The 121,896-nt window shown below is 53.8% G+C and overlaps 5 protein-coding genes across 8 annotated transcripts in view; 1 reads left to right on the forward strand and 4 right to left on the reverse strand.

The window, feature by feature from the left end:
- Positions 1–1,602, reverse strand: part of MIEF2 (mitochondrial elongation factor 2) — a gene marked incomplete at its 3' end in the record, with an annotated part of 2,105 nt that extends 503 nt beyond the window's left edge. The window contains exons 1-3 of the mRNA XM_084239081.1: positions 1,453–1,602; positions 1,074–1,254; positions 1–552 (exon numbers count right to left, since the gene is read on the reverse strand). The exon at positions 1–552 is cut by the window's left edge and continues 503 nt beyond it. Coding sequence (XP_084095207.1) covers positions 1–552; positions 1,074–1,254; positions 1,453–1,599 — 880 coding nt within the window. The 5' untranslated portion in view covers positions 1,600–1,602. The remainder of the gene's footprint in view (positions 553–1,073; positions 1,255–1,452) is intronic.
- A 3,604-nt stretch (positions 1,603–5,206) lies between these two features.
- FLII (FLII actin remodeling protein) lies at positions 5,207–17,764 on the forward strand. Of its 3 annotated transcripts, none has more exons than XM_084236664.1 (30): positions 5,207–5,469; positions 7,101–7,211; positions 7,489–7,560; positions 8,953–9,033; positions 9,351–9,436; positions 9,568–9,733; positions 9,977–10,076; positions 10,441–10,616; positions 10,708–10,865; positions 11,076–11,160; positions 11,522–11,669; positions 11,845–11,981; positions 12,159–12,371; positions 12,599–12,778; positions 13,603–13,685; positions 13,797–13,871; positions 14,118–14,201; positions 14,308–14,479; positions 14,967–15,071; positions 15,156–15,347; positions 15,594–15,782; positions 15,886–16,025; positions 16,109–16,352; positions 16,436–16,590; positions 16,675–16,735; positions 16,815–16,943; positions 17,020–17,126; positions 17,220–17,325; positions 17,445–17,510; positions 17,584–17,764. In XM_084236664.1, exons 1-30 carry the CDS (start codon positions 5,407–5,409, stop codon positions 17,716–17,718), a joined length of 3,819 nt encoding a protein of 1,272 aa, XP_084092790.1. In that variant the 5' UTR covers positions 5,207–5,406; the 3' UTR covers positions 17,719–17,764. The 3 variants fall into 3 exon arrangements, with proteins under 3 accessions (XP_084092790.1, XP_084092791.1, XP_084092792.1); XM_084236665.1 differs by having other exon boundaries at positions 11,848–11,981; XM_084236666.1 differs by lacking the exon at positions 9,568–9,733 and having other exon boundaries at positions 9,973–10,076; positions 11,848–11,981.
- Positions 17,765–19,349: 1,585 nt separating this feature from the next.
- LLGL1 (LLGL scribble cell polarity complex component 1) lies at positions 19,350–35,454 on the reverse strand (the record flags this gene model as incomplete). 2 transcript variants are annotated; one of them, XM_084236858.1, is made up of 22 exons in its annotated part: positions 19,350–19,428; positions 19,512–19,623; positions 19,882–19,988; positions 20,182–20,296; positions 20,471–20,735; positions 21,207–21,502; positions 23,054–23,207; positions 23,434–23,581; positions 23,838–24,130; positions 24,712–24,816; positions 24,896–25,049; positions 26,071–26,138; positions 26,343–26,566; positions 26,639–26,793; positions 26,959–27,013; positions 27,304–27,439; positions 27,523–27,685; positions 27,763–27,921; positions 29,075–29,205; positions 29,296–29,377; positions 31,765–31,862; positions 35,374–35,454. In XM_084236858.1, the coding sequence occupies 22 exons, from the start codon at positions 35,452–35,454 to the stop codon at positions 19,350–19,352; spliced, it is 3,180 nt and encodes a 1,059-aa protein (XP_084092984.1). The 2 variants fall into 2 exon arrangements, with proteins under 2 accessions (XP_084092984.1, XP_084092983.1); XM_084236857.1 differs by having other exon boundaries at positions 19,512–19,632.
- A 10,890-nt stretch (positions 35,455–46,344) lies between these two features.
- ALKBH5 (alkB homolog 5, RNA demethylase) lies at positions 46,345–67,454 on the reverse strand (the record flags this gene model as incomplete). The annotated part of the gene is made up of 4 exons (XM_084236167.1): positions 46,345–46,522; positions 47,253–47,408; positions 58,385–58,465; positions 66,685–67,454. The coding sequence occupies 4 exons, from the start codon at positions 67,452–67,454 to the stop codon at positions 46,345–46,347; spliced, it is 1,185 nt and encodes a 394-aa protein (XP_084092293.1).
- Positions 67,455–73,036: 5,582 nt separating this feature from the next.
- MYO15A (myosin XVA) lies at positions 73,037–121,270 on the reverse strand (the record flags this gene model as incomplete). Its single annotated transcript, XM_084237928.1, has 64 exons — positions 73,037–73,138; positions 73,314–73,454; positions 74,731–74,864; positions 75,224–75,357; positions 77,227–77,360; positions 78,365–78,525; positions 79,905–80,001; positions 82,038–82,115; positions 82,325–82,419; positions 83,654–83,784; positions 85,184–85,266; positions 85,471–85,544; positions 85,760–85,832; positions 86,106–86,178; positions 86,452–86,567; positions 87,157–87,335; positions 87,746–87,820; positions 87,911–88,022; positions 88,717–88,858; positions 89,762–89,880; positions 89,969–90,084; positions 90,443–90,518; positions 90,980–91,039; positions 91,248–91,366; positions 92,470–92,542; positions 92,676–92,781; positions 93,075–93,204; positions 93,305–93,485; positions 93,638–93,715; positions 93,791–93,858; positions 94,015–94,129; positions 94,769–94,863; positions 94,978–95,138; positions 95,389–95,580; positions 95,775–95,847; positions 96,156–96,337; positions 98,002–98,237; positions 99,151–99,246; positions 99,734–99,864; positions 99,947–100,028; positions 100,128–100,181; positions 100,899–100,983; positions 101,472–101,647; positions 101,760–101,877; positions 102,798–102,922; positions 103,098–103,143; positions 103,245–103,393; positions 104,218–104,295; positions 105,004–105,129; positions 105,679–105,810; positions 106,237–106,332; positions 107,304–107,427; positions 107,511–107,569; positions 108,197–108,310; positions 109,160–109,321; positions 110,140–110,253; positions 111,165–111,228; positions 111,377–111,480; positions 113,300–113,390; positions 113,631–113,705; positions 114,052–114,161; positions 114,888–114,951; positions 115,554–115,636; positions 117,683–121,270. 64 exons carry the CDS (start codon positions 121,268–121,270, stop codon positions 73,037–73,039), a joined length of 10,560 nt encoding a protein of 3,519 aa, XP_084094054.1.
- Positions 121,271–121,896: the final 626 nt, after the last annotated feature.

The following is a 121,896-nucleotide window of genomic DNA, read 5'->3' on the forward strand; positions in this document are numbered from 1 at the left end:
GCTCCTCTGAGGCCACACTGGGCAGGATCAGGCACCCAAGGAGGCCACCAATGGCCGGCCAGTTGACAGAGGCAACCAGCACCTTGCGGAGCAGCTCCAGCAGGACACGGGAAGAGAGGTAGCCACCTACCAGGAAGCGGTCCCAGGGACTACTCCCACGGGGGCGGAACTCAAGCTGAGTCCTGCGCACAGCCCAGCAGCGAGGGTCCCTGGCCACAGTGTCCAGGCCAGGCACCAGGCTCCACAGGCCTGGCTCCAGCACCAGGGGCACCAAGATACGCACATCGTCAGCAGCTCCTGCCTGCAGCCCATCGTACAGTGGACCACTGGGCACCAGTGCCCCGAAGGGCAATTCTGAGAACTTGCTCCGAAAGTAGGCCTGCAGCTCAAGGGCAATGTCACCAGCCAGCTGTTTGGCCAGAGCAACGTGGAACGCTGGGATGGTCACATGGTCCCGCTCGAATGCCAGTAGCTTCTCCTGGAACGTCAGGCACGGTGGTGCTGGGAAGCTAAGGTGAGGCAATGTCTGAGGACCAGAATTTCTGGGCCTCCCTGCAGAGTGAAGGGGTCAGGGGCCAGGTCAGAAGGTCCATAGTGAGCCAAGGGAACTCTCCCCAATTACTAGCTATGTGATGTCTCTGGGCCTCATTTTCTTCACCTGTGAAATGGCCCCCTAAGGTAGCACTGGTTCTTCAGCTCCCCACAAAGCATGCATGTGATGACAAATTCTTCCACATCCCAACTCCCTGGGAGTAAAACAGTTTCATGAAGAGTGAGGAGATGGCTCCTGGGCTTCCATCTCCCCATCTGGAGCCCCTAACACTATGTTCTGCCGCCTTGCTCTGGTACCTCCCCCCGCAGTCCATATGCCCAGGTGGTTGGAGCCGCAGCACCACCAGGCAGAAAGGAGGGCAGGCACATGCCGCCACTGAACATGCAGGGAGCGTGGGTCTTTGGTGGAGCAGGGACTTGATACGTCCACTATCATCGGTGGCAGAGCCTGGGCTGCATCTCCTGAATGTGAGCACTAAAGGGGGACCCACCCAGGTAAAAGGGGGAAGGGGGCTGATCACCTGCCGCAGAGGACGCGGGGGTTGGGAGTGGCATGGGCTGGCTGAGGGCAGCAGGGGGAGGCCGGCGCCGTAGGCGTGGCTTGGGCTTGAGCAGGCTCAGTTCCTTCCAGCTGTCCTCCAGACGTGTGGTGTCCCCCTTGGCATCATCCTCATCCCTCGGGCTGGTAGCCCTGTCGATGAGCTGAGGCAGAGTGACACAGATCAGAGCATCATAACCTGAGCGGCCAAGGCAAAGGCAGGGGTGAAACCAACTAAATCCTGGGTAGAGGGTAGAGAAGTAGGTGCCAGCCTTGGGTAGTCCCCACCATATTCCCGGAAGCCTGCGGGAGGTCCCAGACCTCCTGTCCCCCGGAAGCCCCAAGGCAGAGTCTGGCCTTACCCGCTTCACAGCCAGGGTGGCAATGCCCAGCACGGCAGCCCCGCCCACACCCAGCACTAGGCGGGCATTGGCCAAGAGGAAGTCCACAGCGTTGCCCAGCACCTCATCATCATGCCTCTTCCCCCGTTTCTGGGTGAACTCTGCCATGGTCTGCCTGTAAGAGAGTCAAGTTGCAGGGATGGCTCAAGGTGGGGGTGGCCAGAATAGCAGCAGGACAGGAGCAGGCAGGCATTCTGGCTGCCATCTTGGGGTCTCTGAGAGGTGAGCCCAACAGGGAGAGTTCCTGAGAATTTCTCAGGAGAAAGGGGTCACACACACATGCTTTCTTGGGAGGAGAGGAGGTACTGCCATTGCCCCCTCCCCCAAAGCTACAAACAACCCACCCACCCCTTGGGACAGGGTTGCTCACACAGAAAAGTCCTGAACCCTGTGGCAGGTGAGAGAAGGGGGCCCATCTCTCCAGATCTCTCCCTCCAGAACACCTGACATCCTATCACCAAGGACCCAAGAAGTGGGTCCCCCAAATTATAGAGAAAAGCTGTAGAAAGAACCACACTGGGTTGCAGGCTATAAAACCTCTAGACTTCTGCCTACCCCCAGGGTCTGGCCAGTCCTCCTAGGTCTATAGCCAGGTCCCCAAGGCTGCCTTATTTCTGTTCCTAACCAGGGCCAGGCACAGGAGGAGAAAACCAAGGCCCAGAGAAAACCACAATGTGGGGTCCCAGGAAGCCTGCCTCCAGAAGGCCTCTCAAAACTTTGGGAAGACCTCAGTGAAGAGCAGAAGCCCCAAATCCTAACAAGGCAAAGTCACTAAGTCAGAGAGCAGGACGAGTGAGACAACCCAAGGATGATGCTGCCTGTAGACAGGTACGTGCCAGTCAAGAAGAAGACCCGCTGCCGGGGGCAGGGCGGGGGGGGGGGTGGGCAGCCAGTCAATATAACCCTAAACCCCGAACAGAGGATGATCCATGCCTCTCAGGGTCTCTTCAGCTTGGGACAATGGGGGCTGGGGGAAGTCACCGGGAGGCTAAACAACAGAGAAGGTAAGCTAAGGAAGACACACACACACAAGCACACACTCGCACCCTCTGCTCAACTGTAAAACTGCACAGGTGGTGGTGAGGAAGGGTTAGAAGTGAGGAGCCCAGGGCCTCCCTGGTGGCGCAGGTGGTTGAGTACAGCGCTGTGAAGCTGTCCGCAGCCTCTGCAGCGCAGGTTCGATCCCAGCCGGACAGGGAGATACCCACATGGCACGGCAGACCTCTCCTGCCTCGCCCACTGCTCCCCTCAGCAGTGTATTTTAGTCAGTCTGCCTTTTCTGTTCCCCACTCTGTCTCTGGTGAATCTTCCCACCCTCCTGCACATCTGGCCTGCATCCCGGTTCTTGTATTAAAAAAATAAATCTTGGGCCTCCCTGGTGGCACAAGGGGTTAAGCGCCGCACTATGAAGCAATCCGCAGCCTCTGCACCACGAGTTCGATCCCCGGCCAGCCGGGGAGCAACCCACATGGCCCAGCCTCTCCTGTCTTGTCCACTGCTCCCCTCAGCAGTGTATTTCAGTCAGTCTGCTTGTTCTGTTCCCCGCTCTGTCTCTGGTGAATCCTCTCACCACCACCACACACCTCCCCCCAACATCTCTGGCCTGTACCCCAGTTCTTGTACGCATAAATAAATAAATCTTAAAAAAAAAAAAAAAAAGAAGTGAGGAGCCCAGAGTGTGACAGAGATCTCTCCCTGGGCACAGCCCACCAAGCCCTAGCCTCGGGTTCTTTGGGGGAATAGGGGGAGGCAATTCTGAGAGTTGAGGGTGTACGTGACCAAGGGGCAAGCTTAGAGGGCCAGTCCTACACCAGGTAGAGGAGGCTTGAGCAGATGACCATGCGCCCAGAGCCAACTCAGGCACCAAGGACGTCTGCCCTCTGGGCTCCCCTGTGAGTGCCTGGGGCTCAGTTGCCAGGTGACAGGATGCCTGGAGCAGCTGAAACCCGAGGCACTGGAACTCCATCTCAACACTCCACCCCCACCCCAACTCTCCCAGGCTAAAAATAAGACAAGAGGGCTCCTGGGTTGGCAGAGGCTAGCTCAGTGACCCGCCACGGCCCCACAGCTTAGTGTCCTCATGGGCAATCAATACTCCCACCTTCTCCAGCAGGGCCAGAACCCCCCTCCGCACACTGTAAAGAGCTTTAAACACCGCCCGCCCGGAGTCTAAACTGGGACTCAACCCAGTCCCTTGACGGGGTCGCACAAGTCTCAACCTCCAGCCTTCCAAGTGGGGAAGGGGGAGAGGGTGCGGGTGGCTAAAAATAACCCGACACCACGCCGGACGCCACCCGGCCCTGGGACGCCGCCCGTGCTCCCCCCCTCTGCCCAGCCGCGGACAAGGGCGAGGGCTGCGCGGGGCGCTCCAGGAGGGCCCGTGAGGGCGCGGTTCACGGGGGGCGCGTGCGGTCCCGGGAAACCAGGCGACGTACTGACGGGAGGGGCAGGCTCGGGGACTCGAACTCTCGCCTCCCGACCCAACTTCCCTCTCTCTCCAGTCGTGACCGCGGCCCCCGGCGGAGGCCACGCCCCCGACCTGCGCCGCGGCGCGCCCCGGGCCCGGCTGCGTGACAGGGGGCGCCCCGCCTCGCTGCAGCCATACCTGGTCGCGCCTGCAGCGCCCCGACAGGTCCCTCGGGCCCCAGAGTCCGCGCCCGCCGGGGGATGGAACGCGGAGGCCCCGGGAACCGAACGCCGAGGCCCGGGAGCGGCCGGTGACCCCGCAGGCGCGCAGACGGCGAGCGGCTCAGCCAATGGGGGGCAGGCCGCGCCCCCTCTTGGGCCCCGGCGCTCCCGCGGGGGCGGGGCTCCCCGACGAACTCCGGGTTTAAAGGCGCAGGGGCGCGTTCCCAGCCTGGCATCCGCGGTCCGCGCTGGTACCCCGCGGTGTGGGGTGACCCCAGCCCCCGGGCCGCGTGGTCATGTGAGCCTCCGAGCCGCAGACCGCGGCCCGGCCCGGCCCTTCCCGGAGGGGACAGGCTGGCGGCGTCCGGCCCCGAGGTCCGAGTCTGACCCTTTGGGTGCGCTTCTGGGAGAAGGACGCGGTGACCGCCCCCTCCCCTGCGGACTCGGCCGACCCGGCGCCCGCCCCCCGCTCCGCGCGACCTTGCGCGGGTCCCTTCACCCCCGCCTCAGTTTCTCGCCTGGGCAAAGGGACACCACAGGCCCCTGCAAAAAATGACTGTGCTCATTTGGCTTTTATAAAAATAAATTATTTATTAGGGGCGCTTATGTATTAGGCACTTATTTATGTTGAGGGCGTGTGTGGGGAGACGTGTTCGAACGAGCAAATACACGGGCAGAGGGTGTTGGTTCTAAGCAAGAATGAGAAGGGTCGCTGGCAGGGCCCTGCCGCGTGCCCTGCGCTGCACTTGGGTCTGCGCCTTCGTGTCTGGAGGGAACCGCACACATTTCTGAGACGAGGAAACTGCGGCGGGAGCAGGCCCAGGGCTTGCCAGGACGCCCGGCGCCGGGGACCGGCTGTTCCTGCTCCTAGAGCGACCAGAGCGCGGACAGAAATGGCCCGGCCTCCCGCGCCCCGACCTAGGTCCAGAATCTCTCCCAACTTCAGCAGCTGCTGCACCTGCAGCGCCTAGCGCACCCCGAATCTGGGGCGCAGGGACGTGGCGGGGGCTCCTGCGTGAGCACAGGGGCCGCCCGACTCCTCGAGGCTTCTCCGGTGGCCGAAGAGACATGGAAACCGAAACCCCGGGACGTGTCCAGCCCCCGCCGAGGCCCGGCACCCCCAGCCAAGCGCCCGGGGCCCCCCGGATCTCGAGGGGCGCGGCCGGGGCTCGCGCTCCCGCCGCCCGGGCGGGGGCGGGTTAAAGGGGCGGGGCCGGCGTTGGCCCAGCCCGCGGCTCGCCCCACCGCCCCCCGCGTCCAGTCCGGCCCGGCAGCGAGCGCGGCGCCATGGAGGCCACCGGGGTGCTGCCGTTCGTGCGCGGCGTGGACCTCAGCGGCAACGACTTCAAGGTGAGACGGCGGAGAGGCGGGCCGGGCCCCCCAGGCCGTCCCTTCCGCGCCGGCCCGCGCCGGCTCCTCTTCCTGCCCCGCCCGCCTCCGGGCCGGACGCCGCCGGGACTGCGGGCGGGGCGGGGCGGGGTCTCCCGGGGCTCCAGCCCCGGCCCCGGCCCGACCGCCGAGGTCTCCGCTGCGCGCCGGCGCCGGCAGACGAGGGCAGGCAGGGCCGGCGTGGGCGCCTGGGCCTGGGTGCAGCCAGCCGGCGGGCGGGAGCCCCCACCCCGCGTCCGCGCCCCGGGGTCTGGCTTCACCCACGTTGGAGAGTCTCCCGGGGGTCAGGGAGCTCCAGCTTCTGACGCCCCGGCCCACCTTCCCCGCCTCTGAAGTCACACGCCCAGGCGAGGCCCTGACTCACGGTCTCCTTGCCGGCTGCCGGGGGCGGGTCCGAAGCGGATTCGCCACTGCCGGTCCCCACCGCTGCCACCCCCGCCCTGTGTGGTCTGGGGCAAGCCACTTCCCCCTTCCCTGCCTTGGTTTTCTTATCCGGTGAAAGGGCATAAAAGTAGCCCCTTGGAGGCATGGGCTAGTTGGTGTGGAGTGTCCAGCAGGTGTTCCAGGCCCTGGGGCCAGTTTTCTAAACAGCTGCTGGGCTGCTAGACCAGCCCATCCTTTCAGTCGCTGGGGGGTGAGGCAGCTCTAGAGTCAAGAATGAGGTGGGCAGTGCCCATAGCCAGAGAGGAGGCGGGGCAGGAGCAGAGGGGAGAGATGGCCAGGCCCTGACCTGATACAGGAGGCTCAACCTGGACCCAGGTTTTGGCTGAGGTCAGGGTTGAGACCGGAGCTAAGGAGCAGGCAAGCTCTTCTGCATTTATGCACATGCGGCACACACCTTTCCTTTCACTCCACGGCCAGGCAGCGCAGCACCCTTCTCTGCCCCCATCCTCACTGTCCTCACCTGGGGACTCACAAGCGTCCCTGGACTGGAAGACTCTGAGTCACCAGTCAGGAATGCGACTGCAGGGGTGAGGGGACATCGGCCAAGGGCACTGAAGGCACATGCTGCTGGCCCCAGGCTCCCTGCCCCCAGGCTGGGCTACTGAGGTGAGCATTCAAATATAGGGAATAAATGAATGAACAAGACTGTGTCTGTGCCTGAATGAGGAATTAGGGCCTCATGCATGGGTTTTGGACCTTGCCACACAAATGACTGTGTGCCTTTGGCAGGCTGGGGGCACAGGCAGGCCTTGGCAGAGACTTAGTTGGTACCTCCACTCCAGACAGGGCCTGGAATGCTAGGCAAAGGCATTTTGAGCTGAGCTAACCAGCTGAGCACTGGGGGTGTCACTTATATCAAGTCCTTTCTGTCCTGACCCTCCTGGAGCTTAGAATTCAGGAGGGAGACAGATCTTAGGCTAACAGTCATCCTGATAATTAGTTGGTCCTCACACCCGTTTTGTTGTGACTGGTCTAATATTGTACCTATTTTAGGGGTAAGGAAATTGAGGCATTGAGTGGCAAAATGACCAGTCTAGAGTCACAAAGATGGTGAGAGTTGGCTCTACTGCCCCCCAAAGGTTCCCAGGTGGGGGCCACAGAGCAGGGATCCCCGATCCCAGGCCAGCCTCACCACTTCTTACTTCCAGGGTGGCTACTTCCCTGAGAATGTCAAGGCCATGACCAGTCTGCGATGGTTGAAGTTGAACCGCACTGGCCTCTGCTACCTGCCAGAGGAGTTGGCTGCCCTGCAGAAGCTGGTAAGGAACTCTGGTGGGCAGGGAGTGTCCCGTGGGTTGGGCTGGGCCAGGTGGCAGGGCCTGCACAGAAGGCAGATACAGCTGCTGGAGGGGGTAAGCGCTCTGTCCAGGAAGTGTGCAAGAAAGGCAGGGTCTGTGAAGGAGGGTGGCTGAAGAGGTTAACTTGGCCGGTGTGACCAAGGGCCCTTCCAGGTGGTGTCAAGTTGTGGTGGCAGGTGGGGACTTTGTAGACACCCCACCCACACTGTTGAACCTCTTCTCCTGTGTCCTGGCCCAGGAGCACTTGTCTGTGAGCCACAATAATCTGACCACACTTCATGGGGAGCTGTCCAGCTTGCCATCGCTGCGGGTGAGTGCTGCTGGGACTTCACTGAGCTTGGGGGTGGGGGGCCAGAATCCAGCCAAGGTCATGCCCTCAGGCTGGACCAGCGCTTGTGCCCATCACTGAGTCAGAATTGGGGGCCATTCAGAAAGGGGAGGGGATACAGTAACGCCCTGTGTTAAGGAACTGAGCAACCTTGCAGGTTGGCATCCGTGGGGAGAGAAGAAAAGAACTGCAACCCACTTTGGAAACTAACTCCAATAATAAAATGATATCAACTGTTCTATAGCATATAATCCTGATCTCCACCAAATTCACAGGTGGGACACTTGACCACAGAGGCAGCTCATTTGCCTAAGGTCCCATTGCCAGGCAGTGGCAGAGCTGGGTATGGTGAGGTCTGGCCAGAAAGCGGAGATGATCAGGGTGGTCCTCTTGCCCTTCTGCTCTCCATGGGCCCCTGACATCCTAGAACACTTGGGAGCCATCCCAGAGCCTTCAGGTTTTAGGGTGATTACTGTCCAAGGCTGCAGCCCTGAGATGTTAAAGTCCCACCTCTGGATGTGGGCTGCCTGAGTTCAAATCTGGACTCTGCCACTTTCTAGTGGCGTGACCTTCCACTTTCTAGGCAGCCACTGTGAAGCAGCGTTGTGGCTCCTCACAGACATTAGGGTTGGAGGCAGGTTGGTGGCTGCATTATTGTCATTTGCAATCAAGGCACCATTCTTTGGCCTGTCCTTTCTCTCCCTCGAACTTTCTGCATGTCTGTAGCATGAGGTTTCATCTTGAAAGGGGAGAGAGAACAGGTTTGCTCTCAGTCCACACTGGCTTCTCTACCTCTGTCCCTAGCTCAGAGCTACACCCCTATTTTTTTTAAAGATTTATTTATGCATATGGGAACTGGGGTATAGGCCACAGATGTGGAGGGGATGGTGAGGATTCACCAGAGGCAGAGTGGGGAGCAGAACAGGCGGATCTACTAAAATACACTGCTGAGGGGAGCAGTGGGCGAGAGGTCTGTTGTGCTATGTGGGTCACCTCCCTGGCCGGGGATCAAACTTGTGCTGCACTAGCTGCAGATAGCTTCATGGTGCTGATGCTTAACCCCTTTTGCCACCAGGGAGGCCCCTACACCTCTATTTTGCCATTTGGAATTAGGAAGAAGAGGGATTGTTTGATCAGAAAACATTCCCTGAGGACCCTGTGCTGATCTCTGGGGCACATTTGAACTGGGCCTTGAGGTCTGAATAGAAGCTCATCAGAAGGATATAAATGACTTTCCAAGTGGAGGGACTATAAGCAAAGGCCGTGGTGGGAGACTGCTCAGACTGGTGGGCTTCCTGAGGCTGTTTTCCTCCCTGACCTCTGCTTCTAGGGATGGAAGCCAGGACTCACAGGCTTTCATGGTTTATTCCCCAGGCCATTGTGGCTCGAGCCAACAGCCTGAAGAATTCTGGAGTCCCTGATGACATCTTCAAGCTGGACGACCTCTCAGTCTTGGTTAGTGTGTCCCATTCACTCGGCCCCTGTGCTGCTACCACCATTCAGATCCCATCCGCTAAGTGGTCCCTGGAGTCATCATGAGCCCATTTTACAGATGGAAAAACTGAGGTTTAGACTGGACAATGCCTTCCTCAGGATCACTCATGGAGTCAGGTCCCTTTCCCCCCAGGGTTCCAGCTGTCTCCCTTTGGCCCTGAACCCCTCTCATCTCTTCCTCAACCGGTGCCCTAATTGATCCCCTAGCTTGATAGAGGCTATGGAGGGGGCCATCCAACCCTGACACCTTTGACCTGGGCCTTCATCCTCTTACCTAGGACTTGAGTTATAACCAGCTGACAGAGTGCCCACGGGAACTGGAGAATGCCAAGAACATGCTGGTGCTGAACCTCAGCCACAACAGGTGTCTGTCCAATTGGGGCAGGGGGTTGGGGCTGGTGCAAGGCTGAAAAGGGGCCACGTGGGGCCTGGAGGTGGCTTGTTGCACTGACTAGGCAACCTTGACTGCCTGGCTCCCTCCCTCCCTCTTTGCAGCATCGACAACATCCCCAACCAGCTCTTCATCAACCTCACCGATCTACTGTACCTGGACCTCAGTGAGAACCGCCTGGAGAGCTTGCCCCCGCAGATGCGCCGCCTGGTGCACCTGCAGACCCTAGTGCTCAATGGGAACCCACTGTTGCACGCACAGCTCCGGTCAGTGCCTGTGGGGACACCCCTCCTGAACTCACCCCTGGGAATCTGACCTGGTCTCCTAATTCCCCAGTAACCCAGCCCTTCCCACCCTGGGCCTTTGTACTCACTTCCCCTGTGCGCCTTATGCCCCATCCTTCCTGAGTATCATGTCCCATCTATTCTGCTCACAGCTGCCCTGGGCCTGTCCCTTCAGGTCCTCCTGGCCCCTTGCTCTTGGGCCTGACTGCCCGTGTCTTTCTGCAGGCAGCTCCCAGCTCTGATGGCACTACAGACCCTGCACCTGAGGAACACCCAGCGCACCCAGAGCAACCTCCCCACCAGCCTGGAGGGCCTGAGCAACCTTGCAGGTTGGCATTCCTGAGGAACCCCCACTACAGGCTCTGGTCTCCTCAGGTCTTCCTTACAGAGAAAAGGGTTGAACCCTGCCTCTCTGATCTTCCGAGGAAAAAGATAGGGATAGGTCTGTGTTATGATTATCTTTGTCATTATTATGATATTATGATAACAGTACCGAGTTATACGCTTTCATTTTATGTCTAGACCTACCCAGTGTGAGATGTTCTCCAGATGGAAAATCTGAGGCTTAGAAAGGTTTAGTCACTTGCTTAAGACACAGAGCCTGAAATTGTTGGAGGAGGGGTTCACACTAGGCTGGCTGCCCCTAGAGCCAGCTGTGTGGCCCTGGCTGATGCACCCTACCTCATATCCCAGATGTGGATCTATCCTGCAATGACCTGACACGGGTGCCCGAATGCCTGTACACCCTCCCCAGCCTGCGCCGCCTCAACCTCAGCAGCAACCAGATCACAGAGCTATCCCTGTGCATTGACCAGTGGGTGCACGTGGAGACCTTGAACCTGTCCCGCAACCAGCTCACCTCACTTCCTGTGCGTCCAGGTCTGGAGAGGAGGAGGGACAGATCACTGGACTACTCTGGCTTCCACCCCTGACTCCTGCCTCTGCCTGTCTCCCCTCTAGTCAGCCATTTGTAAGCTGACCAAGCTGAAGAAGCTGTACCTGAACTCCAACAAACTGGACTTCGATGGGCTGCCCTCGGGCGTCGGCAAGCTGGCCAACCTGGAGGAGTTCATGGCTGCCAACAACAACCTGGAGCTGATCCCCGAAAGCCTCTGCAGGTGCTGGGGCTAGACGTGGTGAAGGGGATATTCAACATAGAAACCCCAAATTACAGCCATGTGGTCCTTTGTGGGGAGACTCCGCCTGTCCCAGGCTTTCCCACCTTCATTAACACCCCACTGGCCTGGCCGCTCAGTTCCCCTGGCCACCTGCCTCCCCTGTGGGGCTCCCTGTTCTCCCAGCCTGAGGCCCCAGCTCTATTCTCACAGGTGCACAAAGCTGAGAAAACTTGTCCTGAACAAGAACCGCCTGGTGACCCTCCCGGAGGCCATCCACTTCCTGACAGAGATCCAGGTCAGGGCAGGCCCTGTCGTGCCCAGAGTGAGGGGAGGAAGGTCTGGTGGGGAGGGCACAGTTGCAGGCAGATGCTCGGGAAAGACTGAGCAAAGCAGTGTCATGGGAGGGGGCACCCAGCAGACTCTTCTGGAGGGTAGAGTCTCAGGGCACCTTTGGGGAGGTGAGCCTTATCGCTGTGTCCACATAACGCTCTCGGCACCATTTAAGCCCCATCACCAGCCTGTGAGGAGGGACAGCTCCAGCACAGGCAGAACTTGCTTCTCAGCCGTGGTGGCCGCAAAGAACAAGAAACTGGGTCTGGAGTGGCTGGGAGGTGGGACTCAGGCTCAGCAACTGTTCTGCTCACCCCACGTGGCAGATCCTGGACGTGCGGGAGAACCCCAACCTGGTTATGCCTCCTAAGCCTGCTGATCGCACTGCTGAGTGGTACAACATCGACTTCTCGCTGCAGAACCAACTGCGGCTGGCGGGCGCCTCCCCTGCCACGGTGGCTGCAGCAGCGGCTGGTGAGCTGGGGCAGGTCTGGCCTGGGAGTCGGGGGCTCCCCACTGAACTTCACCTTACTCATCTTTAAATTAGGCAGGACACAGCTCTCTGGACCTCAGAGGGTGGGGTTGGCCTCTGGTTGATGAGATGCCCCCAGGGGCTCAACCAGGGCTCACTTTTTGCCCCTCCCATAAGCAGGAAGTGGGCCCAAGGACCCCCTGGCTCGAAAAATGCGACTCCGGCGGCGGAAGGACTCAGCCCAGGATGACCAGGCCAAGCAGGTGCTGAAAGGCATGTCAGACGTGGCCCAGGAGAAGAACAAAAAGCAGGAGGTAAGTTGGGCTGGGAGAGACTAGGTGGCCCTGCGCTGTACCCAAGACTGTATAACCCAAGTCAAGAGGAAAAGGGGCATCTGGGCAGAGAGAAAAGTCTGTGCAAAGGCCCTGAGGTGGGTAGGAGACCAGCCTGGGTGGCTGCAGAGTCAAGCCATCCATTGTAACTGACCCCAGGAGAGTGCTGATGCCCACGCGCCTGGGGGCAAGGTGCGGCGCTGGGACCAGGGCCTGGAGAAGCCACGCCTCGACTACTCTGAGTTCTTCACGGAGGACGTGGGCCAGCTGCCTGGCCTGACCATCTGGCAAATCGAGAACTTTGTGCCTGTGCTGATAGAAGAAGCCTTCCATGGCAAGTTCTATGAGGCTGACTGCTACATTGTGCTCAAGGTGAGGATCAGGCTACGTGACCCCCTATGACCTCGACTACAGGGTTCAGAATCCCCTGTTCCAGTTGTGTCCATTGAGGTAAGATGGGAGGGCTTTGCAAAGGACGCCAGGGTGGGATGACCCAAGCAGAGCTTGGCAGTGCCACCCCTCCTGGGACCTCTCTGGGGTGAGCAGGGAAGCTGGGACGTCCGGGCATGGGCTGACAGGGCCGGTACCCCGGCCCCCAGACCTTTCTGGACGACAGCGGCTCTCTGAACTGGGAGATCTACTACTGGATCGGCGGGGAGGCCACACTCGACAAGAAGGCTTGCTCTGCCATCCACGCCGTCAACCTGCGCAACTACCTGGGTGCCGAGTGCCGCACTGTGCGGGAGGAGATGGGTGATGAGAGCGAGGAGTTCCTGCAGGTGCCATTCCAACAGAGGGACATGGGTGGCATGGGGCCAGGGCAGTGGGCGAGATGGGGATGGGCAGTAGGGTGGGGGAGACAGGAATAAGAAGTAGGATCTAAGGAGGCAGTAGGGACAAATAGAGCAAGGTTAGGGGAGGCTGGGGCGAGGTGAGGAGCTGCAGCCTGTGGCGACTGGAGGGTGGGGCCGGGAGCTGAGCACCAAAGAGGTGGGCCCAGGGCAGGGCCCAGAGTCCAGTTGTGAACAGATTAACCCATGGGGCTAGAGAGCTGAGCCGGCCCACCTGCCCACTGGTTAGGCGTACACACCCACACACTCTATTTCACCCATGTTTGCCCTCTTCACAACACTGCTGCCTCCTGCACCTGTCTGTGCACATCCACACCTTCGTGCATGTACATCCTAAGGCTCCAGCACGTGTTTGTGTTTATAGACACAGATTTTTTTTTAAATTTATTTATTTATGCATACAGGAGCTGGGGTGTAGGCCAGAGGTGCAGGGAGTGAGAGGAGTCACCAGAGACAGAGAGGGGAGCAGAATAGGTGGATTGACTGAAATACACTGCTGAGGGGAACAGCGGGCGAGGCAGGAGAGGTCTGCTGCGCCATGTGGGTAGCTCCCTGGCCGGGAATGAAACGCTACAGTGGCTGTGGACAGCCTCATAGTGCTGCAACTTAACCCCTTGCACCACCAGGGAGGCCCCATAGACACAGATCTTATGTATTTTTTTTTAACATCATGGATTTGTGGCACTGATACACTTGTACACAGGTGGTTTTTGGTGGGGACAGCTCACTGATGAGGGACCATACCTTCACAGGTGTTTGACAACGACATCTCCTACATTGAGGGTGGAACAGCCAGTGGCTTCTACACCGTGGAGGACACGCACTATACCACCAGGTGAGGGGTGTGCAAGTGGGCGGCACAGATCTGCACTCGAGTGGGAAGGATGGGGAGGGTGTTCGCGGTGGACTTGGTGCTCATGCCAGCCACACTTGCTCTGGCCCACAGGATGTACCGCGTGTATGGGAAAAAGAACATCAAGTTGGAGCCTGTGCCTCTCAAGGGAGCCTCCCTGGACCCAAGGTGAGCACCTGTGACACGAGATAGGGGCGCTTGACCCCCCAACCTCCTCCTCCGCCATAGGGGCAGGTTTGGACTCCAGAAGAAGAGGCCTTCAAGCAGCCCTTGTACCCTCTGTCACACGTAGCTTGGGGCGGGGGGAGTCTCTGAGGCTCAGGAAGGGGCCTAAACCTATAAGGATTTTTTGGCATGGTCAGGGGTATGGGGCAATGACTGCCTATCACAGCACCTCCTGCCCCTTCTGCCCAGGTTCGTTTTCCTGCTGGACCGAGGGCTGGACATCTATGTGTGGCGGGGGGCCCAGGCCACGCTGAGTAGCACCACCAAGGCCAGGTATGAGGACCGTGCCCCGCTCAGATGGGCAGGAGGTTCTGTGCAATGGAAAGCATCACCCAAGGAGGGGAATGGGTCTCACTGAGGGTCTGTCCTCTACGCTCAGGCTCTTTGCAGAGAAAATTAATAAGAATGAGCGGAAAGGGAAGGCGGAGATTGTGCTGCTGGTGCAAGGCCAGGAACCCCCAGAGTTCTGGGAGCCACTGGGTGGGGAGCCTTCTGAGATCAAGAAGCATGTCCCTGATGATTTCTGGCCCCCACAGCCCAAGCTGTATAAGGTGAGCAGAGGTGTCGGGGTGGCTGTGAGCACCACCTGACTTCAGTGGGGAGAGGGTGCCACCTTCTGGACGGGAAGAGCCTGGGCTGAGGTCTGAAGCCTGGCTCTGGGAGGGGCCAGGCTGTGTTTCCAGGAAGGTGGTCTGAAGAGGGGGCTGAGGAGCACCTGGGTGCCAGGCCTGAGAAGCTGGCCTTGGTTCTGTAGGTGACAAAAAGCCACGGGGGTGCTGTGAGCAGGAAAAGGGCAGCTCAGAGAATCAGAAACAATGAAGAACCCGGTGAGGGCAGGCAGGGTATACATGTTTAAAAGCCTTGCTGCTGATTGAATTACCCCTAGCACAACTGTGGGTGGAGAGAGACGACGGAGATTCAGAGAGACACTAGACCTGAGCCCACAACTGCAGGCTAGAGGCCAGACTCCACGGCCGTTGTGGGTGGGGCTGACATCCCTAGATACCTTCCCTGTTACACCCACCTCTTCGCCTGCAGGTGGGCCTGGGCCTGGGCTACCTGGAGCTACCACAGATCAACTACAAGCTCTCTGTGGAACATAAGATACGGCCCAAGGTGGAACTGATGCCTGGGATGCGGCTGGTGAGACCACAGGGAGGAGGGCTTGGGCCAGACTCCCTCCCCAGGGCGAGGCACCCGCATTGACCTCTAGCCTCTGACCCACAGCTGCAGAGCCTTCTGGATACGCGCTGTGTGTACATTCTGGACTGTTGGTCCGATGTGTTCATTTGGCTGGGCCGCAAATCCCCGCGCCTGGTGCGGGCAGCCGCGCTCAAGCTGGGCCAGGAGCTGTGTGGGATGCTGCACCGCCCGCGCCATGCCACCGTCAGCCGCAGCCTCGAGGGCACCGAGGCACAGGTGTGCAGTGTGGCCCTGCTCGCTGAGGCCCCCTCACCCAGCCCCTGCGAACCATTCCTGCCCTGAGCCCTCAGGATGAGTTACTTCTACTTCCCAGGCCCCACCCCTGTGCAACTGGCTCCTCCCACCCCGTTGCCAAGTCACACCCCTTCCCCAGTCCCCATCCCCAGCTTCCTGGGCCTCCTCAGTCCCCAGCCTCACCTGTGCCCTACCCCCACTCCAGCTGTGTTTCACACCCTTGGGCAGGTGTTCAAGGCCAAGTTCAAGAATTGGGACGACGTCCTGACGGTCGACTACACGCGCAATGCAGAGGCCGTGTTGCAGGGCCCGGGGCTCACTGGGAAAGTGAAGCGCGACGCTGAGAAGAAAGATCAGATGAAGGCGGACCTCACCGCACTCTTCCTGCCACGGCAACCGCCCATGGCGCTGGCTGAGGTGAGGAGGGGTCTCGGGAGCTGCGGGAGGCGCATTGTGCATCCAGGGTCATGGGGGACCCCTGCCGGGTGAGGAGGACCAGTCCGCTGGTGGTTGCCTGCAGGCCGAGCAGCTGATGGAGGAGTGGAACGAGGACCTGGACGGCATGGAGGGCTTCGTGCTGGAGGGCAAGAAGTTCGCGCGGCTGCCAGAGGAGGAGTTCGGCCACTTCTACACGCAGGACTGCTACGTCTTCCTGTGCAGGTGCTGGCAGAGGGCACCGCGCTCCTTGCCCTGCCCTGGTGCCGGTGGGCCCAGGCCCTGCTCACCTCCCCCTGACCCTGCAGGTACTGGGTCCCCGTGGAGTATGAAGATGAGCAGGACAAGAAGGAAGATAAGGAGGAGAAGGGGGGTGCTGAAGGCAAGGAAGGCGAGGAGGCAGCGGCTGAGGTGGAGGAGAAGCAGCCCGAGGAGGACTTCCAGTGCATCGTGTACTTCTGGCAGGGCCGCGAAGCCTCCAACATGGGCTGGCTCACCTTCACCTTCAGCCTGCAGAAGAAGTTCGAGAGCCTCTTCCCCGGCAAGTTAGAGGTGCGCCTTCATGTTGTGGGGAGGCGTGGCCCACTAGCAGAGTGGGTTCCAGAGAGCTGCTCTTCATACTTTCATGCTCCCAGGTGGTGCGTATGACACAGCAGCAAGAGAACCCCAAGTTCCTGTCCCATTTCAAGAGAAAGTTCATCATCCACCGGGGCAAGAGGAAGACGGCCCAGGGTGCCCTACAGCCCAGCCTGTACCAGATTCGCACCAACGGCAGTGCCCTCTGCACCAGGTACCTGGCTGGGGGAGGTGGCTCGTGCTGGGCAAGCGGGGTCAGTGAGCCACCCTGACTCCTTGCCGACACGCCCTCCCCCAGGTGCATCCAGATCAACACCGACTCCAGCCTCCTCAACTCTGAGTTCTGCTTCATCCTCAAGGTAGGATCATGGGTGTGGCCAGGACCTTGGGTCAGGATCATAGGCTGGACCTGACCTGAGCCCGTCACACATTCCCCAGGTTCCCTTTGAGAGTGAGGACAACCAGGGCATCGTCTACGCATGGGTGGGCCGGGCGTCAGACCCTGATGAGGCCAAGCTGGCGGAAGATATCCTGAACACTATGTTTGACGCCTCCTACAGCAAGCAGGTGCCCGGGTGGGCAGTGGGTAGGCGGGGAGCGAGGCAGACGGGGGGCCTGGGTTGGACGACTCTTCCTCCCGCAGGTCATCAATGAGGGCGAGGAGCCGGAGAACTTCTTCTGGGTGGGCATCGGGGCCCAGAAGCCTTACGACGACGACGCGGAATACATGAAGCACACTAGGCTCTTCCGGTGAGGCGGGGCCCTGGGCCCTCCCCAGCCTCCCCTTCTGTCGGGCCACTGCCACTTACGGCCATCAACTGCTCCCTGATTCTTGACTCCCAGGTGCTCCAACGAGAAGGGCTACTTTGCGGTGACTGAGAAATGCTCTGATTTTTGCCAAGATGACCTGGCAGACGATGACATCATGTTGCTAGACAATGGTCAAGAGGTGAGCCATTGCTGACCCTGCCCATCCAGGGAGCCTGCGCACTTGTGGAAAGGAATTCTGAGGCCAGAAGAGGGGTATTCCTGAGTCACCTGTGAGACCATGTCCCATTGTCTCTCCAGGTGTACATGTGGGTGGGGACCCAGACAAGCCAGGTGGAGATCAAACTGAGTCTCAAGGCCTGCCAGGTGAGTGGTGGAAGGGAGCTGACGGGCCCAGTGGACTGGGAGGGGGCTGGAGGCTCACCCCATGTCCTCACAGGTCTATATCCAGCACATGCGATCCAAAGAACATGAGCAGGCCCGTCGCCTGCGCCTGGTCCGCAAGGGCAACGAGCAGCACGCCTTCACCCGCTGCTTCCACGCCTGGAGCACCTTCCGTAAGGCCCTGGCTTAGGGCATCTGTCACCTGCCTGCAGTGCCCCCATCACAACCCCAGCTGGGATCCAGGACCCTTCGCCCCTCATATAGACCCACACCTGCTACTCTGGGTTCCAGTGGGACCCATCCACCCCTGGTCCCAGGGCAGCCCCAGGGTGTGGGCCTGGATATCACCCACACACTGGGGATGGGAGAGGAAGGGCCTCTGTCCCTCCACGCCAGCCAGTAGAGACCATGCACAGATGGCAGCTCCTGCTCCAGCCACCTGCAGTGCCACACTCGCCAGCAGCACAGCTCAAGCAGCACCACGTGGGGGTGACCCTGACCCCTGACTGGTGCCCTCAAAGGTCTGAGAAGTTGGACCCTCTTTCCTGCTTGGGATAAAACAGATGTGATTGACCTGTATGAGATATTAAATGCTTTTATTTTCAATATTAAAAATCAGTATTTTTAATATTAAAACCGCTAATTTTAACAAAATGACAAAAAAACCCAAGGTACAATCTACAGGGAAACCCATCCTGACCACACTCCTCCCCCATACACACACACACACACACACACGCATACTTGACTGAACCTGGCAGGGTTCTCCCTGCCCTCTGTCACACACACAAACGCACGCACGCGCCACACGGGAAGAGGGGATGCTGGCCTAGGAGCAAGTACCAAAATAGTTTTAGAAATGACTGTCCAGCCCAGCACTGGCGTTAGAAAAATACTCTTTGCAAAGGAAGGGGGAGGACTATGTGGAGTGGAGGTGCATGGGCTGCCAGCCCCAGCTGTGGCACCCAGCCTCCAGGGTAGCCAACTGCCTATGGGAGGGGCCCATCAGGCCCTGAGGCTCTGGGTGGCGTCCAGGCCCACACCCTGGGGCTGCCCTGGGCCCAGGGGTGCACAGGTCCTACTGGAACCCAGGATAGCAGGTGTGGGTCTGTATGAGGGGCCAGGGGTCCTGGATCCCAGCTTCAGGCAGAGCAACTGGTGGTCAGGCAGTTCTGGCCTTCCTGGTAGAGAAAGAAGAGAAAAAGTTGGCAGAAAGGCAGCCCAAGGGTTCAGTCACCGATCTAGGGCTCTGCACTGTCAGCCCGAGGCGGGGCTTGCTGAGTCTTTGAGCACTAACCACATCCAACCCACTGAGGTCAGAAAGGGGGCAGTGATGACCCCAGCAACAGTTGGAGAGAACTGCCAGCTACAGGGAGGGTGAGGCTGTGTGGACAGGGGCACTCAATGGCAAGTACACTTGGCAGAATTGTGAGCCCCAGATCTGAGACTGGAGCAGTGGTCATCAGTCTTGATCTAGGCCCCCTCTTGGGGCTCACCCAGCAGGGCACAACCACTCCAAGCCACCACCACTCCTAAGTTTGGTCTGGTCTTGGTTCAACCACCACCCATGGTATCCAGGGTAGAATGGCTGACCCTGTTTTCCTAACAACCAACCCTGAGAATCCTATCTGTGTGGGCCCTTGGAGTCCCACTAAGACACCCCTAGAAGGCCTCCAGGCTTCAAAGAGCACCTCTATCACAGGGGCCTGCCAAGATTTGAGGTGTGAGACCAGAGCAGGGATGGGAGTCCCCCCTGAGCAGTAGAATCTGTTGAGGGATAAGGACCAGGAGGACCCAGGGACGCCCCGTACCTACAGCACCTCATTTAATCAGAATGGTGCAGGCTCGGGTCTCATCTTCTACCAGGTTTCTCAGATTCCTCTCCGATTCCTCTGAGGAGCTGGGGGGAATGGTAGTGATCAGAACATTCTCGGGCTTCATGCCACAGGGCTGAGGGATGGGCAGCCCCCCTCCCCGCCTCACCCCAGGAAGTCATTCACATCCTCTGCTGTGACATCCCCTGTGGTGTCCAGCGTGGTATCAGCACTGGTGGCAGAGTCAATGGACATTGGCGAGAGGGTGGCCTCAGGGGGCTCTGGGTTACCTGCAGGAATACAGGGAGGGTTTGGTCAGGCCCTGCTAGACTCTCTGGACAACCTCTGCATCGAGAGACCTGGGGGCCCAGTCCCAAACCCAGCCCACAGAGGGACATGGCACCTACATAAAGATCCTCCACCCTGCCTCCCAGATCTCTTTTCCCCAGGCTTCCAGCTGCTGCCTCCTGTAGGGGTGTGCCCCATGTCTGAGCTGTGTGGTATCCTGCCACCCCTTTTTCACAACCAGTCCCCCTCACCAGCTCCCTTGCTCTGGACAGGATCGGGGCTTTCATCACGATTCGATGGGGCCAGGACAACACCTGGGGTCCCATTCGCCTGGCTCAGCTTGGGTGACCGGTGGAGCCTGCAGTGCAGAGATGGGACCATGATGGGGGTCACTGGCAGGTACCTAGGGCTTGAGAGCCGGATTGTTCCCCTCCTACTCCTGTGCACTGCACCTGAGTGGCTGACACCAGGGGGGCCAGGCCTGCTCCATGCAGTATCAGGGTGGGGACAAGACTGGGCCTCTGGGTCAGGGGCTGACCCCATTTATGCACCTGGAATGAGCAGCATTGTGGGGCCAGCTAATGTCCAGAGAGCAGAGTGGTTCTGTGATGTTCCGGGCACTTAGGGAAAAGCGTTCAAATTCAGACGGGGAAATCAGGTAAAAACCTGGGTGGGAAAGGAGAGTAGTGAGGCCGTGACTCCACAGCCCTGCAGCTGACTCCCCCAACCCTACCCCAACATGCCTCATGCCCCCCGACCTGGAACACCCTTTCTGCTGACCCTCCCTGGCGATTCTCCTGGCCTACTTGGGTCCCTTGGCCCTGGGAAGCTTTGCCTCACCCTGGCCGTGGCGCGTGAAGACACAGGAGGCAATGCCACTGATGTCCTCCTTGCGGATACAGGGGTAGTGCACCTGGGGCCGCAGGCCGGGCACCGAGAAGACATGCACATCACCTAGGTTGGTGAGGCAGGCCAGGCAGGTCTCAGTATAGTCCTCACAGGTCACGCTGGCAAACGTGGCCAGGGCCACCTTACGCACACGACAGCCCTCGTGGGCTGTCAGCTTGAACTTGGTCTTGGCGCTCACTTTGGGCAGTGTGAACACCTGGCAGCGAGAAGGCAGCAGTGAGCAGGGCCGGGCCCTCTGCATAGCGCCAGGGTCCTACCCTCTGGGATGCCAACACCAGTCCCCACCCCTCCCGCAAGCCCAGCCTGCCAATCAGGACCTCCCGCCCTTAACTACCATTCTCGCCTTCACATTGCTCCCAGGAACCTCCCAGAATCCCTCCTCTGTGGCAAAACCAGGTACTCTGAGTTGTAAGATTCAGATAACTGATGTCCCCCTCAAACCATGAGCTCCTGCCAAACGTAGCACCAGGGACTGGTCTAGGGCACAGGTGGGGACTTTGAGGGAGGAGGTCATACAGGAATGCAGGAGGCAAAAAGGGAATCTGTGCTGGCCAGGGGTATCACAGGGGTCTCAGAGGATAGGGGGTATAGGCAGAGAAGGGGTTCAAGAGGGCCCACTGGTGTCCATGAGAGGGGAGCTGTGAGGGAGGTCTCCATGGCAGCGTACCTTGAACTGCTCCTCAGAGGCGATGAGCACAGCATGGCCGCCCTGCATGTCGGGTGCCTGTGCCAGGTCCCGTGAGGCCTCATAGGGCTCAGGCAGTGGGCGGCCGCGCCCATCCAACACAGCAATGGCCACCACAGGTGCACGATGCATCAGCTGCACCTCCTTGCCCAGCACGGCCTCCACTGCCCGATCAGGTCGCTTCTCACTGCCCGCTGCTGTCGCAGGCACCTCCAGCGCATAGGCGAACACAGAGCCAGAGTTGGTGCCTGCCCACATGGTGGGCCCATGGTGGGCCGCTGAGGAGCAATGGGTTGGTGAGGGAAGGCATCTTCCTGATGCCCTGGGACCAGGACTGGTGTTCTCCTGTCTTATGCCTCCCTTGACCTCAGTCAGCCTTGGGCACCACCTCTATGTTGCTGACAGCAATCTGGCCTCAGATGCAGCCCTCCCTGGGAAGCAGGAACTATCTCTGGGGAACCTCCATAAGAACATCAACAGCACCCAAATTGGACCCCGATCCCTCTGGCTCTTTCCTTAGCCCCAATCTCAGTAATGCAGCCTCATCACTAAGCCCCAACTCCCCTCCGCCTCCTCATCACTAGTCCTGGCAACAGACTGAGAATCAGGTGTGGTGGAAGGTCAGCAGTCAGCTGTGACAGGTGTGTCACACCCCAGGTGTGACCTTCCACCAACCCCGTTTCACCCCACTTGCCTCAGTGTGGTCCCAGGCCTGTGCTGGAATGAACTGAGCCAGTCCTGAATGCTGTGCAACCCACCTTCCCTGTGTGAGCTGAAGCTCTGGGGAAGGTTCTTTAGTGAAGAACCAGAGCTAAGAATGAGGGAGTGTGGGCGGCCCCAGTGGGCAGCCCTGTGCACCTTGAGGAATGATACCTCAAGCAACGAGGGCCAAATGCCGGTGAAAAGTTAGTGAGCAACTCAAAACATGGCCCGGGACACAGACGCCTGGCTACGAGAGCCTACACCCTGCTGGACTTCCCATGGGGAAAGTGGGACAAGGTGAAGACCCCTAGGGCTGGCACATCCAAACAGCAGAAAAATCCACCAAGCAGAGAACTCTCAGTAGAACAACGACACCAGAAGGGGGCTCCCCTCAGACTGAGACTGAAGGATACGCCCGTGAAGCACCACGTGCAGACGAGCTGGCTGCTGGCCCAACAAACACTAGCCATAGAAAAAGGCAAATGTGAGCCAAAAGCACTGGATCGGTGGCCACTCACGGGCTGCGGCCTGGGCCTGTGGCTGATTATCTCTGTTAGACACACGCTGAAGTACTGAGTGTGGGTGTTCATTTAAAACACTCCAGCAAGACACACAACAGTGTGTGGGACGGGGACAGTGCAGCAGCAAATGGCTGACAGCCCAGGTGAGCTGTGACGGCGGGTGACTGTAACCGTTTTTGTAGGTGGCCAAAATTTTCCATTGTACAAATTAAAATCAACAAATGAATCAGTCAGTAAACCCAGTCACACCACTTTTCCAAGCAGGACCCTCCTGGAGCCCCATCCACGGGGCCGAGAGTAGCTGTGCCAGGGCCTCCTCGAGCCCTCTGCCCGTACTCAGACACCAGCTTCTCAGCCGTGGCCAGCCCTGCACTCCTGCTCTTCAGCTCTTGGGCTCCCTCCTGCCAGTCCGAGCCTCAGAAGCCAGCCCAGCTCACTCACCAACACACCACGGGAAATTCCCAGGGCACTGTTTGGCAGGCAGGACACAGTGTACACTGTGTAACATTTCCAAACCTCACTGAAGGCACAGCCCCATCCCTCCCCCAACTCTGCCTATCTCCCAGAGGGCCAACTAAGGCCCACATCCCAGCCCTTGCCCCTCACCATCTCGAAGGAATGTGTCAGCAAAGTATAGGCAACGCACGACACCCGAGAGGGAGTCATCGGCCGAGCGGGGTTCGATGCGGCGCTGCACGGGTGTCATCTCCACATCGTGGGGGCAGACCTGCTCTGCCAGATGTGCGTTGGCCTCCTGCAACTGGAGGGGCACTGGGCTCAGGAACCCCACCTCCCCTGTACCCCATCTGCTCCCACAGCCTGGTACCTAACATCCCACACCCTCCCCATCGTGGGAGCCCAGGCTGCTGAGGGATGGATGATATGAGGTGAGCAGACGTCAGGCTCCAGGTCAGGATGAGAGTCCCACTCCGTTTCCCCAGCACAGCCTGAAGAGGTGGTCCCCAGGCAGCCTGGCCCCATCTCACCTTGCTGTTGGCATGAGGGGTCCGCTTCTTGCCCGAGACCCGGCTCTTGCGAATGCGCCGGAAAGACTGGCGCAGTGACTTCTTGAGCGATTTCACCCGAGAGAGCGGCCCCTCCATGGCCAGGGAGTCATTGGGGTGAAGGGTGCACCTGGAAGCAGTCAGGTGCCAGTCATACTATGGGGCGGCCTTCTGGGGCAGCCACTGTGCTCCAGCAGGCCTCAGGGCAGGGAGCCAGAGTCTTCTGACACTGCCCCACTGTCAGGTGAAGACAAAGCTGCCAGATGCAACAGTATTGCCCTCACCAGTAAATCTCAGAAAGGGCAACAGTGAGGTCCCACAGGAGCAGGGGGCTAGGCAGACGTGTAGACCCCATCTCTCCAGGCTCCAGGACACCCCTTAAATACCTGGCCAGAACAGGGCTCTTGCGCTGGTAGTCGAAGAGGCCAAAGCCATGACTGGTGCCAAAGGCGACGAGGCTCCACTCAGCATGGAGCGTGATGGCTGTGACAGCGGCTGGCGGCAGGCACTGCACTAACACACGGGGCTGGAAGCCAGCAGGCCAGGGCAGTGGCCCTGTGCGTGGGCTCAGTCGCTCATGGCCCTTCCAGGTGAAACCCTCGCGGTCCTGGAGGAGATCCACACTGGCCATGCTGACTGCTTGCTCTGATGGCACATCGCTTAGCTCCAGCACCAGCACCTGAGCCCACAGAGGGATGGAGGAGGGTCAGCAAGGGAATGGGGCTACCTGTGTCCTACCTAAGTCTGCAAAGTCACTATCACGATGGTCCCTGCATTGTCTAGAGTTCACCCGGTGAATAAGCACTTACTTAATGCCTACTGTGTACCAGAGCCCTCACTGGGGGCTGAGGAACACAATGGTGCCAGTCCTAACCCTCCAAGAGTGAAGTACCCACCTTCACATGCCTGTTTACCATTTAGCAATTTAAGTACAAATTGAGCACTTTCTGTATACTGTGAGTGCTAGATCATGACAGTGACCAAAACCCCACTGGTTGCTGCCCTCCCAGGATGCATCTCACTAGTATTCCCACTATGTCCCCAATTCCCCAGGGTCCCCCAGAGGCAGATTTTGGACTCAAAACCCCCAGACAGACCCTAACTCCCTGCCCAGCCTTATCCCAGCCAACCCCTCATGGGGTCTCTCATTCCCACCTCTGAGCTTTTGCCTTCTACTACTTCACCAGACCCTGCAGTTCAGGCTCAGCTCCTTCAGAAAACCCTTTGAGACCCCCAAGCCTGAGGACACTTCAGCCCTACCTGGCCTGCAGTGCCGGCCACCACCATGTGGGCTGTGTACTTGCAGAGAGCGACCTTCTGCACACCAAGCCGGGGATCATCACTGTAGGGGTCAAAGCAGCCAACCTGGAGGTGGGATGAAGTGATGACACGAGGCAGGCTCTGTGGGGCTGGGGGAGGGGGCCAGCTTGGGGGAGCAGCCCACCTTGCGGAAGGGTGGCCAGTCATCCTCAGCGGCCTGGGCCTGGCTGTCAGCATGCTCACAGTCTGTCTGGAAGAGGCCAGCTGTGCTCAACTTGTAGAGAGGCCGCAGTGCCACACCGGAGGCATCCCAGAACCTCACAGTGCCATCCTCATGGCTGCAGGCAGGGAGGGTGATGTCAGACCATCCCATGACCTAGCGTACACCCTCCATCCAGTCATCCAGAGACCACTCACAGAGCACCGACTGCACACGACTCTTAATGCACACAGCAAACAGGAAATCTCTGCTGTGTAGGCCAAACTCGTACTAAACACCTACTGCACCACATGCACCCGGGCCTTTCAAATAGGGTAGGGAAATAATGATAAGCAAGAGATGGTAGTGGGGGTAACACAGGGAACAGAGGATCACAGGGGTTCTGCTACTACTGGGGTACCCAGAAAAGATCAAGAGTTAGCCAATCACAGAGCAGAGGGATCAGCTGGGGCAGAGGCGGCTATGCAGGCAGAGCAGCATGGAGGAGGCCAGGAAACAGCAGGGAGAGGACATGAAAGGGAAAAAACAGTTAAATCTGGGGTGCAGCCATGAGACACAGACCCCAAAATGAGGAGACTTAGATAGTGGTAGGAACCCAGAGTCAAGGTATGAGAAGGTTCAGGAGTCTGTGAGGCTGGTTGGAACATTTCTAGTGGCACTTAAAGCCACCATTAATTCTCCAACAGAGGATGAAACACTGGAACCAAGGCCCAAGGGTCCCAGTACATGCAGACAGTCGGGCAGGGCAGGAAGTTGGGGCCTGAGTCACCGGGCACGTCAGCACCCGCCAGGCCCAGGCCAGGCTCTCTAGCACCTGCCCTGGGCAGCTCCGCGTGGGCCAGCCCAGATTTTCCGGTCCCAGGGCAGGCTGGGTAGGTGGAGCTCAGTTCCAGGCCAAAAGGCAGGGCAGGGCAGGGACCTGCACCAGGGTCTAGGAAGGCTTCATCCCAATCCACCCTGCAGGAGGGGGCAACCTGGTCCCACCGGGGGCCACGCCTGAGTTACTGGGCAGGTCAGTACCTGCCAGGCCCCGGACAGGCTCTTCCAAACCTGTGTGGGTCACATCAGGCTCTGCTACCCCACATACACACACACACACTCATCACAACTATGCCTGCCTGTGGGACATGTCTGCCTACCCAGTCAGCAGCAGCCCTCGCTGTGACGGCTCCTGGGCCAGGTTTCGACCCCCGGTGATGGGCCAGCTCTGGCAGAGAGAGGCAGAGATATTAGCGAAAGATCAGGACAAGTGTCTTCTCCCTCTCACCCTGGGCACAGCATACCGAGACCATCTGCCTCTCAGTTCCTCTTGCCACAGTCCTACCCCCAGGCCTGGGCCTGGGCAGTGCCTTCCACTAGGAACACCCTCCCTCCTCAAGACCCAGCCTGCAAGGATGCTCTGGGCACACACCAAGGCACTGGAGGCAGGCTGGGGACTCTGCTGCTCGCCAGCACTCAGAATGCGGGCCCACAGCTTGGCAGGGACATTGGCGACATGGGCTGAACAGGTGATAGCGGACGAGTGTAGAGGAGCCAGGTAGGGAGCGGGTATGGCCGGCCAGCCAGGTGTCTGCAGATCTAACACCACCAGCTCCTCTTCAAGCAGCACAGCCAGGGCCTGGGGCTCGTCGAATTCTGTGGGTCAAGGAAGGGATGAGCGCAGCCACAGGTGGGCAGGGCACAGAGTAGGGAGGGGAGGGCACACACCGTCCTCAGGCCGTGTGCTGTGCACTGTGAAGAAGTCGATGATGCGGGAGGTGAAGTCCAGCGTCACCAGAGTCTCAGCCCGGAGCACACTCACACAGTGGCGGTCGCCATAGCTGGCACGCGGCATGCCACCACTGAAGATGATAAAGTGGCCCCTGCATTGGGGTGAAGAAGCCACATGAGCCACAAGGGCTGGGAACACACAATGCCCAGTCCAGGAAGAGTATCACAAGACATCCTTAGAGTCCCAGAGCACCCCCTTCATCTCTTCAGCCAGAAGCAGGCCCTGACCCACATCTGGGAGCCAGCTCCCCACTTACCCAGATTCACAGTTTCGCCACAGAATCTTGTTGATGGCTTTACAGGGGAAAGGGCCTAGAGAGATGAGAGAGTGTTAGACTCACTTCCCAGGACCAGCATTTCTCATGCTTCACCCTGCCCTGCATTCATCACCACCCCCTTGCAGCTACGAAGGGAAGCACCACAGCCCCAACCACAACCCTGGGAGCCTCACCTTCTTGCATTTGACTTGGCACTGTCACCTTCCACAAGTCCTCCTGGATACCCCCACCAAGGCCAGGCAGCCCCAGCACCCAGGCTTGGCGTCATCCACCTACCCCTCACTCAAGAGAGCGGGGGCTGCCCTTGGCCTCCCCTGCACTCACCATAGGGAGTGGTGGCTACCGTGGGCTGCGATATTGGGGAGCTGCCAGTGTCCACAGACCAGACGGCATAGCTACCATCACTGTGTGAGCTGACCAGCGTGCTACCGCTGCGCTCCCAGCACAGGCTCTCCAGCTGCTGCAGGGGGAGGGGAGGACAGGCATAAGCTAGGCAGCTGTGAGAAGAGGGCCCTGCTCCAGGCACTGACCTCACCTACACACCTGGTTCCCCAGGAAGACTCGGTCCGCACACTGCGTGACCTGGTTCCAGATAACTAGCAGGCCCCGGCTGTAGCCGATGAGGATCTTGGTGGGGTCCTGTAGGTGTCCCTGCAGTGACTCCACCGGACCCAGCGCCTTCCCGCACCGGTAGTCATCTGGCACGCTGCAGAGAGTCCAGGTGAGCTGGCAGGAGGACTGCCCAGGCACAGAACTGGTGCTGGGAAGTTTGCCTGCTCTCACCTTCGCAGAATCTCGTCTGGACCAAGCGTCTGCCCCTCCAACAGCATCAGGTTGGGAACATCCAGGAAGAAGATACTGCCACCCTCGGTGCCCAGGGCTGCAACATCACTGGCAGCCAACAGCAGGACCACGGTGACTCGGGCAAGGCTAGGTGGGCCACTGCAAGGGAATGGGGGAGGCAGGTAAGGGTGTGAGCCCATCTACCTGCTGGGGAGGGTATGGAGGAGTCTGGGCTGTCTATCAGCTCAAATCAGCCCCTCTATACTTGCTGGGGCCTAATTATCAAGTGGGCTGGTGTGAGGGGAAGGTGACAGTGGCGCTGTGGGCATCATAATTAGCTAATTCAATTATTCATCAGGATGTCAGCAGGGAGAGGGATAAAAATAGTTTTCCAAGGTCTTGGTGATGGGCTCCTGAATTCCTCCCACCTATGATGAGGGGAGGCAGAACCAGGCCACCTGAGTGAACCAGGACCCTGAGTTCCAGGACACACTCAGGAAACACACCACCAGCTCAGAGATGTTTCCCTGACTTGACAGGAGAGTCCCAGGTCACCCCTGCCCTGTGCAAAGGCTTGGAGACACCAGAATTTCACCCCTGCATCAGGGCTGGAAGAATGGGGCATCATCCAGACCCTGAAGAAGCAAGACAGGCCTCTCACTGAACCTGGAAGGCATCCTATGGTATGAAGGACTCTCCCACTTGGTCATTTCAGCATTGGCTGGCCCCTACTTGGTCATTTCAGCATTGGCTGGCAGGGCCAGGAGAGTTCCCTTATGCTCTCACCTAGGGGTTCAGGCCCACTCTGTTGCCCCCTGGGATATTCTCCGGCACCTCCTTGCCCCCAAACCTCTCCTTCCACCCATGCATACTGTGGCCTGTCATCCTACCACCAATTCAAAGGGGCCAGGGGACCCTTGCTTATGTCAGCTCAGCTGAGACCTGTTCTACAATCCAGATAAACCCACTGTTGCAAGAAGTACCGTGTCATGTAGCAGGTGAGGATGCACAACACATGCTCTCCTATCCTGTGTCTCCTGGTACCCCACCTGTTAAAGGCCTAGCAGTCTAGAACATGGACCCTACCAGTTTATCTCAGACTCAGTTGGAAACTTCCATCTAATACCACAAAGTCCATGTAGAACACCTCAAATGACCCAAGCCCTGCCTTTTGGGACTCATGACCAGCTCAATACCCGCCGCCCTGAATGCAGCCCCAGGGGCAGCTTCTGCCCCCACTGTGACTTCACAAGGATTTCCTGTTGCCACAGCCATGCAAGGCTCCCCTGTGGTGGGGGCGGTCCTCCAGTACCTGGCTCCATCAAAACCTGGCCGGCTAGGCAGCTGAAAACTATGCGCTTCCTCCAGGTGGGCACAGCCGTTGTGGTGGACAATCTCCCAGAGATGCAGGCTGCTATCATCCAGCAGGGTCATGAGGCGGCCCTAGTAGGTGAGCAGAGACCAAGACTGGGCTGGCCTGAGGGGGTGGGCCACAGGAACCATGGGAGCCAGGCGGAGGGGGTAGAGGCTCACCTGCCCAGGCAGGAAGTGCATCTGGGTGACAGTGGCTGTGTCTCGATGCAAGCCTGTGAACTCCACGCCAGGGGCACCGTAGCTGAGGGCAATAAATCAAGGGCAGAAACAAGCAGGCATGGGCTGGGAAAACGACAGCACAGGAGATGTCCAATTCTCATCCTTCCCCAGGCCCATTCAGATGGGCCTCAGTTGGTCCTGCCTATCTTGGAGTCCTCCAAGGTCCAGGTGGTGGGCTATGTAGCTGAAAAAGCACCATCCGTGGGACCTCCCTGGTGGCGTAGGTGTTAAGACTCAGCACTATCACTGTGATGGTCGGAGTTCAATCCCGGGCACCTGTCTAGCCCGCTGCTCCCTTCAGCAGTGTATTTCAGTCAATCCTCCTGTTCTGCTCCCCACTCTGTCTCTGGTGAATCCTCTCACCTCCTGCACCTCTAGCCTATACCTTAGATCTTGTATGTATAAATAAATCTTTAATAAAAAGCACCATCCTATTCTCCCAAAGTATACTCAATGCAGGCTCCTCGCAGCTCCTACATGTCATGTGCTGCTGCATGACTTTCACCTCAGCTGCAAAATGGGCTAGCGACTTTCCATTCCCACCCTCACCCTGTAGGGTTGATGCAGAGCAAATGAGAATAAAAGGACACCCAAAACACTTGGTCCACACCTGGGGATCTTGTATGTGTCTGTGGGCCCAAGAGTTTGGCCCACAGGGTGGGATCACACAAGTCAGAGATGCCAGCCCAGTTCAGGCAGGGAAGTTGGGAGCACAGAAGAGTCCAGGCTACCTCTTCCCACTGCTCCAGGACAAACTCTAATTGTGAACAAGGAAACCAACCTCCTTCAGGGTCAGGCAGGCAGCCAGCAACATCCGTTTGAAGGAAAGGTCCTAGCAGGTCCATTTTACAGATAAGCACACAGAGATTTGGAGAGATTGTATGACCAGCTGCAAGCATCCAGCATCAGTGCCAAAGTCCCAACAACTCCCACAGTAGACCAGTAAGGCCTGAGGGGCCCCAAGAGGAAGGGCTAGGGAGGGGTCATCAGCGTTGCCCAGCGACAATGCCTGTTGCCTGGAGCTGGAGTTGGGATTCCCTGCAGGAGCCATGGAGAACACAGAAGATGGGACAAAAGAAGGGGCAGGAGTGGCTCAGCAGGAACCAGGGTCACCAAGGAAACAGTCAGCCCTGAGGGGGAGGGGCGGCCTCTGCAGGCAGGGCTGTCCTCTCCAGCCTCAGTTTCCCAGCCCAGGTGGTTTGGAGGAAGCAGGAGAGAAAGAGGGCTCTGGCCTCCTCTTCAAGGCTGTCTCTTGCCAGTACATCAGGTTCTTTGTGAGCCTGAGGAGCCAGTGCACAAGAAGACAATACCAGGGGGGGTACTTCAGTTGTTAACACATGCAAAGCATGAGGCACTTCCGTGCAACGACTGCTGTGGCAGAAAGGTACTGCAGAGACATGACGTGTGTGGAGCAGGAGAGCCCCTACATGGAGCAGGAGCGCAAAGGCCAGGAGGGTGGTGCCTACCAGAGCAAGTGGGGGCCAGGGGTAGAAGGGCCCAGGCCCCTCTCCACCCAGCTCCCTGCCCCATGGGTACCTCAGGAGCCACAGCCACACTGCAGAGCTCAAACCATAGGGCCACATGTCCACTCTTGCCTGGTCAGCGGCATCAGCCCCGGTGTAGGGAGACCCCTTATCACCATCCTCTTTCCAAGCACTGACTCATTTTCCATTAACTGATGTGCTTGAGGATACTGAGACCCAAGGCGGTGGGCAACCTTTACCAAGCAGCTGCCATCCAGACCCTGAACCTCAGTTTCCCCGCCTGTGGGGTTTCACCACAAGCAGTGGGGGTAGAATTCTCCACAGCAGGCAAGGAGGCATTCAGCTGCCTGCCTGCCCCCACCCCACCCCCACCCTGCGCCTGCAGGGAAAATGCCCGCTTTGTGCAGCTCATACGGCCTATTGTACAGCCACCAGCAACCAGGTGGGGGCCGTACTGTGCTCACCACGCCGAGCCTGGCACAGCCCCCCGCCCTTCCACTAAACACACGTGTCTGCACATATGCACATGTGTGTGTGTCCAGTCACAGGGCAAGGCCCTCTGTGTGACCCGAGCCCACTCACTAGCCTCGATGGGTACTGAGCACAGCCCAGCCCCCTGGCCTGGCCTCCTCAGTCACAGTTGCTGGGAAGATCTCGCAGGGTCGCCTAGGTAACTGGCTTGTTGAAATGCATCAAGAGACAGCTGTGGTCAGTGCAAGCTGAAGCCCTCCCCCCCAAACACACCCCCGCCCCCGCCATTATCTCTGTGAGGAGGCATCTGGGGCAGAAGCTGAGCCAACCCCCACCAGGATCCTGGCACCTACAAAGGCTTCCAAGGTTGGGCCCTGCCCAAGGAGTCCAGCACACAGGGAGCTGCACGCAAGTTGTTCTGATAGACCCTGGAGGCCACAGCCACAAAGGATACATCTTGACGGCCCCAGACCTGGTGCCAATGGCCATGATTCGAAGCTCAGGGTCGAAGGCCAGGGCGCTGGGCTGGTTGGGGAAGCCATGCTCCACAGTCTGCAAGGAAAGGAAAGGCACTGCAACAGGCAGGCTGCCCCTAGCTTGCCCTGAGAACTGCTTCACTGCAGCCTCCAGCTTTTGCTGCTATTGCACAGCAGGGCTGGAGCAGGAGGAAGGGAGCTGAGGGGTGATCCCACACTCTGTACCTCAGTGTCCTCAACTGTGAAATGGACAATCACACCTCTGTTGTTGTGCAGGGACCTGAGCCCCTAGGGCCTGCCATCCATAGCCTCCCCTGGCCAAGCCCCTCCCTTTCTCAACACCCAAGTCCACCCTACTATACTCGGGGCCCTGGCATCAAACAGGGAGAATAAGGCTTGATGAGATGCTGGCACTGAAATGACCCTGCCTGCTACATGGGGGCATCTACACCCTACTCTTAGAAGCACAGGTGCCTGGTGAGGCACCAAGCTACCCAGGGTCCCTTGTGAAATCCACGGCACTTCCCAAACATAGTCCCTGTATGGAAGTCAGAGGCCAACACCCAGTCAGGCAGGGGCTCTTGACCCTCCCCCCCACCCCCTCCCAACCACAGGGCTGCCTCTGCCCAGAGATAGGGAGCTTCCGGCCCAGTCCCTGAAAGGATGACCCACCTCTCAGACTCGGGTTCGCCACTTGGAAATTGGACAACATGATTTCTACCCCATCTGTGCTAGGCTGGTGTGAAGGGGGCTTGTGCACAGGGGATATCAGTAGAGCAGTTCCCACTGGGTCCTTTGCTCCTGGCAGGGCCAGTCCTAGTGCAGAGAGCATTGCCCACCCTCCGGATTGCATTACTCCACCTGGCTTGTACTTTCCCCCCTTGGCCCACCCACCTAAGGATCATCCCCCAAGGCCTGAATAGGAGATCCTCCCTGGGGTACCTGCACCCCTGTCCTCAACACTAATGTAGGTCACTGTGTCATAGTACTTGCTGACCACTGTCTCAGGAAGAGACACATTCTGTAAAAAACCCTGGTCCCCAGGCCTGACACCCAACCTCCCTCCTACCCCGGCTCATCCAGGCAGGGACTAAGTCACCTGGACAGCTGGCTTGGCACCCAGTTGTGTGGCTAGTAACAGCACCCTGCAAGCCTCAGTTTCCCATTTGGGTATTGGAGGCAGTGAGTCCACCTGAGGATAAAGCTGCCTATTTGGTCAGGGTTGGGGGCAGCTTCGCTTTCCCACGAGCATGGCAATCCCCATGCTGGACCTGACCACGTCTGGCCAGCTCCTCCTCTTCTCAGGACCCATCCAGCTATCTCAGAGTCAAAGCCAAGTCTTACCATTTGAGCTTCTTCCTCCCACTCTCCCCCTGGCCCACCTGACTCCCGGTCCAGGGGCCTTCTGTTCTCCAATTTACTAAAGGCCTCAGGGTCTGTGCATCTCCTGTCCCTCAACTCCCCACAGCAGGCTCCTTCCCTGCACTAGGATCTCAGCTAGTCAACTCCTCCAAAAACTTCATAAACCACCCCCATTCCCCAGATATAGCAACCGTGCATCCCCACACTTGATGCCCTCATCCTGCTTTATCTACAGCACTGGCTACCATCCAAACTACTGCATATTTTACTCTTATGCTTTCATTTTTCACTGTCTCCCCCACTAGTACAAGCTCCTGAGTAAAGAAATAATTGTCCTTTGGTCAGTGCAGAGTCCCCAGCACCTAAAAGGAGCCTTCATACCCAGTAAGCGCTCAATATTTGTAAACCTGGCATAAACTAGATATCCCACAGACGACCTGTGGTCAGGGCTGGGACATGGACAGAAGATTGAGTCCAAAGTCTTTGTTCACTCCTGATGGGCCACTCCACCCCACCCCCAAACTCAGAAATCTGGGGCCTTCTCTAGTGAGCACCTGCTATTCCCTCTGGTGACCAAAACCCTTGCCCAAGAATGGGGTCTCATCTTCCTTAGCTGAGAGTTGTTCTGCCAACCCAAGGCCAGTCAGGGGGGCTCTCCCCATCATCTGTCTCAGGTCCCCATTTCACACCCCAACTCACTGGCTGAGCAGTCTTAGCACACCCGCACCTTTATTCCCCTCTCACCTCCCAGGAATTCACCCTCATAACCATCCCAGCACAGGAAGGGGGCCATCTGGAAGCCCCTGGGTAGCAGTCTCCCCTTTGGATCCCTGGCAGGTTCTTGGCCACTAACTATGAGGGTTCGGGCAGCCATCCCCAATCAAAAACCCTACCTGCCCCAAGAAACATCCTGGTGCCTCAGCCACTCCAGGTTCAGTGAACCCAGAGCAACCGCCTGGACAAATCTCTTTGATTATGGCAGATCCTCCAAAAATTCCTGCCCTTCAAAGCTAAAGTCAAATCTTAATAATAAAGGGACACTGGGGCAGAGTCCCAGCTCACTCAGTGACTTGGGAAGGTTGTCACTCCTCTCTGAACTTCAATTTTCTCACCTGTGTGATGGGGCTAACTAATCTTAAAGAGCAGTGAGGGACTGTGCTGTCAGAGGGCCTTAAGGTTCGGGAACCAGAACCCATAGCCAGGGTTAGAGTTAGCCAGTGAAGCCTGTGACTTCTTGCTGCCAAACACAAGTGCATGTGGAGTTGGGGCTGAAGGCAGCCCCTTTCCCTATGTGCCCTACCCAGAGAAGGAAAGGAAGGAGCAGCCCTTCACCCCCATTCTAGCCTTGGCCCATATGACACAGGGAGTCAAAGCCCACAGCAGGGAGGAAAGCGGTCCCATGTCACAGCAAGGGACGCTGTGGCCCCATGATTTGAAGCGCACTTGGGTATAGAGCTAGGCATCTCCCCTAAAGCCCCCAGTAAGGAAGGGCGGAGCAGGGGAAGACAGAGCCTAGGGAAGTGGGGGAAGGGAGGAGAGGAAAATGGAAGGGATTTCCTAGCCCTACCCCCCAACACATGTCTCCACTCCTCACCCCTCCTGTGGCCCTGGGTGCAGAAGCAAAACAAACAGGGCCCTGAGCTGTCCGAAGGGGCTCGCATGGGACCCCAAAGAAAGATGCAGCAACAGAGTGTGATACAGAGTGAGAGTTCCAGAAACACCCCCGCCCCCGAGACACACTGAGGCAGAGACACGCAGGAAGAGACAGGCAGAGACAAAAAGTGAGACAGAAATGGAGAGGCAGAGCTGCAGGGAGGCAGCGAAGGGCCACCCCGCTGACACAGGGCCAGGGCAGACACCCCTCCCGGGGCGCCGGCGAGGGCTGCGCTCCGGCGGCCGTCGAGGCCAGAGAGGCGGCGCCCCGCGCACTGCGGGGCGCGAGAGGCCGGCGCCCGGAGCCCGGCAGGAGAGACCCGCGGACCCGGCCGGCGCGGCCCACACGCGCAGGAGAGGCGGGCGCGGAAAGTCGGCGAGAGCCCCGAGCCCGAGCCCGGGCGCAGCGCCCCGAGGCGCGCGAGGCGGGGCCGCCGAGAGGGCGCCCGGCCCGGCCCTCCCCGCCGGCGCCCGCGCCCCCTCCCCCCGGCCCGACGTGGCTCCGGCCCCGGACCCCCAGCCCGGGCTCGGGCCCGCCCCCTCCCGCCCAGCCCGGGCCGCCGCCGCCGCACCTTGTTGAAGGCGAAGAGTTCCTGCTTCAGCTTCTCGCGCTGCGGGTCGGCGCCTTGCCGCCGGAACCGAAACTTCATCATCTTGCGCTCGGCCGCCGGCGCCGCGCCCGCCGCCACCGCTGCTGCCGCCGCCCGCAGGATGCGCCGCGCGGCCCCGCCGGTCCTGAGGCGCGGGCGGGGCGCCAGGCGGCCCGGGCGCGGGCGCGCGGGGCGGGGCCCGCACGTGGGTGGGCACGGGTTGCGACTGACGCGCCTCCCAGCCAATGAGCGCTCCCGTGCCCCTCTCGCACCGCCCCTTCTGGCTAGACAATGGGGGAAGTCTGGGCCCCCCGGGCTCGGCCGGGCTCGCGAAAGGATGCCCACGGAGCATGCGCCTCGACGCAGGGCCTGCCGGAACTTGTAGTCCATGAGGCCGGGCCCCAATGTGGGTGCCTAGGGACGGGCTGGGGGGTGGGGGCGGTGCGCCCGAAGCGTGTTCCTGAACTTGGAGAAAACTTTTTACTTCCTCCAACCTGCAGGCGAGGTGCATACTCAGGTTATGGGGAGTCCCTGTCCCGAAAGCCAGGGTAACTCTGGGCAACTGACTCCCTGGCCCCCTCAACTTCATTTTCCTGATCAATACTACTGACCTGGTGATTGCTAAGTTATTTTACTATTGATAGTTTCGCGGGACACCACTTTGACCGTTCTCCAGCATGTCAGAGGCATCTCCAACCACCATGCATTTGTCTTGGCTGTGTGATCAGTAAGGAATACTTTCCCCAGTCACGAGCCCATGGGGAACTCCTACACATCCTTCAGGAACCAATGTAGAATGTGTAGAAGCCCGAGTCTTAGAAGTGCCATTAGGCAATAGAAGTGACAGAAACCCAGCAGAGAGAAAAAGGCCTACCTCAGGAGGTGGGACAACAGATCATGGGATTGGATTTGGGCTTTCCAAAAAGGGGGAAGAGCCTCCCCTGCAGGGAACAATGTATAAAAAAGCTGCACCCAACCTCCACTCTGAAGGATAATCACTCTGTCCCCATCCACCTCCCAGGTCTCCTATTCTCATCTGGACAAAAATTTTTGAAGCTGAACTACTTTCCAGGCTGAGGATAGGCTGCCCTAGGCTCAGGGCTGGACACCACCAGTTCCCAGTTTAGGTGGGCCAAGCTTCACTCCTACTGGCTGCCAAGGGAGGTGATTTGTGACCCCCAGACAGTTGCCAAGCAATAGGGGCCTAACTGGCCCCCACTTTGCCATACCCAATTCTATTAATGTTGAATCTGGAAAAGGAGCAAATAGATTGAGGGAGCAAGAAGGTGAGAGGAGTGAGGATGTTAACAAATTTAAAGTGTGTGGCAGCACTACTCAAACCTTTTCCAAGTTTCAAATGATTTAACAATAGTTTTTTTTTTAAATTTTTTTTTATAGAGGCATGTTTTCTTTATTTGTTTGTTTGTTTATACATGCACTGGGTACAGTCAGAAGTGCGGGAGGGTGAGAGAATTCACCAGAGCCAGAGCGGGGAGCAGAGCAGGCAGAAGGACCGAAGTACACAGCTGAGGGGAGCAGCGGGCGGCAGGAGAGGTCTGCGCGCCATGCGGGACCCTCCTCCGGTGGCCGGGAAGCAGCTGGGGATCGAACCGGCGCCGCAGAGGCCGCGGGCAGCTTCGCAACCCAGCACTCAACCGCTGCGCCACCGGGGAGGCCCAATTTAACAATAGTTTTATGGGGGGAGGTTGTTCTATAAGAAAAATAGCAATGTTATCCCAGTTTTACAGATGAGGAAGCTAAGACAGATGAGCAAAGGCAAGGGAGACTTAGACCTGAGTTGTATGCAGGCTGGCTGAATTAAGAAGGTTCAGACCCCTCCAGCCACCCCACACCCAGCACAGGCACCTCAAACAGCTTTGGGTTCTAGTCCCTACCCTGCCACCCACTGACTGAGTGATTAAGGGCTTGAACCCTAGTTGCTTCTACCATAAAATGAGTGCCTCACACAGGGAAGTTTTTCATTCACATCCAACTTCATCATTTAGAAGCTGAGCAGCCTAGCGCAAGTTTCTTAAGTTCTTTGTGCCTTGGTTTCCCTTGTCTGTAAAAATGTGGATAATACCAGTACCTATCTCAAAGGTTTGTGAAGATGAGTTGAGAGTTGAATTAGTACTTGTAATGTCCTTCGAAGGTATATTGCAGACAGGAAGAGCCACGTGTTAGCTATTATTATAGTTCTTGCTAATTGCTATCTGAGCCGTCCCCTCTCTCACCCTGGGCAAGTTCCTGCTCTTCTTCATTCTCTCTTTCTCTGTCTCTGAAATGGGACTTAGTCATCAAACAGTAAGTAGCCATGCCTCCTGCCCCACACTCCCTAGTTCACCCCCAGCTTGTGGGACACAGCCACCCAGAGTTTACTGTGCTGTGATGGGGATGACTGGGGGCTGTGGGAATACAGAAGCGGCATCTGACCCGGGGCAGGTGTTCTGGAGTGAAGGGGTGGGGGGGAGGCGCAATTCAAGCCAGGTTGTACTAGGTAAGGAGTTTAACAGATCGAGAGGGCCTGAGAGCAGAATCCCATGACAAACATGGCTCCTCGAAGTGTCAGAACTTCCCCCCGCCCCTATATACTGTTAACAATGCAGAGTCTAGGTCCCCCAAATGTGAATGCCTGTGGAGTGGGGCACCAGGACCTAGATTTTAATCCAGGCCTTTCCCAGGTGACTCTGAGGCCCAGCTTGGTCTCATTCCACTAGGTTGAAAGGCATTAAATTGGTATACCAGATATAAATAGGTAAACTGAGGTACAGGCAGACACATGCATAGAGCCAGCACATGCATAGAGCCAGATAAGGTTTAGGAATGTCACTGGGGAGGGTACCAGCTTCCAGACAGGAAGGTTCTGGAGCACTAATGACTATTTGTCTCTCCCCTCCTCAGTGATCCAGGGGCAGACCAGGCCTATGATTACCCATGTTAGCCCAAGGCAACAGGGCCAGACTGCCAAACCAAGTTTGCTCATTGCTGGAAGCAGGAAACTGAGGCCCAGAGGAACCCAGACAAGGGCGTGAACACCAGGTTTGCAGTGATCTCAGGCGCCCCCACACCTATCCTGGGAGCCGGGGGACACAGGAGGGCACCTGAGTCAGTCAGCAGCACTGGAAAGTAAAGCTGGTTCTTCCTTCAGCCTCCCAGGCTCAGGTCAACCTCAGGCCAGGGAGGGGTTGCTGCCTCCTTGGCATTTCCTGGGTGGGGTGGGTCCTTCCTCCTCCTCCCAGGCCTCCCGGAGCTCAGTTTTGGGGTGGGTCCCAGCTCTGGCTTCAGATTCCAAAACATCCCTTGGCTAGCTAGGTGACCTCAGATAAGCCACTTGTCCACCTTGGGCCTCAGTTCTTTCATCTGAACATTCAGTAAGGACTAATTGAGATGATTCAAAATACATGTTGAACACAGGGCCTGTACCTAATGAGCCAGTTGTTTTTAAGACTCTCACCCCAGGACATACTGGGCGCCTCTCCAGTCTTCAAGAAATGTACCAGGTAAGCTTCTGCCTCAGGACCTTTGCACTTGCTGTTTGTGGTTTGACCACTTTATCCCAGATTTTGTCTTAGCCAAATCCTTTCTCTCTTTTTGGTCTTGGCACTTGCTCAAGGAAAACTCCCTGACCTATTATCCCCTCTCCTGGTGTCCTCTTCTGCCTGGTTCTTCTCCCTCTCTCATCAACCATTTATCCACTTCTTCATGTATATATTGCTTGTTCTCATTTTGAAAATGAGCTCCCTATGGGCTGGGTTTTTAATGTTCATTGCTGTATCCCCAGTGCTTCGAACAGTGCCTGGCACACTGTAGGTGTTAACACCACACACACAGTCTTGATCTCTCTCTCTCACATTAAAAATCAAGCAAATATGCAAAATATGCAAAATGTTAATGTGTGTGGGTGATGGGTGCTTGTATGGTTTCTGTTAAGCATTTTTCCATCTGTTTGAAATATTTTATTAAAAATAATAAAACAAAAATATTAATCTGTGCTGTTTAGGAGTCAAGTCTATAAGAAATGGTGGTTGATAGAATACAGGGGGGCAGGTGGCTATAGAGGTATTTCTGAGCCAGAGTGGCATGCATTGAGGCTATCCTCATAGGCTGCATCCCAATAAATGCTGTATTTGTGCTTTATCTCCTTCTATCCTTAAAATGGTGCTGAAGGCAGGTGCAAGGACACTCTCTATCAACTGTAAATGGAATCTAAGAGTAGAGAAGTGGCTTGCTCAAGGTCACCTAAGGCAAGAAGGGGTAGCAGGGGAAAGCCCCAGAGGGAGGCTGAACAGCAGTGAGTCAGTGGGAGGAAAATCAGGAGAGCCTGGCTGAAAGAGGCAGGTCCTGTCTTCCGGAATTGGCACAATTCCTGGCTGAGGTCACAACCCTCCACTGCAGCCCAAACCACACATGTAGCTTCTTCCTGGAGGCCCAAAGATTAGAGGAGTGGAGTCTGGCTGGGGTGGAAGAAGATGGAGAAAGTGAGATGCAGGCTGACTAGGAGACCACTGAGGAGCCAGAGGCTGGGAGGAGTGGGCCTCATCGAGTGATGTACAAAATGAAGCTGGATCTAAAGGTGTTATCTGGGCCCCTTAGTCAACAGGGAACAATATGCTGGGCCTCCAGTAAAGGCCAGACAGGTAGGGGGAGTGTTGGGGCAGCCCCAAGGCTGTCATTTTACAAGAGCAAAATGACGCCCAGGGTTACATGAAGGGTAATCCTTGGGTCTCTGTACCTCCTGCCAGCGTTCCTTCTCCAGGTGCAGAACTGATACTTGCCTTGAGGTGTGCTTTCCAAGGCTCATGCTGGACCATAAGACCTAGGGATTTGGGTGCACCTGCCCCCTGCAATGTGTCAGGTTTGATGCTCCCAGGCTGGGGAAGTAGATACTGTCACAGGTCTGCTAGAAAGTGGGGTTCTGTTACCTTCCTGTGTCCCCAAATTCTAATCCTGCCTCTGCCATTTCATCTCCTCTGGGTTTGTTTCATTATCTATAAAATGGGGCAAATCTTGGGCCTCCTTGGTGGTGCAGGCAATTGAGCGCAGTGCTGTGAAGCTGTCCGCAGCCTCTGCAGCACCAGTTCGATTCCCGCCGGCTGCGGAGGTACCCATATGGCAGGGCAGACCTCTCCTGTCTCGCCCGCTGCTCCCCTCAGCAGTGTATTTCAGTCTGTCTGCCTGTTCTGTTCCCCGCTCTGTCTCAGGTGAATCCTCTCGCCCTCCTGCACATCTGGCCTGTACCCCGGTTCTTGTATTAAAAAAAAAAAATCTAAAAAAAAAAAAAAAATGGGGCAAACTTTAATTGCTAGCATTTGTTAATACTGACCATTTGGTGCCAGACACCATAGTCATTCCTTTAATCCTATGCTCATTATACAAAGGAAGAAACCAAGGTGAGAGAGGTGTGATAATTAGCCCAAAATCACAAATCTACTATGTAGCAAAAGTCAAAACTGGAGTTCAGACCCAAGTATGGTATTACAGGTCATAGTGAGAATTGAAAGGCCCCACTCACCATGGAAGATGAAGAAAGGATGGGAGTTAGGTCCTAAGTCTCCGAACCTGGCATGGGAGCACTGGACCCACAAAGCACATTGGAATCCAAGGGTCTGGGAGAGTCCAGAAACAGCCCTGAGGACATTGGATGGAGGCCAGAGAAGTTGGTTTCCAGGAGGTGCTACTCATCTTGAAATCTCCAGGTGCCTGCACTGGACACATCCCTCTCTGTGATCTCTTACTCTTACTTGTTATAATTTCAATATCTTCAGATTAAATATAAGTATTATATGATGAATTAAATCACTTCCAGCCTGATCACTGAGGTAGAGGGCATTGCCCTTGGAAAGGTTTATAGGGGAGAATGCCCAGTGAGTTGGGGCAGAGAGGTAGTATGGGGTTCAGGCTGGAAGCTGGTGGTCTCAGAGAGCAACTGATAGCCTCAGCTTGTCCCTCAAGTCCTAGTGCCACTTCACATATCTATTATCTGGCTGAGGAATGCAGAGGCAGCTGGGAATCTAGGTTCCTACCTCTGGGACCCAGTTCCATATCCAATCTAAGGGGCTGCTATGCTGTCCCTGAAGCACTGCTACTTGGATTCTGCTGCCACACCGTGGGCACAAGGGGGAAGTGCACCAAAGCCCAGCCCTTAAATGGACCAAAGACTCCAACTGGCTGCCTGGAGTCCTTTAATCTCTTGTCAAAACAAGGGGTTTTGTTATTGATTTTGACTGTCCTCAGCACACCAGCCCCTGGGATTGTAGGTCTGCTCCTTTGTCAAAACTTCCTATTGGGGGCCTCCCTGGTTGCGCAAGGGGTTAAGAAACAACCTATGAAGCTGTCTGCAGCACGAGTTCGATCGCTGGCCAGGGAGCTACCCACATGGCACAGCAGACCTCTCTTATCTCGCCCGCTGTTCCCCTCAGCAGTGTACTTTGGTCAATCTGCCTGTCCTGTTCCCCACTCTGTCTCTGGTGAATCCTCTCACTCCCCACACCTCTAGCCTATACTCCAGCTCTTGTATACATAATCTTAAAAACAAAACAAAACAAAAAAACAACTTCCTATGGGAAGCCACCTGCAAGTCAGTTAATAGCCATTATTAAAAATTTGATTATATCCAATTAAAATACACTAAAAACAAAGGTAATATTTAAAATTAAGCACTTCCTATTTCACTGCTGCCAAGGCTCTTTAATTTCATCTATTGTACACATCTGTACAGTGGAAGCACAATACAATGACTTGTACTTCTGCATCTCTTCACAACTCTGGTGACCTTATGTTGGTCTCTTGAATGATGGGCATATTTTCACCATGGAAATTGGCAAACACCACCAATTAGGTTTGACTTACTGTTATTTTTCTAGACCAGTGCTATCCAATAGAAATATAATGCAAGTCACACGTTAATTTTAAATTCTTGCATAGCTAGATTTAAAACATTAACACAAAACAGGTGAAATTAATTTAAACAGCAATTTTATTTAAATTGGTATGTCCAAAATATTATTTTAACATGTAATCATTATAAAGGAATATATTTTACATTTTTTCAAACTAACTCTTTGAATTGCGGTGTGTATTTTACACTTAAATTAGCACTTGCCATTCAAACTAGCCACATTTCAATCAACAGCTGGATTTTCATGTGACTGCCATATTGGACAGCACAGGTCTAGATTTAAGAAATCGATAGAGAAAATATTAACAATGTAGATTAAAGTTGAAAGCAGTACTGAGGAATTTCAATCCAATTCAGAATTTATCCCAACATGAGAAATCAGGTCATTTTATCAGATTTAATAACAATAAACTTACTGGGGAAAAAAGCAATGTAGCCAACTTAACAGTGACCCTCAAGGATATCAGGTTCTAATTCCGGGAACTCGTAAATTTTTTTATGGTACAGTTTTTTATCTGCAGACCTGATTAAAGATCTTTACATGGGAAGATTATTTTGATTATCTAGGCAGGCCTTAATCCAATCACAATTGTCCTAATGAGCGGCAGAGAGGGAAATGATGTGGCCATAAGCCAAAGAATGTCAAAAGCCTCCAAAAGAGGCAAGGACCAGAGCCCACACAGGTCCCAATATTCCATTTTCAGCCCAGACATAGTGATTTTGGATTTTTGACCTCCAGAAATGTGAGGAAATAAAATGCTATAATTTTAAGCCGCTAAGTTTGTGTTGCTTTTATAGCAGCTCTCAGAAACTAATACAAACGGATAGGATACAACTTCATTTATGCATTGTATTATGGTTGGAATGTCACCATGGGTAGGCTACAACTATGAAAAATAAGCAAAAGAAAAAAAATCAACAAAAGCATTCTTTAAGAAATGACTATACAGAATTTATAAGACTACTGTATATTTTATTATTTGTAAATTATGTGCTACATATCTTTTATCTCAGTACAATCTATAACCTTCTATGTGTGTATGTGGCATATACCAGGTCTGGTTTGCATCCTCAGCACCTAGCAGAGCTTAGTACACAGTAGGACACTCAAATATTTTTTTAATGAATGAATGTGACTTTGGGCCTCAGTTTCCCCAGCCACACAACAGGGTTGGAGGAATGGGATGGGGTCCCCAGATGGTAGGGCTGATGCCAGATGTTAAAAGCACCTACTATATAAAAAACTGGCCTGGGACAGGGATTGATAGGACTCACCACCTGGCCCAAAGAGTTGGTGCCCAGGTAGAATCAGATTCAGTGAGTCAGTATGGGACCCCCAAATTTCCTCCCCTGGTAGGCTTGGGGACTGCTCAGAGAACTACCACAGTCCCAGAGGAGGTGCCATGCAGTCACTATACAGGTACAGACACTGAAGCCAGTGGCAGTAGAAAGGTTGGATTCCCTCCCTCTAGTCTCTCCAGTCCCTCAATCCTGCAGGCAAAGGGCCTCTTCCACCCAGGGCCTGGGAAGAGCCTATCTGGTTTTGACAGCCTATCTGGTTTTGACAGCTATAGGAGTTCCTCCCAGCTTCTCAAGGAGCCACATGAGGCCCCACCCCATGTCCCAAGAATCAAGGGCTCAGGAACAGAATCCGGCTGCCCACCACTGCTACGTATAGTTTGGATGACCTCAGGCAAGTCATTCTCCCTCTCAGTTCACTCTCGGGCATCCAAGGCCAAGTCTGCCAAGTCCAGAAGATATCCCTGTAGGCCCAACTGGCTACACGCATGGTCATTCTATAACTGATTGGTAGGAATGAGTCCTGACCCATTACTTGCTCCCTCTCTACTTTTCTCTTTTAAATGAACAGAAGTAGTTTGCCAGGTTTCCACAAGAATTTGACTAAGCAGGCTTGCTTTGGGCACTGGAAGACCACAGATAAAAGTCCAGTCTAGGATCTGGAAGGACTAAAACCCCACCCCACCTCAAAACATCTGCCTCATACCTTGGTCCTTATCCTATACCCTGTACAGTCCTGAACGCAGGGACCAGAAGGGTTTTGCTACAATTGGCACCACAGTGAGGACTTAGTGCATCAAACAAGAATTAAATGAGCAAAATCACTTGCCTATCTCCTACAAAGTCTAGGCTCTTCCCTGCCTTTGCTCATGGCTACCCCTCCTTAACTGGCACATAGCCTCTGTGATCACCCCCAGGAAGAGGGGCTTCCAGAACTCAGGAGGATGTGGTCCTGGCTCCTTTCAGTCCACAGCACCCTGGAAACCTAGATACACAATTGATGAAGTCATCCTCCCTGGAGTGGGGGAGGGGGCAGTGGGCAAGTCCACCTCCAGTCCTCAGTTGAAGGCTGGGCACATGGGAGGCCTGTGTCAGCAACTGGTGGTCTCCTCTGGGGCCCTGGTATGCATGGAGACCTGTCACACCACCCCTCCCTCCATCCCAAACCCTGTTCAGAGTTTAAGTTCCTCTCTTATGACAGCATCAGACACCTGTTTCAAAATATATTAGATTTGGTTTTTATTGTAGAGCACACATATCAGGGCAAAGTGCTGCACACACAACTACAAATCATTTTTTGGGAAAAAAGCTGTAAAAAAAATAAAACTGCAACTTGCTTTAGTTACGCAGTCCCGACTTGAGGAATCCACGTTGGCAAAGGAGTTCTGACCCCTGAGAGGGGCTTGTTGATGGTGGCTGCCCCAGATTTCTGCAGCCTCAGGCCTGGGCCTCTGTAAGACAAGGTCCCCTGGTATGGGCCTCTGTTCTCAGTGGCCTGGGTCTTGGCCCTGGCTAGCAAGGAGATATTCCTAGTGAATCTAGATCAGCAAAAACTTGCAGCCTTCGAGGATCTGAGTAGGTGGAAACTGCCAAAAACTTTTTTTTTCTTTTATTGTTTTTAAAAGCCCCTTCCCCAGCTCCCACACCCCTGAGGCAGAGGAGGCACCAACCCAGTCTGCAGGCCTGAGCTTGGCCCTGGATGCATGCTACAGGCGGACAGAGGGGGTGGGTGCCTTAATAGAGGGATGAAATGGGAAGAAGGCCCACGCTGGTCAATGTAGGAGAAAGGAAAGGGACAAGAAAAAGCCAGGAGACCCAAGAAAAATTAAAAACTCAAAACAAAAGCAAACAAAATCCCTACCACACACCACAACAATTTTCCATACCCCAAACGCTAGACTTGGAAGGACACCAGTCCCTCTAGCTAGAAACAATTCCTAAAACGGCCCCAACATGGCAAGTCTAACTGTCCCATACAATAACACGCATATGCTTAAAAGGAGCAACCCAGCAAAAAGGCGTGCTCTTGGCAAGAGAGGTCAGGACCACTGAAGCCAGCCCCTCGGCACTCCATGGGCAGAGCAGGCCAGTGGGTGTGGAGGAAGCCTGTGGGACTGACAATAGCTCCGGGGTGCAGTGGCTGGCATAGTTTAAACCCTTGCCCAGTCATCCTGAATGACTCTGCTGCAGGAGGAAGAGGGTATCTGCATGAACTTTGGGGGACTGGAGAGCAGATAAGAGGTGGAAGGACAGTTGGCCTCTGTGGAGCCTGCAAGGCCCAGGAGACCTCAACCCAGAGCATTCATCAGTGGAGATGGGGAGGCAGGAGACAGAACTTCCTTTACAACACTGAAGGATTTACATTTAAAGCAAAACAAGAAATTTCTTAGCTAAAACATTTTGTTGCTTTTAAACAAACCCAGTCTGACATAACTCCAACTGAGGACAGCTGTCCCCCATACTTCTACTGGTCACTCCAGCATGGGCTTCCATTCCCTAATGATGCCAACAGCCTTTCCATCCAGGAGGAAAACCAAGAACATGAGAACCAGGTCCTGGTCAATCTGTTCTTCAGCCGTAACAGGCAATAAACCGAGGTGCAGTGAGGAAAGAGGGGAAGGATAAAAAAACAAAAACAAAAACAAAAAACAACTAAACAAAACCCCCCACAAACAAAACAGAAACAAAAACCCTCGAAACAAGAGGGGACAGCTAAGTGAGGATTAACCAGAGTTCCCAGGAGGGCGAGGCAGGCCTTAGTGCCTCCGCATCTTCACCTTTCTGGTGGGGCTGCCTGCCGCCTCTGAGCAGTCCTCCCCAGACTCGTAGGACTTGCGCCAGTAGTTCTCAGAGCTGAAGCTACCCCTCCGTCGGTGTGTGGGCAGCAGCACTGAGCGCCGGTTCTCTTCCTTGTCCATCTCCAGGATCCGAGGCCTGCAAGGAACGGGGGTAAGATGGGGGTGTTACCCAAAGATTGGCTGAGGGGCTTGGCCTCTCACCTCTGTGTGTGGCTCTGAAACTCATCTGAGGGATGACACTCTTCTTGGTGGTTCTCCATGGGGAGTGGTATTGGTAGAAACACCAGCATCACAGTCTTTGCCCACTAAATGTTAGTGGCTGTTCTTTGAGACATTTCCCAATTATCCCATGGGGTCTGCTTGGCTCTAAGTTTGGTATCCCAGCACATTGCCAAAGCTGCAGAACAGAAGCAGCCCCCACCCCACCCCACCCCCGCCCCATCACAGGCTCAAGACCCTACAAGGTCTTGCATCTACCTCTACTTCTTACTCCTCCCCTACGTCCACCTTCTATCTCTCCACCTACCACCTCTTTGCTCACCAACCATACAAGGCTCCTGAAATCACTAAGTTCTTCTTGCCTCAGAGTTTTAGTATGTACAGTACCTCTTGTCAAGAATAAGTTCCCTGCATGTCTTTCTCATCTTTCCAGTGTGAGCTGAAACAGTATGTCTTCAAAAAGGTGGAAATGCCATGAACCCCAGGGTTGATTGATTTGATTACCCAGGGTAATCAAAAAGACTCTGGAAAGGTGAGAAATGCCAGGCTCCTAATCACTTATTCCAAGTCTCCCCCACCCATCTCACCCTACAGCCAGGCCATAGGGTGGCTTTGCTGGCTTTTATTAAAGGTCTTAAACTGAGTACCTGTGGGCAGCATCAGGGTCTGCCTTGCGGTGGGACCGTTTGGGTTTCAGAGCAGGATCTCTGTTGTTTCCTGATAAGCGATCTGAAGCATAGCTGGGTGGTAACAGAGAGCTGCTCAGGGACTTTGTTTCCAATCGGGGTGCATCTAATCTTGTCCTGCAAAGGGAAAATGCATGGGTTGCCAGTGGGCCTATGGTGAGAGTAGGCTCCATCAGACCAATTCTTGTTCCAGTCAGGCAGACAGAGGCCAGCAGTCTCTGCTCTGTGCCTTACTCTCTCCAAGTTTCAACTAGGAACTTCCTAAAACTCTCCGTTTTAAGTTCAAATTTAGTAGTAGGTAACAGGAATACTTCTGCTTGTAGACTTCTAATGATATGGGTCTGTTGCCCTAGGAAAGGTATCAGGGCGCTCTCTCAGCGGCACAAGGCAGCTCCACCCTATCCCACTCAGGTCGAAAGGTTTTTCAGGGGCATCGACTATACTTGCCAGAGTACTGAGGGCCCCACTGGTGGGCACCAACAGATACCTTCATCTTTGCCTGAAATACCAAGACAGGACAGTTCTCCTGGTCCAGGCCTGTGGAAAGGCTGGAAGTGAACAGAGTAAGAGCCATCCTGTTTTCTCACACAGGTACATTGAGACTGTGGCAGAACCAGGAGGAGACACCAGGCATAACTGCATCTTTACAGGCTTTGCTCTCATCCTGCTACAGTCACCTGGCAACATTTGCTGGTTCCCAGGATGCTGATTGAGCCAAGGTTAAGAGAGCTTTTGAAGGCAAAATCCAACTTACACTGGGTGTGAGTTTCAAGGAACATAGTGAAACACCTAATAAAGGAAAAACATTCAAGTATGGATGGGGAAAAGAGGAATGGGGAAGCTGAGTAGGGATAGTATCTAGGACAGTGGTCCAAGTCCTTTATGAAGCAAGGCCAGAAGGAGCTGACCTGGGAAACCTCAAAAAAGTCCAAGGCTTTCTGCTGTGGTAGAGAGAAGGCTGGCGAGTCAGGTTGGTGGTAGCAAGGAGCAAGAGGCCTGAGGTAGGGAGGATGGGGTGTAGTTAGCTTCTTTACCTTTCCTATAGGCTGCTAGGCACAAAGTAATACTTCGGTTCACAAGGTGGGACTCAGGATATCCTAAAAGGACACCAAGGGGACGAGAGCAGGTTGAAAATCTAAGAGCTGCCTTGACCTATGTGGGTTGGCATTGTTGGTAACAACTATATTCAGTCCTCATAGCACCCCCCCATTCCCTACTGGCTAGCCTGCTGTAAATAGATGAAGAAATTGGGTCAGAAAGGCAATAAGTCACATGTCCTGGAAGTTGTGAAAGAAAGGCTTAGCCTAGGTGAGACCACAGACCTCTCAGGTCTTCTGAAATAGGAACCTGATAATTCCAATCTTCCAAGGCCTAACATCCTTCCTAATGTTTATGTATAATCTATGAATGCATTTGTTTGGGTAGGATTGAACAAAAGAAAGTCATGAATCTTCCCTGCTTCCCTGCTACAGGGCTCTGAATCTGGAAAGGAATCTTTCTCCTGGGCCCAGCAGGGGGCGCCTTCTAACTGGGAACCAATGTTTGCCCTCCTCAGGCCTAAACTGGTGAGCAGCAGATAGGCTAGGCCATAGTCCATGCCCTTTAGCTTTGGCCTCACAGACTGAGAGGCCTGAGGAACCAAGCTACACTGATTGGTCACGAGTCTCAGACTCCACCCTAGGAAGAAAGACCTAGTGGCAAAAGGAAGGCAATCCAGCCCTAATGCTGCAACTCAGGATCCCAGGCTAGTCATCAGGCCCTTCGAGTCTGTTTTCACACTGAAGCAAAGAAGGGAGAAATGTGATTGGCTCTAGGGCCTCTTTCCATTCTAATGGTCTAGAAACTGAAGAAAAGTCACCTCCTCCAAAGCTAGAATTCTTTAGAGGGGCTCTGGGAAGACATGGTGTTAGGTAATATGCAGATATTTAAGGGTACGTAGACTCACCCAAGATCCAAGGACCTTTTCCTTATTTTTAAAAACCAGGTCAGGTCTCATATATCTGCACTCAAGAGATCCAGGTGGCACAGACCAGACCAAATGAGCCAGCCATAAGCCTGACTCAGGAGGACTCCTCCAGGGGTCTGCAGTCTCATGGAAGAAAGACCCTCCTTAGCACCATGGAGCAATATCCAACACTAAGACTCCAAAGGCGCCAGGGAACAAGTGCTCAGGGCAGGAAAGCCCCAGCAAACCAAAAAACCCCAATGAAATCCTAGGGGGTAGGACCCCACACCCTGGAGTTGTTTCCTCAGGTGAATGACAGATGGCAAGAAAAAAGCAGAACAACCAGGGGGAGAACCTGTGCCTCCAGCTGGACCATACACCCTGGGGCTGACCCCTACTGGCAGAGGCCGAACCCTAGCCCTACATTTCTTGAGAAGGTTATTACACAGGTGGCCTACCTGGACAGTAAGGGGCAGTGGTGGTGACTTATCACCATTTTCGAGGACTACTGGAGTACCTGAGGAGACTAGTGGGGCCGGCTAAGACTATACAGACAGGCCAGGGAGCCGGACTAGCTTTGTTTCTCTCTAGCTGCTAAAGGAGGGAACAGGTATTCTCCACATGACAGCTCTGCTGCTGTCAGGGAGACGGGAAATATACCAGGAATCCAGCCTCCTGTATCCACTTTGGGGACAATATGAACTCTGAGGTACAAAAGGGCTCCTGACATGGATCTCTCAGGCTGCTACAAATACATCTCAGAATAGCTGGAAAAGCTCCTGACCTGCCTCCAATTCCAAAACTGACTGCAAGAAGCCAATCTATAGCCAGATCCAAGCCCAGAGCCCACCTGCAGCTTAACCTCAGAGCATGAAGACAATGAATTTCCAGGGAGCAGGCCAGGCTCCTCAGGTTGTGGACAGAGCCACAGGTTTGGAGTCAGAAGTCCAGTTCCAGCAGAAAGGTCTAGGTAGGGGATGCCTCAGGTTGTAACAGGAGCAAAGACCTGTGTTACAGATCTGAGTCAACATCCAGCGGTCACAGCAAGGCACCCCAGGTATGCAAGGTAAGTGTTAGCCAGGCAGACCACCACACCCATATAGGTCACTCAGGGTGTTAGGGCAGCCCTCAGGACAAAGCAGGAATTGGGCACAAGTACAGGGAAAAGTCAACAAAAAAGATGACCAAGCACCTAAAGTAACATATTAACATGTGACCTGAGGAGAAGGAGGAAGCTGACTTGGTCCCAGAGGTCCCCTCATGTTCTTTTTCACTCATGGACTCCTTCAGAGAAGCTCCTGGGAAAGATTATTTCCCCTGTGGGAGTGGGAAGCAATGATAAATCAGAGGCCAAGTCATTGGCCTAAGTCACATAAGTACTACTCCACAATGGTTTCTTCTGATGGGCAGGTGGGTCCCTTCACTGCAGCAGAGCAGAGCTTTCCAGGTATACCGCCAGGTAGACTCCCTTTCTGGGAGACAGGAAATCAGGTTGTACCTTCAAGCCCCACTGCCAACCACCCTCCAACCTTTGCTCCAACCTCACCATGTACCCTTCTCATACAAAGCCTGACTTTCCAAATGGAGCAACCAGCAGGCAGGGAGCAGTGTGGCAAACCTGTCTGAACACCCACTATCTGAGTGACCTGGGCCACTAAGACTAAGCTCCAGCACCTCCACTATCAAATTCCCACAAAGTACAGACCTGCACTTCTGTCTCTCCTGCAACAGTACCCCCGTACCCCTCTTATACCAACCTCCCTCCAATTTCTGCCCTGCTCTCCTCTGCAAGACAGTTCTGAGACAGATAGAGAAGCATGCTATGGTCAGGAGATCCTAAGAGACACATGAGAATTACCAAAGAGAGAGCCCCTGAAGCACACAAATCTGGACTTTTGGCAGACCTCCCTGCTACTTCCCCACAGCTGCCCCAGGCCTGCAAGATACCCAGACCCCAAAATGTTCAGTCTGGCTACCATTGTGTCATACCATATGTATAACCCAGAGTTCCAGGAGCCAACACTCCACAGATGGGCATCAGACAACAAGGCCAGCAAAAGGGATACCTAGAGACCCACAGTTCAGATGTGGTAAGATCTCAGTGTCATCCTCCAGGATACTAGAAGATCAGACACCAAGCTTGCTTTCCTCTACCTTGCCACCACACAACACACCGCTGGGGTTTCCCTTTCCTCCTGCACCATGTGCCTCTGTTCCCACTGTACCTCAACTGGACACAGCTTTTCTTAGCCCCTATACCTGACCTGTCAGAATCAGATCGGGGTATGGCGAGAAAAAGGCGATGAGAAACACTCTACATTCTCAAGTTTAGCCAGCACCACTATGCCCCCAATTTTTAGGGACAAATACAGGGCTCAGGTAACCTACTTATACTGGGGGAGGGAGGGACAGAGCCAGACAAGGAATCAAAACCAGTCACATTCCCTGGTGGTCCGACTTCGCCCTATTCCTCAAGAAAGGTTGCGGATTCATCAGGACAGTCAGGCTCTCAAATGAGTAAGGTTTATCCACATGGACACATACACTGAACCACAGAACAAAGAAAGACCAATCTTTGGCACAGGAGACAAGAATCAAGGGGAGAGGAGCAAAGGCAGACATCTCAGCAGAAAATAAAGCCTCAGGTCTAGCCAGGGTCAGGGAAACCAAGTGCTGGTCACGTCTCCCCTAGGGGACAAAGCCCAGAGTCTGCCCTCCATCTCACCTGGATCTCATCCACTTACAGGGTCTCAATTAAAGCTGCTCTGCTGTCAGACAGGGTCTCACCCTGACCCCTGGGGCCCCTTGGCTTAAATGGCCAAACAAGCCTTTTAGTTTAGTCACCTGTAATCAGTCTCTCACTTGCAAATTCGCATCCCACATTCCATTGCTCACACACCTCAATGGCTTTCCAGTGCCCTGCAGATGTCTCTGACACTACACGAAGTCTTCTCTGATCAGCTTAGGTCTTATCAAGCCCTCTACCCTGAAGTCTTCTCTGATCAGCTTAGGTCTTATCAAGCCCTCTACCCCGTCTCTTCTCTGTGTTCTAGAATGGACTACCTCAGTGTCCCTACAAAAGCCTCTGTAAAAAACATCTCTTCTGCCTCTAGTTTGTAAGAAACATCTTTGTCCCTGAGTATCTTCTATCCCGAGGTCCACATCCTTGATCACCTTCAGATGGTACTTCTCCAGAAAGTCTTCCTGGTTGACTAGCACCTAGTAAGGTGGTCAATGTCCCCCTCAAAGGTCAAAGGGAATAAGAGACCATACAATCACACTGATGGAACTAGCAGAGCCTGGCACACACCAGCCATGGTTAACATTTGGCAAATTAATCTCTAGCTGCTCTTCCCAATTTCAATCCACTCTTATCTAAGTTCCACCTGACCGAAGCAAAGAAGTGGTCTATTTACTCTGCCTTGAGCCACTTTACTTAGTAGTTACTGGTCAATGACTAAGAAGGCCCATGAAGACCCATGAGTCCTCCTTATGATCAAATGTTGATACAAGGCTTCCTTCATCCATCAACCCGCAACTACTGAGGTTCCCTACACGCCCCTGCCTTCCAGTCTGTGAGAACACCATTTCTGCTTGGTCAACAGTTTCTAGTTCAGAACTGTTTCATAGCCAGAGTTACCAAGCCTCTCCGAACCACCCTCTCTAAGGTGGATATACTTATCTGTGGTTTTTGTTTTTGTTTTTTTTTTTTTATTTACCTGTTTTGTGCTTTCAAGACATTGCCCACTCCGCTTGTGCTGTGCTGGCATGCAAAATATGTATCAAGCACCAAGGGAGCACTATTTCCTTTATGTCTGCCTCAGGTGCCTTGTGCATGGTGGAAAAGCTTGTTTCCAAGTCAGTTATCCCTACTCAAAGATCATTCCAAACTAGCTTTTGATAGGATGACCTGAGGTAGTTCACTTTCTACCCAAGACCCTTTTCAAACAGAGTTCATACTCTCTACTCTCAGGGTTCATTTGTGGGCGGCACTCTATTCAACACCTGTTACTTAGTAAGTGGGGCTTAACATGGGACAGCATGCGGATTCCCTCAAAAGACTGAACGTCAGGGGATTATGGGGAAAAAAGGAATACTCCATCCCCTCCTCCCCAGCCTCATCCCACTGAACTGCTATACCCCAAGTTGGTCAGTCTCTTGCTTTTCTAGCCAGCAACCTAAAACTTCAACCATATTTTCAAAAACGTTAGGTTCCGATTCCCTGACTGAAACGATGTGTGTTGTGGGCAGCTTGCCCTGGGTGGGCTGGAAAATGGGGACATTCAGGAAAGTTGGGAGGATCCTGAGGTGCCTCAAGGAACTGACTGGTTTGCTGCAGTTGCGGCCCACACTCCTCCCCCACTGTCTGTATTGTAGTCCCCTTGCCACTTAAAACAATCTCACCAATCAGTTCTATACTGGCACAGCAGAGACAAGAAAGCCTTTCAATATCTAAGCTCATTTCTTAAACTAATACACCCACCTCAGAGCACGCTGGGAAAGGGACAGTGTTTGGGGTACTCCACTATGGACAAGAGACCACAAGACCCAGCATCAGGAGACCCAAATTCAAAGCCTTACTCAGCCATTTACTGGTTGTGACTACAAATACACCATAATCTTAAGCCCGAGGATTCCACTCCTGGGGAAGCTTTCAGGTCACTTCCCAGTCTCCCAGTGAGAAACAATGGCGCCGTGTGCATAAAGCCTCAGCACCATGCACATTCCACGGAACCACATTTTTCCCCCCTAAAATTTATTTGTTTGTTTATTTTTAAAAGATTTGTTTATTTATGCATACAAGAGCTGGGGCACAGGCTATAGAAGCAGGGGGTTTAGAGGATTCACCAGAGACAGAGTGGGGAACAGGACAGACTGACCGAAATACACTGCTGAGGGGAGCAGCGGGTGAGACAGGAGAGGTTTGTTGTGCCATGTGGGTTGCTCCCTGGCCGGCTGGGGATCGAACTCATGCTGCAGAGGCTGTGGACTGCCCCATAGTGCGGTGCTTAACCCCTTGTGCCACCAGGGAGGCCCAAGATTTATTTATGCATCTAAGAGCTGGGGTACAGGCCAGAGGTGGGGGGGGTGGTGAGAGGATTCACCAGAGACCGAGTGGGGAACAGAACAGGCAGTGACTGAAATACACTGCTGATGGGAGCAGCAGGCAAGTCAGGAGAGGTCTGCTGCGCCATGTGGTTAGCTTCCTGGTCAGCCGGGGATCGAACTTATACTGTAGCGGCTACAAATAGCTTCATAGGTTGCATCGAAACCCCCACGCCACCAGGGAGGCCCAGAACCACATTTTATTAAAGGAGAAAGCGCTCGGCAACCAGTCAACTGTTGCCCTCCATGAAGTCCTTAGAAAGACCATCCCATCTCTGACTGACCTGAGCAGTGACAAGCGCCCCAGCCCTCCCTCCCTCAGCAATCTATGTAATCTTCACCTGAACTTAAAAGAGCTAGCAGGGCTGGTGCCATCCTTTCTGCTAATGAGGAACAGGGCAAGGCTCAATGCCCAGACTCTACCCATATGCACATGATCTTACCAGAAGACATCCTATCTTCCAAGCACCCACCAAGGCCACATCCTTGATGTCTGGTCAGTACCTGGGCCAAGATAGTCCCCTTTTAATCTTGTCACCAGGTTGTCGTTTTCCAAGACAAGCCACGACAGCTACTATGAAGCTGTTCCTCATCATCTCAACTGTCCTCCTCTGATGTCTCCTCTAGACTGGGTCTCAAGTAGATGAACAATGATTTCCATACCCCTAGAGAACTGGGTGGCATTCTGAAATGCTCAATGGCAAGTATATGGGCTGTGATAGTATAAAGGAGGGTGGGGGTGCACACTGAGATGACTACAGATTAATACTTAAGCCTTGAAAAATGGCTAGGTTAGTCAATCACTTTTCAACGTGTATATATGTGGGTCCTTTAGGGGTGAGGTGTAGATCAAAAGATGAACATGTTAGATAGGAAAGTATTCCCATTAGAGACCACATTACTGTAAGAGTCAAGGATAAAGACCTACCAGAAGCTGCAGTTCTTATATAAATAAGGAATGGAAAAGGGAAAACACCAAGAGAACAGGCTAGATAGATAAGCAAAGCCCCAACAAGTTCCAATGAGAATCTTGAATTTTATCCCACGGTAACAAATGCCTTTCCTCAGGTCCTCTGGGTTGGCTCCCTATAGCTGGGTACTTTCCCCAATTGAGCTGACCAGGGAAGTTTGGAGACATTTTCCCATTTTTCACACCAAAGACACACACTTATCTCTAGCCAATCCCTGGCTGGCTCCTGGGCCCACTCAAGCCAAGAAAGTCAAAGTCTCAGCTACCTACATAGCCACTCTCTAAACTCAGACTATTGCCAAGGGACCAGTTAGCCAAAAAGCTTGCAGGGCAGCTGATTAACAGTGTAGGGTAGATGCCTACCTCCACTGAGAAACATCTGACTCATCCAGCCTGGACAGCCAGATATTGAAAGATGAATAGGAAAAGAAATAGCTTGAAGGGTGACCTGAAATTCTGGCTATAGACATCTCCAATAAAGATTTCCCTGGGATAAGCTTACTGTTGTGAGAAGCTGGGAGAGACTACCTGCAAGTTACTGTTCTGGTCTTCTGTCACCCTGGGAGTTTTTCTCCAGGTTCTTGGCTTGGTAGGCCCCTGTCCCTGTGTAGTTTGAGGTGCCAGGTAAAGTCCAAGAAGATATGACTAGAGAGGAAAGGTCAGAACGAGCTACATCCAGGGCTCCATCACTTATTGATTCTGAGTCTTGGCCTATGCTGCGAACCACAGGAAAACAAAGTGGAAAGGTAGTAACAAAAAAATCTTTCTGATAAATTCTGGGAAAATTCTTAGACTAAGAAAGGCTGCCTGCTGCCAAGCTGACTCACGTCTGGAGCTCCCGGATGTGCTCAGAGCTACTCTCCAGCACAGGTCTGGATCATCTCTACTTTACAGATGACAAAACAGAGACTGAAAGTTTTGACTTCACAAAGTAGCAGAGCAAAGCCAAAGAGACTTTACAACTACATTATTCTGGAGTTCTGGGCCCAAAGTGCCAAGATGCCAAATTATCAGCTGAAGTTAAAATAGATGGTAAGGCAGAAAAGAAAATTCAACGTTAGAAGTTGTTAAGCATAGGGCCTCCCTGGTGGCACAAGGGGTTAAGCACCATACTATGAAGCAATCTGCAGCCTCTGCAGCACGAGTTTGATCCCCGGCCGGCCAGGGAGCAACCCACATGGCACAGCAGACCTCTCCCGACTCGGCGCTGCTCCCCTCAGCAATGTACTTTGGTCAGTCTATCTGTTCTATTCCCCACTCTGTCTCTGGTGAATCCTCTCACGCCCCCCCCCCCCCCCGCATCTCTGGCCTGTACCCCAGCTCTTGTATGCATAAATAAATAAATCTTAAAAAAAAAAAAAAGTAGTTGTTAAGCAGAAAATAAATTCCCACAAGTCTATACTGATATAAGCAAATGACTGCATACAGAAATAAATGGGAGAGAAGAGAAAATAACCTGTGCAGAATCCCAAATAATGTGTTACTATATAACCCTTTAAAGGGGTTGGTGCTAACTCCCACTTCTTATGTGTGGGCTGCAATTAGGGACCTCCCTCCCAAGAGAACAGTATATGGAGAAGGGAAAGTAGCAACTTCACAATGCAGAAACCTGATGGATGTACCCTTAGAAAGGTGATCATGGTCAACATCAACACTGGTTAGTTAATTCCTGTGCCCTGGATATGACTTGAGATGAACACTTTATCTTGGTGATCTTCTTCCCAAAAACCCATAATCCCTGCTAATGGGGAGATGATCACATAAATCCCAACTAAGAGATTATCTATGAAATACCTCACTAATCAATGTTATTATGAACAATGCAAGACTGAAGAACTCATAGTAAAGAAGTGCTTAAGATGACATGACAACTAAAATTAATGTGGGGTCCAAGAACAGAAAAAAGTACAGGAGAGAAGACAATATGAATAAAGCATGGGGACAGTTGATAATAATGTATTAACATTGGTTTCTTGCTGTAATAAACACTCACATAAGATGTTAACAACAGGGGAAGTGAGGTGCAGGGTACTGTTCTAAAAATAAAAAACAAACTAAAAAAGGTGGCAGTTATAGGACATTCTGCTCTAGGCTAGGTCTAGGCACCAGTCCTGATCTGCCTGTCTATGCAACCCTGGGCAATAAGCCTCTTGGAATTCCATTCAAAAAGCAGTCGTGGGCCTCCCTGGTGGCACAAGGGGTTAAGCACAGCACTGTGAAGCTATCCACAGCCTCTGCAGCACAAGAGTTCAATCCCCAGCCAGCCAGGGAGCTACTCACATGGTGCAGCAGACCTCTCCTGTCTCGCCCACTGCTCCCCTCAGCAGTGTGTTTCAGTCAGTCTGCCTGTTCTGTTCCCCACTCTGTCTCTAATGAATCCTCTCACCCACCCTGCACCTCTGGCCTGTACCCCAATTCTTGTATGCATAAATAAATAAATCTTTAAAATAAACAAACAAACAAAAAAAATCAAAAAGCCGTCTTGTCATGAGATAGTGTCTTCTCACTTTAGTCCAGTCACACCATGAGCAAAAAGAAGTAATGGTGAGACCATGTTGGCAATGTTGGGTCAGTACTCCCCTGACTCCCTCCCCAGAAGGAGGGAAAGCCATAAGATATACGTCCCTGCTGAACACTGCAGCCTACTCACCCACCTTCATTTCTACTTCTCACAGAAATGAAAATCCAGGCATTTTTAAAATCATACTGCTATGGCACAGTCTGAAAATAATCATTAAGAACACATGCAATAAATCAGAATCAAGAAAGTGCAGAAAAAGGGGGGGGGAAGGAACTGGAAGAAAGCCCCCCCAAATCATAAGATTGTACTCATAAATACTGGGACCTTGTGTTTTGGCTCAGCCCTAAATTAAATTATAGCACTTAATAGTCTGATGAAGTGAAAGACAACACAGCATTATCCTCATAGAAGTCAACGAAAAAGACTTCATAGTCTTTTCCTCGCCTAGACTTTGCCATGGCAACCTATTGACACAGAGGAGTCAAGTTCTAACAGGACCCAGACCTGTATCTCCAGACAGGCCTGCAGGTACCAAATTCCAGGACACTTACTTCCTGAGGATGATGACTGCTCTGCGTTCCTTGATATCCTGAGGCCGTATGCAGTGAGTGATTTCATCAGCAGCATATCCACTGAAAATAAACACAGAGCAAGTGAGCATGGAGAGCAGATAGACAACCAAAGTCAGGGGTTGGGGGGTGGGGTGGGATGGTAATAAGACAGAGCTATAGTCCAGGTTTTATGGCTGACCCTCTGTCCCACTGCTGAAAGGTTCAAGAATCTACATGGATGAGAAATGTTAAGCTCCAGGACACTTTTATTCAGAAAGCACTCAAAGAAAAACCTGGGACAAAGCAAAGGCAGGCCTTATAGCAGAAGCCAAAGCAGGAATTTTCATGCACAGGCCATGAGTCTGTGAAAAGGACTCTTTAAAAGAAGGACTTGACCGTATACCTCTTGCTATTTTGGAAGGAGCTGGAGTAACTCAGTTCAGACCTTAGTGAGAAGACAAGAACCCATGTCCTCTTCTTCCTATCCCCCTTACTCTTCAGCATGCAGAGAAAGCCAAGTGAGATGCTGACAGCACGGAGACACCGGAGAGACCTAAGACTGCTATGGTTCAAAAAAGAGAATCTGGCAACTTGAAAAAAAAGGTTTCCCAAAACTTCCACTTGGGGGATCCAAATTCTTGAAGACAGCTGTGTTTGGGATATTTTAAGAAATTCCGTCACACTCAAATATTTATTTATTTTCATCAAATTACACAAATCTTAAAATTTAAAGTGCTCACAATGATTGTGAGTAGATGACTGTCCTCTTTACAGTTAACATGTTTCTAACTTGAAACTCTGGAAGCAAAAACTCACCTTCCAGAGTCCCCTCACTGGGACCATGGCACCTGAGAGGCACCCCCATCCCAAGTTCCTCCACGAGGAACTAAGGCAGTTCTCCACTGCCAAAAACACCCAACCATAGGGCCAGTGAAAGGCGAGCACCTTTTCATTCTTCACTCTTCTGCTCCTGCTCAGGATTCCCCCTGACAGCACACCACCACCAATATTCCTCTCCATGGCTGCTAATTAGTTCCTTTGTAAAGACACAATTAACCATTAGAAACACTACAGGCCTGGGAAGGACTCCTTGAAATGGCCACTCTATTCCAACTGCAGGCAAGAACTGGATGCAAGAGCAAATAAAAAGCTAAAAAGTTTGAGGGCAGTACCTTTGATTCGGAAATCTGATTTGAAATCACACCAAGGGTAAAGAAAGGAAGCTTTATTTTAGAGGCTTTCCCTCTGAGCTGCCCCTAGACCAGAGCATTTTCAGTTTTCTCTGTGAACACCAATCCCACCAGAGACTATGAACAAATGTCCACAGTCAAGTTAATGTAATGATTCAGAATATTAGTTACTGCTATGCAATGCTGTATAAAATAATGAGTTTAAAAAGTATTAGTATGTTAAGGATCTGAGTTACTACAGCAAAAGAATCTAATGACTTTAACTGAGCACTGACCAAAGAATATTTTCTCAAAGAACCTATTAATATCTGCAAACCCACAATGAGATTGAGAAGGTGAAGAGACCTGGATTTGAATCTGAGCTTTGCTACCTACAAACTTTGTGTCATGTACAAGTCAGGTCACTTGCTGGGCCCGAACCTAGATTTCTTCAAGTGTAAGTATATAGGGTGTTCACTGTGCTGTGCTTTCTAACTTAGGTATTCTTTTGTGGCCAGTGATGACTTAGATTTTAAAAGGGGGACATCATCTCTTTCCTTCCAGGCAGAATTAAAGTTATAGGATTATGTGACTGGCACCTCTGGAAAGGGTAGTAGGAAACCTATACAGAGGTCATTGTGAAAATTTAGATAAACACAGGGTGCCTCTCATTTACTAAGCACTTGACAAGTCAGAGAACCCGGAGCACCTCGGAGCAAGTCAGAGCCTGGGGTTTAGCATGTGCCAAAAAGACATGATCTGGAGACCCCCAGGAGGGATCTGCCAGCAGCAGAGGCCTCTTGAGACCCATTCTCAGGGCTAGGACCTCTAGGTCTCAATTTATACTTATGTCACTCCACAGTAGGGGAGTGTAAGTCTGGGCTGCAAAACAGCCCTACATATAAACACAGTACTTCCCCCCAAAGAATGAAGTCCAATTTCCCAAAGGCACACCAAGGCATATTTCAAGGGCAGAGTACTGGCTACAGACAACCTTCCCTACTCTTAACAAGTGTTATCAATCTAATTGATATGTTATAGACAGTATGAAGGGCCTCTCTTCCCATCTCCAACAAGGAACCACTTCCCTTAATGAAGTTACGGGTAAATCCAGACCTGTATCTAATCTTGATTGCACTCACCCGCCTCCCCCCAAAGTGTTCTAGAATGAAGAACAAGCCATGCCAGGTTCCTGCCACTAAGACCAGATCTAAGATTAACTAGTGCAGAGGTAGGGCTGCAAAGACCCACAAAAATGATCTTGGGAGGACCTTCCTGGTGACCTAGGGGTTAAGTCTCAGCACTACCACTTCTACGGCTTGAGTTTGATCCCTGGCTGCTGCTCCTCTTAGCAATATAGTTCACTAAATCTGCCTGTTCTGCTCCCTACTGTCTCTGGTGAATCCTCTCACACCCCATCCCCCTGCACCTCTGGCCTACACCCCAGTTCTTCTACACAAAAATTAAAAAAAAAAAAAAAAAAAAAGATCTTGGCACTGTTCCCACCTGAAGAGTTCATTAACACTGGTCTTCTAGAACTTCCTGACAGCTGTGATACAGCTACTGAACTCTACTCAGTATCAGGTCCCTCTGGGATCAGAAGGCTCAAAGTCCCGACCAAGTTTGACACTTTTCAGGTCAAACTTCAACAGAAAATGTCCAGCAGAGACCACAGAAAGTTATTTAAAGCTAAGAAACCTACTTGCTACAAGAGAAACTGTTTGAAAGCCCTAGCCTGCCAGCTTGAAACTTAATATGTCCTGGGTCCAGCCCTACCCTTGGCATGAAGAAAAGTTCCAGTGCTTTCAGCTCCTTTGTTTTCATAGGGGAAGGAGAAAAGGAAATACCTAAATGCTTTTTGCTGGTCAGTCTGTCTGCTCCCTAGGTTGAACCACTCCGCGGCAAACACCCCCCGCCCCCTCCATACAATCTCACGCAGCAATGTCTAGTATGTTATGCAATAATCAAGAGTGACAGAATCTGACTATCACCTATTACCTCTATGCCTCAGAGCAACTCTCATCAGTCTTATCCCCTATTTCTTCAACTCCCCCTCCTCCCACCCATCCCTCTCCACAGGGTTTCCCCGCTACTACTTACATGTATCTCTACCACTACATTTGGCCTTATGGAAGTTGTGTCTTCCCTACAAGACAAAGTTCTGCAAAGACCTTACTCATCTCTGCATACAATGGACACTAAATAAAATGTGTGTTGTGTTCAACAGTTCTACTGCTTTGAAGTTCTAGTTTCCACATCTGCAAAACAGATAACTGCAAGCTCTTCTTCAGAGGATTAGGTGCAGGTTAAAAGTGAAGTCTGAAAAACTCTTTATAAGAAGATACTATGCAGGACTATACAGTTCTGTAAGGACAGTCTAATTCAGGAGACTGAATTTTTAATGCACATTTCCAAGATGACTACCATTCCCCATCTACCCTGTCTGGGATGGAGGGAATGACCAAGATCTTGACCCGGTGACAGCCTGCTTCCAAATGGGTCTATCTTCTCTGGGTAGTCACCATGAACTGTCTCACCACTGATAACCTGTGGAACTAAACTTAAGTTTTTGAGAACAGCAGGCCAGCCATCTAACAGAGGCAGGATTGTGAGTGCAGGCTCAAATTATAACCAGATTGAAACCTCCAAGAAGACATGTGGCCTAACTTTATGAGAAGTTCTGGGGCTTTCTGAATTCAGAAAAAGGTCAGTTTGCTCTGCGTTCCAATTCTGTATGTCACAATATAAATATGGAGGAGCTGAGCATATTTTACCTAAACATCAAGCATTCCCTAGTGCAAAACATAGTCAACCTTCAATTACAACTCAATGGCATGAACTGCCTTGCTTTGCAGCTTAGGAAAACTAAGATCCAGAACAGTTAGGTAACAAACAACTAAAGTGGTGGCACTGGAACTCCAAACTCTTAGTTTCAGTGTGTCTATTCTATACTGTGTTTTCTTTTGATTTGTGCATTTGGGGGTGGGGGGAAGGATGGGGGTAGGTTCAGTAATGAGGGAGTAGGAAGAAGCCCACATATGTTGCCTGGAGACAAGGTCCAATCTGTCCTGAGGGCCTCATCACTGGCCTCAGCAAAGGACACATGCATACTCACCACCCCATGGACAGAGATCAGCCTATGCCCCCAGAAAGTTCCCACCTTATCTCAGTCACATCTGCATACTAACTGCCCAGGTGCATGCAGTCCTGAAATTTCTGTGGCCTATTTATTTTCCCTGATGTCCACAATTAAGAACATGGATTGCCTGCTAGCTTCCTCTGTTTTCCTCTGCTTTCTTGTCAGGCCTGGGAGAACCCCAAGCCCACAGCTGCTGAGAATGTGCAACCTTGACTTCATCCTGAGTTTCCTCCCCTTGCCATGGAATCAGAAGACTCCACATAAGAGATGTGGCCCAGGACCTATCTGCCCTACTTTCCAAACTATTTTAAGCCAAAAAGCTAAATTTTGCTTCCAGTCAGCTCAACAAGATCAGCCCTTAGTCCAAAATTGAAAGGGGTATCCATTTCATCCAATATCAACTGTTAACTGGAAGTCACAGGCTGAGCGATAGTCATTTTCAGACAGTGGCCAAGGCCTGGGTCTCTGGGCACGTGGCCAGAGCAACGACAGACCGTGCAGCAGTGATTAAAAGTAGCAGCAAGTAAGCAATTAGCCTTGATAATTAGTCTAATTAATGCAACTAAAATCAGTTTTAATCTGTCTATTTAACCTACAGGGAATAGAAGGAAGAAATGTGGGATGAACTGCTATGAAGATAAGGTAAATGGTATTTATTACCCTAGAAAACATTGAGAACCCACCCAGCAGGTTACAAAACAAAACAAAAAAGCTGTCAACAGGGTTTGCAAAGAAGGATAATGCGCACTTAAAAACAGTCTGAGACCCTGCTCTAAATGCCCACGTTTGTGGACACTACTGCATCAATGTTTGCCACACACTAACAACTGTTAATATAAAACTGTATTCCTGACATGTTGCCTTTGATGGGTATAGACACCATACTGACACCAATAACTGAAGTCTGAATCAGATGAGATTTGCCAGAACCCCTACCAATCCACAGAGAATCAGATTTCATCAGCTTCCCCCTTCCATCACCGCAGGGCTGGGGTACACATCAAGAAATAAAAGAAGGCATCGCCTCTTAAGTGCTTGGGAAAGAGCCCAAGCAGGATTTGAAGAGAGGCACACTAACAGGCAGGTGTTCCCCTCCTGCACATCAAGTAAGGTGAGAGTGCTTAGGAAGCAGGTTTTTCAGAAAACTTCAATTAATGGGAGTATCCAGAACCCTAGAGCAATGGCTCTCAACTAGGGATGAGTCTGTCCCCCAGGGAACCTTAGCAATGTTTGAAAACATGTTTGGTTGTCACAGAAGGTGCTACTTGCATTTAGATTCTAAACATTCTTCAATGGGTAACACAGTTCCACAACACAAAGCATTAGCCAGTGCCAAATGTCAACAGTATTGGTGCTGAGAAGCTCTCATTTAGAGCTTTAATTATCAAGGCATGCCTCACCAAAACTTTTATTACTTCAGGGCTAAGTTGGATCTAAGGACTAATAACAAACTCCATCTACCTCCACCCATTCCCCTTAGCTATGGCTACTCCAAGCTACTGTTGCCAAAGCTGTGTAAGTCTGTGCCCACTCCCAATTCTTTGCTTGTCTAACTCCTTGTCACCCTTCAAGTTCCAGCTTACTTCCTCCACAAAACTTCCAGCTTCCTCACTGTACGTCAGCAGTTACTTTCCTGGACTGTATTTACTTTGTGAACTCCCATCAAGGGAAGAGTTATATTTTAGGCCCCACCAAATCCTTAGGCACTGTGCCCCAAGAAAAGAGAGAATCATTAAAAGTTTGTATATAAAAGCAAGCACTCATTTAAGTAACTACCTTGCACCAGGGCTTATGTTAGATCTTAGGTCACATTTAATTCTAGTAGGCTTTGAAAGTTGGCATCAACCCCACTTTACAGATGGGAAAGCTAGCTCAGAGAATGCCCACAAAATCCCAAAGAAAATGAGAACAGAGCTAGATTCAAAGCCTGGGTCAGCACTTTTTAAGTTATGGCTGAGCCTCCCACACTAACTCCACAACCAAGTCAGAATCTAGGAGGGGCTGGAAAAGATTGGGACTGTTTCAGGACTTTACCATTCTAAAGAAAAGATGAAGAACATTTGCTTGATGATGCAATCTTGTGCCTGATCACTAACAGACCTGCATCTTAAGAATATGAAACTGGGCGTCCCTGTGGCATAAAGGGTTAAACACCACACTATGAAGCAATCCTCAGCCTCTACAGCACGAGTTCGATCCCCGGATGGCCAGAGAGAAACCCACATGACCAAGCAGACCTTTCCTGTCTCGCCCGCTGCTCCCCTCAGCAGTGTATTTCAGTCTGCCTGTTCTGTTCCCCACTCTGTCTCTGGTGAATCCTCTCATCTCTGGCCTGTACCCTAGCTCTTGTACACATAAATACATAAATCTTTGAAAAAAAAAAGGAAAAAAGAAAAAAAAAAGGATATTAAACTACTGCTCTTCAATACAGACATGTGCATATGCTGGGGGGCAGAAGTCCTCATTACACATGAGGACTTGTGATCTTCTCATTGTGATCTCCTCATTACACATCCAATCACTGTCAAACTCCTGACAACAAGCCTAGGCGCCTGTGACTATGAGGAAAATTAATATCCCATTAAGAGACCAAATGGCACTAGTGTGAGGTCCTTTTAGCACTGAGTGTTCTTTAATGAAGTCAGATGCTAACCTGCCTTATTCAGCAAGCCCTGGAAATTTCATCTTATATGGCTCTGCTAAGACATCAATCTGGGAGCACAAGGATCTGAGAAGCTCAGAAGCCCAAACAACAAAGGGATATTTGACAGATAAGTGGCCCTTTAAATTTCAGATGCATATGGAAGACAAAGTACTGTTTCTACTGCCACTGAAGCCCCAAACTTTCCCATTAGGAGACCTTGTGTATCACAAGGCTCTGCTGCTATCCTGATAAGAAAGCAGGCTCAGCTGTTCAATTCAAATGAGATAAATGAGTTGCCTCATGCGAGTCAGAGGGCTCAGGGGACAGCACTTCTCTTCAAGGCCATGGTCTATCGCACTGACCACAGTTCAGAGATTAAGGTGCTCACAACAAAACCTCTTGTATCCTGATCCAAGGCTAGAATCTGGTGGTCAACCAAGCCACTCTGAACACTTGCAGTCGAGATATCCTAAGAGATTTTGGGGATTACTGGTATACATTGCTAGACTTGTTTCATGGCCAAAGGAGACAACTTCCAAATGCTCTGTAAAGGTGTTCCAGCAAGCAATGACTTCTGGGGGCCAGAGCACTGAGCTAATTCTCAGCAGGATCTGGGATCCAAAATAGGCCAAGAGCCTAAGTTCTGCTGCTGACATAACTACCAGCCAAATACCAGGTAAAATGACCAGCTGTATTTCATTTAATTTGTCATAATAAGCGACACATTCTTACAAAAGACGAACACTTCTGCAGCCAAAGAGGGCTTAATTTTAAGTGTGCAGTACTGTATTCCTAGCCCAGCCACTAATCTATGAACCACTATTCAACTCCAGGGAAGTCCCTCTTCCTCTTGGGAATAGAGAGCTGTGTATCAATTAAATACTCTCAAGGGCCTTCCTCTCTAAGTATTTTCTGTTAAGGAATCCGGGAATATTTCCTCTGTTAAAAAAACCAAAATGACAGAGTTGGGAAGACTTTTAGAAAACTTATTTAAATAAAAAATTCGGAAATGGAGACCCAGAGTGGAAAAGTAACTCACTGAAGTCACAAAGAGAAAGAGGCTCTTAAAATCTTGGTTTTCTGCAAAGATGCCTTTAGATTCTCAGCTGGTGATCACATCAAACCTGCCTTCAGGACATAGACTTCTCTATAGCTTCCTGATCCCTCACTGCTTTCTTATTACACGGTTTAAAAGGCAGACCCCTCCTCTGCTCTGACCCCTCCTTGCTACAAGCGAAATAGGTCGGAGATGTAAAAAGCGCAGGTTCCTATTGGCTGTTGACTCGGGTCATCAGGAGCAGCTAAGATAGCAGGATGCAGGGCTGCCCCCTCCTCCCAGGTGGGTTACCTGAGCACAGTCACGCTCCCTCTGCGCACCGGCAGGGAAAGCACAGGTTCCGACACCCGAATAGGCTTGAACTGGAACTTGCAGCCAAAGCAGAGAGCGGAGTCGCTAAAGAAGGACACGGACACGATGGGGCGCTCGAAGATGTGGATGGGGTCCACATGAGACACGATGCAGCCGCCGGGCTGGTAGTCATTGATGACGGCGCTGTTGACGAAGCCCTCTGGGATGACGCGGTGTTCCACCAGCTTCTGGATCACCAACTGGTGCACCCATTCGGGAATCTCGTCCACGTCGCCCGGTGGGTAGAGGCGCTCCTGACCCGGCCCGCGCTTCTGCAGCTGAGCCCCGTACGTGTAGCCCTCGCCGAAGAAGTACTTGTTGCGCAGAGGGGCCCGGTCCACGGTATGCTCGTTGTACAGGCCTTTCTCGGCGCGGGACACCACCTCGTCGATGCGAGCCTCGATCTTGGCGCACTCGTCCTGGCTAAAGAGGCGCATCTGGCGGATACCGCTCTTCACCTTGCGCGCCTCCTCCTCCTTTTGCAACTGCTGTTCCTCGTAGTCGCTGCGCTCGGGGTCCGAGTCCTCCTGGTACTTGCGCTTAGCGCCGGACACCGGGTAAGGTTCGGCGGCGGCGGCGGCTGCAGCGGCCGCGGCCACCGCGGCGGCGGCGGCGGCTGCTGCCTCCCGGCTGCCAGCCTTGTAGTTGTCCCGGGACGTCATGGACTTGAGCTTCTCACGCAGGTCCGTGTAACCGCTGGCGGCCGCCATGGCCCCACGACGCTGCTTTAGGGTCCTTCGGGGCGGGCGGGGCGGCCGGGCATGGCTCTCGGGGGACGCGCCCCGGGACCCCCGGAGGGAAGGGGGTCCTCAGCGCCAGACCCCCATGCGAGGCCGGGAGACCCGGATGGGGACGTCGAGGGGCTGGGCGCGGGGTAGGGCCTCAGGGGCGGCGGGTCATGCAGCGGTGGCGGCAACAGGATTTTCTCCTCCTCCACCCTCTCCACGACCCGGGGAGCTGGGAAGCCAGCAATACCTCATGCCGCGGAGGGCCGCTGCGGAGGCTCAGCCCGACTGCCGGCCAGACCCTCCGACGCCCGGCCCGGCCCGCACTTTAAAGCGCACCTCACGACGTCACGGGCCGCCCTCCAGAGGTCCGCCAGCGACGCTCCTCAGCGGGATCCTCTGCGCGCACGCGTAGTGCAGTCGGCCACCGCGGCTCCGCGCGCAACGGGCATGCGCGTGCGTGCAGCCCCGGACGGCAGAGGTACCGGCGCAAGCGCAGAGAAACCGTTCGTCGTCCGCTGCCCCTCCCCCACTCACTGAAGGGCTTGGAGGGAGCACCCTCAAACAGCAACCTGCCTCCACGCCGCGCCACCTCGGTGACCGAAGGGCTCCCTCTATAGGAGTGCGCTCACGCTGCCAACGCTGTCGCTATGCTGCGTCACGGCATCGTGCGAAGGCCCGCAAACGCCTCAGCCCCCAGCGCGCAATCACCAGGGAACCGCCACAACCTAGGCAGCCCCGTTACCGCCCCCTTTGGCGTTTCTACTTTTTTCATTGGACCACATGCCACGCGCCGGGAGAGCCCAAACTGGAGCTCCCGGAAGTTGATTGGTAACCATGTCTGTCAATCGGGTGGTCGCCTTGGCTACAGAGTCCGTCACTTAATTAGCGGCGGGGAGGGCGGCGAGGACCCCTGAAGGGTGAATGGCTGGCTAAATAAGTGCCTGAATGGCGAGACCACCGGAGTGAGCTCTCAGACGCTCAAGGAACTTCTGAAACCAGCAGAAACTTCTCAAACTGTCGATGCAGAAGCACCGGTCCCAGCTCTGAACCCGAACGGAGACGGCCGCAGAAGCCAGACGCATTATCTGCTCACCTCCCTGCCCCCATACCCCCCGCCCCAGTCCCCGTCTCCTCTGCCGCCACCGCCGTACGGAGTGGACGTTCCACGAGTCACGTCCCGGTGGGGGCGGGCGCGTGCGCAGGCGGGGCGACTCTCTCTTGGGGCCAGACGCGGGTATGGGGCACCTCTTTCGGGAACGACATAAGCAATCCCACGGTGGAGAGTAGGCGCGCGCCTAATTAGAGGCAATTCAAAAGTTTGAAGCGATGCGGTGGGGCACAGTGTACGTCGTGAGCAAAGGCGGGGCCGCTTGTGCGCCGGGGGGCGTGCCCACATAGAGGCGGTTTTGCTCGCAAATAGCCCGTGGCTCCCTAGGTTAAAATCGATGGCTTTGCTTGACTTTCGGGACCTTTGTTCAAGACCCTCTGACTTTGTCTCCTTTACGCTCTCTGCGAACATTGAGCCCCGGCCGCACCCTGACACTGTCAGCTCTGCAAACACAAGGTCACACCTGGGCTTTACGCGAGCTGTTTCTTCCCCTTGCAATGCTGCATCACGGCATCGTGCGAAGGCCCGCAAACACCTCATCTCCCAGCGCGCAATCACCAGGGAACTGCCACAAACTTCCACCCACCGCCTTCATTTTTATTTTTTTTGAGGCCCAGCTCTCCTCTTTGTAGCAGCCTTCCCAAATTCTCACTGAAGTGAAATGCGATTTAGTCTTCATGATTTGGCCTTTCTCTGCCCACTTTCTGCTTCTGCTTCACCTTGGCTCCTAGCCAGTGTCTCTCTGTGCCTTCCCCCAACTACCCCCTTCCTTACCTTGTCAGGGCATAAGCACAGAACTTTGAAATCTGACAGACTAGGGCTTGAATCTTGACATCATGCATGACAGGCTGTAGGACTCTAGGCAAATGATTTCCCTTCTCTGGACTTCAGTTGTGAGAGGAACAATGAGAAACAATCCTCAAGCTAGTAGGTGTCCAACATAGCCAACTAGATGATGAAAGGTGGCGCTTTCCTGACTCGGAACTCCACCCTCTGATTTCCTGAAAGGGGGAGGAGGGAAGAATGGGGGCTGCAGTTGGGAACTAGGGGCAGGGCAAAGCTGCCATGTGGACTTTAAAAGAGGTAACACAGGCTGCTGATGCTCTCTCATTTAGTTGACTTCCTATCAGGCCTAGTCATTGGAAACTCTACAGGTTAGGAAAGATGGCATCTAGCCACATGCTGGGCAACAAATCACCTCTCTCTTAACTCTCTTCACACCATATGTAAACAAATCCTTTTAAATCTTTTTTCTGGTTTCTCATAGTGTATCTGCTTTTGGATCTTGTCTGGTATTTTTTTAAAGAATTATTACTTTATTGTAAGATTTTCATTTATTTTGTGTAGAAGAACTGGGGTGTAGGCCAGAAGTGGGGGGGTGAGAGGAATCACCAGAGACAGAGTGGGGAGCAGAACAGGCAGATCTACTGAAATACACTGCTATGGGAGCAGCAGGTGAAACAGGAGAATCTGCTGTGCCATGTAGGTTAGCTCTCTGGCCAGGGATGAACTCAGGCTGCCGTGGTGGTAGTGCTGAGATTTAACTCCTAGGCTACCAGGGAGGCCCCTTGTCTGGTATTAAGTGCACAGGTGAAGGCCCACAAACTGGGTTATCTCCTTGCCCCAGTGTTTGACCCATAACAAGTCTTCTGGTCTGTAAAATGGGAATAGTACCCACCTCATATTATGGTTGTGAGGATAAAATAAAGTCATGTATGTTAAGCAGAGGATATTGCTGAAGTCTGGACCTCAGTTTCCACATCTGTAAACTGAAGGGTAATCTACCAGCCTCCATTGGAAGTGGGTGTTAGGTAATGGCTTGGCAAATCAGGCAAGCAGGGCCTATGAGATGGAGAATCCTGAACACCTGAGACCCTGGCCATTGTCCTGGGCCCTGGGCCAGTCACCCAAAAAGTAATAGCAGCCAATGCCAGGGAGAAATAGGGCAGGTAAGAAGTCTATGGTAAATTTGACTCCCGCCCTTTTTTTTTTTTAAGATTTAGTTATACAAAAACTGGGGTACAGTCAGAGGTACGGGAGGATGAGAGGATTCACCAGAGACAGAGTGGGGAGCAGAACAGGCAGACGGACCGAAGACAGTGCACTGCTGAGGGGAGTAGTGGGGGAGGCAGGAGAGGTCTGCGGTGCCATGTGGGTTTCTCCCAGATCGGCCAGGAATCGAACCCGCGCTGCAGAGGTTGCAGGAACGGTGCTCAACCCGCTGTGCCACCAGGGAGGCCCCTCCTGCCCTTTTCTGACGCAGCCTAGCAGGGTGTGGTGCTGGAGGTGGTGGTGGTGGTAGGAAAGCAGATGCAGGCAGTGGCAAGGCTACCTGAGCAGTGCCCCCTTACCTGCATAATGAGCAGCTTGGCTCTGAGGGCTCAATCCCTTCAGAAGCCCAGCAGGGGAGCATCAGGCTATTCACACCCCTGCTAGACAGGGAACTCACTCCCTCAGTAATCACAAAGTTCTCCCAGCAACTACCCTATGGAGCAGAGCTCTGCTCAACTAGGCAAAAATGGAATCACCTCTGCCTCTAGGTCTCAATAGCTTCTCCTATACCAGACACCCCATTAGAAGCTTCCTTCCTGAAGTTTCTGGACCAGGCCCCAGGACAGTCTGATCCCCAGTCCTCTTGGCTGGACTTCCTAAATGTCTCCAAAGTTACCAATTCCCCACTTTTGACACCACCATTGGTGTCCATGTCAGAGTTTCCCAGCCAATGCTTCTCCTCTGGGTTACCTGCGTCTATTCAAAGCACAATATGAGCAGATTGCCCCACCCCCAAGCTCCACCAAAAAAATCCTGGAAGTCTCCTTCAATAGCTCTTGAGATGAAATACTAAATTCTTAGTGTAGCCTGCAAAGCCTTACCCAATCTATCCCTGTTGGTTTCTTCAGTCTCAAGTCCTGCCCACCTTCTATAATGTCCATCTCAGGACATCAGCCCCCGCACATGCTGCTCCCTTCCCTCATTACCTGGCTAACTTATACTTTTAGATCTTGTCCTGGTATGTAGTTGTCTGTGAGCAATTTCCAATGCCTAGCTTTTGCCTAGTTCATGGTAGGCACTTAACAGGTATTAAATGAGTAAATAAATCCTTCTGACACCATGGAGCCCGCCAATTATGTCCCTACCTACCTATCCAGCCTCCCACTCCCAAGCCTAGCGCCCCCTTCTCCAAGTTCCTCAGAGCAGCTGTACTTTCCATCAACATTCTTTCATTCATGCAACCAGTATTTTAAAGTACCTGTTCAGTGTTAGGCATTTTCCTAGGCTATAGCAGGGAAAAAATACTTTCTTTATTTGGGATGTTCACTCCCTTTCCCTCTACCTATTCTTAGCAAACTCCTGCTTTTTCTTTAAAACTCAACTCCAGGGCCTCTCCGGTGGCACAGCGGGTGAGTGCTGCACTGTGAAACTGTTTGCAGCCTCTGCAGCATGCCTTCAAGTCCCGGCTACCCACATAGTGCGGCAGACCTCTCCTGTCTCGCCCGCTGCTCCCCTCAGCAGTGTATTTCGGTCAGTCTGCCTGTTCTGCTCTGTGCTTTATCTTTGGTAGATCCTCTTACCCTCCCGTGCCTCTCACCTGTACCCCAGTTCTTGTATGCATAAATAAATCTTTAAAGAAAAAAACAAAACCAACTCCAAAGTCTCATTCTTCGGGAAAGCCTTTCCCAGACTTTTCCCTCCCTTACATGAAACTTCTCTTTCCTTTTACTATAACACTCTCAAATGTAGGGTGACTCATCCAGTGATAGGACCTGGGGTTAGGACTACCCAAGAAGTGCAGAAGTGGGGACAGGGTCTTGCAGGGTTAGGTAAGGGCAGATACCTCTGTTGGAAGCTCCGTACATGGGCAGTGAGTCAGGGGAACCACTGGGCTTCGGGTTCCTGCCTCTTCCCTCAGGTTTGTTTTCTAGTTACTCAGCAACTCCATGGAAGAATGGCTGCCAGGCACGCCTTTTATTTGCACAGAATTGACCGAGAGAGTCATGAATTCAAGCTGAGAGCAGTGTGGAGGAATGGGGTAGGGGTGGGGGTGCACCTGAGGTGGATATGCGGAAGACTGCCATGTGGGTAGGAACAGATTTGAACATCAGACCTGGGTAAACCAAAAGTGAAATTCAGTTATGTAGGCCACTGGTATAAGGCTTCCTTGCTGCAGGTAGGAGTCAGGAGCAGGGCCTACAGTGGATCCATGGCAGGAGGCCCCAAGGGCCAGCCTGTGGAGGTTCTTCCTGCCACCTGACCCAAGTTTGCACACTGATTCCATCCAACTTTGGGTTGATTGTCGCATGTACTCTGGGACTTGGGTTTTTCCTCCAATCTTCTTTTGGTCTCCCCCAAGGTCTGACCCCTTAAAGAGGTCACTGGCTCAAAGAAGCCCATTAACTCCCCTGGGATTGCACAGTGCAAGTTCTGACAGAGGGCAACTGGATTGCTGGGAACTGGATCAGAGCAGGGTGATCTCACTGGGGGGCAGCGTGAGCCGCTTCTCACGAGCACTGAGTAGGTTCTCCACGTGCACAGCCACCACACGACACAACTCCAGGCCCTGCAGGAGAGACAGTGCAAGTCCACTCTCATTCCATTACTTCCCCAGCTCTCATCTTGGGGTGAGACATATTGGGAGGGAGTCTGGCCAGCTTCCACAAAGTCACTAGCAGGCCCCACCCTTGTTCCCACTTCTAGGGCTGGGTGGCAAGGCCTAGGTGTCAGGCGGGGCCCACCTGCTCCAGCTGCAGCTGCATGGTGCGCTGGGTGGCCACATCCCCCAGTGCAATCTCCACGTAGGGATAGCTGGAACTAGCAGTGGGCCGCTGGGTTTGCGTTGACTGAATCTCCTTCAGGGGGAACTTCACCATTAGCTCCTGTGGGTGGAAAGAGGGGCAGAGAGGCTTGTGGGTGGGATAATCTCATGCACCCTTACCCCTCCCCTGCAAATCAGATCAGTTGGAGACAGGACAACCTGGTTTGAGTACCAGTTTCCCAGCAACTTGTTGTGTGACCTGGAGTGGTTGCTTTACATCTCTGGACCTCAGTATCTTTATTTGTGAAATTGATTCAACAAACACTGACACATATATCCACAGGGTGCCAGGCACTGTTCTAAGTGCTTGGGATGTAGGGGTGCAATAGATGCTAGTGGTGCCCTGACCTTCACATCAAAGCTGCTTCTTGTGAGCACTGTACCTTTGTACAGGGGCTTTCTTTCTAGTCTAGGAGCAAACTTGGACCACATGCAGGAACAGCCAGAGCAATGAGTGATGCCTCGGGTTGATGGAATGGAACATGCTCCCTTATCCCAGGACAGGTGTCCCTGAGGGGTGTGCTCCCTGCTGCTTCCCAGTCTTCCCAGTTCCCCCAGCAGGAACTTGCTTGATAAAACACCCTTCCCAAGGTGTGTCCCCAAGATGTGAGAGACATCTCTTCTGGGTCTCACGTCTTAATCCAGTATTTCCTAGAACTGCCTCCAAATAAACTATTTGCTCTGGGGTCCTCATCTTAAGGTCCATTTCTAGGGGCAAAAACTAAGTAAGGGGGTAACAGGTCCTGTGTGTTATGAACTGAATTGTGTTCCCCTAACTTCATATGTTGAATCACTAACCTTTAGAATGGAAGACACGCCTTCAAATAATTGATAAAGTTAAAATGACACCATTAGGTCTCATTGCATCTCACTGGTGTCTTATAAGTGGAAATTTGGACAGAATGTGCACAAAAATAAAAGGTAATATGAGGACACAAAAGGTGTCCATCTATGAGCCAAGGTGCCAGGCCTCAGAGGAAACCACCCCTGCAGCTACCTTGATCTCAGACTGTGGCCTCCAGAATGTGAGAAATACATTTCCTTGCTGAAGCCCTCCAGTCTGTGGCATTTTGTTAAAGCAGCCCAAGCTGACTGACTAATACATTGTTTGAGTGCTTAGTATGGGATACACTTTTCACCCTCACAAGAGTTCTCTGGTAGGATTCTCTAATTTCCCCCAGTTTCCAGGTGAGGCAGGGAGGCTCAGAGTAGGGAGACTTACTCAAGGTCACACAGGTGATAAGTAGTGGTGCGGGGTCTCCACACCTGGAGACCTTGGCCCTCAGAGTGGGGGTGGCAACTGAAGAGAGTGGATGGGGCAGGCTGAACCCACTTACATGGGTCTCGGTGCTGAGGAAGTTGAGGCCATTAAGGTTAACAGCAAGGATACAAGGGGCTGGCACCGTCACGTTGCTGCAGCTCTGGACGAAGAAGAAGGAGGAGCCAAACATGGGGAAGGCACTGAGGAGGCCTGGGATAGGGAGAGGGGCACAGTCAGGAGAGGAGCATGCCGATGCGTGAGAGCCACTGCTAGCGGCAGCCCATGGTGTCTTCCCTAGACTGCATCCGAGTCCTCCCTCTGAGTCTCCTCATCCATCCCTGCTCACAGCTCTTCCCCGCACTTCCAGTTCTCTCTGCTCAGGGCTACCCAAAGTCTAGGTGGTGCCTTAGTGAAAATTTTAAAAAGGTGTTTTCTCTAGGTAGGCGCTCAGCTTGGCTAGCACCAAAAATACCTTTATGCAAACAAAAACACCTCCATTCCCAACCTCCAGAACTTACTCAGCATAGTCCCGGAGATTATCTCCAAGGGCTCCAGTCCCCATCTCTTACCTAGAAATTGTGCACGGGCCTGGTGGGGGCTGAGTGCCTGCGTCTGCTGCCGGTGCTGGCTGACCAGGTTGAGCCAGGCCGAGCCAGCTGTGGTATAGTAGACCTGGGCTGGAATGTATTCCTGGACCTCCCGCCTATGTGTGGAGGGGAGAGCGATGCTGAGCAAAAGTGCTCTGGGTCTGCATGGTGGGTGCTAAACAAAACAGACATGACCTCCACGGCTCCCTGGAAGACTTAGTGCTGGGGAGGGCAGGCAAGTTGAGGTTGGGTGTAAAGTGCTCACATGGTACCTTGGGACACAGCAGGTGCTTAGTAAATGCTGGCCTGTACCGTCAGGCTCCCTGTTTGAAGGTGTGCGAACCAAAGCTCTGAGAAGTTCACCAAGGTCACACAGAGAAAGCAAGACTTGAGCCTTAGGTGTTTGTCCTTTGTCCTGCCCCCAGCAGAAGCCAGGCCAGAGGGGGGAGAAACACTCAGGTGGAGGAAGCAACCACCAGCAGTTGGTGAAAACATGGCAGGCAGAGGAGTGTTGGGCTCTAGGGTGAACACACCCTCCAGGGCCATCAACACTCCCCTTCCAGTCCCTTCTTTCTGCCAGATGCTGGCTTCCTCTGGTCAGGCCCTTTGCATTTTAGAACATCTGAATCATATTAACAGCAGTCCAAACCCCTGGCAGCCCTGGACTACAAGACTGGGGAAGGGTTGAGAGAAAGTCAGGGGAAAACCACTGCTGCCATGACACTTCCAGGCAATATCTTTCCTTCTTTACACTGCTGGTGTAGGAGTCTGGCCTCTGGACCCACTTCCCCAGGTTTGGGCCCTACATCTTCCAGCTGTTAGCTGGGTAAGCCAAATAATTGCATTTCCTCTTCTGTAAAAGAGGGAAATGAATGTGGCTGGGAAGATTAGCTGAGATAATGTGTGCAGAGAGCCTTGCAAAACTCAATGATTACTTTTGTGCAAATGTGAGGTTTACCTTTATGTGCTTTCTATACTTCTCACTTAAAATTATGAAATAGAAAGAACTTTACATATTGAGCCCCTACTGCATTATGGGAACCAGCATATACACTGTACATACATCATCTTACTATTATTATTTACACCAGGGGTTCTCAAAATGTGACCGAGAGTGAGGGAGGTCAAAGCCACTTCCAGGCTGAAATCCAAACATTTTCCTTTTTGCCTCCCCTTCTCCCACAAGTGTATAGTGAGCTTTCCCAGGGGCTATGTGACAAGTGAGATCATAACAGACTGGCTGCGGAAGAAGCTCTGAGAATGTTCCTGCCTTCTATTAAACCAGATGGTAAAGAGAGATTTACAAAATGTGGAACATTGTGATTCTTCTCACTAAAGTTTGGGAGGAAATAGTGTTTTATAAGTTATTTATGTTAACATGTAATGAATTTATTTTTTTTATTTTTCAATGAATTAAGATCAGTGTTTCAATTGTTTCTTGCTTCTAATTTTGAGTAGGGTAAATCGACTGGTAGACACAACCCACATAAACAAAAGCTTTTTGGGGTCCTAGATTTAAGAAGTAAAAAGGCCCTAAGATCAAAAGACTGAGAATGAATATCACTTCTTTGAGAACATCAGTTTAAAAGCTGCCTAACATCTCAGAATTTATTTGAAGAATCCCCTGTTGATGGATACTGAGGCTGCTGTTGTAGGTGACACTACAGTGAATGTTTCTGTGGCCAAATCTTTCCACATAGCCACGTGTATTTCCCAGACTACAGGGTATGTGTGCCCTAAAGGTCTTTTTTTTTTCCCTACATTAAATTTACTCTGAGTTATTAATACCAGCCAGAAGGAACCTGTCATGGAAGAAGGTGGGGTCCCAGCTCACATGGCGAGTTAGAGGACTTCAGCCTCAAGGCCAGAGTAGCCCCTTCCCAGAAAGTCCTGCTGGTGCAAGAAGGGAATATGGGGGCCTGGGATGGCCAGCTCTGAGGAGCTCCAGGGTGGAGGGCTGGGCTGATAGATGGGCAGGTACTCACACACTAGGCAGGTAGAAGTGGTCCTTGGCCCGGTGCTGCAGCGAAGCTAGCTTGGACACCTGCTGTAGCTGCTGTTCACTGGGCCGGTGGGCCGGAAGGCTGCTGAAGAGCCCTTTCAAGTAGTCAGGGAGGACCTGTGGGGAAGCACTCCCATAGGGGGTTGCAGTGAGGCATGAACTTGGGCATTCAACCACAGGGGTTATGCACACATCATTTTAAAGACTTAAATCCCATTCACTTCTGCAGGGGTGGCCCATCACTTTCCTGGGCTTTGGGGAATGATGACAGAGATATGTGGGAGTGAGCTGTGAGGACAGTGACTTTGAAGCCCACATGGGAGTCCTCACAGTAACCTGAGAAGACCAGGGCATCCAAACTGCAGTGTGCAGAAGTATCCACTGGGCCAAGGTTTCTGAAAACTGAGCATACACCCGAGTCGCTAATAGACTGCTGGGCTGCACCCCAGACTGATTTCACCAGATCTGGGACAGGACATGCTGCTGGTCCACAGGTCACACCTGGATTAGCACTGTGCCAGCCTGCAGGGGGCTAGAGGTCAATAGCGACACCATGTGGCCAAAAAAGTAAAGTGCCCCTTTTGTACTGGGTCTTGCTGAAGCCTTGGCACCAGCTCCACAAAGACAGGCACTCTGTCCAAGCACTTCCACAAATATTAGCACAGGCAGGCAGGACGAGATTTTGCAAACTCCAGGGTCCTGATTTAGAAAATGTCAAAGTCTCAAAGGGGAATAACACAAAGACAAAAATAACAATGACAGCCAAAGCCTGCTCCAACCTTTGAGTGAGGAGCAAGCCAAGTGCTCTGAGGAAGAGGGAATCAGGAGAAAAGAGGAAGTCAAAGGTAGACTCATGGAAGAAGCACTTTGTTAGGGTGGCCTTGCAAAAAGAACTTAGATAAGCAGAGAAGCAGGAAGGGCCAACCCGATAGGGTCACAGCGTGACATTATTTGACTGCTCTGAGGAGACCATGAAAAGGAAGTAGAGGCATCAGGGCTAAAAATGTCAGTGGGGTGTGAATCATGAAGGTCTCAAACACCAAGGCCATGGAGTCTGATCTCACAGTCCCCAGGGGCGCCTGGAAGGTTCCAGAGCAACAGAGTTGTCTGCTTGTGCTGACCTGGTTGTAGTGCATGGTCACATACAGCTCATTCTCGAACTTGAGAGGCTGATCCCACAGCACACGCCGAAACCAGAGCATGTAACCACCATCCACCTGCTCCATCTCTGAGGCCACGTCCAGGATGTAGGCACGGCGGCTGAGTGGGCACACATGCTGGCCTGCAGAGAGCCAGGGTACAGCTGGGTAGGGGTACATGAGGGCAACATGTACACCTATGCAGACACCTGGGTGAAGCACCGCCTCGGGCAAGCCCTCCTCCTGCCTCTGAGACTCAGTATCCTTGGGATAGGAGAACGTGTCTATGTAACAGTTGTGCCCTGTATTTTTACCACAATGTTGATCACCATGAAGGCGATCTGAGGAGGAGGAAATCAGGAGAAAAAGGGAAGTCAAGGGAAGTCTCATGGAAGAAGCAGGTAACATGGTAATTCTCCAAAGGGAGAGGCCTGAGAATGCCCTAGAGGGCAGCATACCTAGGTCTTGGAAAGTGTCCTGGGTTGTGCTCAGAGAAAGACCAGCTCCCTTACAGAGAAGGTTGGGACAAGGAGAAAAACAATGGACCTCAGGTCATGAGACTAGTAGGTACCTTCTGTAGAACTCCTTCAGGAGAGGCTTTGCCGGGCTCCTGGACAGGTAGGGCATGGCAGGACTCAGGAGTGGCAGTGAGTGGGTCTGAACCCATGAGAGAGGTTTAAGGTTTCCCTTCTTTCACTAACACTTCTGCTCCTCATCCCTTACCTTCAGTAAAATTTTACCAAAGAGAGACTTTATGATGATCTAATTTAGAATCTTAAGGCCACATTGCTTGGGTTCAAATCCCAACTACATGACCTTAGGTAAGTCCCTTAACCTTTGTGGCAGGCTGAATAATGGTCTCTTCCCCAAAGATGTGCAAGTCCTAATTCCCAGAAACCAAGACTATGTTCCTTTACGATAAAAGGGACTCAGCAAATGTGTTTAAGCTAAGGGTCTCAAAATGGGGAGATTAGCCTGGATTATCCAGGTGGGCCTAATGTGATGTCCAGGTTCTCCACTTCATAGGGTAATTATAGGGATTAAAGGACTAAATGCTTTGACCAGTGCCAAGGACATAGTAGCTGCTCATAAATGTCAGTTATTCAGACCCTTTTGTTATTGCTGTCCCCTCCACCCCCAGGGCCTGGACTTGGGGGAAATAGCTGAGGACCTGGACTGCAGTCCAAGTCCAGGGCTGAGGCAGCAGTGGGGAGAGCTAGTGGCAGGTCAGGGAGTTGACAAGCTAGCAGGAGGAGACAAGACCATGGTTTAGAGTGGGAAGGCGAACAACGAAGGGGCTTTGGCTATGTGAAGATCCCACAGGGTTCCAGAAGCCCGTGAAGGAAGGGCCTGGTGAGACCTGGCAGAGACAGGTGGACTAAGGGCTGGGCAGTGCTCTGTACACAAAGAGGTCCTTCCACCCAGGGGTCCAAGGGCTTCCTGGAGGGAGTAGCATCTGACCTGGCTTAAAGGCTGGGTGGTGGACATGAACCTAGTATGCTGGGTCTTCCTGGTCACTTACCTCGATTGGTGACCACAAAGATGACGTACTCATTGAAGGCTTCGGGGCATGTCAGAGCCATCTCAGCACAAATCTCCTCCACCACGTCCAGGGCCACCTGGGGGGAAGGAAGAGTAAGTGTGCGCTGGCTCTTCCTTCCAAGCCCTGTCCTCCAAGCCCTCCATGCCCAGGAGGCTGAGCGGAGAGTTCCTCAGGCCTTCAGCCCAGAGGTGAAGGATCCTCTGGGGTTTCTGAAGATCAGCTTAGGCAAGGAGCACAGCTTCTGCCATCCAAAACACTCAGGTTCAGATTCTGTCTTTGTCCCTCACTTGTAGTATCACCCTGGGCAGGAAGTGTCACCTCTCCAAGGCTCAGCCTGGCCTTCTTAAAAATAAGTCCTAGCGGCACAGAAACATCAATTCCAAAGAGCACCTACACCTCTATGTTTGTAGCAGCACTGTTTACAATAGCTAAGCTTTGGAAACAGCCCAAATGCCCAAAAATAGATGACTGGATTAAGAAGATGTGGTACATATACACCATGGAATATTACTCAGCATTCAAAAAAGATAAACACATATAATTTGCAGCAACATGGATGGCGCTGGAAGGGATCATGCTCAGCGAAATAAGCCAGAAAGAAAAAGAAAAATACTGGATGGTCTCACTCATAGCAGGAATCTAGAAAACCTAAATAAGGGGCCAGGAAAAAGAATAACTATAGGAAAGAAAAAATCAAAATCAACAAACAACTATGAACCAAAGACACACTATGGGAGGTGGGGGGCAGGGAAAGGAGGGATTGGGGTCAAAATAAGGGGGTTGCAATTGTATGGGGAATATAAAAATGAAATTTAAAAAATAAATAAAATAAAACAGAGGGAGGGAATGAAAAATTAGTAAACAGACACCTATTCCACTATCAGTACTATCCACTGCCTTTCATATTGTCCTGGTGATTGACTGGAATTTTGAGACACCTCTCTCCACTTACCCCTAATTTTTATAGTTTTGTTGACAATAATAAATTATAGTATTAGATTAGTTATAATGGCTAACTGTTATAACAAACAGTTCCAGATTATTTTGACTTAATACAACATGAATTCTTTCTTACTCACAGCAGTGTGCCATGCAAGTTAAGGGGAGGGAGAGGAGTGTGGGGAGCACAAAGAAAAAAAAGTAAGTCCTACCGGGCCTCCCTGGTGGTGCAAGGGGTTAAGCACCACACTATGAAGCAATCCATAGACACTGCAGCACAAGTTGGATCCCTGGCCGGCCAGAGAGCAACCCACATGGCAAAGCAGGCCTCTCCTGTCTTGCCCGCTGCTCCCCTCAGCAGTGTATTTCTTTTCCTTTCTTTTTAAAGATTTATTTATGTATGTATGCAAGAGCTGGGGTACAGGCCAGAGGAGCAGGAGGGTGAGAGAATCCACCAGAGACAGAGCAGGGAACAGAACAGGCAGAAGGACCAAAATACACTGCTGGACCTCCCTGGTGGTGCAAGGGGTGAAGGCGCAACCTATGAAGCTATCTGCAGCCATTGCAACATGAGTTCGATCCCCAGCCAGGGAGCAGCCTGCGTGGTGTAGCAGACCTCTCCTGTCTTGCCCGCTGCTCCCCTCAGCAGTGTATTTCAGTCAATCCGCCTGTTCTGTTCTCCACTCTGTTTCTGGTGGATCCTCCCACCCCCCATGCCTCTGGCCCCAGTTCTTGTATGCATAAATAAATAAATCTTAAAAAAAAAAAAGAAATACACTGCTGAGGGGAGCAGCAGGCATGACAGGTAAGGTCTGCCACGCCATGTGGGAATCTCCCTGGCCAGTCGGGAATTGAACCTGCGCTGCAGAGGCTGTGGGCAGCTTCACAGTGCTGCACTCAACCTGCTGCACCACCAGGGAGGCCCAGCAGTGTATTTCAGTCAGTCTGCCTGTTCTGTTCCCCACTCTGTCTCTGGTGAATCCTCTTACCCCTCTGCACCTCTGGCCTGTACCCCAGCTCTTGTATGCATAAATAAATAAATCTTTTAAAAAAAAATAAGTCCTATCACAAGGGGTTGTGTGAGAGCCTGGGAAGGGCTTAAGCCCCTGTGGAGCCCACCCCTGAGTCTGGGGTCTCCCTGTCCCTGCCTGCCAGAGATGGTCCCTCACTTACGGTGCATGTTCTGATTTTAAGGTGGCGCTCCAGACCTCCAGGAAGAAGAAAGAGCTGTCTCTTGGAACTGCGGCCCGCCTAAGGGTGGGGAGATGAGAGAGGGTCCTGTGATCTAGGCCCACCCTCGTCCCCAGCCATGGAGTCCCCAAGGTGCCAGATAGGCGCTTGGAGCAATACTTGCCCATCTGGACCTGATCCGCGGCACATCTCTGAGCAGTGAGTGCACATGAGAGCGTCTCCGGGAAGGGCTCATGTCTCCCTCTCACTCCCCTGCTCCCCATACTCACCAACATAGCCCGAAGCTCCATGCTGCTGGGGAGTTCCAGGCGGCCGCCGAAGCGGAAGGTTTTCTGCAGATTCTGCTCACAGGCCTTGGCGATCCCTGCAGAGACAGGGAGACATGGCCTTGCTCAGGGTAGGCAGTGGGAAGATGGGGCTCCTCTTGCCACCAGCCATGAGTCCACTGGCTTCTTTCCATAACTTGTGGGGCAAGTATTTACTCTGCCACTGAGTAACTGAGGAAGCTGAGTTCAGAGAGGGGCGGTAATTTGCCCACGGTCAAGAACTGGAATATACGAGCTGCATTCAAACCCATATCCCCTGTGGCTAAGGACTTTTGTCTTATCCACAGTCCCTTGGCTACTTACAAGTCCTGGAAATAGCTGTGACCTTGAACTTCTGACTGAGGCAGTAGCAGAGTGAGGCAGCTCTGCTTCAGGCAGCTGGGACTCCTTGCCAACCACCCTCCCTCCCTCACGAGGACTGCAGCTGACTAGTCCTAGTGCAGATCACTGGCCAAGTCCAGCCAAGACCCTGGTGGAGGGGACAGCAGCAACAACAGGGTCCCGATTACTGATGTTTATGGAGAAGAAACTATGTCCCTGGCACAGGTCAAGGCATTTAATTCTCCACTTCTCTGGATAAGCAGTGCCCTCACCCTGCCCTGGAGATAGGGTAGAGTCAAGAGATTTAGGGTACATTCTGCTGCATTCATGGAGCTGGGATCTCATTTCTGGGGTGCCGGGTCTATTCACCTGTGTCCAGGAATGTTTGTTAATGGAATCAAAGAGAAGCTTTCAGAAGCAGAGAGTGAGGCTCCCTCTCTTCTTCATGGTGACCACAGGGCCTTAGCCTCTTTCTTGGGGGACTTAGGGGTTGCTATGGAAACAAGGCTAAGGGTGTGATTGATAAGTGACCCATTTTCTCCATTTTCCAAGAGAGTAAAGGCCAAGATCCTGCCCCAACTTTGGGCCCACCCCTGCCCAGACCCACTCATGACCCTTGTTGAGTCCCAAAGACCAAAGAAGCAGAGGCTCACCCCACCTGGCCCTTGCCCACCTCCTTCTCCTCTTTCCTCACATGCCACATATTCCCATCTCTGGGCCTTTGCTCCTACCACTCTGCCCTACCAGAAATCCCTCCCACATGCTCACCACCTCTTCCAGGAAGTTTCTCTGATGTGTTGTCTGCCCCATTAGATCACACAACCCACATTGGCATATTTGGGGGTGAATTATTATTAGTAAACATTGTCTGAGACTTCCTTTGCTGACCACCCAACAAGCCCCCATGCAGATGGGTCCTCAGCCCTGGGTTCCCACTCACTGGCCCCTCACCCTGGAAGGGCAGCCCTGGAGTCCTGCTCACATCTCGGAGGAAGCGAGTAAGGTATGGCTGGAGGACCTCCGAGCAGCTATGATAGGCAGCCACGATGTACAGCAGCCTCCAGCCTCGCTGGCAGCTGTCCCTGTGAGGACACACACAGGGCCACATTACAGGTGACCACTGCACCGGAGTGCCATGCCGGGAGTCTCCTGGGGTCGGGTTGGAGGTCTCTCGGCTCTCAGGCAGTTTCCGCCTTCTGAGGATTCTCCTCCCTGCCCAATGAGAGCAGGGCAGGTGGCTGAAAGCCATGCAGAAGATATGTTCTCCTTGGGAAGCCAGGGGGGAGGTAGGGAAGGGAGGGGATGACGCCCCTGACATGCCCAGCATGCACAGAGAAACAAGTCCCTGGGTCATCTCTCCAGGGAGGCTTCTGGGGGGAGGTCCTTGAAGGAGGCCAAGGGGGAACCTGCTAGGGCTGGGCAGAGAAAGTAACAGGTAAGGACTGGGAGTGGGAGCAGCGGGCAGAAGGACCAAATGGTTCTAAAATCCCTGGAGGCGTAGAAAGCAAGTGGAGGAGGGAGAACAGATGGGGTCAGGGCCTGGTGGTGACAAGAGCCGCACCCTGTGTCTGATCCTATGCAAAACAGTCATTCATCTTCACTTTGTACTAGGTGTGAGGGTTGCATTTGTGGGACCTCTGGTGTCTGGAGACAGCACTTGGGCTACCTTTGGGAAACCACTCACCCTTCCCTAGGTCTCTGCGGTTTGGAAATAGGCAGGGGAGCCAGATCTGGCCAAGTAGAACACTGCAGCCCCTAACCACAGTGATTGGTTTAGAGGTGGGTAGATGATGCAGGTCAATTATAGAGTTCAGCCTCCCTCTGGCTAAGCCGAGGTTTGAAGGTAAGAATGTGACCCAGGCCTAGCCAATCAGAGCTCTGTATCCTCCAGCCATTGTGGTTGGTTCAGGTCTGGGTCTGTGGGATCAGGGATGGGCACGTGACCAAGTCAGGTCAATAAGACTGGATTCAGCAGTTTTTGCAGGAAATATTGGGTCAATCTGGCTTTCCCTGGGATTGCTGAGCTGGGTGATGTTTCCCCAGAGCTGCTGTCTTGCCGGTCTACGGGGGATGTTGCTTCAGAATGCTATCTACACAAAGGAAAGCAGAGCCAGGCATGAAGACACCCCGTTTTCTAGTGACACCTGGCTATGACTTGGATTTTACAGTTCCCTAAAGTCTCTCTTGCTTAAACCAGCTTGCATTGGGTTTCTGTCAGATGCAACCAAGAATCTTACACATGATCATTGCCATTTTACAAATGAGGAAACCAGAGCTCAGAGAGCAGAAATGGCTTGTCCCACACTGAACAATTCCAATTACATGTGCTCGGTCACTGAGAGAGGAAGAGGCTTGGGGGAGGGAATCCGGAAGGGGGTAGGCCTGGGGAGGTGGGAGACAGCTGGTTTGTCCTGGAACAAGCACAGTGGGGGGTGGGGGGCAGAGAGGAGGGGAGCAGAGGTAAAGACCCAGCCCACTCACTGCTTGGTGCTGGTGTTGTCTGTGATCTGCTTCACAACTTGACAGTAACACTCATCCCGCATGACCTCGTGGTCCTCACACAGCTGGAGGAGGGCAGGCCAGGTCACATGCCAAGGCCATGCCAGGGCCCATGTCACACACCAGGCATACACACACAAGGAAGGGACACATGATGTCCCTTTCCCAGCCCCCTCCCCACCAGTGGAATATACTCCTCTCTGGGCTTCCCACCCAATGTCCTAGAACAGATGGGGACCAGGTCATCTGGCAAGGCCAGCCGGACTGACCTTTAGCAGGGCACAAAGCACATCCAGTTCGCTCTGGCCCTTCAGCGGGGCATCTCCCATGAACCTCATCACAGCTGTAGGAAAAACTTGTCCCACTCGGGCCCCCAGGTCCCCAGCTGCCCACCCACTCCAGGGCACCCCAGAGTTGGGCCCTTCTCTGGGAACGTGTGGCCAAGGCCTGAATTGGAGGGAGGGGAAGAATTGGAGGACCAGAGGAGTGCTGACTAGGGATCACATAGTGCTGGGTCCCACATGGCTCAGGGCCCTGGCTGCAGCCCCACCCCCAAACCTAGGAACATGTCCGTGGCCATCTTGTTGAGGCTGCTGTCAGTGAGTTCGATGAGCGATTCCTGTAGCGGGGTCTATGAGAGGAGGGAGGGGCTGTGTCACGATGACAGAGAGACAGAGCAGAGCAGAGGAGGGCCACATTGTGCTTCCTGTCTTGTAACAGGAAGGTCACATCACGTAAAGGGAGGCAGGTCCAATGCTAAGGACAGATGTTCTGTCTGGGAGAAACCCAGACCCCTCAGGGTTTCAGGGTTTCACTAGAGATCAGGCTATTTGCCCCAGGGGCCTGTCAGGACTCTTGCGTCATCATTTTATAAATGTGGAAACTGAGGCCTGGGCTTGGATACCTTGGTGAAGCAAAGCATGTCCTCCAAGGTTCTGGACTCCCGGCCCTCCTTGGGTTTCAGTCTGAGGCCATCCCTGCAACAGAAGGTGGGTGTTACTAAGACTCTAAACCTTTGGCTACAACCTTTTCCCACACAGGAACAGTCTTGATCCAATGTCACTCAACCAAGGAGGAAGGTTCCCAAAAGCTGAGGCTGCAGGTGGACCTTATGCATGGGTGGTTCCTCATGCCCCCACCTCCACCACCCCAAAGTGGGCCTCCCAGCCCAACAGCCTGCAGCTTGGGCAGCTGCAAACAAGCCTAAAACCCTCCTCAGGATGGGAATGAAAGGTGGTGCCGCCACTCACTGGGTTCTCCTCTGAGGGTCTCGGAAATACTTCTGGGCAAACTCGAGCATTGTGTATGGTGGGAGAGCCAGGCCATCCTCCCCATGGTCAGCTGAGCCAGCCCTGACAGGGGGACCCTGCAGGAGGGTCAGAGTTAGAGAGCCCCCCACATCCACTTTGCCACATCCCATCCCTGTCCAAGTTGACTTAAAGCAACCCCTGTTAGGGGTTGTGCCTCTCACCATCTGGATCTGCCCACTCTGCTGGCCACATCTACCACTTGCCGCATGACCCTGCCCCTGACCATTGGTCACGCCCCACCAAAGACCCTGTTCTGCCAGGGGTCTGCCTCCCCAGCTGTCTTGCCCCTGCTGACCTGCCCCTTGATTTGGTCTGGTCTGGCTTCATTCTACAACCTCACCCCTGCCCCACCCCATCCCAGGATAACTTCATCTACTGGAAGTCCTGCTCCTTTTGCTGGGTTACAACCTGACCCTTAACCTTCCTGCCCCATTTGCCACATCTCTCATCTTTGGCCAGATCTTATGGGTGACACATGTGGCTAGCCTTCCCCATCTGTTCTTCCAGGAGTTCCAGACCTGGCCACATCCTTGGCTGACCTTGCTCCCATTTACCTCCACAGTCAGGCTGACCCTCCCTGCTGTCTCTGCATCATGGGTCTAGCCCTGCCCCAGCCCAGCCCAGCCCCATCCTTGCCTGTCTCACCTCCCTCCTGCGGCCCACCTCCCGTGCAGCAGCAGTGGAGGCCACAGCAGCGGCCACCGCAGCTGCCCGACCCCGGCCTGGCTCTGCTGGCAGCTGGAGAAAGTCAGGGGCAGCTGCAGGCTGCACCAAGTCTGAAGGGAAGCATCCCACGCGTCCGTGGATGGTCCCAAACCTCCAGCCTGGGGGACAAGTGAGGGGTCAGGCAAACAGGAGGATATCGTCTTGGGACTAAGGGGGTGGCCCTTCAGTGTCTTCTTGACTCCTCCCTGGAGCTCTATATGTGAGGCATGCCATGGAGACTATTTATAGATGAGGAAACAGAGACTCAGGGGAGGGAAGGCTTTTACTCTACAGGAGGTAGAGCAGAAAACAGGTTGTGGACTCAGAGAGAAACTTGGACCACACACATGGAAACACTAATGTCCACACTCTATCAGATATGCAGGCAGAGGCCTGGGCCGGATGGCCACTGTGGACTCTTTTGGGCAGGTGCATCAACGTGTGAGTACAAGAAACAAGGACAAACCACACTGGAGTTTCTAGGTTTTGGAGCATTGGAGGTTTGACAGGGGCATCTGGGGGCACCCACCGAAGTCAGGGCCTCTACACCGAAGCTCCTCCAGGTACACAACCTTCTTTCGGACAACACAGCCGGCACTGTAGCCTGTGGGTGGGCCAGGATTATGGCAGCACCTGTCAGCACCTGCTGTGCCCAGCCTTCCCCTCCTGTCCCCACCCACTCTGTGGTGCTGACCCATTCGAGGTGGCTCCAGGGGCTGCAGGTGGATGATGTCACCCTTGTGGAAGGCCAGCAGTGCTGGGTCCTCGGGCAAGAAGTTCCTCACAGCGACCACATAGTCTGAGTCCTGGGTCAGTCAGGGGCAGGATGAGGGCTGCAGGCCCATCCCCCGCCTCCCAGGGTCTGGAGTCACCCCCTGCCCATCACTTCTACAGGCATTCCGCCCCACGTCATTGCTCATTGGGAGAGGGGCCTTGGGCGAAAGAAGGAAGGATATTCCAGGTAGAAGGCAGAGAGGACTTGCTATCAACCTGAGGGCTGCCCACTCTGGAGGGTGGGAGGTGGGCACTGCAGTGGACAGTGGCTGGCAGTGTGGTCACTGCAGGAAGGCAAAGGGAGCCCAGGGGAGGTGCTGTGGCTGCCCAGGGGAGGTGCTGTGGCTCCCCACTGAGGGCATTAGTAAAGGTTCCTACAGACTTACTAATTTTTGGACAATATATGATTTCCCCTCTCAGGTGTGGTCACCATAGTTCTCCCATCACCAAAGTACCCATCCTCCATCACCATAGTCCCTTGTGCTCTCTCCTGATACACCCTTTTCACCCTTCCCTCTCTTTCTCCCCCTCAGGCAAAGAGAGAAAGGGCATCCAGTTTAAGGCACAGCAAAGGGCCAAGGGCATAGAAGTCTCTGGACCCAGTGACAGACACAAACATGCATCCACACTTCCCATGCAGGCATGGCTGGGGTATATCTGGGTCAGGAGAGGCCTGATCTTGGGATCTTGGTTGCTGGATGGGGTATCTGTGAGAGGACCCTTAACCTTCTTCAGCTCCAAGATGAAGTCATCCACCAGGGTCTTGACCTGGTGAGCTCGGGCTGAGAAGAGGATGACTTTCTCATTGACCAAGTTGAACTCCAGCATATTCTGGGAGGGGATAGTCACAAACAGGATATCGGCAAAGCTGGAGGATGAGAAGGCAGCATGAAGGCAAGGACTCTGTGGTCAGAGGGATGCCTTCCCCCACCTATCCTGCTCTTTCCACTGTGTTCTGTCTCTCCTCTGAAGCCCCACTTCAGCGCCATTACACCAGGCCCTGTGGATCCCATGGACTTCCAGGCCTCTCCTCTTCAAACCTGCCTGTTTAACTGACACCCTAGATCTTCCCTTTCACCTCTTTATTTATTTTGCACCCTGGATTTTGCTCACACAAATATCTCTTTCACTTATTGATCAAATTCTCTATCTTTTATTTTTATTTTTTTAAAGATTGATTTATTTATGCATACAAGAACTGGGGTACAGGCCAGAGTTGCAGGGGGTGAGAGGATTTACCAGAGACGGAGTGGGAAACAGAACAGGCAGATTGACTGAAATACACTGCTGAGGGGAGCAGTGGGCAAGTCAGGAGAGGTCTGCTGAGCCATGTGGGTCACCTCTCTGGCCAGGGATCAAACTTGTGTTGCAGAGGCTGCGGATAGCTTCACAGTGCTGTGTCCTAACCTCTTGCACCACCAGGGAGGCCCCAAATGCTCTATCTTTTAAAGCAAGGAGCTTTCACCTAACCAGTGATTGAGGTTCTATTGTCCCCACCACAAATGAGGGCAGGGCTGGGGTGAGGTTTGCATGGCAGGATGGATAGAGGACACCTCGGTAATGTGCACCCTGGCTGTGTGACCTGAGAAAAGCAACTTCTCCCCCTGAGCCTCAGTTTCCTTCTCTCTAAAACAGGCTTGATTAAAGGACTAAGTAGAATCTGCACATCGTGGGTACCTAGGAACTGACTGTGGAGCCAGTGAGGAAATGCTGATGCCAGTCTGTTCCCCAGCCCACCAGCCATCCCCACTGCCCCCTGACTGCCAGTCACCTGTATGCACGAAGTACCCTCAGCTGCCCGCTGGCCTCCCGGCTGCCCTTGACCATCCGCAGGAGTTTGATGCCTGTGTGGGACACAGCGAGGATCTGCACTCCAGTGCCCACGCTGCCCTGGGCCAAGGATAAAGGACATGTGAGGGTCTTCCCGTCTCATCCCTGAAGCCCCAAACTGGGCAGGGGCTAGGTAGGGGGCTCTCACCGTGGCAGGGAAGAGTCTGGAAAAGTAGACCTCCCAGCTGTCACGTGCAGTGCTGACCACAGCTCTCTTCACACTTTCCGTCACCAGGGGGCGCTGTGTGTCCACCTGGTTCTGAGCTAAGAAATGCCAGGGCCGGGTCAGGACCTTCTTCCCCTCGCCTGTTAGCCTCCATTGCAGGGAGGGGGGCTGGGCCCTGTGTCTGGTGTGCTAGCAGGGTCCATACCAGGTAACTGATATCGAGAGATAGGATGACCAGGGCCACAATATGTGTCAGGCAGAGTCAAACTCAGACCTGCAGCCTGACAATGGGGGAGGCCAGAAGCACATCAAGGCTGGGAGGTGCCTGGGAGGTAAATGGGGCTGGGCTCATCAGCCCCTCCAGCTCCCTCTGAGAAAGAGCTGAACATGGCCTTAGCTGGCTGCCCCATCACAGTGGGTGTCCCAGGGTGCCCGATTACCCTCCCCTTGCAGTACCAAACAGAGCCTTCATCTTAAGCCTCTCTTCGTCAGAGATGCGCAGGCAGGCCTCAGACAGCGTGTCATGTAGAATCTGTGGGGATGGGACAGGATGGGGGTGGCAGTCTTGGGACTCCCCAACCAGGAATCCAGGCTAGACTTCTCTAGGGTAAGTGGGAATGTGGGGGGTCCCATTGATGCAGTAGTGGGGTCATCCGTGTGACTCAGTCCCCACTTATAAAATCCTCTCCTTTCTCCGCACCCCTGCAATTTGTGCTGCCCTTCCCATGCCTCAGTTTCCTCATCTACAAGGTGGGGCTTGGGTCTGCCCTCTGGATTCTGTCTAGCTCAGACAAAATGTGAGTCTGGTTAGATCAAATTGTGGACTTGCTGACTATCCCTGGGAGTAGGGGATTCAGGAGTAGAGCTTCCCGTCCTCATTGTGGTCAAGGACCCCACATCTAAGCACGCAGAAGCAGAATCTGCAGACTACTAGTCTATGTGCCCATTGCCCTGCTGAGTACACTGAGGTAAAAAGGGAAGAGAGGACCTCACCTGCCGGAACAGGAGGTCCAGCTGCACAGGGTGGCTGTAGCTGTCTTTGGGGTAAAACACCTGTGGGGTTGGGGCTTCTGTGAGGACCTTCAGACAGCCCCCTCACGTTGCTTCACACCCAGTCACACTCCCTAGATGTAGTTCCACTCTTTGCCTGTCCTGACTCTGAAACCCAGTTCAGCTCTGCCCTGACAGGGCTCTCCTGGCCTCTCCGCCCACCTCGGGAATCCCTCTGCGCCCTTTGAGCTCCTCCTCTGGCTCCAGGCACCTCTTTGCGCAGGAAGATCCGCCAGGGGGCATCCTGGTAGCCGTAGAAGTTGGGGTTGAGACGGTGTAGCCGTGTCTGCACGGGTTCCTCTGCGGGCTCCAGTGACCTCGAAGGCAGCTCTTGGGAGCACAGTGGGTAGGGGGGAGGTGGCAGTGGGAGAAATGGGGGAGAGATAGGGCTGGTGAGGGAGGGGACTAGGGGGTACCCTTTTGTCAGGGAAGGGGCTGGGCACAGTGGTATCCCACACATTTGGCTGCAGACACCTGGCTATGCAGGCACACACACTCACTCACACGGTCCTTCCTTTCATTTGAAACATATACAGAGCACCTGGCATCTGCAGGCCTGTCCTGGGGCTGGGGCTGCCGCTGTGGACAGCACCAGGCACTCCCCTTGAATTTAAAGTCACATGGAAGACAGTTTAGAAACCTCAAAGTTCTTAGTGCTAGATGTATGGCTGGAAATAAAATCATGTGATTTAGACAGTCTGGGGGGTGGTGTGTGAGGGTCCTTCAATCTGGGAAGACTCTCCGAGGGCTGACATCTCAGCTGAATCCTGAATGGCAGGAGGGGATCAGGTATGCAAGGATCTTCTTAGGAAGAGCATTCTAGGCCAAGGAAGTGGCAGGTATAAAGGGCCGGAGGCAGGAGTGGGCCCGGTGTGTCCCAGGGACAGTGAGGAATAGAGTGTGTTGGGGAAGAAAAACAGGAGATGAGGAAACAGATCATTCAGGGTCTCATAGGCCATAGTGAGGAGACTGGAGTCTATTCTAAGAGCCATTGCAGAGTTTTTGTCAGGGACATGATAGCAACCAATTTTTAAGATCATTGTGGTTGCTGTGAGGCTGAGGGTACAGAGGTTATGGTTCCACTTATGATGCCAGGAGGCTTGGGTTTATATTCCTGACCTGACGCTTTCAAGTTGTGTGATCCTCAGCAAGTCACTTAATATCTCTGTATCTGTTTCCCCCTCTGTATCATGAAAGCACAAATGGTACTACCTTGAAGGGTTTTAGTGGGGATTTAGTGATGACAGGGTGGGCCTGGCTTGAAATCAGTGTTAATTTAAGTGCTGATAAAATTACAAATGTCACACAGGGTGTCCACAGGGCTCAGGGATGCATATACATGCCATCCATGCACAGAATAAAACTCATCCGTGTTTGCACAAACTTATTGGACACCTGTCCTTTTTGCCCCTACCTCCCTCCTATTCCCTCACCTGGAGTGGGCCCCATGGATGGCCTCGATGCACTGGTCACTGGCTTCACCAGGGCCACAGCCTCTCGGGGCACCTGTTCGCACCCAAAAGAGAATGCTTAGGGGGTAGCAGTGGGTGCTATGGAGGGGGCAGTCTGTTTCTAAGGTTCCCAGAGGTCCCACTTTGTCTTCCATTCTGCCTGGGCCCAGCCCCACCCTGCCCCTCACCTGTGTCCCAGGTGCTGCTGCCAGATGGCTCATCTGCCCCTTCAGGATCATCAGGGCCTCCTCGTGGGGGTCTGGCGGTTTCACAAACACCCGCCCGCCATCCTTCCTGGTGGGTTGGATACTGAATCTCTTCTTCACAAACTGATACAATTGTGAATTTCTTCCTCCCCCCTTCCTTGCCCCCTCCCGCCATCTTTATAAATGAGAGGACCTGGAGTGGATCAGAGACTGGCCTGAGGTCACACAGCATAAACTAGAGAGCGGCAGTCTGGGCCTCCATCTGCCTGAGGGGCTCATCTCAAGTGCCCACATAAAAGACTCTCTCCCTAAGGACTGCCAGGCAGGGTACTGTTCTCACTTGCCCATGGGGAGGGAAGGCTGCCTGGGGGCAGAGCTGACCTGAAGGCCTCAGGCCGGCCTCGCAGTGGCTGCTGACACTGCTTCACAATGTTCTTGATCTGCTGCGTAGGCTGTGGGAAGTGCTCTGAGTTGAGTGTGGAGTACCGGACCAGCTCTGGGGAGGGTGAAGCTGTAGGCAGTGGGGTGGGGACAGAGTCAGTCCATAATGGACATGAATACACTCCTAGTCCCATCCTGGGAAGCCCCCTAGGCTTGGATAGAACACTCACTGATTTCTGGAGAAGTCCTGCTCTGAGTGAGAATGGGGGCAGCCACAGGCTTGGTGGGGGGTTTTAGGGCCTTGGCCAGAGGGGCTGGGGCCAGGGGCCTTGGGGTAGAGCGCAGGAGCACAGGTTTGGCTGGGGGTCCAGTGCCTACAAACTTCGGTCGTGCTTCTGGTGCTAGAGGTTTCTGTGGAGAGCAGGGTGTAAGGTGGGTTTCCTGGCACATGCCAGCCTGCTCTCAGGGACCACATCTGCCCAGATGGGCCATGAGGCTCCTGGCTCAGAGAGGTGCAACAATGCCCTCGAGCAGCAAGCGTTCACAGGGTGGGCCGGGCTCACCTCTGGGGGCAAGGGCCTTGGGGTGGGACTCAGAGGCTGCTGCTGGAGTGCCATGGCCTGCAGGGTCATCTCCCGGGCCTGGGGAGAGGTGGTGGTGATGACCAGGCGGGCCCATGCTAAGCCTCCCTCCCCCACAGTCCCTCCCACGCGTACCAGCAGCACAGCCTGTTTGTGGATAAAGGCTTGCTGCAGCGCCAACGTGGAGGCATCCAGGCCTGGAACTGGAGGAGAATTGGGGTTAGAGGGCTCGGATCCAGAGGAATGGGAGATGGGGAAATTCTTCCTCTTCCCCTGGGGGGTGGGGGCAGAGGGGCATGCCAGCCACCCAACCCTGGAACACCACCCTCCCTATCCCTGCACCCAGGGCAGGCACTGACTTGGCTTTGGCTCTGGGGGTCTCTTGGGGGTGTCTTCAGTGCTGCTACTGCCACCTCCACCAGGTTGGCCTCCCCCTTTCATGCGGTAGGCAATGGCTGTTGGCTTCTCCAAGTCCTGGGGCAGCAGGTGGCTCAAGTGACCGCCTCAATGCTGTATTCCCCAAGTTCCAAGGTAACGGGTACCTGACACCTGCCTCCTCCTCTTCCTCCACCTGGCGGTGGGGGGCGAGGGGTGGCTCCTGCTTGCTAAGTGTCTGCTGTATGCACAGCCTCTGCCCTCACAGCATCTCCATCAGCTCTCAAGGTTGTGGTTGAGAGTTCCCACCTTCTCCCCCTTCTCACAGAGAAATAAACAGAGGTTCAAACAGAGGGACAATGCCCTGCTCAGGACTAACTCATTATGCCATCAAGGAATTCCCGGGAATTCCCAAGATATATACAGGCCACCTGAGGGGGTCTTTTAAAATCTAGGAGCAGTGTCACTCATCCCCACCCCTGATAGAGGATCTTGGTGGCCACAGGCATTGGTTCCACCAGAGGTGGGGGAAGGACTCTTAGGCATCTAGCTGTGGGTCCTTATGGGATTAAGCAGGAGCATCTTTAGCCATAAGGACACCCTCATCCTTCGCCCTGTCTCCAGCAGAGACCCAAATGAGACAAGCCACCCTACAGTGCTGGCTGTGAGAGGCTCCCGCATTATCCTATGGGTGTGACTTGATGTTCTGTGTCTGCTACTGCCCCACCCCATTCCTACCGCATCCCCATAGGACAGCACAGGGTCAAAGAGGCTGTCCAGGTAGCAGTCCAGTCCTTTCTGGGGCACAGCAGGCTCTCCAAGGCTGTCCAAGTCTGGTGGGGGAATGTGGGGAACACAAAAGTGAAGTTCTTTTCTCCTAGTGATCTCCGCCCCACATGGGCCCCAAGATCCCTCCCCACCAGAGACAGTGGCCACTGCTGTTTGACCTTGGTGGGTAGCTGTCCCTCTCTGGGCCTCAGTCTCCCCATTTGTACCATCCTCATTGTGGCTGCAGTACCCATCGGAGTCAGACACTTTGGGCCCATGCCCCTGGGGCTGGGGCCTAGTGGGCATGTCCTCATCTGAGTCCCAGCTGTTCCCAAACACCCTGTGGGGAAAGAGAATATGGAGCAACTGACCCCCAAAAAGACCCACATGTCCCCTAGAAACACTCCCCCCATTCACCTTTGTGCCCTGGAATTGGGCGACCCCTTTTAAAGGCAGGGCCCTATGGTGAGCTCTATCTCTTTGAGAACTTGAAGATTAAGTTCAGAACTCAGCGTCTCCCAGCAGCTGGGAGGGGGAGATGTCTGACTGGGAGAGGCAATTGGTATGAGGGAGCCCAGGTAGCCACCTACGCTTTAGGGCCTCCCCTGCCAGCCATGGGCCCTTCTGAACCCACAATGAAGTAGGACTTCTGTCGCGGGAAGTCCCTGAGCAGCTCTAGGTCTGACACCAGGTCTAGCACGTAGTCATGGCCTGCCAGCTCTGCCCACTGCATCCCGTTCTTCATGGCCACTGTCCAGCCACGCCAGCCATCTATCAGCCCCCTGGTGACAGCATGCAGAGGGATGAAATGAGGGAGCCAACAGGTGACACCTAGGAAGCCCTGGGATGTGAGTCAGTCCCTTATCACAACCAGAGGGGGCCCATGGGACCTTTAGGGGGATCTGGCCTCCCGTCTCTCCCTCCCTGTTTCCCAGGTAGATGGGGGTATGCTCAGTGGGACATTCCAGGAGCCAACCTGTGCCTCAAAATGTCTCCAGCCACCTCTTCCCCTGTACTCCAGGAGTGCACCGGGCAGGAGAACTGGTCACCTGGGGTGGCAGAAGAGGCTGGCTTAGCCTGAGTGTGTTCATGGTCCAGGCTTGCTGCTTCATGCTTTTCGGCTTCCCCGGTCTCATCCCGCATCCTCACTGGCCCGATCTCAGGCCCATCCCAGGTCCAGCCCCAACATCACATGCTGATGTCTTTCCAGGGCATACCCAGTGCGCTCCTCCCCAGCACCAGAACCTCCCCTGGCTGCTCCTGACCCTGAGTGTACTGTGGCCTGTGGACTCCAGCTGCCCGTGCTTGAGGGAGGGAGGAAGGAAAGACAGGACAAGGAGAGGAGAAGGCAGCTCACCATTGAAGCAGCCCACGTCCAGTGCCATGCCGGCCTTCTCCTGGGTTGCTACCCACTCGAGTTGTGTTGGGGGGAAGGTGCGGGCAGCTCCAGAGCCCTGCTGGTGGGCTCGGCCCATGGCCTGCATGAGGCGGTGCTGACACACAGCCTGGAACCCATTCTGCCCATAGTCAGACACAAACCTGATGAGGAATTGAGGAACTGAGCTTGAATAAAGAGGGACCTGGGCCTCCCCTGGTGGCGCAGCGGTTAAGCGCTGGGCTGTGAAGCTGCCCGCAGCCTCTGCAGCACGGTTGGATCCCCGGCCACCAGCGAGGGTCCCACATGGCGCGACAGACCTCTCCTGCCACCTGCTGCTCCCCTCAGCAGTGTATTTCCTTGTTCTGCCTGTTCTGTTCCCTGCTCTAGCGGGTGAATTCTCTCACCCTCCCGCACTTCTGACTGTACCCAGTGCTTGTATAAATAAATAAAAATAAATCTTTAAAAAAAAAAAAGGGGATCTGAGGCTAGTCCAGGGTGGGGGTTCTAAGACTAGTCTGAGGGCAGCTGAAGTTAGCTAGCCCAGATCTCTAAGGCAAGGCTGAAAAGGTCCTCTGGCATGACACTAACGGGGTCACAGAAAGCCCAGAGTTTCAGGGCTAAGTTGAAAGGGCCCCAGGGTTTCTCAAGCCAAGAGCAGGCCAAAGAGGTTCTCAGTTGGCCCACCTAGACCGGTTGGAGCAACATGTTATTGATAGGGAGGAATATATAGCAGGCTGTGGGCAAGAACTCGACTCTGGAGGATTCTGCCTTTTCTTCTTTCAGGCAAGCCTGCATGGTTATCTGCCCTCTGAGCTTGCCTCCAAGTTTTCATCTGTATAAGAGGTAGCTGTGAGGGTTCCACTTGACCCAGGACCAGCAAGCTTGATGCCTGCCAGGGGCTCCCTGTGCCTCTTCCATCTGCTGCTGGCCAGATAAAGAGCAGCAGTGGAGTAGGTCCACAGCGGCGACAAGAGGGCAGCTGGAGCCATGCCCACAGGCCAGCAATGGCCCTGAGCTACTGTCCCAGATTCACAAGACTGGCCAAGCGAACTGCCCACCTACTGGGTGGCAGTGAGCTTTGTACACTGTAGCTCTGAGTAGCTCAGAGCCACCCTGCAAGGTGGTCCTGTTACCATTTCTAATTTATAGGTGGGAAAAAGAGGTTCAAAGAACTGCAGAGACCTGGCCCAGGGGTGGCATCAAACCAGGATTCAAACCCAGGGCCTGCTTGAGTTTTTTCCCTTGAAAATCTTCCTTCTCACCCAGGAGGGTGACATCACCACCATCACCATCATCAAGATGCTGATGATGACTGTACTCACATAGCACTTACTGCATGCCAGTCTCTGTTCCAAGCACTTAATTTTCACACCGGCCTATGAGTAGATACTCTTTTATCCTCGTTTGATAGGTGAAGAAGCAGGTTCAAAGAGGTTAAGTAACTTGTCCAAGGTTATACTGTTACTGAGCTGGGATTTGAATCCAAGTTGTCTGAGTCCAGAACCTAAGCTCCTAATCACCTCGCTCTACCTCTGTTACATAGAAGGTCAAAGCCTCTTTCCCAAATTTACTACATCCTGGGCTTGCCACCCTCTGAGTTCTGGAAGCTCTTTATGCAGTTTCACCTGACTCCCACCCTCTGCAGTGAAGGCCTGCCCCTCTTTCCTACTCTGAGCCCAGCAGAAATGGAGGGCAGCCCCTGGCCAGCCTCCACACCTGAGCCTTCAAGCACAGCCACCCCTTTCTGGGCCAGCTTTTAACATTCTGCCCCAGACCTTGTCCCTGTGTCAGAGTTATCATGCCCCCACCCCACTGGTTCACTCACTTGAGCAGGTATTTGTTGAGGCGAGAGGAAGGTGCAAAGCCACTGAGGCAGGCGGCCAGCAAGAGCCACCCCCTCTCAGCATTGTGGGCACTGGGGTTGCGCCACACCTGGTTGGCCAGCTGTGCCAAGATCTCATCCCGTAGTTCGGGCACCGCCAGCCCCTTCTGCACAATGTAGTTCCCGAAGATGTTCTCCTGGGCACCATACAGGTGGGGGTCACCCATGAACCGCAGGATCTAGGCCACAAACAGACTCTCCTGGGCTTTCCAGAAAGTTGTTCCTGCTGGGCCCCTGCCCCCAACACATACCCCTGCCCATACAAAAGTCACATTACAATATAATTGCCATATCTTGCCCTAAGTGACCCTCCAGTTCACCCCAACTATGGAAAAAAGTCACAATCCAAAGATCTGCACTGCCCATGAACTATACCTCCCCACACAGCCCTAGCTCCTCCCCACATCTCTGGTCTCCAGCTGGCCCCTCACCTGCTCCATCCTGATCCCAAATGGTTCTTTCTGACCACATCCCTCCCATGGAAGCTTGGCTTTCCTTGGCTCCCTAGGGCCCTTGTGATGAAATCAAACCTGGGTCTGTCAATCAAGTCTTGGGGCCCTTTTGCTTTTTCTCTTCTCTGTTCTGACCACATCAACTTCCTTTCCTCTCTGTGCCTTCTCTGTTCTCCCTGCCTGGCAGATCCTTACTCCTTCCACTCTAGTCCAAATGCCCCCTCCTCCAGGAAGCCTTTTCTATCCCTGATCAGAGCTGGGTTAGAGGCCCCGTCTGGCCTCCCAGCCTCTGTGCCTCCCTCTGTCCATGCTGGTAGTCACTGGTCAGGTCTGCTCTGCCTCCACCCTCAGACCAGGATGTCCTCAAGGATAGGACCTGAATCTATTCTTGGTGTCCTTGGGAAGCACCAGAGAGGTTCTGAGCAGGCTTTCCTCCAAGATGATGGCTGGAAAAAGAAAGGTGTCCAATCCCCAGACCCCAGCATAGAAATGATGCCATAATCCACTGACAGGAGCAGCTCCTCCAAGGAGGAAGCTTGGACTTATGGCTTGGGCTAGTGGGGGGTCCAGAAGGGCAGAGTGAAGGGCCTCAAGCCCTGGTCTCAGGGGCAGTGACCGTGAATCATAAGGTGAATCATACCAGCTTGAAGATGTTCATGGCTTCCGAGTGGCACTCAACTGGCAGTTGTGTGAGGGGTGACCTCAGGGGCACTGTCAGCATCCCAAAGGCAGGCTCCTAGAGGCACAGGGCAGGTACATGGGGTTAGGGCCTGGACTGACAGGCCTATGTGGATCCATGCTCTCTGCCTATGAGGCGAGGGCTCTGTCCCCTATGTGTAGAGAGGGAAGCAGACTTAGGACCAATACTGGCCCTCAGCCTGTCACTAGTAGAGATGGCCTCAGCCCTACCTGGGATTTTCCATGGGCAAGAAATTGGAGCAGAGGAGATGCGCTGAGGCTCCACTGGTTACTACATTTCTGAAATATTTCCAGATTGGTTGGCAAAAAGTCACTTCCTAAGCCCAAGGGTGCTCCACTGCTTGGGCTACAAACAGACTCTATCCTGCTCTCCAGGTCCCTCAGAGCCCCCAGATTTCCCATTTTCCAGCAAGGCAGATGCCCACAGGGCATGGCCAGGAGCCTGTCCCAGACTAAAAACAGTGTCAATTCTAATTGGTCAGTGCCCATGGGCCAGGACCACTTAGACATATGTCAGCCTTTACCTTGAAGTGGCATCGAATAAACTTGGCCATGGGGTAGTTGTTGATATCTAGGGGAAGTGTGACATGGGACTCAGCCTGGAGCCGGGGAGTCCGCACAGGGGACACTCGAGACCCACAGGTCAGTCTGTGGCCTGTGGAGAAAGGAGAGCATACAATATCTGGTTCCCTTGCCCCCCGTGGCCATGCTTATGATACTATCCAGTGCTGACATACCTGCTGCTGCTCTCAAGAGCCCAGCCAGCTCAGCAGGTACCTCTAGGTGCCCCACAGCCATCACCTCCCGCTTGCTCAGCTCCTGGAAGGGTAAGGCCTGGTGAAGGGGCAGGCCTGCAACAACCCCCACCTGTTAGCCTCCCTTCCTGTGCCCTTCCTGCCTCCCAGGCCCCACACCCACCTCCTGCTCCCGCAGCCGTGCCTCCTCCACCCGGAGCCTCCGCTCTGCCCTCAGCTGCAGGAGAGCAGATGGTGAAGGAGGGGAATGGTGGACAGAGGTGATAACAGGCCAGAGAAGCAAAGGGGTCAACTTGCCTGTGGTCTGGAGGCTACTATCTCAACTCAGAGATGGGAAGGAAGTGGCAGAGGAGTGGCTGGAGAGACAGAGAGGGGAAGGGAGAAGAGCAAGAAGCAGAGGCAGAGGGTGGAGGAAGTAATAATTGGAGAAAGAGAGAGGCATACAGCAGGGTTTCTGGGAAGAAACCAAGAGATGTAGCTAGAACCTCCCCATCCTTCGAGTTGCCCCATAAAGCCACACAGTTGTGCAATGCTTTGGAGACTTCATTTGTCTTTCTGGAGGTTGGTTTATACAATGGGCCATGACTAGCATCAAGGTAAGAGCAAAACCATATTTGGTGTTGTTCAGGGGGCCACATTAGAATTGTGCCTAATTACTGAAGCCTCATTGTGAACCCTGCACCAGGCCAACCCTTTCACTCACAACACCTCATTTGGCCTTCTCCTTGACCTAAGGGGTGCATGGGGAAAGCGAGGTTAGAGAGGAACCGAGGTCACATAGCTAGTGATGGGCAGAACGGGGATTCAAATCTAAACCCTTTGAGGCCAACAGTCTCCTCCTGGGTGCCATGTGCCTCCTCCCCCCTCCCTGCTGCTCCTTGGACCCAACGTGCCAGGGCCTGGCTCCTGGAGAGGATAAGGGGCAGGTTTGCACCTTAAGGTAACGCCGGTGGTTCATGTATGTGTGCACCAGGGACTGGAACTTCACCAGGTTCCTCCTCATCTGTTGATACCGCTGCCTTGAGGTGGGAGGAAAGGAGTGTCTTGAGGAGGATCAGGAATTTGGGTCACAGGGTAACTAAGAAGCAGAGATGCTTACACCAGCCTCATGTGGGTGCCCACACTTTGTTCCAGGGTCTTTTGACACAAAGGGAACTCAGAGAGGGGCAGTGACTTAGCTAAAGACACACAGCAAATTAAATGACAGGGCCTGGACTGAACTGCCTGGACTATATACTTCCCATTGGGGTGGAGTCCAGGATCCCAGAGATGCAAGGTAGGACCTTTCTTGACTAGATGGATTCCCACCCACCAGTTCCAAGATCCAGGGAGCAAGTGGGAAGGATATCCCAAAGCAGAGACACAGAGACTCGGTGATCCTTGCCGTAGAGGCCTCTACTTTCAGCTTGAATGCCTCCAGAAACAGGGGGCTCACTATCCAAGCTCAGGCATGGCCTCTCACAACTAGCCACATGCCCCAGGGAGCCCTGCCCTCTCTGCACCACACCTGGCCAGGTAGCCACGGGCCCGGCTTTGCAGCAGGATGATCTTTCGGCGCAGAGAGCGGAAGCGCCGCTTGATGAAAAAGCCCCGGAGGCAGCGCTGCAGAGTGAGGGCGGCCAGGTTCAGGACGTGCTCCCGCATGCTCTCCAGCAGCTGGTGTAGGTGTTCCTTAAGAAACAGCTGAGGACAGAAGGCAGATACTGAGGCAGGTAAATGCATGGCTTTCTGGTTTCATGGGCTCTGAGCCCCTGAACCTGGAGCCTCCTGGGACTAAGCGTGGGGAGAGACTCACCTTGCTGATGCCGACACGATACATATTTGGCATGACCGTGCACAGGCGGCTCAGCACTGATACACACATGTCCCCATTGGCTGGCAGGTTGTGCTTGAGGGCCACTAGACAGCGGTACCTGTAGGGGTCCAAACTCAGTCTGGGGCTAGGAATCTACCCCAGTTGCCCACTAGTTTATCACTCCCAACCCCTTATCTCCAGGAGGTCCAGGTCCCAGCAGTGGTTTTGCTTATAGTGTTTTTTAATCAGAAAAAGGCACTCCATTCTCATGATTCTTCTGGCGGTCAGAACTCTGTTTATAGTAGCACTATTTACAATAACCAAGATATGAAAACAAGCCTAGGTGCTCCCAAATAGATGAATGGATCAAAAAGTTGTGGTATATCTACACAGTGGACTACTACTTAGCAATAAAAAAAGACAAACTCATGCCATTTGTGGCAACATGGATGGAACTGGAAGGGATTATGCTAACTGAAATAAGTCAGAAGGAAGACAATAAATATCGGATGGTCTCACTTACATATGGAATATAGAGAAATCAAATAAAAGGTCAAGAAAAAGACAAAATTAGCAAGTTGACCATAGATCTGACATATACAGCAGGAGGGGGGAGAGAAGGGGGTCATAATAGGAGAGGGAAGAATACAAGGGAATATGGTGATGGTTCATGGGTGACAGTAATATGGTTGGGGGAGAACTACATCTGAGGGGAAAAACCAATTACTGTACAAAAATAAGCAATGATGTCTGAAAATTAAAAAAAAATTAAAAATAGTTGATTTCAGTGGAATAAGTCACTCTACTGCCATCTATTGGAAACTTGTCATAGTAACTCTGCAATCAACCCTCCCTATATAATACAACTATGAAATATTATAAAACAATAAATATATCTGCCATATGATAATTAGCATGTGGTGGCCCTGTATAGTGCACAGGCTCAGCAATTGTATATAGCAAGCCCTATTCTGCCTGGGTTGTAAATCCCCAGGCTACAGGAGGCTGACTAGGGAGCTCAACAACATTCTAAGATACCTGTCGATGAACATCTGGAAGGGCAGTCGCACTGGAAATCCCTCTTTACGGATCCGCACAGTCTCCAGCACCCCTGAGTAGCGTAACTGCGCCATTACCACGTCTGGCTCAAAGAGACCTGGTTCCTGTGAGGAATGCCCAGACAGGGAGTCTAGACATGACCCACATGCAAACGGTACTATCATGGTGAAAAGTCCCCACAGTGGGCTGACAGAGGGAGGTCCCTAGAGGAAAAGCCACTTGTCCAAGGGGCAACATGGGGCAAATTTGGCTCTCCCAGGAACTTTAGCTATCACATACCTTCTTGTGGTTGGGCTTCAGGCAACGCACGAACAAGGGGTTACACCTGGCCAGGGGCAGAAGGAGAGCAGTGTGAGGCCCCAGAGAAGGGAGATGCTCATCGGCTGATGGTCATGGGGTGGGTCAGAGGGGAGGCTGGGCACCCACCTCTCCATCTTTTCTACCAGATCCAGAAGCGACTGCTGGAACTTGGCAGCCACTGTGTGCGCCTTGTAGAGTCGGGTGATAGAGCTGCTCTTGCCCAGGCGCTGAGGGGCAGCCTGTGGGGCATGGCTGGAAAAGAGGTGTGCCACCACCTGGGCAGGGTCAGGGAGTAGGCGGGGCAGTGGTCAAGCACAGAGAGACAGAGCGGAGAGAAACAGGAAGAGGGAAAGGGAGTAAACAAAAGTAGTCGAGTCTCTGAACTAAAGGGATCAGAAAAGGAAGCCACTGGAACCCTGTCCTCTCTGCAGGAGCCCCGTCCTCTCTGGGGGATCACCATCCTCCTGGCTTGCATATCTCCCAAGTCAGGGGCTCAGCATCTTCCAATGGACCATACCATGGTTGGCTGACTTTTTTCCTTCAGTCTGGGGAACACCCAGGAACATACCAGGTACTGGTATGTAAGTCTTGGTGCAACGACCTCAGAATGAGGTTGCCCATTAGGCAGAGGAGGAAGAGGAACACAGAGAGGAGGTGGGAGGTGATGGGTCCAGGCCTGTGCTCTGTTATAGATGATTTGCTGGCCAGTAGCAGGGCTGAGAACCTAAATCTGGTCCCCCAAACCTTCCCTAGGACCTCATGGCAGCCCTGGAGAGGAGTCTGGGCAAACAGAACTCAGTGGTTGGGGGGAAGAGGAGTGGGATAGGGCTGATAGGAGTGGCTGGGGAAGGGTGGGAGTAACTGGAATTGTGGTCCATCGGGGGTAAGGCCAAAGATGAGAGAGAGCATAGAGCAAAGAAGGGTTGGGTGGGGACAGGGTCAGGTTTGAGGTTAGGAGCAGGCTTAGGGCCTGACTGGCAGGTGAGAGGCAGGACCAGGGCTGGGATGCCTCCCCATTTCCTGGACTGGGAGAGTGGCCTGACTGTGGGCTGGATGCTTTAGGGTGAAGCCAGAGCAGCGGGAGGCGAGGCTTATTCACCGGTGTTCGGCTCCGCACGAACAGGTCTAGCACATCCTGCCGCACCTGGTCATGGTTCTTGTCCAAGAATTTGTGCACCTGCAAAGTGGGGACAGTGGGGAAGCTCAGGCTGGAGCCCACCCCACCCCACAGGGTAGAGGGGTAATCCACCCCAGTGTACATCAGCCAGCCTGCTCTCTCCTCCTCCTTCCTTCCCTTGCGTGGGTCAGGGGCTCATGGTTCCTGGGTGACCTTAGCACTGCTCCCCCAGGCCTCTGTCTTTCTGTCTGTCCTAGGAAAATCTGGGCCTGCCCCTGCTAGTGTCCCCTCTCCTCCCGCCCCTTTTCTCCTCCCCACTCCTGGGGCGAGGGATACATTAACCACAGCTTCATATGACTAGTCCAGCTTCAGTGGGGTACACAGTCCTGTACCCATTCTTCAGATGAGAAACATGAGGCCCAGATGGGGACCAAGGCTTAGGCACTACCAGGGCAAGAATGAGCCTCAGATAGCAGTGATGAGAGTAACCACAGCGATATCATTATTTTTTATCAAACCCAGCTTCACACCAGATTTTTCACACAACCTCCCCCCAGCAACAAGATAGGCACTATTATTATCCCCATTTTCCAGATGAGGAAACTGAGGCTTAGAGTGATTTGCTGGAGGTCACACAGCTAAGGATCAGCAGGACCAGAATTGGAGCCAGGTGTGAGTGTCTGGCTTTGCTTCTAAGCACTTTGCTTCTATGCCTCCAACAGCGGGCAACTGTGGCACCAGACATATGTGGGCTGTCTTGGGTCTCACCTGGTAGGTGACTTTCCCTGCATAGTGCTTGATGGTGAACTCGGGCAGTGGCATCTTAGGTTTGGAGTAGAGTGGGTTGGCGCCATGGTGGTAATGGCACTTCTGCAGAAATGTGTGGTCTGTGGCCTTGGGGAGGCAAGGATCACTGGGTGAGCAGGGGCCGAGCAACTGCTCCTGATATAGTGGCAAATTCTCCAGCCCTGACTGATTCCCAGTGAGCACCACGGAGGAACAAGTCAGAACTCCCCTTGGCTGCCCAGCTCTTAGGCCTAAGTGGAACCTGCTACAGACTGGTGTATATGATTAGCTCCCAGCTAATGGCCCAGTGGCCTCCAGCCCAGTGGCACCCAGTCCAGTGGCCTTTATACTCTCTAGTCCCACCACCCCAAACACCCATCCCACCCCTGTATTTTCCAATCAGAATTTGAGACTCAAACCCAAGATCATCTACTCTAGGAAGTCTTCTGTATTTCCTAGGCTGGTGCAGTTCCTCCTCTGGATACTAGTAGCCCCTCATCCAGTCTCACCACCCCAGATTGTGAATGGCAGGTTGGGCAGTCCTGAAACCCAATCCCCAAGCCAGAGCAGAGAGGAATGCAGCGCTCAGTTCTGATAAGTTCATGAGGTGCAGAGATGTTGAGTCACTGATCAGGCCCTCACGTGCCTGAGGCTTACCTGGGGAAAGCAACACTGGTCATCGAGGATACGCAGGATGCCATAGGGCTTCAGCGAGATGAGGTTGATGCAAGGCTGGTTGTCAGCAAAGGTGATCTCACGCCAGTCTATCTGTTCTCGAATGTACTCCTCCTGCAGGCAGGGGCTCAGCCTCCTAGCCCTTTCCATGTCCCACCCACCCTACCTCCTAGGCTGAATGAATCCATCAGAGGGGGCCTACCCAGGCCACCTCTGTGCACACATCTCCTAGCAGATGGACCTTACTCCCTAGCAGGGTAACATGAACAACTCTGGGCCCTGTTTCTCACTCCACCTGGGGCAGTCCTGCAGAGGGTGAGGAGAACCTTCCCGAAAGGGTTACCTCTGGGCTCAGCACCCTAGCACTTTCTCCAGATCACAGGTGTTAAGTATGCTGGTTAGAATGCCTTTTGTGAACTGGCATTTGGGAGTGACAACCTCAGATTTGCCCTTAAAGAGCCAATAAACCGGTGTCTGTCCCCAAGGAGGCCCACTGGCCAGTTAGGATGGGAATGGGGTGCTGATGGAGGCCTTGCACACCTGCTCTTCCTGGAAGACGATCTTGTTGAAAAGGTATTGAAGGTTCTCATTTGCATAGTTGATGCACAGTTGCTCGAAGCTGTTGAAGCTCAGATCCTGCAGATGGGGTATAAGAGTAGGCCTGGCCCCTCCTTACACAGCAGCCCATCTGTCTCTGCCCAGGCTCAGGCCCACTGCCCTCCACAGCATCAGAAAGCTGAAGCCCACATACCCCCTGCTCTGGAGCGTCTTTGGCTCCCACTGTGCAGAGAAGAGTCCAGGCAGGTCCCCACAAGAGGCAATAAAGTTAATAGTTAAGGCTCAGGCTGTGGAAGCTTCTGCCTGAGTTCCAAGAAAGTGACTCTGCTACTTTTTGACTATAGGACCTTGGGCAACCCCTTTCTGCCTCAGTTTCCCCATCTGTAATGGGGAGAGTGGCATTACCTTCCTCATAGATTAGTTGATTCAAATAATAAACAAAGTGCCAAGAACGTATCTGGCACATAATACGTGCCATCTGGGTATTAGCTGTCACTATTCTTATGACGATTTGCCTTGTTTCTCAACATTTCCCTCAGTGTGCCCTCAGTACAGCAATTCCCCCGCAAATGACTTTCAGTTCCCCAGCCTTTGCATATGCGTTCCCTCCAGCTCAAATGCCTTTACCAGTTCTTAAGGATCAGTAATGACCTTGTCCTTAAGAACCAGAGATGTCCCCATCCCTTCCGGGAAGTTTTCTCTCACTCCTGCCTGGCTAAGGGTCTCCTCCAGGCTTTCCAAGCAACAGGCTGCCTCTGTTGTGGCTCTGACAACATGTGCTTGCCAGAGTTTGTCCCCCACTTCCACTCAGGCCCACGTGGATGCTCCTTGAGGGCAGGTCCCAAGTCTGGTCCTTTCCAGGGACCCTAGCATTCCCCAGCACAGAGACTGGTACCCTCTGGGAGAGTGTGTGGATAGGTGAAGGAAATGGTAGGAGACAAGATGATAACAGTAAGGGAGTAAGGAACAGATATTTCATACTAGAGGAATAGAGACACGAGGGAGATGCGGCCTATGTCCGCTGCCCCCGCTCACCCACGCAGCCCTACCTCAAAGCCATAGATGTCCAGGATGGCGATGGACAATGTGTCCTGACGTGGGGACACCAGAGCGTTGACTCTGGCAATGAGCCAGCTGAACAGTAGTGCATATAAGACCTTGGCGATGGCATCCCTGGAGCAGATGGTGTGGAGTTTGTGGAGCACAGTGGGGGCCTGGGAATCTGGGGGCTCAGGCAGGGAGGGGAGTAGCCTCACCTGGCATCCACAGCACTCTCCACAGTCAGGGGGGTGAAGATTTTCTCTCTCATTGTCTCCTGGGAAAGGAGATGGCATTTGAGTGACAGCAGCCTGGCAAGGCCACCACACCCAGGAAGCCCTTAGGGGATTGGGAGGGGGCAGAGCACAAGAAAGGGAGGTGGGAGCGACAGTATGATTGCCTTCAGGCATAGAGTCATTCAAGGGTGGAATAGGACAGGCTGGTCCCTCCTGCTGCCTGGCTGTGCTGGCAGGGGTTGAGGCTGTGATCTAATAAGGGAGACAGAAGCATAAGAAGACAGACACAGTGAAATCCGCCTTGGGAAGGCAGGAAGGGCCAGGGATTGTGGGAGGCCAGAAGAGGTACTAACCCAGCCAAGAGTGAAGAATGGCTCCCTGGAAGGGGAGATACCTATGCTGGGTTTTGAAGAATTAATAGGTATAAAAAGGAAAGAGCATTCCAGGCAGAGAGAATTGCCTATGCAAAGGTCTGGAGATTGGAAGCCTGATGCCTTTGGAGTCTGAGGTTACTCCAATCTGGGCCGGACCTAGAAGATGAACCTGGACCAGGAGGAGAGAGAAAGGAAAAAGGGAGAGAAGGGGTCTGCACAGGATGGGGCACTAAGCAGGTCTCTTTGGGTGCTGGCTGGAGGCTTTGCTAGAATTCCAGGTGCCCAGGGACTCACAGTCACTTTGAAGGTGATGGCCTTCTGCAGGCCCTCAGGGGAGATCTGCAGCAGCTCCGCCACAGCCTGGATCTCCCTGGCACTCACCACGGAAGCCACCTCTTGTGCACCCGTCTATGTAAAATACCAACAGGAACTACATTAGCTGAGTTAAAAGTTTTTTATAAAAACTATAAATGAGCTAGAGTAACCAGGAAAATTCTGAAATAGAAAAGGTGTGCAAGGGGCTCTATGAGATGGTGAAACATTATAAAGTCATGATAATTACAACAGTATGGCAATAGACACATAATACATAGATAATGCATGATAGACACATAATGCATAGATGAGCAATAGAAAGCCCGGAATTAGGAAAAAATGAATGTAGGACTTTAGTAACGTGACAAATTCGTATTTCTCAAATTGGGGATAGTATAATTGAGTAAACATCTGGGGAAAAAACCTTAATAGGATAAATTCCTGATAAATATTTAAATGTTAAATAGGAATAAACAAACACCATTAAAGGTCTTACATATATTAAGGGAAAAGGCTGCAATAATTTTAGAGAAATAGGTCTCTCTAAAAATAAGAAGTCTAAAATTTATACATTAAAAGATTGATAAATAAAATGCTTGAAAATTTTTTTAAAAACCTGCATGGCAAATAAACAAAAACCTGTAAACATAGTTAAAATATGAATGATCTACCAGAAAATATATTTGGATTCATATCAGAGACAAAGGGCTGATTTTCTTAACATAAATTAAAAGCTCTCACATATAAATAAGAAAAAGATGAATGACATGGGCGGGGGTGAGGGGGTGGGAGGGCGCAGGGGTGGGGGGGATGGGGGCTGAATGCAAATGATCTGTGTGTCCCAGAAGCCAAAAGGGAACCAAGTTGGCTCCTAGCCCTCTGAGCAGACACTTGTGTCCTGAGGGTGCCAGGGCCCCAGGGCAAGCTGTGGGGCTCTCTCACCTCATACTTCTCAAAGTAAACATTTCCCAGGTGCAGAATGGAGGCTAGGATGCGGAAGATGCTGTCCTGGTCCTCCCCGCTGAAGCCCAGCACCTCCATGGCGGCCAGGAGCCGGCGGAAGTCATCGCTGTCACTCTTCCCTGAGATCTCACAGTTACCACCCTGGGTGAGGACAGGGGTTGGGGGGGGGGTCAAGGACTTTGGTGGTGGCTGGGAGCCCTCAAGGTCCCTGCTCTGCCACACCAGCAGCGTGGCTTGAGTTGGTTGCTTCAGCTTTTTTTTTTTTTTTTAAGATTTATTTATTTTTATACAAGAGCTGGAGTACAGGTCAGAGGCAAGGCATGGGAGGGTGAGAGAATTCACCACAGACAGAGCAGGGAGCAGAAGAAGCAGACAAACCGAAGGCACTGCTAAGGGGAGCAGTGGGTGAGATAGGAGAGGTCTGCTGCACCATGTGGGAATCTCCCTGGCCGGCTGGGAATCGAACCCGTGCTGCAGAAGCTGTGGACAGCTTCACAGTGCAGCGCTCAACTCGCTGTGCCACCGGGGAGGCCCTGCTTCAGCTTTTGCTCCACTCCAATGGTCTGGGAGATTTGAGCAGGTACTATGCTAAGCACTTTACATGCATGTCCACCTAATCCTCATCACCTCCCGGAAAAGTGTCACATGTTGTAAAAGAGGAAGAAACTGAGGCACATCAGGAGAGCATAGTAGTTCTAGGCTGCTTAGTTCTGGTCTAGGCTCCAGAGAAATGAAGAGCTAAGTATATCTCCTCTTCCCTTGATTTGTACCCCAAAGACAGACAGCTGTTTCCCTTGTTGTAGTGAGACACTCTGAGTCCAAACTTGTCCTCCCAAGCCTCTATCACCTTCATTGTCCATTAGGACACCACAACTTGGTTCTCTCAGTCCACCCAGGGTGATGGGGGCAGCGGTGGTGGTGGGGGGAGCTGGGGGCCCTGAGGTCCTGCGGGTTCTCACCTGGTTCAGGTAGTAGTAGGTTTCAGCCTCTTGTAGGCTGAAGGCCTGTCGGAGCTGGGCAGGTAGCCCAGCCAGCAGCTCATAGAAGATGTGGTAGTTCCTCTCATTTTTGGCCTGTAGGGTGAGGGGCAGGGTGCACAGAAGGGAGCTGCCCACCAGGTGACTCCCAGATACACATACAGGTCCAGGTGTGCTCATAAACTCAAACTCACAGAAGGGCCAGCAGGTGAGACCAGACACTTCAGTGGAGAGTGGGCCCCCAGTCCAGCACTGGCTAGGGTTAGCAGCAGGGATGGAGAAGTCCATATGGTGGTATGGAGGGGACTCTGGGCAGGATTTTACTTTATTTGCAGAATTAAGTGTGTGTGCCCCATATGCATGTACATTGCCCCACATGCTTCTGTCCAAGAGTGTCCACACTGGTGCACACACCAGGCTTCCCGATGGTTCCCTCAGCAGGGTGGCTGAGCACTTCACGGTGCGCAGGCCCTGTTCTAGATCCTTGGGACACAATGGGGAATAAGGCAGACAGAAGCCCCTGACCTCATGAAGCCCACCTGCTAGCTGGGGAGACAGGTACTCAGCAAAGCATAAAATATGTTAAATGGTAAGAAGTGGTCTGGAGAGAAATAAAGCAGTGAAGGGGGTGGAAAGTTCCGGTGGGTGGAAAGGATTTACATGTGTAAATGGAGCTGTTTTTCTGAGCCAGTGATAGTTCAGGGATGACTTGGTAGAGGGAAGGAGTTTGGCCGTCCGGTGTGTGAAGAAAGAGAGCTCCAGGTAGATGGAATTGTAGGTGCAAAGGCCCTGAGGTAGGACAGTGCCTGGTGTGCTTCAGGGACAAGGGAGAACCAATGTGACACTGTGTGTTGGCCAGGGGAGGGTGGTGAGGTCACATCTCACACAGACACACATATATATTTGTTCAAAAATCTACCCTTTACCCAGCCCTGCCACCTGTCAGGTTCTTGTCTCTGCATACCCCACCCTGTCCCCACAGGAGGGCCTGGGAGTCCCTGACTCACTTGGAACACAATCCTGGATTTCTCGAGCAGGTACTGGGAGGTTATGGCACCAGAGATCATGCCCCTGAAGGGGGAAGAGGGGAAATAGTTAGCTCATGATGGGGGGGCGGGGGGGCAGGTGGAGGGGGGTGTCAATGGTGGCTCTGGGGGGATTTCCCTAGACATGGAGTTTACAGCACAGCCTTTGGGAGCCCCTCCACGGTTCCACTCACCCTTCCAGAAAGATCTCCACGAACTTCCCGAAGCGGCTGGAGTTGTCATTCCTGACGGTTTTGGCGTTACCGAAGGACTCCAGGAGGGGTGTAGCCTCCAGGATCTGGCCCCAGAAGATGTGGGAATTGTTCTGGGGTCTGGGGTGGGGAGCAAGGCTAGGGCCACCCCTAGTTTCCTCAGACACAGACCTCCTCAAGGACCCCTTTTATGAAGGGTGACCAGAGTGGGTTCTCTATGGCCCCCTAGAGTCTTCCTAGTGTTCCCCAATACCCCCACCTCATGCTGCCCAAGCCCCTCCCATAGATCCCAGCTACCCCTCCCAGTCTCTGGCCAGGAGAGGACTTTGGATGCCTCTTCCAGCCATTACACATGCACACCCACCCACATATTTTGCCATGTATGAGGACACGAGCGCACACACGTACTCCAAGTACCTTTATCTTCAGGGGCGCCCAGGAGGAAGAAAGAGAAGGGGACAAGAACAGAGCAGGTCACCCAAAGTACGGCCCATCTCCCCACCCCCCAGCAGGCCATGGAGGGACTGGCCGACCTAAAGATTCCAGGTGACAGCAAACCCATGAGCCTCAGAGACCCCAGGGCTCCAGACTTTGTGTGGCCCCAGGGTGCAGAAGGCTGCTGAGCCTGCCTGCCAAAAGGTTCTGGAGATGTCCTACCAGCCACTATTCACTTGGGCTCCCAGAGGAGATACCACCCTGATCCTGGTCTTGTTCCCTCCAGGACATTTGAAAACTTTGGTTAGGACATAGTCCCCCCCACCCCAACCCTCACTGGAGCCCAGAGCCAAGTCCTTGTCATGACCTCAAAGGTCCTGTACAGCACAGCCCCGGCTGGTCTCATTCATCTCCTTGGGAGAGGACATGCCGCCAGGGGCCAGGCCAGGTCCTTGTGAGGTGGATGAGTGGAAAACGGGCCCCAGGTGGGGTGGTACCTATGGTTTGGGTTGTATGACATCCAGCCACCTCCATCCTGGGGAACCCTTGATAAATTCCCGGCTCAGAGGTGGAATCTGTGACCCACTGGCATGACTGGGTCCAACAAGGACATGGGACTAAAACTAGTTCAATGAGAGGAAACCCTGAGATTTTTTTCCAGCATGTTGGGAGGATGTGGGCTGTGGAAACGTGTGGCACCATCCTGCTGACTAAGAGCAGACAGGCTGAAGATGATGCCATACACATGAGCCCATGGGAGCTCACGGTCATTCCAGCTGCAGGCCTGTGCCCATATCTACTGTGTGCCTGCACAGAAACTCTTCCAACCCGTACACACCCCACGGTCCCGACGACCATCTTCCCTGACCCCTGCCAAGGCAGCTCTCTGTTGTTAACTCAGGACCCTCTCTCCTCTACTCATTTGGAATTTTGTGCAAGTCATCTCCCCTCCCAGGCTAAAGTGTCCCCAGCGGTAAATGGAGACTTCCCCACAGGTACTTCCCAGGAATCCTTTATTGAGGTTCTAACATTCTCAGGTTCGAAGGAGTCTGCTCTTCAGGAAGTCTCCAGTCTTGCAGACACCGGCCCATCATCTTCAGTGCACCCACCCCAGCATCTACTTCCCAGACCCCAACATCTTCCCCATACCTAGGCCTGTCCTGTCTCTTCTACTACCCAGAACAAGCAGGAGGGTGAGGTCTGGCAAGAGAAGGGGAGTGACTCCCCTTGCCCACATGGCCTCTACTTTGGTTGAGCCTAGGATGGCCGGAACAGGGAGCGACATGAGAAACAGACTGGAGGGGACCCACCCCCCACACACACACAGGTATTGTCATATGAGCCCTCTCTGTGCAACCCTGGACACAGCCTCCTCATCCTCTAAGTGGGGCCAAGAAGTTTTGCCTCTCGGGGAGCATAAGGGACACTCAGATAAGGGTCTTGGGGAGACAGACCATGCAACAGACTCACCTGTTGCATGATGCCCCGTTTCTGGTTCATGGCGGCCAGGTAGCGCAGAATCAGCTTTGTAGACTCAGTTTTTCCAGAACCACTCTCTCCACTGACCAGACAAAGGGGCAGAATGACTTCACCTTATTCACTGCCTCTCTTGGGCCCCCCCAGCCCCATCATAGAGCAGGAGGATGCAGGCAGGTGGGTCAACCTAAAGATGCCAGTGATTACCCCTAGACCCATAGCAGAGGTGGCCTGATACAGACAGGCTGCCTGGGGTTCTCTCTATATGCCCCCATGCATACCCACAAAGGTCCCCAGTCACACTCATTGATTGAAATCTGCTTACCTGATGATTATGCACTGGTTCTGTTTGGCATCAAGCATTTTGGCGAAGGCAAGATTTGCAATTGCAAAGAGGTGCCTGAAGAGATGCCAGGCATCACTGGGGCTGGCCTCTGCCTCCCAAACCTCTCAGGGGGTGGGCAAGGGACCATGTCTGTCCAGTCAAGTAGCCTATCTTGCTCTACCCCTCAACCCTTAGGGGAAGTGCTCCCTGCCCCCATCCATGTCTGAGTCAAAAGAGCTCTGACGCAGAGAGGGCCATGGCCACGCTCTCACTAGGGAGAGACTGCTGAGCTGAGCAGGTGGGCTGCCTGCCACCATTAGCTTCTATTGGTGGCTGAGAGGCATCCAGGGACCTGCCAAGCTCAGACAGGGGCTGAAGAAAGCCCAGGGCAGCTCCCTTCCCCAACCCCAGAGACACTCACGGGGGATTCTCTCCCAGGGCCTTCCCGCTGTACTGCTGCACCTGTTCCGGCCCATAGATTCCAAACATGCGGTACGGGTTCACCGACACCAGAATGCTGCCAATGTATGTCTGCTGGGCGGACAATAGACCATGGCCCATGCTCCTCGAGGCTCTCCGTGGCCCTTCCTCCCTCCCCTGCTCCTGGAGTCTGGAGCCATTTTCACGGTACCTGGTCTCAGTGTGTGTACCCAGGGCCCTCTAACAGTTTTGGGGGTCATCTGTTCTGTAGTGGAATTTTGGGGCACTGTACTGGGCTGAGGCTGCAAGAGTTTGGAGTGAGCGTAGCTGCATAGCCATGATTCTGTCTGTGTTAGGTGCTATCTACTTCATTTATTTATAGTTAGGCTTCTGCCCCCAGAGTCAAACCTCGAGGGTGAGAGCTGGGAGCTCTGGGCTGCTGAGGTGGCCAAAGCCCTTCTGGGTGGCCGTGCCTCTCAGCCTGTGGTTCTGGGACTCTGGGCCTCCACTCTATCATTCTGAGTCAGTGGCTCCTCTCCAACCCACCCTGCCCAACCTCCTCCCAGAATCCAGGTGGATTCTAGGACTCAGGGGTGGGAGTGGGAAATACTTCTGGGTTCCCTCTCTCCAGGTCTCTGACCCTGGCGCCCACCATTCTCAAACTATGTTTCAGGACTTTGGATTTTATAGTGCCAGGCTTTAGCATTCTATGCTCAAATGACAGAAGTCCTAGAGTTCAAACAAGAAGCCACAAATGAGGTCTTGGGCCCAGCAGGAGAAATCTGTACTTCCATTGCAGCCCTAGGAGGCCAGGGTAGCGCCAACGCCAGGACTTACATAGATGAGGTTCCGTTCAAATCTGGTCTTGAGGTTGGACAGCACGGTGGTCTCCTGAAGGTCTCTGTGAGGGCATGGAGAGGGACAGTGAGGGCCCTGGTGTCAGCTGGTATGGATCCACTTTCCCCTCAGTGCAGGACATTGGTCAGAAAGGCCCGAGGTCAAGTCCTGTCTATGACAGGCAAGTTACTCAAACTCTCCGTACCCCAGTTTCCTCATCTGTCCAACAAGTATGATGATCATTGCCCCCACATCTCTGGGTTGGGGATGCTCTTAGGTAGCAGACATAAGGGCTGAGTCACCATGACTGGACAATAATGTTGACGGCCAGAGTCCTCACATTTTGGGCACCTCCAATGTGGCAGCACCCTCAAAATAGACACCCTACCTCCATCTCATCAAAGGAAAACTGAGGTGCAGAGAGGCAAGTGATTTTCCCAAGGTTCCCAGCTGGTTAGAGGCAGGTCTGAATTGGAACACAGGCCCGTCTGATTCACAGAGCTTTGACATGCACAAATTTTCTTTTGGACACTTTACCACCTCCAACTTGCAGATGAAGAAAGTGAGGGTCTGAAAACGTTTCTGAGGTAAGAGGCATCCCTGGTGGGAGCAGGCACTCTGTTGGGAGCCTGGCAGCCCCCCAACCCCACTGCCTTGCCCACTCACTCCAGCTGTGTCATGTCCTCCACACCATCCTCCCTTCGCTGCTCGCGGGACTGTGCAGATGGCAGGTTTCGGATGGAGTGCATCTGTGAGAGAGAGGCTGTGGTCAGCCCAGCTGGAGGGTGCCCACTGGTGACCTGGCTTGGACATGACTGGAACCTGCTCCCAATGTCAGACAGGAAACCCAAGGCCAGGCCAGGTGTGTCCCTTGGGCCTCCTGGTTATGGAACACCATGGCCGGCAGAGCCTGTAGTCAACCCTTGCTCGCAGGGACACATGTCTGCCTCCGCCTGTGTCTTCCTGCAGCAGATGCTTCCATGTGCTCACAAGTGTCCTGACAGGGTTGAGGGAGTTGGGGGAGAGAGGATGTGGTTTCGGGTGAGCACATGCACACAAACTGTTCCCTCTGACTTCCCAGAAGTCCTCCCAACCACATGAATCCTTTCCTCCAGGGTACTACAAATCTCTGCTTATGTGACAACTTGGTAAATAAGTATCTGTATCTTGAATTCATGGGGCCTCTGGGAGAGCTGAAACTGTCTCATTCAGCACTATACCTTGCATCCAGCCTGGGGCAAACATGTAGACCACTGGCCCCCACCCCCCACCATATGCAATAACAGTTAAGCTCATTAGACTCCCCAAGAGCAAGGTGGCTATATTCATGCATGTGTGCCTGGGGGACTGGCCGGAGGCACACTTGTGCAGGCACACACTCTCAACTCCACTTGTTACGTTCTCTTGCATGTGGATAGCAGGCGTGTTCAGAAAAAAGTCCTGATGCCACCTTCGGGCTGCAGGACTCCGCTGCATACATCTATGTGCAGACATTGGACTCTACTGAGGCAATGTGTGCTCAGACCTTGGCACTGTGCACACACTTTGGCATGCACACACACTTTCACTGTTTAGCCGTGGGGACACAGGTCTGCATCTGACCCGCATGGCTGTGAGGACATGTGTGCACCCTGCCTTTTCAGCCTCTCATAATCAGCCCACACCCCTCTCTGAGCGGGCAAGGAAAGGCGACACCAAGAGGAAGTCCTGCGTTTTGCAATGCCTGTCCCCGGGCTGCTAAGTAGGGCACAGTATCACCCCTGAGGCCTGGCCTCCGGCCCACCCATCTGCCCATGTGCTCCAGTGGCCGCAAACCCTAAATAATTCAGCCACTCACGTATTCCAGGGTCAGGAGGGCCCAGGCATCCTTGCCCCTTACCCCCGGGCGCCCTGCGCCCCGTTCCCGCAATGCTGCAGCCCACACAGCACGGGGTACCCGCCGCCGGGGCCAGGGCCCCCCCAGCAGCCACGCCGCCCCTGTTGCCATTGCTGGGCCGGCTGGTTGCCCGCTCCACGGGGCACTGTCTGCAGAGGCTGAGAAATACCCGCTGCCCCCGAATGCCCCGCCTACCCCAGGTGTCCCGGGGGAGGCTCCGGTGACCAGCCCCCTCTGCTGAGGGCTACCCAGCATCGGGCTCGCTTTCCACCATGACTATAGCAGCCAGGAGCAAGCTTGGCACCCCTCAGCTACCTGCCCCACACCCCACACAGGGCCCAGAGAGACTCCTGGCTCAGCTTCAGATCCACTAAGTGACCTTTGGGGCCTCAGTTTCCTCACCAAGCAAGGAGGAGGCTGGGAGTTTGATTCTTGAGCCCCTCACCCTCATTAGTGTCTAGAATCCTGCACACTTTAAATAGGAACCACAGAGAGAAAGAAAACTTCAATTTGGGAGAAGGTCAGCAAGAAGCAGGAGAAACAGTGAGGACATGGATATGGAGATGGGACAAGGTGGACAGCCAAGGCCTGCAATCTTGTATTTTGCCAAAAGTCTCTGAGGGGCAGTTAGGAAGGATGTACCATGCAAACTAGAGCAGAATAGGGCTCCTACAGCCCAAGCTGGAACAAGATCCCTTCCCCTAAAGTGACCTGGGAGCAGTTTCTGGCATCTTTGTCCTGTGCCTTGCCCATCTCCTTGTTTAATTCTTTAGACACTCTGGGAGGTTACTCTCCCTTAGGTTAAGGATGAGAAGACTGAGGCCCAAGTGGTCAATAGCTCACCAAGGCCCTGAGGCTATCTCCTACCATTTCCCAGGTCAGAATCTTCATGCCCTCCCTCTGATCTGTAACCCCATACCTTGTTCCACCAGCTTTTGGGGCCAACCTCTTCCCAAGAGTCCCCATGGGGCAGGCAGTCATCTCTGGGGTCTAGGTGGCAGGATGAGGGATGGGTGTGTAGCCAGGGTCGGTGGGCCTTCATCTGTAGCCAGAGGCAGGAACAGAGCAGACTCCAGGCTCTTGGTTTGGTGCTGGGCTCTGGGTGCTGGGGCGGCTGGGTAGGGGGCTGCAGGGCAGCAGGACCAGCTCTCTGGAAAGAGCTCAGCTTTTGCACCTGTGGCAGGACCACAGCAAAACGTCCAAGGCCTGCCTGACACTGCTCACCCCTCTTGGGCAGAGGCCCTGGGGCCCCAGTAGGTGCCAAAGGGGCTGGGGAGCTGGGTAGAGTCCCCCAGCGGCGCCATGGTGGCCACATGGCCCTTGTTTTGTCACATTCAGCCAGTGGGTGCGAGAAGCTAAGCTTTAGTGTCTTCTGCTCTGGGGAGGGCTTCTTGGGGGAGGTCGGGATTAGAGAATCGTGTTCTGCCGATAGCTGGGGATCCACTGAGGCAGTCTCCTCTTTAGGCTTCTCAGGGATGGGGCAGGCAGATTCAGCCAGCTGTCCAGGACCCAGGTCATGATGTCTATCCAGGAAGACACTGGTAGAATCAGAGGCAAGTTCCTCAGACTGGGGAGCAGGGGGTGGAACAGGGCCCACGTGCTGGAGGAAGGGGTTTTCTGGCACAGTGGGAGGTCTGGAAAAGCCTCTGCGGCTGCCTGGGCCTGCTGGCCAGGGTGATGGTGGGCGCTGAGTGGGAGGCATGTCCACATCCCAGCTGGGAGCCAGTGGGGGCACAGTCCAGGGTGTCTCCGAGTCCTCTGGCTCCTGCTGGCTTTCCAAGTGCTCTGGGACACCTGTGGGCCAGGATCCAGGCCCTGGAGGCCTGTGGAAAGGCTGGCGAACCCGCGGCTTCACTGCCCTTGTGGGTGGCTCACTGAGGCGGCGCCACGTGTGCGGAAGGCGAGAGGGCAGGTTGAGCGAGCCGCGCCTAGCACTGGGGCCCAGCAGAGGGGGTGGCGACGGTGGCCGAGGGGACCCCATCACAGGGGAGAGGGGTGGGCCCAAGCGCCGAGAGGCTCTGTGCAGGGACCGGGTCTCCCTCAGAGAGTGGGGTCGGCGGGGTGGGGGTGAGAAAGGTGGTTGGAAGGGGCCAGCGCGGATGGATGGCTGAGGGGACGCAGGACCCATTGGTGAGCGGTAACCCAGGCCCTGCAGGCTCCTCAGTGAGGGCTGGGGTGAGGGCCGGGGGGTCCAGTTGGGCCTCCGAGATGCCTGTGGGGAGGGCCCAGGAAAGCCAAAGGGAGCCCGGTGGCGGGAGCCTCTGAAGGAGGGTCGGGGTCCTGGAAAGGCCAGCAGGTCAGGGGGCACCTCAGGCCTCAAAGGAGGGTGCTCCATGAAAGCCCACCAACTTGTCTGAGGTGTAAGGGGCACGTGGGCAGGTGCGGCCCAGGATGGCGGATGCCAGCGGAGGGAGCCATAGGGCGAGGCTGGCCTCCGCGGCTGGCTGGAAAGGACCGGGGAGAAGGGTGGGGCCGGGGGAGGGCCAGGGCTGGGCGGCCGCCGGGCCGCAGGAGGGTTGATGAGCGTGCTCCAGTGGGAGGGTGCCCTGGGCACCCGCGCGGGGCTGGGCGCGGGAGAGGCTGCGGGGGAGGGCGGGCGGTGGGAGTTGTTGTTGTTGCGAGCCCGCGCCTGGGTCCTCCTCAGCATGATGGGTGTGCTGGGCCGGTCGGGGTCCATGCCGGCCAGTTTGTAGCCGAAGCGCTTATAGGCTGCCTCCCTAACCGCTGGGCCTCCCAGCCGGGCCTTCTGGCTGCCCCTGAGCCGCGGGATGGGCTTCTTTTCAGACAGAGTCTTTTTGAGGAACCGGGCCAGTGAGGTGGGCGGGCGGGGCGCAGGCTGGCCAGACGCCGGGCTGAAGCCCAGGCCGCGGTGCGCCCCGAAGGCTGACAGGGCGCGCTGGAGATTACGCTGGCGCGGCGCGAGGACGCCCCAGAAGGGGTGGGCATAGGGCACGGCGGGCACCGGCGGCAAGTCCTCCTCTTCCTCGTCGTCATCTGCATCCCCCAAGGGCAGAGGGATGTCCAGTGAGGGGGGCAGGGGCACTTCCAACTTCTCCTTCCCGAACAGTTTCACCTGGGGCCGCGGGAAAAGGCGAAACCTCCGGATGAGGGACAGCTTGGACCTGGCCGGCTTGTCCATGCCTTGCTGCTCGAAGAAGGCGGCGCTGGGCAGGCGGAAGGACGTGCTCGGCTGCTGCCCCGCCGCCTCCTCCGGCTCCTCCTGCTCCTCCAGCTCCGCGATGTCGTCCATGGGGTGGGCGTATGGGTTGTGGGGCGACCAGAGGGGCGGTGGAGCCCACGGGTACGCGAAGGAGGACTCCTCCGGGGAAAGATAGGGCACTTGCGGGGCGTGGATGGCCTCGTGCCCTCCACCATACCTGCCGTCCGGGTAAGAGGCACCGTAGGGCGCCCCATAGGGATCCAAGTAGGGTATATCGTAGGGAAGGTCGTACGAGGGGTCATAGGGATAGTAGGGTGCGTAAGGATCCAGGTAGTAGCCGTGCGGATAGGCCTCACTCTCGTATCCATCATAGCGGCTGTAGGGAGACGCATACCCCGACGGGGGCGCATAGGGGGGCTCATAATCGTAGTAGCCGTAGCTGTAGCCGTAGGTGTAGGCGGGGTAGAAGAAGCCGCCATAATAGTCCGGGTGGTAGTAGTAGTCGTAGGGGTCCTCGGGCGGGTACCCACGGGGCAGCCACGGGTCGTAGGGGTCGCCGACCAGGTAGGGGGCCTGCTCCTCCTCGTACTGGTAGAGCGACCGCCGGTCATAGTAGTCGTCGCCCTCGCGGTGGTAGTCGTAGTACTCGCCCAGGTCCTGGAAGCCCTCGAGCCCATACAGCGACCTGCGGGAGCCGGATTGCCCGAACGGGGCCTCGTCCTCGAAGGGCAGGAAGCCCACCGGCTCCCCCGACTCGTAGATGCTGTGGCTGCGGGGAAACCTCCGCAGGCGGCCTCCGTGCCGCAAGATCTCGGCGCCCGAGGGGAAGGGCAGCTTGCTGGAGCCCACGCGGGAGCCAGAGCGGCTGAACCAGGCGTCCAGCGTGGCCTGCTCGCTGCCGGCCTCCTCGGCCTTCTTGAGGAGGAACTTCTTGGTGAGCCAGTTGATGGCCGTGGACGCCTTGCTGAGCGAGCGCGCGCGTGGGCGCAGGCGGCCGTAGCCGCGCCGGCCAGGGAAGCGGATGACCATGAAGGATGGCTTCTTGCCCTTCATCGCCCGCTTCTTCTTGCCCACGCGCATCTGGGTCATGAGCTTCGAGGTGGACTTGAGCGCGGTGCGCGCCTTGCGCTTGCGTTTGGTCTTTTGCGGGCCCGCGCGGAGACCCCAGAAGAAGGCCGACGCGCTGCGGAACTGCCCCTTCTTGGAGATCTTGGGCGTGCGGTCACGGAAGCCCATGAACAGGCGCGATGTTCCTTTCAGGCTCCGTTTGGGCTTCTCCGGCTCTGGAGCCTTCTTCGCTTTCTTCCCTTTCTTGGCTTTCTTTTCTTCCTCATCCTCCTTGGCCATGGTGGCCCCTGCTTTCTCCCCACCGGGCTGCGGCCGGTGTCAGAAGCTGAGAACCTTGGAGAGACAGCGACCTGCAGGGTCTCCTGCCTGTGGCTGGACACGCGGCCTCCTCGAGCTTGGAGCCGCCGCGACTGGCCCAGGTGGCCTGGGGAGGGACGGCCAGGCTGCTCTGGCCGGACCCGGATTCGGAGACGGTGGATCCATAATTCATCTCCTCCCGGCGCCGCCTTAGGTTTCACCCGCAAGCAATGGTGGAAAGTGTGTGGGTGTTGTTTACTGGAAGCAGAGGAGGTCTGTGCTGGGAGGACTATAATGACCTTAGAGTTGCCCTGAGGGCATCCTTGCCGACAAGGGTCAAGCCCTTCCTGTGTTCCAGCTAGCCCAGTCCACCAAGATGAGTGCTTGGGTCACTGCCACTTCAGAGAGGAAGACACTGAGCCCCAGAGGGGGAATCTGCCTGCCTTAAACCACCCAGTGCAAGGCTGGAAGTGGAGTGCGTCTCCTGAGCCGGGGTGGATGTTCAAAGCCCACCAAGTCTCCTGGCTAGAGAAGAACCTTAGACCCTTGAGGTCCTGGATGAGGGAAGAGGGGAGTGGGCAAGGCAGGCGCGCATGGCTGCAGTGAGT

This window comes from Talpa europaea, assembly GCF_964194135.1.
Source record: "Talpa europaea genome assembly, chromosome: 7".
NCBI classification, from domain to species: domain Eukaryota; kingdom Metazoa; phylum Chordata; class Mammalia; order Eulipotyphla; family Talpidae; genus Talpa; species Talpa europaea.

Excerpts from the sequence above, each read along its gene's own strand:
- FLII (XM_084236664.1), top strand. The coding sequence starts at position 5,407 with ATGGAGGCCACCGGGGTGCTGCCGTTCGTGCGCGGCGTGGACCTCAGC. Across the intron at positions 5,470-7,100 it reads TCAGCGGCAACGACTTCAAG|GGTGGCTACTTCCCTGAGAA; the intron begins GTGAGACGGCGG and ends TCTTACTTCCAG. Across the intron at positions 16,944-17,019 it reads ACGCCTCCTACAGCAAGCAG|GTCATCAATGAGGGCGAGGA; the intron begins GTGCCCGGGTGG and ends TTCCTCCCGCAG.